The following is a 144,179-nucleotide window of genomic DNA, read 5'->3' on the forward strand; positions in this document are numbered from 1 at the left end:
AAACTTTCCCTCTAGACCTGTGCTATCCAACATGATATCCTCTAGCCACATGTGGTTACATAAATGGAAATTAAATCAAATTAAAAATTAATTTTCTTAGTCACACTAGCCCCATTTCAAGGGCTCAGTAGCCACATGTGGTAGGTGGCTACCTTATTGGATAATATAGATACAGACCATTTCCATTGCAGAAAGTTATATTGGACAGTGCTGCTGACCTTCTCCAGTCAACAAAATCTTGAATCGTCTGATGTCCAAGTTTTATCAAAAACCTGTTTAGGAGAGGCAAGACTGGTGGAAGGGTACCCATTCCTATGGTTTCCCTGAATTTTACCTTTGAATCAAACAAGACCAGCAGCAGTGTGTTTGGATCACGGAGTCTTGGCTTTCTACAGAACTGCTTTCATTGAGCCACATTTTGGGATTTCATCCAAGAACTCATTAAGAAATATTTCTGTGCCAGAGAGTAAAGGATCGCTCAGGAGTGATGGGGACCTGTCAAAAGGATACAGGAGCCAGCTTGATGGGGCATTCACTAGGCAAATCTGGGAGAAACTGAATAGCACAATAATTAATGATAAAATGGACTATAGAATAAATCTAGTATGAATGGAGCCCATATGTTGTAAGTAACCATGTGGTGGAGAAGGCAAATTTCCTCCTTATGGTAGACTCCCAAACAAAAAATGCACAAACAATGATGGAATTAAAACTTCACCACTTGGCAACTACCACAGTCAAAGTCATTTCAAGAAAGAATCATCAATAGATGCTAAAACTAGTGGTGGGTGAAAGTTGGATATAAAACAGGATATTTATATAATATGAAATAATCTCTCCACAAAATACATATTAATTACAAAGGTAAAAAACATAACTTTGCAGTAGAGAAGCCTGGCAGACACCACCTTAACTATAACAGCCCCTCATGCTACACTTTGTTCTCTTTTCCAGTCTTAACACAACTCTCTCTTTCCTTTCCTAGTACAACAAATTCCAAAACAAAGTTCTCATTTCTGTACTGCTCGTTAGTGAAACAACCACCTTCTCCTAAAAGCACAATGGGGTGTATTAATCAGCTTTTGTGTTTTTACATTTTGGCTGTTCCACCCAAGGCAGGCCCTGAGGCTGGGCCTGGGGCAAAAGAAGTCCCTGTCTACAGGTCTGCAGGGCAAACAGGACCTGCCAAGTCTCCTGGGACTCCTGCCACCTAGACCCCTCTGCTGTTCTTCCTGCCCAATGCCCCGCAGGGTGGCTCCCTGTCACGTCTTTCCTCCTCCAAACCTAACACAGTAGTGTCTATTCTGTGCAGAGAGGAAGGAGGGAATGGTTACGGAACACTGGGAGAGTGAGGTTTCTGGGACCGTGTTGTCTTGAGCCATGTTTTGAGGAAGGTGAAGGATCACAGGAGCTGGATGACTATGTCAGATTGAGGGGCAAGACAAGGAGGAATAAACTGTGCACGGAGGAGGGAGAATCAGCTCCCTATAGGGCAGCTCTGCTCTGTCACATGGGGTTGCTGTGAGTTGAAGTCAACCTGACAGCACCTAACAACAACAGGCGCTCCGTAAGACTGTTTCTCCAGCTTTCTGTACAGGCTGGTGCTATCGCAATGCCCATCTTCTATGAACTGTCAGCCAGAGACCTTTGCTAAAATAAAGGCCATCGGTTCTGACTACTGAACGCCAAGTTGTAGCAATCTCCCAAGGAATATGAAACAAAACATAACAGAAAATAAGCTTATTCCAAAGAAGCCATACCCAACTGTGAGCCTTATATTATAGGCTTTGATGACATGTGGCCTTCAGTGGATGGCCAGAAGCAGGGAGGTCAGAGATCCCACACAGCGTTCTAGAATTCCGGGATAGTAGATGCTTCCAATAGGTAGAATTCCACTATGTAAACTAAAGTGTCTCCTCTGAATCAGGGGAAATGCTTGTCAGCACCTTGCAGTGAGCACCCAGTGAAGTGAAATGGCAGGTATTTAATGGTACCAAAATTCATCAGTTTATAGTGCTGGAAAGACACACTGGCCTAGGCAAGTCGGAGGCCATTTGGAGTGGATGGATCTGCTGTAACATGGTAATAATAATGGTTTCTAACCCACATGGTTGATGAGAGGATTAAATGAGGTAGTCTATAAAAAAAAACCCTTGGTGTTGAGTTGATTCCAACACATAGTGACTCCATAGGTCAGAGTGGAACTGCCCCTAGAGTTTCCAAACAGCACCTGGTGGATTTGAACTGCCAACCTTTTGGTTAGTAGCCGTAGTTCTTAATCACTACACCACCAGGTTTTCCAAGGTAGCGTATGGGGAGTTTAAGCAGTCCAGACACTTAATGAGCACTCAATAAAGATCAGTTATAAAGGAGACACTCGCTGTGCAGTAAGCAGAGAGACGGGGCAGTAGCTGGAGATGGGTGGGAGGTCAAAGAAGTGCTTTTGCTTTTCTTGTTTGAGAGGAGATAACTAGAGTATTCTTGTTTACCAAAGAGAAGGATCCAGTAGACAGAAACTGGTGATGCAAGAGAGAAAGTAGAGAACGCAGAAGTCCATGAGAACAAGTGGAGAGGCGGGTCTTGGATACGGGCAGAGGCGTTTCCCTCAGTGCATCAGGGAACAGCTGCAAGGTACACTTGTAGAGGCACACTTGTCGAGGAGCCCTGGTGCTGCAGTGGTTAAAGCACTCAGCTGCTAACCAAAAGGTTGACCGTTCAAACCCACCAGCTGCTCTGTGGGAGAAAGATGTGGCAGTCTGCTCCCGTAAAGATTTACAGCTTTGGGACCTTATGGGACAGTTCTACTCTGTCCAATAGGGTTGCTAGGAGTCACATTTGACTTGATGGCAATGGGTTTAGGTTTTTTTGGTTTGTAGCCAGGGTGGTAGCTATGCTGGTGGGAGAATGAGTTACAGGAAGCAAGTAGTTTTCCTCCACACACAGAGTGGCATTGAATCGTGAGGCCTTAACAGGAGTTTTCATGGAGAAAGGAGAGATGGAATTTAGGATATGCTCAAGAGGGACAGGTAAGAGGGTGGGGGTACGAAGTGGGAACTTCAGTGTTTCACAACAGCATGTGGGCTCTGAGTGTCTATGGAACAGGGTGGGGGTACAAAGAAGGGGTGACACCAGAAAAGAGGTGGGAAAAAAAATTTCTCGCTTTGTAGTTCTACTTAGGGTGTCTATAGTACTACTCAAAGTTTTGGGCTAAAGAACATTCACCAAGATTTTTTACATAAGTGCCCATATATTTCCTACTCCTGATATAAACTGTAAATCCACCGAGGATGTGAGTTAAGACAATTGATAGGGAAGGTGCCTTGGCCCAGTGGCCTAAAAGACAATGACCCATGAAGCCAGGGATTGACACGGATTCAAGTGTTTACTTTGCCAGCCAGGCCTGAGTCCACTGTCTAAGTGGAGATGCCAGACAGGCCTTCCCAACCTAAACACTGCCACCCAGCATTTCTTTCAAATATAAGTAAAATCACTGAAGGTAGAAAAAGGAAGTGATTTAAGGATGAAACTTAGAAAGATGGGAAAGGGAGTTTTAAGCTGATTATCAGATTATTCAGAGTGACATTCTTCTTTTGCTTGAAATAGTCACAACATGACTGCAGAAATTGAGTATATATTTTGGTTTTTCATCACTGACTCAACGCAGTAGTAAAGTAGGTGTTCTGCCATAAAGCATGACTTGGTCACAATGACTCAGAGGTACAGTTCAAGTGGAAAACAATGCACAACGAACTAATTCAGGAGCTTATTAAAGAAATAGTGGGCTTAAATAAAATGCATGATTCTGCTCTAAATTAAAAAAATGAAAATTTAAAGAATCCATTTTCTGACAACGAAAATGGTAGTTTTTCATGTTAAAAATCATACTATCGGGTAGATTTTGAAAACAGTGTGATTTTAAGAATATAAAACAGTGAAAAGAACGTGGGAATTAAAGTGTTCACTCCTACCTAAGAAGCCTCTAAACCTATATATGCTCCTTCAGAAATGAGGTGGGCACTTATTCAGAATATCTACTGCTCTCTGTGAAAACAAGTGAATGCCATGGTCTTCACCATGCAGCAAGAGCAGGAGAATGAAAGGCTGGGGCACATACGGGGAAATCTTCAGTCCACCCACAGTGGGGCTCACCCCCTGGTCACTCTTCTAAGTAGATTCCACATTCATACTAAACGAAAGCCTTCCTATCTCCATTTCTGTACTCTAAAAACTGTCGTGATATTAAAACTTTCCAAGGGGGACATCTAGGTCAACTGGCATAACAAAGTTCATAAACAAATGTTCTATATCTGACTATGGTTAGTAGCGTCTGGGGTCTTAAGAGCTCACGAGTGGCCATCTAAGATACATCTACTGGTCTCATTCCATCCAGAGCAAAGGGGAATGAAGAAAACCAAAGACACAAAGGAACTATTAGTCCAAAGGGCTAATGGACCACAAGTATCACCGCCTCCACCAGCCTGAGCCCAAAAGAGCTGGATAGTGCCGGGTTACCACCACCAATCGGTCTGATAGGAATCACAATAGAGGGTCCCAGACAGAGCGGGAGAAAAATGTAGAACAAAATTCAAATTCACAAAAAAAGACCAAGACTTCCTACTCTGACAGAGACTGGAAGAGCTTCTGAGACTCTGGCCCCCAACGCCCTTTTACTTCCCAACTAAAGCCACTCCTGATTCACCCTTCAGCCAAAGATTAGACAGGCCTATAAAACAAACTGACTGATGATGTTGAGCTTTTCCATTGTCTCTTTCCACAGATGTAGTCGATTTGATTCCTGTGTATCCCAACTGGCAAGGTCCATGTGTATAGTTGCCATTTATATTGTCGAAAAACATAATGAAAAAGTTGCTGGTCTTGCAAAATTCTATCATGTAATCTCTGGCATCATTTCTATCACCAAGGCCATATTTTCCAACTACCAATTCTCCTTCTTTGTTTCCAACTTTCACATGCCAAACGTCGGTAATTATCAATGTATCTTGATTGCATGTTTGATCAATTTCAGACTGCAGAAGTTGGTAGTAATCTTCAATTTCTTCATCTTTGGCCTCAGTGGTTGATTTGTAAATTTGAATAATGGTCATATTAACTGGTCTTCCTTATAGGCATATGGATATTATCCTATCACTAACAGCACTGTATTTCAGGATAGATCTTGAAATGTTCTTTTTGGTGATGAATGCGACATCACTCATCTTCAATCTGTCATTCCTGGTATAGCAGGCCATATGATTCTCTGATTCAAAATAGCCAATAACAGTCCGCTAATTCCAAGGATATTGAGCTTTATGCATTCCATTTCATTTTCTATGACTTTCAATTATCCTAGATTCATACTTTGTACTTTCCACATTCCACTTATTAACAGATGTTTGCACCCGTTTCTTTTCATTTACAGTTGTGCTACATTAACAAATGAAAATCCCAAAAGCTTGACTCCAATCATGTCTTTAAGGTCAACTCTACTTTGAGAAGGCAGCTCTTCCCCAGTCGTATTTTGAGCTCCTTCCAACCTGAGGGGCTCATCTTCTGGCAACATATTAGAAAACACTCTGCTGCTATTCATAAGGTCTTCACTGGCCAGTTTTTTCAGAAGTAGACCGCCAGGTCCTTTTGCCTATTCTGTCTTAGTCTTGAAACTCTGCTGAAACCTGCCCACCAAGGATGACTGTGCTGGTATTTGAAATACTAGTGGCTAATAAAAAAAAATTTTTTTTTTTTAAGAGTCCAGTATGACATCAACATGCAAGCCACCACAGTACAACAAACTGCAGACACATGTTGGAAAGAGACGATGAAAAAGCTCAATGTCATCAGTCAGAACAAGGCCAGGGGCCAACTGCAGAACAGACCATCAATTGCTCATATGCACATTAAAGCTGAAGTTGAAGAAAAGAAGACAAGTCCAGGAGAGTCAAAGTACAACCTTGAGTATATCCCACGTGAATTTATAGATCATCTCATGAACAGACTTCATGAATTGAACACTAATGACTGAAGACCAGACGAATTGTGCAAGGACATCATACATGATGAAAGCAAGATGCCATTAAAAAGACAGGAAAGAAAGAAAAGACCAAAATGGATGTCAAAATAGTCTCTGAAGCTTACTCTTGAATATAGAGTAGCTAAAGCAAAAGGAAGAAACGATGAAGTAAAAGAGCTAAACAGAAGATTTCAAAGTGTGGCTCGAGAAGACAAAGTAAAGTATTATAATGAAATGTGCAAAGACCTGCAGATAGAAAGTCAAAGGGAAGAACATGCTCAGCATATCTCAAACTGAAGAAAAAATTCAAGCCTCAAGTTGCAATACTGAAGGAATCTATGCAGGAAGCATCAAAAGAAGATGAAAGGAATACACAGAGTCGTGGTACCAAAAACAACTGGTTGACGTTCAACCATTTCAGGAGGTAGCATATGATCGAGAAACAATGATGCTGAAGGAAGAGGTCCAAGCTGCACTGAAGGCACTGGTGAAAAACAAGGCTCCAGGAGTTGATGGAATACCAATTGAAATGTTTCAACAAATCAATGCAGTGCTGGAAGCACTCACTCTTCTATGCCCATAAATTTGGAAGACAGCTAACTAACTGTAAGAGATCCATATCTGTACCCATTCCAAAGAAAGATGATCCATTGCTGATGTCAGATGGGTTATGGCTAAGAGACTACCAGAAAGATGTTTATCTGTGTTTTATTGACCATGCAAAGGCATCTGTGTGGGCCGTAACAAATTATAAATAACGTTACAAAGAATGGGAGTTGCAGGACACTTAATTATGCTCATGAGGAACCTACACATAGACCAAGAGGCAGTTATGCGAACAGAACATGGGGATATTTCGTGTTTTGAAGTCAAGAAAGGTGTGCATCAGGGTTGTATCCTTTCATCATACTTATTCAATCTGTATGCTCATCAAATAATCCGAGAAACTGGACTCATGAACGATAGGATTGGAGGAAGACTCATTAAGAACCTGCAATATGCAGATGACACAACCTTGCTTGGTGAAAGTGAAGAGGACTTGAAGCACTTACTGATGAAGACGAAAGACCACAGCCTTCAGTATGGATTACACCTCAACATAAAGCAAACAAAATCCTCACCACTGGACCAATAAGCAACATCCTGATAAACAGAGAAGAGATTGTCATTTCAAGGATTTTATTTTACTCGGATCAACAATCAATGTCCGTGGAAGCAGCAGTCAAGAAATCAAACAATGCATTGCATTGGGCAAATGTGCTGCAAAAGACTTCTTTAAAGTATTAAAAAGCAAAGATGTCACTTTAAGGACTAAGGTGCTACTGAGCCAAGCTATGTTGTTTTCAATTGCCTCATATGTATGTGAAAGCTGGACAATGAATAAGGAAGACTGAAAATTAATGTCTTTGAGTTATGGTGTTGGCGAAGAATACTGAATATACCACGGACTGCCGGAAGAATGAACAAATCTGTCTTGGAAGAAGTACAGCCAGAATGCTCATTAGAAGCAAGAATGGCAAGACTTCATCTTCCACACTTTGGATATTTTATCAGGAGGGACCAGTCCCTGGAAAGGGACATCATGCTTGGTAAAGCAGAAGGTCAATGAAAAAGAGGAGGACCCACAACAAGGTGGATTGACACAGTAGGTGCTACAATGGGCTCAAGCATAGCAATTGTGAGGATGGTGCAGGACCGGGAACTGTTTCATTCTGTTGTACGTAGGGTCACTACGAGCCAGAACCGACTTGAAAGCACCTAACAAACTAACAGCAACATAAAACAAACAATAACACACGTAAGGAACGTGCTTTTTAGCTCAAGCATGTATACAAGAAACAAAAGGGCAACACCTGCCCTAGAGAAGTGACAAGAAGCCAGGAAGGGACAAGAAAAATGGATGGATGGATGGAAACAGGGAATTGGGCTGTGGAAGAGGAGAATGCTGACACATGGCGGGGACTGCAACCAACGTTACAAAACAATTTGTGTATAAATTGTTGAATGAGAAAATAATTTGCTCTGTAAAGTTTCTCCTAAAGTGTCAAAAAAAAAAAAAAAGTTCATGGTTAGATATTAGCCATTTAATTATGAAAAAAATGTTTTGCTCTTCATTACTTTTCTGTGGACATCTTCCTCTTATAAGTTGCATTCTCTTTTACTAATGGAAGGAAAAAGAACAGGCCACTAAGATGGTTTGTTGCTTAAAATATCAAAAAGACTTTCCCAATAGGCCAAATATTTGTGGAAGGCACAGAACAGGCCATGCTACAGCTACAGAAGGCTGCAGAGAAATGCAAAATCAAGTAAAATCAGGGCTTTGAATCAGTTCGTTCCAATACAAGTCCCTGCTGAGAACTGGCATTTCCACCCCAGATATACTGAATCAGAATCTACATTTTAACGAGAACCCAGCTGATTCTCATATATGATACATTTTGAGAACCACTGCTCTGCTATTGGTTCTCAGAATTGGTTCTCAGAATTGGTCCCTACCTGGCAGCATTGGTAATTGCCTGGGAACATGTTAGAAAGGCAAATTCTCAGCAGGGGTTCAAGCCAGTTGGAAGCCCTGAGTGAAACTTACCCTGTGCCAGGAGTAACAAACCTGGGAAAACGGTGCAGGGGTGGGATGTCTCCTGTCTGTTTTATCACCGCCATCAGCCTATTCTGACAATTTATTTTGGAAACTAGGTTTATACGGGAAACCCAGTAAGAAAATAAAGGTACTGAAATTATTTCTGTATTTATTTATCCAGCCATTACCTCTTAAAATGTTCTCTTCAGTTCTTCAGATAAGCAAAAGTTGCCATTCAAGAATTTTCATTATTACACATTTACAGATCTTACTCTAAATCACCTTAACTTACAGTGTAGCTTTACTTAATTGGTTTTTAGAAATTATGCAAAATTAATGACAGAAGTCCTTAGCACTTTGAAATCCTCATTTTGTATTTTAAAAATGAGCAGTTTTCGTACAGAATTATTACTAAAGCCATGCTCTGACCAGTGGTTTTCAAACTATGGCTACTACTCGCTTTAAGAAATACTTTTTACATAGCTACTCCATACCACACATACACACCTAAAACCAAGACAAGTTTTACACATATAAGATACGTGCTGGTACAACACGTAGTGCATGCTCGAATTTTCTATTCCATTAAAAAAAAAAATACTCTCAAAAATCCTCAGTTTCCTGCCTTGTTAATGGATCTGGAACTGCAGTTTGGAAAACACTCTGGATCACACATCACGTCCTTGTTATTTTGTCACGTAACTGATACATGGTGTTACCTACAGATAATCACTCTTGTTGTTTTTACTCTGCAGAAGATCCAATGGTAAAACAACCAAATAAAAAAAGCCCACCAAAACTGTTACTACATATTTTATCAATTATTCTTAAAGCTCTGAAACCACTGATCAAATTCTTGTCATAATTGTTTTTGTTGGAAACAAGATCCAGAGTGGGAATATCTGTAGTACCGGGAAGGGCTTGGTGGAGGCTGGAATCATTCACCTACAACGTTCTGGGCTGTGAAGAACGACGTGGGATGACTGAGATTCTAACGCTGCACTCGAAGAGAGAGAAAACCCAGAATGAAAATTTAGTATCTATTTCATTCTACAGAGTATTTATACACTTAAGATTTGCCAAACAATACTTGTCTTCATCTGTGACCACTGTTCCTTCCTCATGAACTTTCAATTACTGTATTTTCATTTTGAGAACTATATTTGGGTCTGTTTCAAACCCGCTTGATGATTTTTAAACTTTTTGTTCCTTACTCAATTCTCTCGTTTCTTAATTTAGAGGGCTGTGTGATATCAATATGATCTCTGTGTGGTTCTTATTCTCCAAATTTTCTTTTTGGCAGATTCTCATGGTGCCTTGCTTCTGTGTATTGTGGTTTTTTTTTTTTTTTTTACTGTAAGCTCACATCACATGAATTCTGTATGTGGGATTTCTTTGGAGCCTGGGTTGAAGGCAGGGCCGGATCATAGCATGTGAGGGCCTTAACCGCTGATAATCTGTGGTGTCCCCTCCTCTGCTTACTCAAGCATTTCGACAGGCTATATAAATTACGTGTGTGTGTGATGTAACTTTTTAAAACGTGACTATAATAATAGCAGTTGAATGCAAACGTGGCGTACGCCATTTCAGCAGAATGAGATGAAACGGGCTACCTAATTTCAGTGGAAGCAGGATAGTGAGACTTTTACCATATACCACATTTTCTACAAAAAGAATATTCCAAATATTCTACAACAAAGAAAATGAGCTAGTAAACTTGTTTCATAAATCAGTGGAAAATTCTGTTGATCTCCCACATTGAAAAATTGCCTTTCACCAATTTTGCTTTAAATGACTCATACTTCAATTTTGATACTTGTTTTATAATAAGCGCTATGAATTATAAACGAAACATGTCCTAAAAGAAAGAAAAAATTTTTTTATTGTGTTTAAAGTTTACTAGTCAAGTCAGTCTCTCAAACAAAACTTCATATACACCTTGCTATGTACTCCTCAGAAACCCTGGTGGTGTAGTGGTTAAGTGCTACGGCTGCTAACCAAGAGGTCGGCAGTTCAAATCTGCCAGGTGCTCCTTGGAAACTCTATGGGGCAGTTCTACTCTGTCCTATAGGGTCGCTATGAGTCGGAATCGACTCGACGGCAGTGGGAGTGCGTTTGGATGTACTCCTGGAAACCCTGGTGGGGTAGTGGTTAAGTGCTATGGTTGCTAACCAGAGGGTCAGCAGTTCGAATCCGCCAGGCGCTCCTTGGAAACTCTGTGGGACAGTTCTACTCTGTCCTATAGGGTTGCTATGAGTCAGAATCGACTCGATGGAACTGGGTTTGGTTTGGGGTTATATACTCCTAGTTGCTCTCTCCCTAATGAGACAGCACACTCCTTCTCTCCACCCTGTATTTCCCGTGTCCATTCAGCCAGCTTCTCTCCCCCTCTGCCTTCTCATCTCCCCTCCAGACAGGAGCTGCCCACACAGTCTCATGTGTCTTCTTGAGCCAAGAAGCTCACTCCTCACCAGCATCATCTTCTATTTTATACTCCAGTCCAATCCCTGTCTGAAGAGTTGGCTTTGGAAATGGTTCTAGTTTGGGCTAACAGAAGGTCTGGGGACCATGACCTTCAGAGTCCTTCTAGTCTCAGTCAGACCATTAAGTCTAGTCTTTTTACAAGAATTTGAGGTCTGCATCTCACTGCTCTCCTGCTCCATCAGGGATTCTCTGTTGCGTTCCCTGTTAGGGCGGTCATCAATTATAGCCAGGTACCATCTAGTTCTTCTGGTCTCAGGCTGATGTAGTCTCTGATTTATGTGGCCCTTTTTGTCTCTTGGGCTCATAATTACCTTGTGTCTTTGGTGTTCTTCATTCTCCTTTGCTCCAGGTAGGTCGAGACCCATTGACGCATCTTAGATGGCCACTTGCTAGCGTTTAAGACTCCAGGTGCCACTCTCCAAAGTGTAATCCAGAATGTTCTTAATAGATTTTATTATGCCAATTGACCTAGATGTCCCCTGAAACCATGGTCCCTAAACCCCCATCCCTGCTAGTCCAGCCTTCAAAGCATCCAGTTTATTCAGGAAACTTCTTTGCTTTTGCTTTAGTCCAGCTGTGCTGACCTCTCCTGCATTATGTGTTGTCATTCCCTTCACCTAAAATAGTTCTTGTCTACTATCTAATTAGTGAATACCCATCTCCCTCCCTCCCTCCCCGCCCTTGTAACAATCAAAGAATATTTTCTTCTGTGTTTAAACTCTTTCTTGAGTTCTTATAATAGTGGTCTCATACAATATTTGTCCTTTTGCAACTGACTAATTTCACTCAGCATAATGCCTTCCAGATTCCTCCATGTTATGAAATGTTTCATGGATTCATCATTGTTCTTTATCAGTGTGCAGTATTCCGCTGTGTGAATATACCATAATTTATTTATCCATTCATCTGTTGATGGGCACCTTTACTGCCTCCATCTTTTTGCTATTGTAAACAGTGCTGCGATGAACATGGGTATGCATATATCTGTTCATGTAAAGGCTCTTATTTCTCTAGGATATATTCCAAGGAGTGGGATTGCTGGATCATATGGTAGTTCTATTTCTAGTGTTTTTTAAGGAAGGACCAAATCGATTCCAAATTGATTGTACCATTTCACATTCCCACCAACAGTGTGTAAGTGTTCCAGTCTCTCCACCTACCCAACATTTATTACTTTGTGTTTTTTGGATTAATGCCAGCCTTGTTGGAGTGAGATGGTACCTCATGGTAGATTTGACTGCATTTCTCTAATGGCTAATGATCGTGAGCATTTCCTCATGTATCTCTTAGCTACCTGGATGTCTTCTTTGGTGAAGTGCCTGTTCATATCATTTGCCCATTTTTAAATTGCCTTGTCTTTTTGTTGTTGACTTTTTGCAGTATCATGTGGATTTTAGAGATCAGGTGCTGATCAGAAATGTCATAAACCCAGTACCGTCGAGTCGACAGCTAAAAACTTTTTCCCAGTCTGTAGGTAATCTTTTTACTATTTTGCTGAAGTCTTTGGATGAGCATAGGTGTTTGATTCTTAGGAGCTCCCAGTTATTTGGTTTCTGTTCTGCGTTGTTAGTAATGTCTTGTATACTATTTATGCCATGTATTAGGGCTCCTAACATTGTCCCTATTTTTTCTCCCATGACCTTTATAGTTTCAGATTTTATATTTAAGTCTTTGATTCGCTTTGAGTTCGTTTTTGTGCATGGTGTGAGGTATGGGTCTTATTTCATTTTTTTGCAGATGGATATCCAGCTATGCCAGCACCATTTGTTAAAGAGACTGTCTTTTCCCCATTTAACTGACTTTGGGCCTTTGTCAAATATCAGCTGCTCGTATGTGGATGCATTTATGCTAGATTCTCAATTCTGTTCCATTGGTCTATGTGTCTGTTGTTGTACCAGTACCAGGCTGTTTTGACTACTGTGGTGGTATAATAGGTTCTAAAATCAGGTAGAGTGGGGCCTCCCACATTGTTCTTCTTTTTCAGTAATGCTTTACTTATCAAGGGCCTCTTTCCCTTCCATATGAAGTTCGTGATTTGTTTCTCCGTCTCGTTAAAAAATGTTGAAATTTGGACTGGAATTTCATTGTATCTATAGATCGCTTTTGGTAGATCGCTTTTGGTAGAATACACATTTTTACAATGTTAAGTCTTCCTATGCATGAGCAAGGTATGTTTTTCCAATTATGTATTTTCTTTTGGGTTCCTGCAGTACTGTCTTGTAGTTTTCTTTGTATAGGTCATTTATGTCTCTGGTTAGATTTATTCTTAAGTATTTTATCTTCTTGGAGGCTACTGTAAATGGTATTGATTTGGTGATTTCCTCTTTGATGTTCTCTTTGTTGGTGTTGATGAATCCAACTGATTTTTGTATCTTTATCTTGTACGCTGATGCTCTGCTGAACTCTTATATTAGTTTCAGTCATTTTCTGAGAATTCTTTAGGGTTTTCTGTGTATAAGATCATGTCATCTGCAGATAGAGATAATTTACTTCTTCCTTCCTTACCAATTTGCATGCCCTGTATTTCTTTATCTAGCATAATTGCTCTGGCTAGGACCTCCAGAACAATTTCAAATAAGGGGGGTAATAAAGGGCATTCTTGTCTGATTCCCTTCTCAAGAGGAATGCTTCAGACTCTCCATTTAGAATGATATTGGCTATTGGCTTTGCATAAATCCCCTTTATTATGTTGAGGAGTTTTCCTTCTATTCCCATTTTGCTGAGAGTTTTTATGATGAATCAGTGTTGAACTTTGTCAAATGCCTTTTCTGCATCAATTGATAAGATCACGTGGTTCCTGTCTTTTGTTTTATTTATGTGATGGATTACATTAATTGTTTTTCTAAAGTTGAACTATTCCTGCATACCTGGTATGAATCCCACTTGGTCATGGTGAATTATTTTTTGATATGTTGTTGAATTCTATTGGCTAGAATTTTGTTGAGGATTTTTGCATTTAAGTTCACGATGGATATAAGTCTGTAATTTTCTTTTTTTTGTGGTGTCTTTACCTGGTTTTTGTATCAGGGATATGCTGGCTTCATAGAATGAGTTTGGGAATAGTCCACCCTTTGCTCTGCTCTGAAATACCTTTAGTAGTAGTAGTGTTAACTCTTCCCTGAATGTTTGGTAGAACTCTGCAGTGAAGCCGTCTGGGCCAGGGATTTTTTTTTTTGGGAGTTTTTTGATTACCTTTTCAATCTCTTTTTTTTGTTATGGGTCTATTTAGTTGTTCTACTTCTGATTGTGTTAGTTTAGGTTGGTAATGAGTTTCCAGAAATTCGTCCATTTCCTCTAGGTCTTCAGATTTGTTAGGGTGCAATTTTTCATAATAATCTGATATGATTCTTTTAATTTCAGTTGAATCTGTTGTAATATCACCCATCTCATTTCTTATTTGGGTAATTTGCTTCCTCTCCTGTTCTTATTTTGTCAGTTTGGCCAATGGTTTATCAATTTTGTTAATTTTTTCAAAGAACCAGCTTTTGGTCTTGTTAACTCTTTCAATTGTTTTTCAGTTCTTTCATTTAATTCTGCTCTAATTTTGATTATTTGCTTTCTTCTTTTGTTGCTGTCTTTCTGTTTGTTCAAGTTGTAGGGATAATTCTTTGATTTTTTCCCTTTCTTCTTTTTGGATGTTTGCATTTATTGCTATAAATTGATCTCTGAGCACTGCTCTAGCTGTGTTCCAAAGGTTCTGATAGGAATTCTTTTCATTCTCATTGGATTCTATGAATTTCTTTATTCCATCTTTAATTTCTTCCACAATCCAGTCGTTTTTGAGCAGTGTGTTGTCCAGTTTCCAAGTGTTTGATTTCTTTTCCATGGTTTTTTTGTTATTGATTTCTACTTTTATGACTTTAGATCAGAGAAGAGGCTTTGTAATATTTAGATGTTCTAGATTATGTTAAGGCTTGCTTTATGACCTAATAAGTGGTCTATTCTAGAGAATGTTCCATGTGCATTTGAAAAGAAAGTATACTTGGCTGCTGTTGGGTGGAGTGTTCCATATATGTGTATGAGATCAAGTTAGTTGACTGTGGCATTTAGATCTTCTGTGTCTTTATTGAGCTTCTTTCTGGATGTTCTGTCCTTCACCGAAAGTGGTGTCTTTAAGTCTCCTACTATTATAGTGGAGCTGTCTATCTCACTTTTCAATGCTGTTTGAATTCATGTATCTTGAAGCCCTGTCTTTGGGTGCATATTTAATATGCTTATATCCTCCTGGTATATTGTCCCTTTAATCATTATATAGTGTCCATCCTTGTCCTTTATGGTGGATTTAACTTTAAAGTCTATTTTGTCAGAAATTATTATTGTAATTCCTGCTCTTTTTTGATTGTTGTTTGCTTGATACATCTTTTTCCAGGCTTTGAGTTTTAGTTTGTGTCTTTAAGTCTAAGCGGTGTCTCTTGCAGGCAGCATATAGACTGATCCCGTTGTTTTTCATCCATTCTGCCACTCTCTGTCTCTTTATTGGTGCATTTAGTCCATTTACATTCATCATAATTGTCTTAGCTATCTAGTGCTGCTATAGCAGAAATACCACAAATGGATGGCTTTAACAAAGAGAAATTTATTTTCTCACGGTCTAGTAGGTTGGGAGTTTTTAAATTACCTTTTCAATCTCTTGTTATGGGTTTATTTAGTTGTTCTACCTCTGTTTGTGTTAGTTTAGGTTGGTAGTGCGTTTCCAGAAATTCATCCATTTCCTCTAGGTTTTCAGATTTGTTAGAGTACAATTTTTTGTAGTAATCTGATATAATTCTTTTAATTTCAGTTGAGTCTGTTGTAATATTGCCCATCTCAATTCAAGGCATCAGCTCAAGGGAAGGCTTTCTCTCTCTGTCGGCTCTGGAGGAAGGCCTTTCTCATCCTCCGTCTTCCCCTGGTCGAGGAGCTTCTTGGGCACAGGGACCCCAAGTCCAAAGGATGTGAGCTGCTCCTGGTGCTGTTTTCCTGCTGGTATGAGGTCCCCGACTCTCTACTTGCTTCCCTTTCATCTCTTGAGAGATAAAAGGTGGTGCAGGCCACACCCCAGGGAAACTCCCTTTACCTTGGATCACGGAGGTGACCTGGGTAAGGGTGGTATTACAATCCTACCCTAATCCTTTTAACATAAAATTACAATCACACAATGGAGGAGAAGCACAGAAAACTGGGAATCATGGCCTAACCAAGCTGATACACATCTTTTTTGGGGGAACATAATTCAATCTATGACAGTAATTATGGATAGGTATGAGTTTAGTGCTATCATTTGATGTCTTTTCTTTTTTTAGTTAAAGAATACTTTATTGCTAAAAAATGCTAACCATCATCTGAGCCTTTAATGAGTTGGATTATCTCTGCTGGTGGAGTGTCTTTTCTTGATGTTGATGGCTGCTAACTGATCAGGTATTGGTTGTTGAAGATTGGGGTGACTGTGGCAATTTCTTGGAGTATTTTTTAAAATTTTTATTGTGCTTTAAGTGAAAGTTTACAAATCGAGTCAGTCTCTCATACAAAAATTTATATACACATTGCTATATACTCCTAGTTGCTCTCCCCCTAATAAGACAGAACACCACTTCACTCTCTATTTTCGTGTCCATCTGGCCAGCTTCTGACCCCCTCCTCCAGAAAGGAGCTGCCCACACAGTCTAGTGTGTCTACCTGAGCCAAGAAGCTAACTCCTCACCAGTATCATTTTCTATCCCATAGTCCAGTCCAATCCTTTTCTGAAAAGTTGGCTTTGGAATGGTTCCTGCTTGGGCTAACAGAAGGTCTGCAGAAAAATGGCTTCTAGAGTCCTTCCAGTCCCATTCTAACCATTAAGACTGGTCTTTTTATGAGAAATTGGGGTCTGCATCCCACTGCTCTGCTCCCTAATGGGTTCTCTGTTGTGTTCCCTGTCAGGGCAGTCAATGGTTGTGGCTGGGCACCATCTAGTTCTTCTGGTCTTGGGCTGATGTACTCTGATTTATGTGGCCCTTTCTGTCTCGTGGGCTCATAATTACCTTGTGTCTTTGGTGTTCTTCATTCTCCTTTTCTCCAGGTGGGTTGAGACTAATTGATGCATCTTAGATGGGCACTTGTTAGCCTTTAAAACCCCAGATGCCAATCTCCAAAGTGGGATGCAGAATGTTTTCTTAACAGATTTTATTATGCCAATTGACCCAGATGTCCCCTGAAACCATTGTCCCTAAACCCCCGCCCCTGCTACGCTGGGCTTCGAAGCATTCAGTTTATTCAGGAAACTTCTTTGCTATTGGTTTATTCCAGTAGTGCTGACCTCTCCTGTACTGTGTTGTCCTCCCCTTAGCCTAAAATATTTCTTGTCTACTGTCTAATTAGTGAATACCCCTCTCGCTCCCTCCCTCCCTCCCTCCCTCCCTCCCCACTCTCCTAACCATCAAAGAATATTTTCTTCTCTGCTGAAACTATTCCTTGAGTTCTTATACTAGGGCTCTCATACAATATTTGCCCTTTTGAAACTAATGTCACTCAGCATAATGCCTTCCAGATTCCTCCATGTTATGAAATGTTTCATGGATTTATCATTGTTCTTTATCAATTAGTATTCCGTTGTGTGAACACACCATAATTTATTAATCCATCTCTTGATGGGCACCTTGGTTGCTCCCATCTTATCATTGTAAACAGTGCTGCAATGAACATCAGTGTGAGTATATCTGTTTGTGCAAAGCCTTTTATTTCTCTAGGATATATTCCAAGGAGTGGGACTGCTGGATCATATGGTAGTTCTATTTCTAGCTTTTTTTTTTAATTAACTTTTATTGAGCTTCAAGTGAACGTTTACAAATCAAGTCAGACTGTCACATATGTTTATATACACCTTACTCCGTACTCCCTCTTGCTCTCCCCCTAATGAGTCAGCCCTTCCAGTTTCTCCTTTCTTGACAATTTTGCCAGCTTCCAACTCTCTCTATCCTCCCATCCCCCCTCCAGACAGGAGATGCCAACACATTCTCAAGTGTCCACCTGATATAATTAGCTCACTCTTCATCAGCATCTCTCTCCTACCCACTGTCCAGTCCTTTTCATGTCTGATGAGTTGTCTTCGGGAATGGTTCCTGTCCTGGGCCAACAGAAGGTTTGGGGACCATGACCGCTGGGATTCCTCTAGTCTCAGTCAGACCATTAAGTCTGGTCTTTTTATGAGAATTTGGGGTCTGCATCCCACTGATCTCCTGCTCCCTCAGGGATTCTCTGTTGTGCTCCCTGTCAGGGCAGTCATCGATTGTGGCCGGGCACCAACTAGTTCTTCTGGTCTCAGGATGATGTAGGTCTCTGGTTCATGTGGCCCTTTCTGTCTCTTGGGCTCTTAGTTATCGTGTGACCTTGGTGTTCTTCATTCTCCTTTTCTCCAGGTGGGTTGAGACCAATTGATGCATCTTAGATGGCCGCTTGTTAGCATTTAAGACCCCAGACGCCACACTTCAAAGTGGGATGTAGAATGTTTTCATAATAGAATTATTTTGCCAATTGACTTAGAAGTCCCCTTAAACCATGGTCCCCAAACCCCCGCCCTTGCTCCGCTGACCTTTGAAGCATTCAGTTTATCCCGGAAACTTCTTTGCTTTTGGTCCAGTCCAGTTGAGCTGACCTTCCATGTATTGAGTATTGACCTTCCCTTCACCTAAAGCAGTTCTTATCTACTAATTAATCAGTTAAAAACCCTCTCCCACCCTCCCTCCCCCCCCCGTAACCACAAAAGTATGTGTTCTTCTCAATTTATCCTATTTCTCAAGATCTTATAATAGTGATCTTATACAGCATTTGTCCTTTTGCCTCTGAGTAATTTCGCTCAGCACAATGCCTTCCAGGTTCCTCCATGTTATGAAATGTTTCCCAGATTCGTCACTGTTCTTTATCGATGAGTAGTATTCCATTGTGTGAATATACCACAATTTATTTAACCATTCATCCGTTGATGGACACCTTGGTTGCTTCCAGCTTTTTGCTATTGTAAACAGAGCTGCAATAAACATGGGTGTGCATATATCTGTTTGTGTGAAGGCTCTTATTTCTCTAGGGTATATTCTGAGGAGTGGGATTTCTGGGTTGTATGGTAGTTCTATTTCTAACTGTTTAAGATAACACCAGATAGATTTCCAAAGTGGCTGTACCATTTTACATTCCCACCAGCAGTGTATAAGAGTTCGAATCTCTCCGCAGCCTCTCCAACATTTATTATTTTGTGTTTTTTGGATTAATACCAGCCTTGTTGGGGTTATATGGAATCTCATCGTAGTTTTAATTTGCATTTCTCTAATGGCTAATGATCGAGAGCATTTTCTCAGGTATCTGTTAGCTGCCTGAATATCTTCTTTAGTGAAGTGTGTGTTCATATCCTTTGCCCACTTCTTGATTGGGTTGTTTGTCTTTTTGTGGTTGAGTTTTGACAGAATCATATAGATTTTAGAGATCAGATGCTGGTCGGAGATGTCATAGCTGAAAATTCTTTCCCAGTCTGTAAGTGGTCTTTTTACTCTTTTGGTGAAGTCTTTAGATGAGCATAGGTGTTTGATTTTTAGGAGCTCCCAGTTATCTGGTTTCTCTTCGTCATTTTTGGTAATGTTTTGTATTCTGTTTATGCCTTGTATTAGGGCTCCTAAGGTTGTCCCTACTTTTTCTTCCATGATCTTTATCGTTTTAGTCTTTATGTTTAGGTCTTTGATCCACTTGGCGTTAGTTTTCGTGCATGGTGTGAGGTATGGGTCCTGTTTCATTTTTTTGCAAATGGATATCCAGTTATGCCAGCACCATTTGTTAAAAAGACTATCTTTTCCCCAATTAACTGACACTGGGCCTTTGTGAAATATCAGCTGCTCATATGTGGATGGATTTATATCTGGGTTCTCAATTCTGTTCCACTGGTCTACGTGTCTGTTGTTGTACCAGTACCAGGCTGTTTTGACTACTATGGCTATATAATAGCTTCTGAAATCAGGCAGAGTGAGGCCTCCCACTTTCTTCTTCTTTTTCAGTAATGCTTTGCTTATCCGAGGCTTCTTTCCCTTCCATATGAAGTTGGTGATTTGTTTCTCTATCACCTTAAAAAATGACATTGGAGTTTGGATCGGAAGTGCATTGTATGTATAGATGGCTTTTGGTAGAATAGACATTTCTAGTATGTTAAGTCTTCCTCTCCATGAGCAAGGTATGTTTTTCCACTTAAGTATGTCCTTTTTAATTTCTTGTAGTAGAGCTTTGTAGTTTTCTTTCTATAAGTCTTTTACATCCTTGGTAAGATTTATTCCTAAGTATTTTATCTTCTTGGTGGCTACTGTGAATGGTATTGATTTGGTTATTTCCTCTTCGGTGTTCTTTTTGTTGATGTAGAGGAATCCAAGTGATTTGTGTATGTTTACCTTATAACCTGAGACTCTGCCAAACTCTTCTATTAGTTTCAGTAGTTTTCTGGCGGATTCCTTGGGGTTTTCTGTGTATAAGATCATGTCATCTGCAAATAGAGATAATTTTACTTCCTCTTTGCCAATCCAGATGCCCTTTATTTCCTTGTCTAGCCTAATTGCTCTGGCTAGGACTTCTAGCACAATGTTGGATAAGAGCGGTGATAAAGGGCATCCTTGTCTGGTTCCCGTTCTCAAGGGAAATGCTTTCAGGCTCCCTCCATTTAGAGTGATGTTGGCTGTTGGCTTTGTATAGACAGATGTCCTTTATTATGTTGATGGATTTTCCTTCAATTCCTATTTTGGTGAGAGTTTTTATCAAAAACGGGTGTTGGACTTTGTCAAATGCCTTTTCTGCATCAATTGATAAGATCATGTGGTTTTTGTCTTTTGTTTTATTTATATGGTGGATTACATTAATCGTTTTTCTAATATTAAACCAGCCTTGCCTACCTGGTATAAATCCCACTTGGTCGTGGTGGATTATTTTTTTGATATGTTGTTGAATTCTATTGGCTAGAATTTTGTTGAGGATTTTTGCATCTATGTTCATGAGGGATATAGGTCTGTAATTTTCTTTTTTTGTGATGTCTTTACCTGGTTTTCGTATCAGGGAGATGGTGGCTTCATAGAATGAGTTGGGTAGTATTCTGTCATTTTCTATGCTTTGAAATACCTTTAGTAGTAGTGGTGTTACCTCTTCTCTGAAAGTTTGGTAGAACTCTGCAGTAAAGCCATCTGGGCCAGGGCTTTTTTTTTGTTGGGAGTTTTTTGATTACCGTTTCAATTTCTTTTTTTGTTATGGGTCTACTTAGTTGTTCTACTTCTGATTGTGTTAGTTTAGGTAGGTAGTGTTTTTCCAGGAATTCATCCATTTCTTCTAGGTTTGCAAATTTGTTAGAGTACAATTTTTCATAATAATCTGATATGATTCTTTTAATTTCAGTTGGGTCTGTTGTGATGTGGCCCTTCTTGTTTCTTATTTGGGTTATTTGTTTCCTTTCCTGTATTTCTTTAGTCAGTCTGGCCAATGGTTTATCGATTTTGTTAATTTTTACAAAGAACCAGCTTTTGGCTTTGTTAATTCTTTCAATTGTTTTTCTGTTCTCTAATTCATTTAGTTCAGCTCTAATTTTTATTATTTGTTTTCTTCTGGTGCCTGATGGATTCTTTTGTTGCTCACTTTCTATTTGTTCAAGTTGTAGGGACAGTTCTTTGATTTTGGCTCTTCTTTTTGTATGTGTGCATTTATTGATATAAATTGGCCTCTGAGCACTGCTTTTGCTGTGTCCCAGAGGCTTTGATAGGAAGTATTTTCATTCTCGTTGCATTCTATGAATTTCCTTATTCCCTCCTTAATGTCTTCTATAACCCAGTTTTTTTTCAGGAGGGTATTGTTCAGTTTCCAAGTATTCGATTTCTTTTCCCTAGTTTTTCTGTTATTGATTTCTAGTTTTATTGCCTTGTGGTCTGAGAAGATGCTTTGTAATATTTCGATGTTCTGGACTCTGCAAAGGTTTGTTTTATGACCTAATATGTGGTCTATTCTAGAGAATGTTCCATGTGCGCTAGAAAAAAAAGTATACTTTGCAGCAGTTGGGTGGAGAGTTCTGTATAAGTCAATGAGGTCAAGTTGGTTGACTGTTGTAATTAGGTCTTCCGTGTCTCTATTGAGCTTCTTACTGGATGTCCTGTCCTCCGAAAGTGGTGTGTTGAAGTCTCCTACTATAATTGTGGAGGTGTCTATCTCACTTTTCAGTTCTGTTAAAATTTGATTTATGTATCTTGCAGCCCTGTCATTGGGTGCATAAATATTTAATATGGTTATATCTTCCCGATCAATTGTCCCTTTTATCATTATGTAGTGTCCTTCTTTATCCTTTGTGGTGGATTTAAGATTAAAGTCTATTTTGTCAGAAATTAATATTGCTACTCCTCTTCTTTTTTGCTTATTGTTTGCTTGATATATTTTTTTCCATCCTTTGAGTTTTAGTTTGTTTGTGTCTCTAAGTCTAAGGTGTGTCTCTTGTAGGCAGCATATAGATGGATCGTGTTTCTTTATCCAGTCCGAGACTCTCTGTCTCTTTATTGGTGCATTTAGTCCCTTTACATTCAGGGTAATTATAGATAAGTAAGTGTTTAGTGTTGTCATTTTGATGCCTTTTTATGTGGGTTGTTGACAATTTTATTTTTCCACTTACTTTTGTGTGCTGAGACGTTTTTCTTTGTAAATTGTGAGATCCTCATTTTCATAGTATTTGACTTTGTTGAGTCATTATGTTTTTCTTGGCTTTTATTTTGAGTTATGGAATTGTTATACCTCTTTGTGTTTACATTAATATTTACCCGTATTTTTCTAAGTAAAAACCTAACTTGTATTGTCCTATATCACCTTGTATCCCTCTCCATATGGCAGTTCTATGCCACCTGTATTTAGTCCCTCTTTTTGATTATTGTGATCTTTTACATATTGACTTCAATGATTCCCTGTTTTGAGCATTTTTTTTTTTTTTAATTAATCTTAATTTGTTTTTGTGATTTCCCTATTTGAGTTGATATCAGGATGTTCTGTTTTGTGACCTCGTGTTGTGCTGGTATCTGATATTATTGGTTTTCTGACCAAACAATTTTCTTTAGTATTTCTTGTAGCTTTGGTTTGGTTTTGGCAAATTCTCTAAGCTTGTGTTTATGTGTAAATATCTTAATTTTGCCTTCATATTTCAGAGAGAGTTTTGCTGGATATATGATCCTTGGCTGGCAGTTTTTCTCCTTCAGTGTTCTGTATATGTCATCCCATTGCCTTCTTGCCTGCATGGTTTCTGCTGAGTAGTCTGAACTTATTCTTATTGATTCTCCCTTGAAGGAGACCTTTCTTTTATCCCTGGCTGCTTTTAAAATTTTCTGTTTATGTTTGGTTTTGGAAAGTTTGATGATAATATGTCTTGGTGGTTTTCTTTTTGGATCAATTTTAAATGGGGCTCGATGAGCATCTTGGATAGATTTCCTTTCGTCTTTCATGATGTCAGGGAAGTTTTCTGTCAGCAGATCTTCAACTATTTTCTCTGTGTTTTCTGTCCTCCCTCCCTGTTCTGGGACTCCAATCACATGCAAGTTATCCTTCTTGATAGAGTCCCACATGATTCTTAGGGTTCCTTCATTTTTTTTTTTAATTCTTTTATCTGCTTTTTTTTTCAGCTATGTTGGTGTTAATTCCCTGGTCCTCCAGATTTCCCACTCTGCATTCTAATTGCTCAAGTCTGCTCCTCTGACTTCCTATTGCGTTGTCTAATTGTGTAATTTTATTGTTAATCTTTTTGATTTCTGCATGCTGTCTCTCTATGGATTCTTGCAACTTATTAATTTTTCCACTATGTTCTTGAATAATCTTTTTGAGTTCTTCAACTGTTTTACCAGTGTGTTCCTTGGCTTTTTCTGCAGTTTGCCTTATTTCATTTCTGAGGTCATCCCTGATGTCTTGAAGCATTCTGTAAATTAGTTTTTTATATTCTGTATCTGATAATTCCAGGATTGTATCTTCATTTGGGAAAGATTTTGATTCTTTTGTTTGGGGGGTTGTAGAAGCTGTCATGGTCTGCTTCTTTATGTGGTTTGATATCGACTGCTGTCTCCGAGCCATCACTAAGATAAAAAAAAAGATATAGTAGTGATTTATTCTATATTTGCTCACTGAGTCTTATCTTGTTTTGTTTTCTTTCAATATACATGGATGGGCTACTAGATTGTGCTGTCTTGTTTGTTGTAGCCCTTAACTTACTTATGACCTATTACCAGCTGGTTTGGGCTGTTGCCAGATATATATGCCTGAGTCTATTCACTATTCTTGAGTAGAATCTGATTTTGGGTCATCAAGTGTGTGCTGCGCCCTAACACCTATCCACCTTGAGAAGTAGTGGTGATAGTTGTGTGCACCAGATTCTATTAGCAGCTGGGGTTCACACTCCAGGGCATGCAGGATGCTGACAGGCTTCCCCCAAGTGTCAGTGAGGTAGGTGTGTCTCTATTCCTATAGCACTTTGGTGGGAGGGCTCTGCAGCTGTGCCTTAGGCCCCCAATGCAAATACCTCTACTGATTGGTAGGTATCACCCTCCTTAGACCCCTAAGGTAAGAGGCTAGGTGGTCTGGGGGGAGGTTCAGCCCTCAGTTCCCTGTTGTGGGTCAGTTAGGGCTCTGTTGAATAAGCAGAGATATCAGACCTGGGAAACTTGTTTTTCCAGTAAATCCTCTAAAAAAAAATGCAGTCAGATCCCTATCAGAACTGCCTTTGTATTATAACAGCCACCTTGTTCCCTTTAAGGATGGAAGCCCAAGATTTGGATCATATATGCTTGGCTGGAGCTGGTTCTGTGTTTTTAGTCCAATTAGGGAAGGATTTTTGGTCCCTGGGTTTTTTGTGGTTGCTTCTCTCAGGCCAGAAGAATGGGTTAGGAAAAGACCAAAAAAAAAAAAAGGAGACAAGCAAAGCCGTGGAGCCGGAGCCGTTCTCCCTCTGGCTCAGGAAATTCCAATGTTAATGAAGCTGCCTGGGAAGGGGAGGGGAGGGTTCAGAAAAACAGCAGAGAGTAGCACCCCAGAATATAGCCAAAGTTGCTTATCTTGCTTGGGATGACTATTTTATCTGAGATTCCCGAGGGGCGTGTCGCCTATGTGTGCTGGCTGTGTGGAGATTGTCCCCGAGGGTCTGGCCCTCTGAAGCCGCGGTCAGATCCTCCGCTGCCAGTCCAAAGCCCGGCGTCAAGGTTCCGCTGCAGGGACGCTGCACTCCGGGCTCCAAAATCAGTTGCTGCCTCCCGGGGACTTCTCATCCCACCAGCCGCGTCGCCACGCCGCCCCCGCGGACTGGCTAGGCCCCCTCCCCGGGTTAGCTCAGGGGAGTAGGGCTGCGCCCCATGTTTGTGCCGTGACCAGATGCCACGTTCAGCTCCCCTGTGCCCAGTCCAAAGCCCGGCACCAAGGTTCCCCGGCTGGGATGCTGCACTCCCGGCTCCAAAACCAGTCACTGCCTCCCAGGGACTTCTGCCACCAGCCGCGTGGCCGTGCCGCCTGAGCGGACGGACTGGGCCCCCTCCCGGGGTCAGTTCAGGGGACTAGGGCTGCGCCCCGTGTTTGCACTGTCACAGATGTCGTGTTCAGCTCCCCTGCGCCCAGTCCTAAGCCCGGCGCCAAGGTTACCTGACTGGGACGCTGGCTCCAGGCTCCGAAAACAGTCGCTGCTTCCCCGTAGTTGTTCGTTCTCCGTCTCTGTCACTCAGGTCAACTCTTTAAATCTGTGTTTGTTGTTCAGCGTTCGTAGATTGTCATGTATGTGATCGACCCACTTGTTTTTCGGAGTCTTTGTTGCAAGAGGGATCCAAGGTAGCGTCTACCTAGTCAGCCATCTTGGCCCCCCCCCATTTCTAGCTTTTTAAGAAAGCGCCAAATCCATTTCCAAAGTGGTTGTACCATTTTACATTCCCACCAGCAGTGTATAAGTGTTCCAGTCTCTCCACAACCTCTCCAACATTTATTATTTTGTGTTTTTTGGATTAATGCCAGCCTTGTTGGAGTGAGATGGAATCTCATTGTAGTTTTGATTTGCATTTCTCTAATGGCTAATGATTGTCAGCATTTCATCAAGTATCTGTTTGCTGCCTGAATGTCTTCTTTAGTGAAGTGCCTGTTCATATCCTTTGCCCATTTACTAATTGGGTTCTTTTTGTCATTGAGCTTTTGCAGTATCATGTAGATTTTAGAGATCAGGTGCTGATCGGAAATGTCATAGCTAAAAATTTTTTCCCAGTCTGTAGGTAATCTTTTTACTCTTTTGGTGAAGTTTTTTGATGAGCATAGGTGTTTGATTTTTAGGAGCTCCCTGTTAGTTTCTCTTCAGACGTTTGTGCATTAATAGTGTTTTGTCTATGGTTTATGCCATGTAGTAGGTCTCCTAATGTTGTCCCTATTTGTTATTCCACGATCATTATCATTTTAGATTTTATAAGTAGGTCTTTGATCCATTTGGAATTAATTTTTGTGAATGGTGTGAGGTATGCGTCTCATTTCATTTTTTTGCAGATGGACAACCACTTATGCCAGCACTATTTGTTAAAGAGACTCTCTTTTCCCCACTTAACTGACTTTGGGCCTTTGTCAAATATCAGCTGCTTGTATGTGGATGCATTTATGTCTGGATTCTCAATTCTGTTTCATTGGTCTACGTATCTCTTGTACCAGTACCAGGCTGTTTTGACTACTGTGGTGGTATAATAGGTTCTGAACTCACGTAGAGTCAGGCCTCCCACTTTGTTCTTTTTCAGTAATGTTATACTTCTCCGGGGCCTCTTTCCCTTCCATATGAGGTTTGTGATTTTTTTCTCCATCTCATTGAAAAACGTCATTGGAACTTGGATCGGAATTGCATTGTATCTATAGATTGGTTTTGGTAGGACACATATTTCTACAAAGTTAAGTCTTCCTATCTGTGAGCAAGGTATGTTTTTCCACTTATGTAGGTCTCCTTTGGTTTCGTGCAGTAGCGTCTTGTAGTTTTCTTTGTATAAGTCTTTTACATCTCTGGTAAGATTTATTCCTAGGTATTTTATCTTCTTCGGGGCTACTGTAAATGGTATTGATATGGTGACTTCCTCTTCTATGTTTTTTTTGTTGGTGTAGAGGAATCCAACTAATTTTTTTTATCTTGTATCCTGATACTCTGATGAACTCTTAAGTTTCAGTCATTTTCTTGAGGATTCTTTAGGTTTTTCTGTGTATAAGATCATGTCATCTGCAAACAGAGATACTTTCACTTCTTCCTTACCAATCCGGATGCCCTTTATTTCTTTATAAAGAATAAGAGTGGTGATAAAGGGCAACCTTGCTTGGTTCCTGATCTCAAGGGGAATGGTTTCAGACTCTCTCCATTTAGGATGATGTTGGCTGTTGGCTTTGTATAAATGCCCTTTATTATGTTGAGGAATTTCCCTTCTATTCCTATTTTGCTGATAGATTGTATCATGAATGGGCGTTGAAATTTGTCAAATGCCTTTTCTGCATCAATTGATCACATCATGTGGTTCTTGTCTTTGATTTTATTTATATGATGTGTTACATTGTTTTTCTAATGTTGGACCATTCCTGTATACCTGGTATGAATCCTACTTGGTCATGGTAAATTATGTTTTGATATGTTATCGAATTCTATTGGCCAGAATTTTGTTGAGAATTTCTGAATGGGGGATATAGGTGTGTGATTTTCTTTTTTTTTTTTTTTTGGTTTGGTTACCTGGTTTTGGTATCAGGGATATGCTGGCTTCATAGAATGTGTTTCTTGAGTATTCCCTCCTTTTCTATGCTCTGAAATACCTGTAGTAGTAGTGGTGTTAACTCTTCTCTGAAAGTTTGGTAGAACTCTCTAGTGAAGTCATTAGGGTCAGGGTCTTTTTTGTGGAAAGTCTTTAAATTACCTTCCCAATCTCTTCTTTTGTTATGGGTTTATTTAGTTGTTCTACCTCTGTTTGTGTTAGTTTAGGTTGGTAGTGTGTTCCTAGAAACTTATCCATTTCCTCTAGGTATTCAAATTTGTTAGAGTACAATTTTTCATAGTAATCTGATATGATCCTTTGAATTTCAGTTGGGTCTGTTGTAATATCACCCATGTCATTTCTTATTCAGGTTATTTGCTTCCTCTCCTGTTTTTGTTTTGTTTGGCCAGTGGTTTATCAATTTTGTCTAAGAACCAGCTTTTGGTCTTTTTAACTCTTTCAATTGTTTTTTCTGTTCTCTCTTTAATTCTGCTCTAATTTTAATTATTCGCTTTCTTCTGGTGCCGGAAGGCTTCTTTTGTTGTTGTTTGTATTTGTTCAAGTTGTAGTGATAATTCCTTGATTTTGGCCCTTTCTTCTTTTCGTATGTGTGCATTTATTGATATTAATTGACCTCTGAGCACTGCTTTCACTGTGTCCCAAAGGTTCTGATTGGAAGTGTTTTCATTCTCATCGGATCCTATGAATTTCTTTATTCCATCCTGAATGTCTTCTGTAAGTCATTTTTGAGCAGGGTATTGTTCAGTTTCCAAGTATTTGATTTGTTTTTCCTGCTTTTTCTGTTACTGATTTCTAGTCTTACGGCCAGAGGAGATGCTTTCCAATATTTTGATGTTTTGTATTCTGCTAAGGCTTGCTTTATGTGGTGTATTCTAGAGAACGTTCCATGTGCACTAGAAAAAAAGTATCCTTGGCTGCTGTTGGATGGAGTGTTCTGTATATGTCTATGAGGTCAAGTTGGTTGATTGTGGCATGTAGATCTTCCGTGTCTTTATTGAGCTTCTTTCTGGGGATGTTCTGTCCTTCACCAAAAGTGGTGTGTTGAAGTCTCCTACTATAATTTTGGAGCTACCTCACTTTTCAATGCTGTTAGTTTGTTTTATGTATCTTGCAGCCCTGTCATTGGATGCATAAATATTTAATATGGTTCTATCCTCCTGGCATATTGTCCCTTTAATCATTATATAGTGTCTTTCCTTATCCTTTGTGGATTTAACTTTAAAGTCTATTTTTTTCAGAAATTAATATTGCCACTCCTGCTCTTTTTTGATTGTTCTTTGATGTATTTTTTTCCATCCTTTGAGTTTGTGTTTCTAAGTGCAATGTGTGTCTCTTGTAGGCAGCATATAGACGGACTGTGTTTTTTTAATCCATTCTCCAACTCTCTCTTTATTGGTGTACTGAGTCTATTTACATTCAGCGTAATCATGCATACGTATGAGTTTGGTGCTGCCATTTTGATGTCTTTTTTTGTGTGTTGTTGACAGATTCTTTTCCCCACTTAATTTTTTGTGCTGAGTAGTTTATATATTGTCTCTTCATCTTATTCATTGTTAATTTCATTTCTGCTGAGTCTCTAGTTTTTTCTTATACTGTATTTTGATGAGTAGGATTGTTAGTCTCCTTTGTGGTTACCTTAATATCTATCCCTATTTTTCAAAGTTTAAATCTTTTATTTTGTTATATCGGTTTGTCTTCCTCTCCAGATAAATCATGTACGACTATATTTCTTAGTCTCTATTGTTTTAATGTTTTTTTTCTTTTACATAATGACATCACTGTTTCACTGTTTTGAGTGTTTTTTTAATCTTGATTTTTTTTTTTTATTTCCCTATCTGGGTTCACATCTGGTTGCTCTGTCCTGTGTTCTAGTCTTGGGTTTATATTTGATATTATTGATTTTCTAACCACAGAACTCCATTTAGTATTTCTTGTAGTTTTGGTTTGGTTTTTATGAATTCCCTAAACTTCTCTTTATGTGAAAATGTCCTAATTTCATGTTCATATTTGAGAGACAGTTTTGCTGGATATATGATTCTTTTCTGGCAATTTTTTTCCTTCAATGCTTTATATAAGTCATCTCATTGCCTTCTTGCCTGCATGGTTTCTGGTGAGTACTCCAAGCTTATTTTAAGTGACTCTTCTTTGTAGGTGATTTTTCGTTTATCCCTAGCTGCTCTTAAAATTTTTCTTTATCTTTGGTTTTGGCAAGTTTGATTATCTCTTTGTGACTTTCTTTTAAGATCTACCTTATGTGGAGTTCAATGAGCATCTTGGATGGGTATCTTCTCATCTTTCAATATCAGGGAAGTTTTCCGCCAACAATTCTCTCTGTATTTTCTCTTATCCCTGCCTGTTCTGGTATTCCAATCACTCACAGGTTATTTCTCTTGATAGAGTCCCACATGATTCATAGGGTTTCATTTTTTTAATTCTTCTATCTGATTCTTCTTCAAATATATTGGTGCCAAATGTTTTATCTTTAGTCTCACAAATTCTGCCTTCCACTTCCACAGTTTTGGTCCTCTGACTTCCTACTGAGTTGTCTAATTCTATACTTTTATTTTTAATCTTCTGAATCTCTGACTGCTGTCTCTCTACGGATTCTTGCAGTTTATTAAATTTTTCATTATGTTCTCAAATAACCTTTTTAATTTCTTCAACTGCTTTATCTGTGTGTTCCTTGGATTACTCTGCATATTGCCTCTTCTCTTTCCTCATGCCTTGAAGAGTTCTGTATATTAATCTTTTGTATTCTGCAACTGGTGATTCCAGGAATGCACCTTCATCCAGAAGATTCCTTGATTCTGTGTTTTGAGGGCTTGTTGAAGCGATCATGGTCTGTGATTTGATATTGACTGTTTTCTCCAAGGCATCTATACGTTACTATATGAGTTTGTTTGCTTACTGTATCCTAATGTTTTGCTTTGTTTTGATATGCCCAAATAGGTTGCTTGAGTGAGCTAGCTTGATTATTTTCCCCTTTGAAGCTCTAACATCCTGTTACCAGATGGCTAGAGGTGTATCAGGCGTATGAGCCTAGGAGTCAATTAACTTTTCTTGTATGGATTCAGCTCAGGTACCCAGGTAGTTGGTCATCAAGTGTGTGGTTCAGGTTCTGTCCTACAGCCTTAGAGGGGGCAGGGGTGATTAGTGTAGGTACTGGTATCTGGTTGCAGCAGGGGGTCATGGTCTGAACAAGGCAAGGGGCTGACAACTGTCCCCCGAGTGTCTGTGAGGAAAGTGTGTCCCTGTTCCCTACAGTGCACAGGTGGGTGGGTTCTGCAGACGGATCATGCATACTTAATGCTTTTAGTTGTAAGGACTGGGAGGTAGCAGTTATCCTTGGACCTCTGTCACGCGTGGCTGGGTGACCTGAGTGGAGCCACGAGTCCTTAGGCCCCTAATGTGGGTAGGTGAGGACCCTGTTTAATAGGTAAAGCCGTGTGAAACATCAAACGCCCACCTCTCCACCACACAGCTGAAACAGTTGTAGTCTGCCAACAATGGCCTATTCTCCTGAATACATCCACACAGGTCTACGCAGGGGGGAAAGGTATTCAAAGTCCACGGACGATTTATGTCTGGACAGGAGCTGCTTCTGTTCTGAGCTCCCAAGTTTAGTGGAGCTGGCATGTTATCTTTATCCCAATTGTGAATTTATTCCTTCTCCAAGGTCAGAATGCCTCAGGGCGCTCAACAGGGCCTATCTCAGGCCCAGGGAAATCGAGAGCCACTGAAGCTGGCTTGGGGGCTAGGGGCATGGTAAGACATACACAACTACTTAGCCTTTGCCGAGAGCACTGTTCTTCTCTGGTTCCAGAGGTGTGAGTAGCTTGTGTGGCTGGCTGTTTCTCCCTGTGGAAATCATGGCCGGATGCTACGACCAGCTCGCTGCAGTCACTCCTGCAAATGGTGCCTGAGGGTTCTCGCAATTCAGGTCCAGCAACTCCTCTCTGCTTCTGAACCATCTCTTCCTCCCTCTGCTGCTTAGTCTGGTTTCTAACTTTGCCTTTGATGTTCAGGGCTCCTGGCTTGTCATAAATATAATCGTTTCCCTTGTTTTTTTGGATGTTTGTTTTAAGAGCGATCACTGTAAGCATCTGAGTACTCTGCCATCTTGGCCCTGCCTCCCTTAATCCAACATTTTTAATATTTTCTAGTTAATAGTTTCTCTATCTCATACCACAAAGCTATGCAGATTTATATATTCAAAGTTCCTCAAGTGATTCAAAATAAAATGTGGAAAAATAATTGTGTGCAATTCCAAGTTTATTGCTTATTTTGTCATTCCACACAATTGCTGAGTAAACACTTTGAGAAAATATACTGGCAACGTTAAATAGACGACAGCAATACTGATGAAAATGTTCAAGTGTTTACATAAGGTAATGAGAGGCACCACTGCCGCCCCCACCTCCAGAAATCCCTACACTTCATATGAAAAGAGTAAAACTACTTCAGTGGCATTTAAGTAGGATTCTTTGTAATAGACGAACCACACTAAGTCTGATCAATTCTGGAACATTCACTAGCAGATCTAGCAGTTTCAGTTTATTTAGAAAACAAGAAAGCAAACAAATTCACACAACAACAAAGTACAAACATACAACCCCAAAACAAAAGTTGGCATATTCCAGTGGTCTTGAATTTTAATGCTTCTCTCTTTCATGTTAATTCAAGAAATAAAATGTGATTCAGCTTTCGCAAATGTGATTAAACTCCTTCAGTGTTATTATACTTTATAATTAAAAAGATTTAATTGAAGCCAATGTTATTAGCCCAGTAAAAACCAAACATACAATTCAGAAACCTCCTCTTATGCTAAGGTAACTTCCTTAGAAATCAATTATTCTTTAAGAAGTCAGATCCAAGCTTCACAGGTATAAATTGAGGAACAAACATTTTTACCCTTCCTGATACCAGAGGGTTAATTGTAAGTGTTTTTAAAGCTGGGAGGTGTATACAGAATCACTGTATACAATGCACATCGATAGCTTTTCCTGATGTTAAAACTACACGAAGAGTTTCCTCTATTAATTACTTTAAAAAATCAAGCATGTACTGCAGCTTAGTATTTGAAAGACTTTCATGTCTATTAGGACAAAGATGCTGAGGTTGAGAAGTATGTATACATGAAAAGACACTTCGAAAAGAAAACTTTGAATGTGTTTTATGTTAAATCATTTAGAACACCTCAATTATCATACAACTAAAAGCACACAATAGAAGATAAATAGGAATTTTTTTAAAGTCATTGTTTCCTACAATAAAAAAAAAATGAAATATTAAGGTATCTTTAACTCCATCATGGTATATGTAGCAAAGAGAAAATGTGTCAAATAAGAGTCAGCACTTCTATTTAAAATGCTTTCTAATTATTTGGCAATTTTTTTTTTTTTTAAATATTCTTATTCCACATACCATTGAAAGCTCTCATGATTACATATTTTGACCGAAACCAAAAGTATAAACAGATACTCACTTATTAAACAGAAGCAGTTCACCCATGAAAAATACAAAAAGGAACTACAAAGAGCATTATGTATAAAGTTCAAATGCCAGTATTTAAATTTCTCTGAAGCAACTCATGCTTCAGTAATTAAGAAGAGGCCTATCAATATGGATCATGCTGACAAATAATAGGTGACTCAGTTATTTTACTCCACTCAGATGAGGGTTTGAAAAGGGCTTCAGACTCCTTTATCACAACCACTAGAATAAGATCACATACATTTAACACTGAGTATTTACTACTCCTCGTATCTGTCCATTAACAATGCTTGACGGGCTCTGCAACGTATACTAAACAGTAACGTTTTCACCTTTGATTAAGGCAAGTTTGTGAAGATAATACAACCAGATCTCTTCATGAACTTTTAGCTTACATTTTTAATGTAAGAAACATACAAAAAATTATCTTACAAAAAGCCACTTCAATAACAGAAAAAAGTAATGAAAGATTCTGAACCCCATTTACTTTTTTAAAGGATGCACTCTCCTTGGTTCAAATTCCAAGTGTTATTCATCATCTTTAGAACCGGTTTTGCTTAACTATAAAAAAAAAAAATCAAGTTTAAGCTATTATTTGAGTTAATTATTTCTACTTACTATGAAAATTAAACGTTTATAGTTAACAGAACAATAGGCACCAAGACTCAATAACTTCAACCATCTATAGCTTTTACCAAGAATCCCTGGTGGCCCAACGGTTAAGTGCTCGATTGCTAACTGAAAGGTTGGTGGTTTGAACCCGCCCAGTGGTTCTGCAGAAGGATCTGGCCATCTGCTTCCATAAAGATTACAGGCAAGAAAACTCTATAGGGCAGTTCTGCACCCTCACACGGGGTTGCTATGAGTTCGAATCGACAGCACCCAACAACACTGCTTTTACTACATGTAACTAATTTTCAACTCTAGGCTCAAACGGGAATCTTTAAAAACATGACCTCAACAGAATAAGGGGGGAAAAATCCCTTTAAGCTTTCTAAGAAATAAATTGGAAACAAGAATATACAAAAAGAAAGTGGCATTTACAAAATGAACGACGACAAATGCTTAAAATAGTTCTGAAAGTGTGCTGATCCCAAATGACAACTTTTCTGATTAAGACTCTAGAGCAGGGGTTGACAAATTCTGGGGTGGGGGCCAGATAAAATTCCCAAAGAATATAAAGGAAATTCTGACCAGAATAAAGATGGAGATAAATTTCCACCTCACCCAACAACCCGAAGGACTCCAAAGAATGTGGGGAGCTCTGAGAAGCAGAAACTGGCAAGGGTAGCATGGTGGCTCTCACACATTTTGGCCCCAGAACCTCTCATACCCTTAAAAGCTGAAGACCACAAAGAACTTTTGTTTATGTGGGTTATACCTACTGTATTTGAAATTAAAACTGAGAAATTGAATTCATTTCATAATAATAATAAACCCATTATACCTAGGAACATTTTTTCTTAATGAATGGTAACTACATTTTCTTAAACAAAACTTTAAGCATACAAATCTCTTTATTACCTAGCCCAATAAAAGACAGCTGGATTCTCACAAATTTGCTTCTATAGTACAGCCAATACAGCAGAAGACAGCTAACAAGAACACAGTAGATGTACTGAGAACAAACTGAGTCAAAATTAAGAAGAAATGCACATACTTAGATCCTAAACCTACGACCTTAGAAAATTCTGGAAAACACAGAATATACAAACGCATACATTCTATTAGTGCCGTATAGAGTATTACTGACGACATCATCACATCATGCAACCTCTGGAAACACCACTGTACACTCACAGGAAAATGAGGGAAAAAGGTAAACAAGGTCTTCGTGCTCTAATGACAACAGTTCTGACCTTGCAGACCCCCTGAGAGGCTCTCTGGGACCTCCCAGGGTTCCACACACTTTGGGGAAAATGGCTTAAGGTAATGGGTTCTCAGACTACATCATTCCTTTCTTTAAAATATTGTCTCCTATTTCTGAAGATGACTGGATATTTAAATTTTACCTTTTTAACGGCTTGAAATTCTAATTTATATTAACAGGGACTCTCTTAAAAAGAATAAAAAAAAAAAAAAACAACTTCTAGAGCTAGGGAAGAAGGAGCACTATGGGCCTTAGATCAATGAGATTATTTCTCTTCTCACTTTCAGCTGAAATACCGATTATTTCAATTGTAGCTGATGGCTTCTTGAAGCCAGGCAATATTTTAGTACTAGATTCTAGAAGCACAAAGACTATTTTAAACAGTTTCTATAGAAAATGCATTCCATAGCCCAAATAGCTGACTTTAAAATAAACTTTAAGACTATGCCACTTGCAAATTACCCATATTTGTGTGTCCTCCCTAAAATCTTAATCTTTAGCTGCCCTCAGAGCATATCGATCAGTTCTCACAGCAGCTGTGGCACTACCCGGCATGCACAAGGTATTTTAGGATGTCCTGCAGACAGAATTAATTCACTGCACTAAGTATCCGTTCATATGTTTCAAATCACAAATAATGCAAGAAAGATTTTGAGAGAAGATGGCAGGAAATTCAAAATGGAAAATAAGCAATTTTAACCAATAACAAGAAGACATCTTTTTTCCAAAGATGGGCAGCTACATCTGAAGTCTGCCCTTTAAAAAAAAAAAAACTGGTTTTTTTAATTTTTTTTAGGCAATCAAGACATTCCTTTCCATGCCTAGTTTTCCCCATTATCCCTATTATTGGTAATTATATTTAAGCTTGTCCATTCTTAAGATGTATTTATATAAGCAGGTGTATTTTAGTATGGTTACACATTACTTGCACAAATTTTCCATTAGTTAAAAAAAGGAAATCTACAATTGAGGGCATAGGGAAAAGAAGAACGTGAAGAACATTTCAAAAGTACTTACATGCTGAATGTAAAAAAGGAAAGAGACATCCCAGTAAAATCCAAAGGTTGTGGAGGAGAAAAAAGGGAAGATATAAATTTCATTATTTGATGACAATAATAACAATTTTTTGGAAAACAAGAATATAAATATCACATACCTTCACCACATCAACCCAGTTCCAGCCCCGAGGAAGTTCCCCTTTGTGATCTAGAGGATTAAAAAAATAAAAACTTTATTTCTACAGCCAATCAGCTAGTTTTAAATTAATATTCTAGTAAATAAGCTTATATTTACTATTTTACACAATAAATAGATAAAATTTAAATACATATTGCTAAGCTGGAAAAAGTCTATCACCATCATGAACTGACAGTACAATTCTTCAGGGGATATCTGCAATGTTTTCCATTTAAATTTACCCTATTTCCATTCAAGACGAAACCTGGTATCAAGGAAAAAATATGGAGGTGGTTGATAATGTCAGCGGAGAGGAGCTAATTAATTTATAAGCTGCATGTGCTATACAATTTCACTCCTTTAAAAAGTCACTGCTTATTAAGTAAGAAACAGTCAGTATACTATCTCGAGTTCACAGTTCACACCAAGAAACTAGACTTAGAGACAGGACGTCTTACGGACAAACGTTTGGCCTCAAGACGAAGAGGAGTGAACTTACTGTTGTGCTTTGTCAAATATTCATTCTTTAACACATTCTTTAAAAAAGGGCTTTAATCATTGCAAGCTCTTGAAAATAAGCTCGATCTTTTATCTAAGAACTTACAGTTTACAAAGTGCTTTCACTCTTTTAATCAAATCTAAAGAGCAGTTTAATAAACATAATTTAAAATCCTTCATTTAAAATGGCTTCATTTCCTTTATATTTGACATATGTCCATTTTCCCCACAATTCTTAAGCAATATTACTGGAGCTCAATTTGAGATGTTAATGGTTCTTTTCTCCTTTAAGTAAGAATCTTATCCTACTGGTTACTGGTTACGAGGGGCACGGGGGCAGATCACCGATTTTGGGAACTAAAACATTTACCCATAGTGCCATACCTGTGCCATCAAAGTTTCATTTAGAATTAGAGCTCCAAGTTATTACAAACTCCTATAACTGAGTTACAGGAAGTTAATGACTTTAGGTGGGCACTATCAAGGAGATGGAGATAGAGAGATATTAATGAAAGGGAGTGATCACAAGACATTATGTAACTACGTGAAAGCATCAGGTAACTAAGTAAGCAACATTAGAAGATGTTTACTTCCAAGTTTAAGTTCAGACATAGATGCTAAAACATACTAAAAAGAGATACAGCAAAATTCTGTAAAACAGACTGAATAAAGGTTAAAAATTTATTGTTTCAGTTGTTTATACTCTAATTCTGCTTTTACTTTAAGTATAACGGATTCCTAGATTGTCTGTCTCACAAACCATTAAAATTTCAACACCAGGTTGCTATCTTTTTATTTTGTCACAATCATATTAAACAAAACATAACCAAAACACTACCTTATAAAACAAAGGGCACTTTAACCTTCTTCCCTAAAGTCAGTTCTTTCCAGTAAAGGGCAGCTTGTAGCTTTACACAGTGACACACACACACACCCACCTAAGGGTACATACACACACTTGTATGTATGTATATAAATGTGTACTTTACACAGTGACACATACACACACTCGCGTATATATGTATGTGTACTTTACACAGTGACACATAGACACACTTGCATACGTGTATAAATGTGTACTTTACACAGTGACATACACACACTTGCATACATATATATAAATGTGTACTTTACAGTGACACATACACACTTGCGTACATGTATATAAATGTGTACTTTACACAGTGATACACACACACTTGCGTGTATGTATATAAATGTGTACTTTACACAGTGACACACACACTTGCGTATATGTATGTAAATGTCTGCTTGCATAAGATAGTGTCCTTGTTTTCCCTGACTGGGAAAAAGTTTATAGACTGCTATCAATTTTCAAGTTTTCAGGTTAAGTAAAGTAAAGGGGTCAAACATTATTGCTGACGTGATCCAGAGTTACTACTCCTCCTCTAACGGCCCATACAAAAGACCCTGGTTTAGGACACATGCAGAGTCCAAGAGCTCGGCTGCCAGCCAAAAGGTTGGCAGTTTGAATCCACCAGCCGCTCCCTGAAAACCCTATGGGGCAGTTCTACTATGTCCTAGAGGGTCGATATCAGTCGGAATCGACTCAATGGCAATGGGTTTGGCTTTTTTTTCCATTCAGGATGCATAAGAATTTTATTCTTAAATCTTACTGTTGCATAAATAAGTAAACTACAGAAGAAAACATCCAATTATTTATTGTGCTAAAATCTAATGGCATATCAGAATTCATCTCAGATGAAAGGTATACTTCAAAAAATTTTCAATAACACACACCTGCCATAGAGATAAACAAATAGGAAAATCCCAAACATGTTATAAAACATACAAGTGAGACAAAGAAATTTGTGTATACTTTTCTAACGTTCCTCAATCTCAGGAGTCATTTTTATAGTACCATGTCACTCAGTACCTTCTTCTCAAATGGCTATCTCTTGCGATGAAGTAGTGGCAAGTCTTTTCAATATACATCCGTGATTCAAGACCATGTCTGACCCAGATGTTCCAAAAATGGAGACCTAATCTTCTAAATCAAAATATATTTAATAAGCATTTATTATTGTGTACCATCAAGTCAATTCCAACTCATAGCAACCCTATATGGCACAGTAAAACTGTCCCATAGGGTTTCCTAGGCTATAATCTTTATGGAACAAGTTGCCAGGTCTGTTTTCCCCTGGAGTGGTTGGTGGAGCAGCTGTTGGGTTCAAATGGCAGACCTTTGGGTTAGTAGCCAAGTGTTTAGCCATTGTGCCACCAGGGCTCCAATTACACACACATATCACACGAAATAGCAACCTATTTATCTACGCTGCAAAATAAAAAAAATAAAACAAACCTGTTTTATCTGCCAGCTTACGTTTCTGGGCTTTTGAAAGTTGTTCTTTTTTGTCTCTTTTCTTAGTTGATGGGGCTGTATTAGGAGTTTCAACTGAGATGATATTACTTATGGATGTCTAGAAAAAATACACACTTCTTAGACTTACGATGTAACACTTACCGAATTACGCTAAACATAGCTATTTCCTGAAATGGGATAATTTTTAGATTTTTGAAGTACTATGTTATTATTACTCATTTATGAAATCAGGTGACCTCAGCACACTGTTGGTTTCACTCTTGTAAAAGTTCACAATGAAGGCTATAATATAACTGCAATTGTTATAACCAGGTCCCTGGGATGCCAGATCTAATACGAGCATTATGCTGAGGCTCTGAGGTTCCAAACTAGTTTTACAATTCAGTTGATTTGCTATAATTTGGGAATCTAAACATGTCTTTAGAAAAATCAAATGTGCCTGCCTAGAACATTCTGGTTCCCTGGGGAAATAAAAAAAAAAAATCTTTAAAACATTTGAGTTCATATAGCCAATGTTTATGATAACCAAGATTTAGAATGCTCACTAGGTGCCAAACATTGTCTTAAACGTTTTACATATATTACTCTCTTGATTTGTACTACAGTCTTATAAAGTAGATACTATTATAATTCCCATTTACAGACGAGAAAACCGAGAATTTGGAGATTAAAACGTTGCCCAGTGTCACAGGATTAGTAAGCGGTGCAGTGAGTTTGAATCCCACTGATCTGACCCAGAGCTCCTGGTCTTAACTGTTACCCTCTACTGCTCCTCCAGTGGTGGCTTCTTCTGTGTCCTACGTTCTTCTGTGTCTTGTTGGAAATGTGGGAGCCAGAGCCACTCAAGTAGAAGACACGGCCTTTGCTGTCAAAAAGCTTACAGTCTGGTCACAAGACAAAACTAAATAAACACTGACCACTGAAAGTCTGTTAGGTCATGACTTGGTGCAAAGATGCTTAAAGTCATAAAAGCTATTTCCTAAAACCATTCTATAAATAAAGGAATTAATATTATCTTTTTCTATTCAATAAAGTCTCCTTATGCTGCAATACCTTCAAATTGAACTGTAGTAAGACAATTTTCAATGAAATAAACATAGAGAAGGCAACTTCATGCATATTTTAGAAACACCTAAGAAATCTTCAGCCACCTAAGCTTTATGAAGAGATTAAATAAATATTAAAATGCTAGGTTCTATAAGGTCTCAGTTTTGATAGACCCATTAAATAGTCTAAAAAATACAGTTTCATTTCCTAAGTGACATAAAAGCTAAGAAATCTAAAGTTTGTTATTCTTATTTAACTCAGATGTAACTGTCACGTTAAATCTAATACAAAGTCGTCTTCCAATTTTTTTTAAGCAAAAGGTAACTACTGGCAGAGCAAAACCAAAACATAATCATACACTCACTGCAGAATTCACGGGACGGTGATTTTCCATGAACTGTTCCTTATTGTCCTTGGCATACTCAAAGAGCGTGTAGGTCATAGCAGTTCCAAGGTTCGCTTCGACTGCTTCCTGTAGCTTGGCTAATATGCTCTGCTTTACAGCCGGTGATCTGGAAGGCACAACACAGAGAGTGCTAGGAAGGAGGCCACAGGGAGAGCGAAGTGAAAACAACGAAAATGAAGTACTACTCACATGGTGTTGTTAAAAAAAGCGTTCATAGATATAACTGGAGGTGTCTGAGGGTATGTTTCTGTCCAGGAAATCTCTATTAAGAAGGCTTTGGGATCACCATTTTCACCTATCTGGAGAAAAGGGAAATCTTAGGCTGTAAAAAGCGAGGCAGAAACAGAGTGCTCAACTATGATCTTTAAAATGATGAATTCTTTCCAATGCTTGTTTGTAGATCAGAAATGTAATATTTTGGAAAGTTCAGGGTACAGGCTAAGGTTGAGCGAACGGGGCAGGGGATGAGGGGAGTATAAAGACACTCTGACTTTTAATTTACTCCTAGTCTGTCTTAACACGTCTAGTTCATGCCCACGGCCCATTTCTCCAACCTCCAGAAGCTTTTGCAGCACCGAGACTATGTCTTCTATTTTTTCTGTTTATTTGACCACAGTTTTCTGAGAATCAAGGCAATATATCAACTGTGGGGGACAAGAAAAGAATAGACAAAGATAATTCACGAATTCGGCAAAGTCTGAGGAGCTTTCAAATAGAAGGGCCTTAGACTTAACTCCATCATTAACTCGGGTCATTACAAGTCCTAGATCATTATATCCACAGAGATAGTATAACAATTATTGAATTCCAACTGTTAATCTGTAAGAAGAGATATTACGAGCAAGCAAACTGATACACATCAGCACAATCTCAAGAAATCTGAATATTAAATGTAAGGTTTAGAGAGAAAAAAGGAAAAAGTACAGAGATAAGGAAAAGGGGTACCATAGGCTGGAGAGTCAACACCTAAATAATTTAAAGATCTTTTGTTTCTTTTCTTCCTCAACTTTTTAATTTTGAAAAATTTTAATCTTACAGAAAAACTGAAATAGCAACGAATGCTCTTTGGCATTTACCTTCTTCACCAAATACCAACTTTCTACCACACTTACCTTATCTTTCTCTCCCTCTCTACTACAGGAGCACCCCTATTACCAACCCCACCCTTTTATATGTATGACTTTTTGCTTTGGTTTTTATTGAACCATATGAAAGTAAATTCCAGATATCACAACACATGCTCAAATATTTAGGTGTAAAGTATTTCCTAATAAGCACATTCTCCTTTATAAGCACGTTATTATCTCGCCCAAGAAATGCAACATTGATACAAAAACATTACCTAATATACAATCTACATTAAAAGCCCCCCAATCATATCTAAAGTGTCCTTTGTTAGAGTTCCCTCCCCCAATAATAACCCAGTGAAGGACCATGGATTGCATTTGGCTGTCATGTCCGTTTATTCTCTTTTTAACAGTTCCCAGACTTTTTTTTCCTTTCATGTATTTAGAACAAAGAGTCCACTTACCTGCTTTATGCAATTGCTAAGCTGTTACTCAACATGCACCTAGCAACAAGCTGCCACATGTGCCCCACTGTGCTAGGCCCTGGGATAGGCAAGGCTGTTCTCACCCTAAAGGGAGTCAGACATCTAGAGGACTCACTAAAATGCCAGATGATTGACTGTTCAAAAGTGAGAGGACAAAGTACGAAGAAATGGTGAATGATTTGGAGAGAGAGGAGAGCCTGCCGCTATGGAGTCAATTCCGACTCACAGCGACCCTACAGGACAGAGTAGAACTGTCCCGTAGGGCAGACTGCCACATCTTTCTCCCATGGAGTGGCTAATGGGTTCAAACCACTGATCTTTCAGTTAGCACCTGAGCGCTTTAACCACTGTACCACCAGGGCTCCCTAGAGACAGGAGAGATGGCCTAAATCCGTCACAGGCAAAACTGTGTTAGGCCTTAACGGAGCAGCAGGATGGATGACGGATGAAGGTGAGGGAAAGAACGAACACCGTACCCAAAGGCACGCAATGTAATAAAAACATGAGGGAAATATTTAGTAATCTGCTATGACTAATGGGTGGCAGTAGTTGGAAAATCCGAAGAGGCAGTTAGACTCAAAGTGTCAAGCTAAGGAATCTAGCCCTCATTCCACAGGCTAGAGAAAACCATGGAGAAACCTCTTTAAACAGGAGAATGAGATGACTACTTATGTGTTTTAGAGAACTGGCCAGCAGTCTGTAGGAGGACCAACGGTGGAGCGTAGGGGGAAGCTGAAGAAAGAACTGAAAATAGGGAAATCATTTAGAAGGCTAGCTATTCTGCACAAGCAATGAGGGGTCTGACAAGGACACAGAACTGTACCCTAGGCCCTTCGACTCTCAACACTGTCTCCTAAATTCAGTCCTCTTAAATCCACCCTAGGGTCACATCAGACTGTCCATCCTACAGGACACACACGTCCTAGAGCTTTCCGTATATCGTGCTCAATAAATAACTGCTATTGTTAATGCAGACAATTTCCCATTAGCTAAGGAGAGGGTGGCAGTTGTTGGCAAAGTCTGAGGCAGCTGCTTTCAAACAGAAGGGCCTCAGAGTTAACTCCATCTTTAACTTGGGTCATTGAAAGTCCTCTGATTGTCATACCCATGGAGACAGTGTTAGGACTACTGAGTGCAAAGGGAATTGAGGAGAGGTAAGCAGAGAGGAGAGTATCTAAAGGAACTAATTGTAAATTTACTGATTGTCACAGTTTATAATAATCGTGCAAAGAATCATCTGTCATACATTTTAAATGGTGACGATGTTAATGATAACCATAGTCTTTTACCAAAAAACTTTCCTATTTCACCACTACTTAAAATCATTTGGAAAAATGACTTATATAATTTTTTATCAAATAAAATACTGGTACTGTTTTATGTTCAAGACAGATTAGCAACTCCATTTTAAACAAAAGCTCACATTTCATCTTAAATTTTGAGTGCAGAATGAAGAAAATATCAACTTTTCTCGACCATATCACAGGGTAATAAAAAGAACAACGGAGTTGGAATACAGAGACTGTATTTTAATCCTAATATATGTCAATGTTAGCTTTGGAAACTTGGGACCAAGTTACTGAGAAAGCTATGACTGAGAGAAGTTATCTTTAAGAAGGCAAAACCATGTTTCTTCCATTTCTAGTATTTTATAATTCTGTTAAAAACAAGTTTATCTTGGTTTTTTAAAAGTTTCTGAACTAACCTTTTAAAGGTTAAAAATAATTGATGTCAGGGTGATGAGTTTTCATTTTAATATGTCTAAAAATCCAAAGACGTAAGTTAAAAATAACCCACTAGCTTTAACAAGCAAAATCACCATTTTTTGCAACTTTGGTTTTTTCTAGCAAAGTAATAGTTACTCCCATTCATGCCGTGTCTTACCCTGTATTGAAATGAAACTGGACTTAATTCTCGGAAACTTTCATCTCCTTCATAAATAGAACGTAATGCTTCTAGCTCCATCTGAAAGAAATGAATCAAATGAGTTTGGTTTAGTAGTATACTCAGGTTAGAAATGAAGGGTCTTCAGTTTCTGATTTAAGCCCAGTCAACTATGTAAAACTTGGGTCATTTATTTGGCGTAGGATGCTTATATTTGTAAATACCAACACATTATAATAATGCTTACTTTAAAATTACGTGCCAGCCACTGCTAAACACTTTACATTGTATTATCTCACTTAATCCTCACATCAATCCTGTGAAGAAAATTCTACTCTTTTCTTCTTTATTCCAGGAAACAGAATGAGCCACGAGATACAATTTAAAACAACTCTAGAGCACGTGCCCTTTGTCACTCTGCTAAAGAGCAACCTGGGGTAGAAAGAGCTTTGAACTTGGAAATGAGAAATGTGAAGCACGATAATTTCCCATTATTGTGAGGGAACATTTGTAATCCTTCTCACAGGTGATCAAATCTTGAAAAAAACAATTAAGGATAATAAAGAGAACTTTAAAAAAACGACAGAAAGGTTGACAACGGTCTACCCAAGATGGGAGAAGAGATTGCAAGAGAAAATGTAACTAGTATACTTTGCCTGGAGATATTTCTTAGAACATTCTGGGCTTACAAATGAGGAATCTCAATCACTGCTTGTGACCTCTGAAGATCACCGAGAAAAGAAGCAAAAGCTGACTGTGCTTGAGCAGATAGTCTTCAAAAAGATGTATGTCATGAATGCTACACACTAAAGACGGGTGAGCTTGACCCATGCGGACAAAATTTAAAAAAAGAAAGATGGACAAAATTTAGAGTGGATTAATAAAGAAATGGTTTGTGAGCACCTGGAAGAGTAAGGAGTAATCCCTAACACCTTGGAAAACAAGGTTCCCTAAGCATGGAAAATAAGATATATCTAAACAATCCATGCCCTTCTTGGAAAGGGTAACTTGATTGATACATTAGGAAAAGGCACAAAACACTGTCTGGATTTCAGCAAGGCTCTGTGGGGCTCCTCTTGCTACCTCTGCGGGAAAAGAAAAAAAAAATACAGGAATTCAAACTGCATTCAAGAACAGTTAAGATTAGACTGGAACAAATAACCTTACTGAAAAAGTACTGCTAGTTCTTCTGTCCTTAAGCCTTTCCCACCTTTTAATTAACGATTTGGACAGGTGCTTGAAAAACATCTAACGAGATGAAATTCAACAGAGTAAGCAGAAGAACGTGTACTCAGATACCTAAATATACAAACAGGGAATGAAAGACAGTACACTGCAACAGCGTGTGTATAAAACACTTAAAGGGTATATCTAACTGCAGAAAACAGTGTGATGCCACAATTGTAAAACAGGATATAAATAAACTTATGACCTATCCACAGATACAATTCCAGAATAGCAAAAAAACTAAAAACAGTGGATCTGAGAAGAAAAGCTAAAAGTAAGCATTTAGCCTGAGAAGAGGTATCGAAAACTGGGTAGGGAAATCGTCTGCAGTGATCTGAACATCAATCATGTGGAAAAGGAATGAAATTTTCTTGTAAAAATGGAAATCCCTGGGCTCCACTACAGAAACTTCGATTCAGTGGGTCTGGAGTGGAGCGCAGTTACGTTTTTCTAATAACCACCCAAGTGGATCTAAATCAGGGCCCACGGGTTATACTTTGAGAAACATCACACAATATGCCTCAGGTTTCCCAGGGAGCCAGAACTGCTAGCCTTGGCTAAGAAACTCACCTGGAAAAAAAAAAAAAAAATTCGAAGGGACTCAGATATCAACTAGTTTTTTGGACTCTGGGTCTTTTAAAGATAATTTTCAATCCAGAGACCGTATTAAGTCTATCATGTAAAAGTGCTATCCTTCCACCAACATATTCCGAATAAACAGTGAACAACTACCATGTACTCCGCAGACCTGGGCTCTAGTCCTGATTCTACGGCATGCTCACTGTGCAGCCCTGGGCAAGTCACCGTTGTCTCCGTAGTCGCTTTTCCTCTCCTGTACTGTTACTGACTAGAAAGCTCTCCTACAGATGACCTGCAGCCTACCCTGCCACTCTTACAGGATTCGATTTCAAAGTTGTCTTCTACAAGAAATTATCTGAGCAATAACCCTACAGTTCAGGGGATATGCGTGTGCTCAAAACAGACTTCGGGTCCAGCAGACAACTATCAGAGGGATCAATTATTTCCACCAAACAATATTAACAGGAACGAAGAAAGAGTGTCACTTTCCTCCACCAGAAATTTAAGGGTGCTCTACCTTTTTTTTTTTTTTACCAGTCCTGGTGGCGCAGTGGTTAAGAGCTCTGCAGCTAACCACCAGCCGCTCCATGGAAACCTTACAGGACAGTTCTACTGGATGCCAACGGGTTTTGGTTTTCTCTACCACCCAAGAGATTTCAAAATTTACAAGTGGTTGGGTTCCAAACGCACATAACCCAGTACACGAGCGCTGAGGTACACACGGGATTGGAAAGGAGCCGAGCGTACGCGAGCCGTGGACCGAGGCCACTCGCCCCTGTTCAGGACCTGGGGCGCCCCTGGGTCTGCAGAAACGAGGCCTCCCCTCGCAGGGCACGTGCGCGACACCTGTCCGGACGCCGGGTCTCGCCCACGGGTCCACCAGGGACCGTGCGCGCACACCTGTCCCGACGCCGGGTCTAGTCCCCCGTGCGCGACACCTGTCCCGACGCCGGCTCTCGCCCGCCGGTCCACCAGGGCACACCTGTCCCGACGCCGGGTCTCGCCCGCCGGCCTACCAGGGACCGTGCGCGCACACCTGTCCCGACGCCGGGTCTAGTCCCCCGTGCGCGACACCTGTCCCGACGCCGGCTCTCGCCCGCCGGTCCACCAGGGCACACCTGTCCCGACGCCGGGTCTCGCCCGCCGGTCCACCAGGGCACACCTGTCCCGACGCCGGGTCTCGCCCGCCGGTCCACCAGGGCGCACCTGTCCCGACGCCGGGTCTCGTCCCCCGTGCGCACACCTGTCCCGACGCCGGGTCTCGCCCGCCGGTCCACCAGGGCACACCTGTCCCGACGCCGGGTCTCGCCCGCCGGCCTACCAGGGACCGTGCGCGCACACCTGTCCCGACGCCGGGTCTAGTCCCCCGTGCGCGACACCTGTCCCGACGCCGGCTCTCGCCCGCCGGTCCACCAGGGCACACCTGTCCCGACGCCGGCTCTCGCCCGCCGGTCCACCAGGGCACACCTGTCCCGACGCCGGGTCTCGCCCGCCGGTCCACCAGGGCGCACCTGTCCCGACGCCGGGTCTCGTCCCCCGTGCGCACACCTGTCCCGACGCCGGGTCTCGCCCGCCGGTCCACCAGGGCACGTGCGCGCACACCTGTCCCGACGCCGGGTCTCGCCGGGCGCCGCCGACACGAGGGAGAAGGGGCGTCCGGCCCGGCGGACTCACCTCCTGGTCCTCGTTGGCACTCATGGCGCCGGCCACGGGGCGTCTCCCAGGCAGGCGGCGGGTGGCCCGAGGCCCTGACGTCCCCTTTCGCGCCCTCGGCTGCGGTCACACCCTCCACACCCGCAGACGGGAGTCACGCGAGGCCCCGAAGCCCCGGCACGGCCGAGCCGCCGGCAAGCGCCTGTAGGCGGGAACCCGCAGCCGCCGCAGGAGGGGCGCCCGGGTGTCCGGGGGTAGGGCGCGGGGCGGTAATGGCACAGGCTCCACCTCCTCGCTTCCCTATTGGCTCCGTCTGTCCCCGCCCCCAACCTTCTCCACTAGGAAACGGAAGGTCCTCCCTACGCTTTGTGGATCAGCGCCCAGCTTGGAGACAACGATTGGTGTAGAGGGTTGTCACTCAGGCCCGGGAAGTGCTTCCGGTGCCCGCGGCGGTGGGGGACAGGAAGTGTTCCTGCAGGAACCGGATCCGGGCCTGCGGCTGTAGAGGCTGGTCAGCTGTTCTTTGACGCTCTCGCCTGACTCCCTCGTCTTCCCCGCTTGGCGGCGTCCGGTCACGGCTGCCCGAGCGCGGGGCGTGCGGCCTGGGTGAGTCCGGGCCCGGAGACCTGCGGGGTCGTGTCGGTGCCGGTCCGGGGGCCCTCGTTTTCCCCGGCCTCAGCGGGAGCAGCGCCGGCCTTCCTTTCAGCCCCCGAAGAAAGGGCGGACCGTTTCGGGGCCCCGGAGTTCGGGGCGCCGGGGAGGGGCAGGATCGGGCCACCTCTGTGCGTGCAGGGCTCCTTGTTCTCCCCCGTCGGGGCCTCCAGGGCAGGACCCTGCGACCGCGGCGGCGCTCCGTGCTGTCGGCGTCCTTTCCCCGTCCGGCCCCGGGCTGCCTCCCCGCTCGGTCGTCGGGCGGCCCCGGACCCCGGCCTCGCAGCCTTGCTCGTGCGCCCCGAGGTGCCCCGGACCCCGGCCTCGCAGCCTTGCTCGTGCGCCCCGAGGTGCCCCGGACCCCGGCCTCGCAGCCTTGCTCGTGCGCCCCGAGGTGCTTTTAACGGGACGATGACGACCGCCTTGCCGTTCTACCTGCCGCTTTGACAGGCTGCCTGCAGGGAGCGTGTCCTGCAAGTGGAGGAGCAGCCTTTCCAAGGCTTCAGTGCCTTCCGCGCCAGCCGCGGGCTCGCTCCCCTGGCCCTCATGGCCTCCCGTCTCCGGGGGCCTCCCGTCTCCGGGGGCGTCCGAGAAGAGTTTCTGATGCAGCTTTACTGACTCCGGGACAGACTGGCCGGCATTTAAAGCTGTCCTGTCCAGTACTCAAGCCAGCAGCCACGCGGGGCTGCTGAGCTTTTGAAATAAGGCAGGTCTGGGTTGAGATGCGCTGCGAGTGTAAAATACACGCTGAATTTTGAAGAGCTGGTACAGGGGGAGAAAATCTCATCAGGAGCGTGTTAATGTTGAAATGATAGTATTTTGGACACACTCGGTTAAATAAAATACATAATTGCAATTGGTTTTACCGGTGTTTTTTTTTTTAATCTTTTTAACGTGGCTACTAGAAGTTTAAAATTATTTATGTGGCTCAAATTATATTTCCTTTTGACAGCACTGTGCATTATACGTCATTTTTAGTTGCCCTTAATCCAACTCTGTATTCAAAGACCACAGCAGTTTTTTGAGCCTGGAGTTGTTAAGGGGACACGGGCCTTTGGGCTCTACTTGACCTGTTGGTATCAAGCAAAGGTTCCCAGGGTGTGTGCTGACCACGTCTTTGTTTGTTTTCCTCTAACAGTTCTCTAGAATAAAATAAAATAGAATTTATTTTTGCCACGATAGCTTAATCCCATTCTAAAATTGTTTATACAATTCTAAAATGCTTATCTGTTGTAGACATTTATCATTTCTGGTCGGCTTTCCATATCATTTATTCAAAGGTACCCATGGTTTTTTCGGTACTTAAACATGAGAAGTCTTTCCTAAATTAACCTTTCAGTTAAAAATATTACATGTTTTGGGTATCAAGTGGTGGTATAGGTGTCCCTCACTTTTCACATATATTGCATTTAAGTTCTGTACAATATTCTGGGGGAGATAGCCTTTTAAAAGAACGTCATGATCCATATTTTTGTGAGAAATTATTTTTAAAATATAATTGTTTAAAATAAACGCATATAATTGCTTTTCTAAGGTCAGTGCATACTCAAATTTATTATTGATGAATTCTCAGCTAAAGGACACAAAGTATGTCTTTCTAGAAGTTTGCTTTCTTCATTAGCTTTTCCCTTATACGATTTCTTTTAAATGGTAAAATTTATACTAATTGTGGAGAAATGAGAAAATACAGCTATTAGATAATCAGCATATTGTTTTATTTTAATATTGTATGAGTAATATTTTAGGAATTCAAAAACTAGATGTTAGCGATTATAGAAATTAGAAGAAGTTGGATTCTTTCAAATAAGTAGCCAGTAATTTTTCTTTTAGTCTGTAACTATATCACATAGAACCTATTTGAATTTGATCACCTTCCTGCTTTCTTGGTCTGCTAACCCGAAGTTGTATGAGCATTTTGAGGTGTTACTGAAGATACTGAGTTGACTGCAATTTTTTAATGTGAATTTTCTAAATTTAATGTAAATGGTTAATTAAATTTTAATAGGTTCTATTAAAGTCTTCACGTTCTTTCTTTTGTATTTCCTTGACGATTTGAAGACACTTAAAACCTTTTTTTCGTAACATCTTTTAAATGGTGGAGGTTTATATATATGTGGGCTTTTTAAAAATTAGTTGTGAATGTGTGTACATTTGTATTTCAGATTTTTTGTGAAGCGTTGAACATGAGCCCCACACAGTGGGACTTCCCTGTGGAATTATGTTGTCGACCTATGGCTTTCGTTACCCTTACGGGCCTGGACGTAGTTTACAATGCTGTTCATCGAGCTGTGTGGGATGCTTTCTGTGCCAATCGGAGAGCTGATCGGGTACCAATTTCTTTCAAGGTGCTCCCAGGTGACCATGAATATCCCAAATGTAGACCAAAGGTAATGATATGATTACGTGCATCTGTGAACGTGTGTGTGTGTGTCCGTGTGTGTGTATGTATGTACATAAATATATGTATATGCACATCTTTCTTTTTCTTATTGTCTGTGCTAAAACCATCTGAGCTTACAGTGGTGCATAGAGAAAACCTTAGACATTTTAATGTATGCCACACACCCACGTGTATGTGTAGTAAGTCATTTTTTTAAATCCCAGTGGAACACTTGATAAAACTTTCTACCCTGTCAGCCTGCATTTTCTGCCTTTTTCCATTTGGTCCCCAGCAGATTCTTTTGTTCATGCATTTGAGAACCACACTCTGGAGACCCAGTTTCATATACCCAGCCCTAGAAACTGCGCTATGTCTGAAGTTATGCAAGTAATGCACTCCTGGCCCTTGCACATTTTTTAATGTGTCGTTTGTGTCAAGGAAGGCCAATGACCCAGCACAACTAACCCCTTTTACTCCTCCCTTAATTCTCCAGTTTTGATTGCTTTTCAGTTCCCTACTCTGTTCTTCCCTGAGCCCCCAAGTTATTTTGTGTCCAGCTTCCTTACTGTCCTTGTCCTCCCTTACCTGAGTTGAGCAGCCTGAGTCAGTGCAGGCGATTTGGCAGTAATTTGACCGTAGATGCCGGGATGCTCATCTCCTACATCCTCTTCCTGCCACCTGATACTCAGTGCTGACACCAGGTGACCGCTGGTGTGCTTCTGTATTTAAGAACTGCCCTTCATTTTTGTACTTCGTCCCCAGGAAAGATGAAATAGTATTATAACAAAATGTCTTTGAAACAAATGAAGGCATATTGATTTTGAATAATATTTTATATGAACAGCTTTTATGAAAATAGAAACTGAAAGGATGAGTAATGTAGTTTACCTAGAAAAGGGATGGATACTTCACAGTATTGAGAGGTGAGGTCGTTAGAAACTCTTCGGCTTTGATCAGTCTTTAAATGGGCTCTAGGCTGAGGATTCTGCCTCCATCACTTGCTAGTTCTTAATCTCCCAAAGCCTGAATTTCTTCATCTTAAAAATGGGTTACATGTGTATTTAGTGAGATAAATGCATGTAAAATGCTACCTGACTCCCAATAATAGGTAGTTTCTGCTGCTGTTCGTATCGAACAACTCTCTTCAACTTTTGCCAACATTTGCAGAGGACTTCCTATGAATGGTACATTCCGAAAGGAATTTTGAAGACTGGCTGGATGAATAAACACCTGAATTTGGTGCCGGCCCTTGTGGTTGTATTCTATGAACTGGACTGGGATGAGCCTCAGTGGAAAGAAAAGCAGTCCGAGTGTGCTACCAGAGTGGAAATAGTCAGGTATGATCGTTTCCGTGTATCAGGCTGACTGTGGGAGTTGCACGTATCTGGTATTTACTAACGTTTACCTGAGGCAGCTAAGTTCTTTTCAGACCGTAGCAGTCACTTTGGAGGTTGCTCACCTCCAGTAAAACCTGTTCAATTCCTAATAGGTAGGTAGCATAAGTATTTACTGTGTGTAAAGCTAGGGTATGTGAAGAAATTTAGAAGAAAATTGGTCTGAATTTCCAAATGCTTTTTTTTGTTCATATTTATTACATTTTTTTGAGATTTAGTAGTTTACTATTTAGTTGTATAAACTTCTCGAATGCCTTTTTTTTAATTGTGGTGAAAATATACACAGCAAACCATATGCCAACTCAACAATTTCTACATGTATGTCAGTGACATAGATTACATTCTTCTAGTTGTACAACCATCCTTTTCCCAGTTATTCCACCAACATTAGCATAAACCCAATGTCCTTCGAGCAAGAATTCGTTCCCTCCTATCCTGGTAACTAATTTTGGTGTCTATATATTTTCTTATTTCATGTAAGTGCGAGCATACAGTATTTGTCCTTTTGCTACTGACTTACTTCGCTCAGTACCATGTTTTCAAGGTTCATCTCTGTTGCGATAGGGCATCAGGACTTCATTTCTCTTTATGGCTGAGTAATAGTCCATTTTGTGTCTGTTTGTCTATCTGTTCATGTGTTGATGGGCATTTTGGCTGTTCCCACCTTTTGGATATTATGGAAAGTGCTGCTTGAATACTTTTTTGTTGTTGTTGTTAAAAAAAAAAAAAAATTTAATTTTGTTATTATTTTTCCATTGCAGGCAGAGTTTACAAGGGAGAAACACAAAAGTTGCTGTGGTTTTGATTCAGAAGAAAACCCCTTTACCCCCAGGTATTAAAAGGTTAATTAATTAATTGCCTTATGCCTCTGATTCTTATTTCCCCGAGGTATAATTTTTAATGTTTAAATCTTATATACATTCAGTTATGGGCTGATGGTGTATCAACTTTTAAAAGTACTGGTAATAGATGCTTTTTGTAAAAAATTTCAGAATGGCGGAAAATATGCATCTTAAGGCCTTCTCCCACAATTCTGTTTACCTCCCCGTGGGGACATGTGTCAGTTGATAAAATAGTCACTTGATCTTTAAAAAAGAATGTTATTTACTTATCTCAGACCTATTTAAAATTATACTCCTTACATAGTAATTTTTTCTTAATGAGTTGAAAAACGCTGTAACCAAAAAACCAAACCCATTGCCTTCGAGTTGATTCCGACTCATAGCCACCCTGTAGGACAGACTAGAACTCCCCATATGATTTCCAAGGAGAGGCTGGTCGGTTTAAACTGCTGACCTTTTGGTTAGCACCCGAGCTCTTAATCACTGTGCCACCAGGGCTCCGAAAAGTGCTGTGGGATTTATAAATTTTCTCTGGGAGCCAAATGTCTTAGCCTCAAATGTCTATTTCTTTTACCTTCCCAGACTTTCATAGTTCAAAATATTTTTCATTTCTATGTGGAAACTTGTAGCATCCTAAATGGTTTTAGAAACCCCTTTTATGAATTATTGCTTCCATTTTTAAGTTATGGTTTTTTTAAAATAGTTCTGAGGCATGTCTTCTGGTGTTACTTGGCCTGACGATCCTGGTTCAGTAGAAAGTTCCAAAGTGTATTTCTAGCAGTCATGTACCAGGTAACTTGCAGAGCCCCACAGACCTCTCATGGACTCACAGAATAAAGCTCATAGAACATGCTTCTAGAACTACGGGATGTTTCTACTTGACCCCTCTCCTCCAAGGGCTTACCTAGGAGGCTTGTTGGCATGGTGAAAAGTGGTTTGGGTTTTTATTCTTAATTACATTGTTTGTATTTGAGGAGATACTCATTTAGAAAAACACATTAATTATTTTATTTTCCTGTTTATCTTTATGGGGCTTATCAACAGGAGAAGATGTCATTGCTTCAGAAAGGGCTGCAGCTTTATGTAACGCTTGTGAACTATCAGGAAAGTCTTTGTTTGTACTGCCTCACACTGACCACCTGGTGGGCTATATTATAAGGTAATTAAAAGTCTTAAAATTTTTGTTTAGGTGATTCGTTAGGCATTGAGAAATGGGTGGCTTAGACCCACTTATTTAATGTTCATAGAAAAAAAACTCTCAAATGGTTTAAAGAAAGTAAAGTGAAAAGTAAGTCTCCTTCATCAGCTCTTGAGTACTCTCTAATTTCTTGATGTGACCACTATCAACAGTTTCTAAAATTTGCTTCCAAAATAGTTTTTTTTAATATATGAACAAATACGTATCTTTAGAATACATGTATGTATGTATAATCATACAGGAATAAATGTGATCATGTATTACATTCGGATCTGCTACTTAACATTACCTCACTGACAGCTTTCCATTTGTGTATCCAGGTCAACTTTAATTTTTTTCAATGGTCAAATGTTATTCCATTATACCTTTCAATTATATACCCTTTTATGATACATTCGTTTTTTTATATGACGGCATCTCCATTTCTGGCCTCTTTTGCTTCATTCTTGTTATGTTGATGTGTATATTTAAATAATTTTCTAAGAAGAGTCTGAGCCTCACCAAATCTTAAGTATTGTTATAAAACCTTCACGTATCAAGGAACAATTCCCTGGCAACACAAGATTATCTTAGAAATTATGTGACCATTATCCTTTGTTTTCTAACATTGAGTGTTGTAGAGAAGTTTTAAGCCAATTAGCCCAACTTTGTAGTGTTCTGTTAATCTAATATTTTTCTGTGTGAATGCTTGAATTTTACAATTTATATTAAATTTTTTTGGCAGGGCATATTTAGATATGAGTATTCTCATTGATTTTTTACTGTAAAATGATTTGCCCTTTAATTTTGCATAAGTTCTGCTCCTTAAACTTAAGGACACTTCAGTTTATCTTTGATTATTGCTTCTCTTGCATTTGTTCTTACCTCTTTCTCAGAAGCAAAGCTCTGAAAATGATCCACTACGGGAAGTTATCTGACGTGGTCACTGGCATATAAATGACATGCCTTCCTAGAAAGAGAAGCGTAAATTCAAAGGAGAGAGCATGAAAAGGCAACAGGGTCAGATGAAAAGGTGGACTGGAAGAAAACTTAAATGCAATTAGCAAAGTGAAACTCCACTTGGGAAGCAGTAAATAGTAGAATTGACACTGCTGAAAACCAAGTGAGTGGTGCGAGGATAAAGTTCAGCTGATCGCCCAGAATGCAGAGGAGAAGGATAATCAGTTTTGTTTTGTAAACGTGAGTCTATGTATGACCAGTAGGGAGTGTGGCGGATACAGGGCAGTACATAGTTAACTAGGAGCACACTGAGGCTGTGCTGCTTTTCACGGAATGCAGTTGGCCACTGACTACCTCCCCAAGCTTTTTACAGTTCATCCTCGTACTTTGCACTCTAGCATGTCGTTATGCTCTTTCTTGTCATTTTTGTCTTGCTTTCATGCTAGCTTTTACCGTCTAGCTCCCCTTTTCTGAGCTCTTTTCTTCCTCGTCTTTTAAGGCTTAGTTTACATGAAGCTTTCTTGATGAAGCTAGTGAGTGCCCTCTATGCTATGCATTGACCAAATGATTCTCAACTGGGAGGGATTTTTGTCCTCCAGGGAACATCTGTGAATGCCACTACTGAGGGGGTTGCTGTTCTGGCATCTAGTAGGTGGAGGCCAGGGATCTGCAGCGTGCAGGACAGCACCTCACATCAAAGGATTACCTGGTCCAAACTGTCAGCAGTGCCCAGGTAGAGAAAGCCACCCTTAACCATTAGTGGTCCTGCCCTCTTCAGCTTTCAGATTTAGTACTGTCATGGACCCAAGAGAAATAGAAGACATGGTTTCTTTCCGTAAGCCCATACAGTCTTACTGGGGATACTGAGACATTTAAATAAAGAATACAGTGTCAAAATGACTAATGTCAAGAGCAAGTGCTCTGGACCTGTGGCCTCCAGAATGTGGAGATGACCTGCCTGTAACAGTCCATTGGAGACGAGAAAGACATTCTTAGAGCCTTTCTTAGTATCTCTGTTTGTCTTAATTGAGAGAGTAGAGTTGCTGTCGGGAGAGCTCCCTGCCTGTTAGCTCTCTGATCTGAAAGGGAAGCAGCAGAGTTCCTGATGATGTCTGTCAGCGCTTTCCGAGCATTTGGACGTATTAAGTATATGCGCTACAGGTGTCGGTGTTCGGCTAGTTTTTTAATGTTGAAGTGATAGGATGTATAGAAAGCATTTGTAATACATCAGGGAGTGACTGTGAAGATTTTTCTACTGCAGAGGCTCATTGATCATCTTAAGGCAAAATATTTAAATGAGTTGTCAGACTTAACGGGTAAGCATTTTACAAAAGATGCGTTCCAAATTTTCAGACCTTTTCTGTTTTTGACAGCAGGCTGACGGCATGCTAACTAGCAGTTGCAGCACTTTGCCCTTCAAAACAGGTGACGTTTTAATAATGAATAAGAAAGCAACTGCTTTTCAAAGCAAAGTTGTACTATGGACAGAACGTTTTGAAAATAATTGGGAACATTTCATCGTTGTGATTTTTTTTTCTGAAACCAATTTAAATGTGTGATCTGTATGCATGTTTGCTGTCGTTGTGATCAGCAGCAGCACTGTGGAAAAACTTGGAAATACTTTCTTAACTAGTTTAAAACTCAAACAAGGAGTTTCAGTACGTCTGAACTTACTTGTTAAAAATGTAAACCAACAAACATATACCAGTGTACAGATCCGTGCAGTTAAATTGTGGGTCTCTGATTTGTTTGCCTTTCCAACAAGTAAATATTGGGCTGCTGTAAGTGTATTTGATTGGTGGGGCAATCACCTTTACTTAAGCCCTATTTAGGGGAAAAAAAGAAAAAGGGTATAAGTAGCAGGATTTATTTGCTACTCTTGCTTTTGCTGTTCTTACTTTATTTTTTGTCTTTGTCCCAGACTCTACCTTCAACAATAATTTCCTTTTTTTTTTTTAAATTGTATTTTAGGTGAAAGTTTATAGTTCAAGTTAATTTCTCATATAAAAATTTATACACATATTTTTATATGACCCTAATTGCAATCCCTATAATGCGACAGCACATTCCCCGTTTCCACCCCAGGTTTCCCATGTCTGTTCCACCAGCTTCTATTCCTTTCTGCTCTCTCATCCCACCCCTGGACAGAAGCTGCATGTTTGGTCTCGTGTATCTACTTGAACTACAAAGTACACTCATCCTGAGTATTATTTTATGTTGTATAGTCCAGTCTTGTCTTTGTCTGAACAGTTGGCTTTGGGAATGGTTTTAGTTCTGGGTTAACGAGAGTCCAGGGGCTGTGTCTTCTGGGGTTCCTTTAGACTCAGACCATAAAGTCTGGTCTTCTTCCTAGAATTTGAGTTCTGCACCCCACTTTTCTCCTGCTGCATCAGGGACTCTGTTGTGTTACATCAGGGTGATCACTGGTGGTAGCCGGGCACCATCTAGTTCTAACAGTAATTCCTTTTAAGTACACAGTAGTTCCTTCCTTTGCCCACCAAAGTTGTGTGACCATTTTTGCCTCTTACATAGTTCCTAAGATCCAAGAGAGCCTCTTAAGACTTAAATCTACATCTATAGGGTCACTATGAGTTGTAATCAACAGCAATGGGTTTGGGTTTTTTATGGTATGGAAGCTTGAATGTTCTCCATCAGAACACTGGTAGCTCTGTTTCCTAGAGTTAGTCAGAGCTTTTCAAAGTTCAGCTGCTAAGATACACGTTTGTACAATCTAATAGTAAGTGTGTCTAATTGATGTGCTAGTGCACTGGTAGCAGGAAATGGACTTTAGATAATCTTTATGAATTTTGCGAAGAGTGAATACCATGCTAAATAAGTAGAGAGCTGCTTATAGTCAATTTTTTTTGGCTTAAAACAACAGAAATTTTTTCTCTCACTATTCTGGACACTAAGACGAAAATCAAGATGGCAGCAGGGCCATTCTTCTGCTGAAAGCTCTAGGGAAGAATCTTTCCTTGCCTTTTCCAGCTTCTGGTGGCCCCAGATGTTCCTTGGCTTGTGGCTGCATCACTCCAATCTCTGTCTCCATCTTCATATGTTCTTCTCTCTGTCTCCATGTGTCCCTTTCTGTCTCTCTTTTTTTTTTTTAATAATTTTTATTGTGCTCTTAAAAAAAAAAAAATTTTTTTTTCTTTTTTTTTTTAAGTGAAAGTTTACATATCGAGTCAGTCTCACACAAAAACCTGTACACACCTTGCTATACGCTCCCAGTTACTCTCCCCCTAATGAGACAGCCTGCTCTCTCCCTCCACTCTCTCTTTTTGTGTCCTTTTTGCCAGCTTCTAACCCCCTCCACCCTCTCATCTCCCCTCCAGGCAGGAGATGCCAGCATAGTCTCAAGTGTCCACCTGATCCAAGAAGCTCACTCCTCACCAGCATCCCTCTCCAACCCATTGTCCAGTCCAATCCATGTCTGAAGAGTTGGCTTCGGGAATGGTTCCTGTCCCGGGGCAACAGAAGGTCTGGGGGCCGTGACCACCGTGGTCCTTCCAGTCTCAGTCAGACCATTAAATCTGGTCTTATGATAATTTGGGTCTGCATCCCACTGCTCTCCTGCTCCTTCAGGGATTCTCTGTTGTGTTCCCTGTCAGGGCGGTCCTCGGTTATAGCTGGGCACCATCTAGTTCTTCTGGTCTCCGGATGATGTAGTCGCTGATTCATGTGGCCCTTTCTGTCCTTTGGGCTTGCGATTGCCTTGTGTCCTTGGTGTTCTTTATTTTCTTTTGATCCAGGTGGGTTGAGACCAATTGATGCATCTTAGATGACTGCTTGCTAGCGTTTAAGACCCCAGACGCCACTCTTCAAAGTGGGATGCAGAATGTTTTCTTAATAGATTTTATTATGCCAATTGACTTAGATGTCCCCTGATCCCTATAGTCAAATTTTTAATCTGTATTATAGAATAAGGTAAAGTTTATTTTGGGATGGGTCAGATAATGAATTTATTATATACATACCTGTGTGGAGCCCTGATAGCACAGTGGGTAAAAGCTACAGCTGCTAACCAAAAAGGTGGGCAGTTTAGTTTAATCCACCAGCCTCTTCTTGGAAATCCTATGGGGCAGTTTGCTCTGTCTTACAGGGTTGCTATGAGTCAGAATCAACTCAACAGCAGTAAGTTTGATTTGGTGTATACCTCTGTGTGTATTTGTGTGAGAGAGAGTGTGTGTGTGTGTGTGTCTTGCCTGGTTCACAACAAACAGATCAGGTTCCTGCCTTCATGGAGGAACGACCTTAATTGATGAGACTGAAAACATCCATGTTAAATACCCCTACTCACAAGTGTAAATCCTGTGTTACAGTTTGTAAGTCCTGTAGGATTTCAGAGCGCAAGCAGATAGATGTGGCCTGGGAAGGCTTTAAGGAAGAGGAAGAATGGTAAATAAGCTGTGAGGGGTTAGATTAGTGGGAAGGAATTAGTGATTATTTGGGAGGTGGGGAGAATACAGTGAAAAAGCAGGGACATTTAAAATTCAGCTAGTTTAAATCACTGCATGGGAAGACTGAATTAGTTGGATTCCCTATAATGGAACAAAGAAAATTCAAGGTCAGCTTCCCCAAAAAAGCTCACCTGGTTTGATTGTTTGATATTACCTTTAAGGCATAATTTCAGAATAGCTGCTAAAATAATTAGTCTTTTCACTATCAGTCATTTATTTACAGTTTTGAAATTGATTATGTATTTTTTCTTTAAAACCCCCATCAAATAGTATAGAAGTGTATGAATTAAAAAATGAAAGTCTTTAAAGGGCAGATTATGTTAATACATTCTTTAAAATATATTGTTGAAGGCTAGAATTTAATTTTAGCGGTTTTCATATTTAAAAATTTTTTAAAACCTGTAGCTTTGAAAATAAAAAATGTTAACCTAGAAGATGAGATTTAAAATACATGTAATTCTGAAAAATTTTACTTATTCTTTTTTTTTCTTTGCATATATTTAAACCTTTCAAAAGTTCTGATTTATTTTGTGGAGAAAAGAACTTTGAAGTTCAGCCTTTATCTGACTGATTTCAGCTTTCTGCCCTACCCCAGGCAGATTCTCCTAATTTGTACTAATTTTCGCAAAAGAACCTCTGAGTTGTTTATCCATCACCGGTCAGATTTTCTTTGTTCTTGTGTAAACTCAAAGTTACGGAATGAAGCAGGATTTATATCATGTAATTGTTATTTTTATCTCATTTGCCTGTTCTCATTTTTGGTCCTTTTCCCATTAGTTTTCTTATCCTTTAAACCCTAAATATTAAAATATAAAAATAGTAAAACCTATTTGAGTATTGGATATCTATTTTTTGAGACCTTTTATAAAATTGTAGAGGTGGAAATAATCTTACAAAAAAAACCAAATCCACTGCCGTCGAGTCGATTCCAACTCATAGCGACCCTAGAGGACAGAGTAGAACTGCTCCATAGAGTTTCCAAGGACCGCCTGGTGCATTTGAACTGCCGACCTCTTAGTTAGCAGCCATAGCACTTAACCACTACGCCACCACAGTTTCTGGAAATAATCTTAGAGACACCTAAAAAAAAGTGTGTGTGTGTGTTTTAATTTTGCTTTAGGTGAAAGTTTACAGCTCAAGTCAGTCTCTCATACAAAAATTTATACACACATTGTTAGGCGACACTATTTGCAGTCCCTACAACGTGACAGCACACTCCCCCTTTCTACCCTGGGTTTCTTGCGTCCATTCAACCAGTTCCTGTCCCTTCCTGCCTTCTCATCCTGCCTCCAGGCAGGAGTCACCCATTCGTTCTTGTGTGTGTGATTGAACTAAGAAGTACACTCCTCACGAGTATTTTTTGTTTTATAGTCCAGTCTAATCTTTGTCTGAAGAATGGGCTTCGGGAATGGTTTTAGTTCTGGGTTAGCAGAGCATCCAGGGGCCACAATTTCAGGGGTTCCTCATCTCTGTCAGACTGTTAAGTCTGGTCTTTTTACACAAATTTGAGTTCTGCTCCACATTTTTCTCCTGCTCTGTCCAGGACTCTCTATTGTGTTCCCTGCCAGGGCTGTCATTGGTGGTAGCTGGGCACCATCTAGTTTTTCTGGTCTCAGGCTTATGGAGTCTCTGCTTTATGTGGACCTTTTGTCTCTTGGGCTAATATTTTCCTTGTGTCTTTGGTATTCTTCATTCTGCTTTGTTCCAAGTACATGGGGAGTAATTGATGCACCTTAGATGGCCACTCGCAAGCTTTTAAGACCTCAGATGCCACATACTGAGGTGGGACGCAAAACAATTTTCTTAATAAACTTTGTTACGCCAGTGGACCTAGATGTTTCCCAAAACTATTGTCCCCAGGCCCTAGCCCGAGCTACTCTGTCCCTTAAAGTATTTGGTTGTATTCAGGAGACTTCTTAGCTTTTGCTTTGGTTTCGGTTGTGCTGACTTCCACTGTACTGTGTGTTGTCCTTCCGTTTACCTGCAGTAATTCTTGTCTGCTCTTTAGTGAGTGAATTCCTCTCTCCCTCCCTCCACACCCTTGTAACCGTCGAAGAATGCATGCTTATGTGTTTAAACCTTTCTTGAGGTCTTTTAATAGTGGTCTCATACAGTATTTATCCTTTTGCGACTAGTTTCACTCAACATAATGCCCTCCAGGTTCATCCATATTGTGAGATATTTTGCAGATTCATCATTGTTCTTTATCGATGCGTAGTCTTCCATCGGGTGTATGTACCATAGTTTGTTTATCCATTTGTCTGTTGATGGGCACCTAGGCTATTTCCATCTTTTTGCTGTTGTGAACAGTGCTGCAGTGAACGTGGGTGTGCATTTATATATATTTGTGTGACGGCTCTTAATTCTCTAAGATATATCTCAAGGAGTGTGTTTGCTAGATCATATACTACCTCTATTTCTAGTTTTTTAAAGTAGCGCCAAATCATTTTCCAAAGTGATTGTACCACTTTACATCCCCACCAGCAATGCATAAGCGTTCTGGTCTCTCCACAACCTCTCCAAAATTTATTTTTTGTTTTTTGGATTAGTGTCAGCCTTGATGGGATGGGGTGGTATCTTATTGTAGTTTTGATTTGCATTTCTCTAATGGCTAATGATTGTGAGAATTTCTCATGTATCTGTTAACCACCTGAGTGTCTTCTTTGGTGAAGTGTCTGTTCCTATCTTTTGCCCCTTTTTTAATTGGGCTATTCATCTTTTTGTGTTATTTGTCCTTTAAATGTTGCAGTATCTTGTAAATTTTAGAGATTAGACCCTTATCAGATATGTCATAGCCAAAATTTTTTTCCCAGCCTGTAGGTTCTCTTTTTACTCTTTTGGTGAACATAAGTGTTTGATTTTTAGGAGCTCCCAGTTACCTAGTTTCTCTTGTGGTGTTTGTGCATTGTTAGTTATGGTTTGTATACTATTTATGCCATATAATAGGGCTCCTAGTGTCCCTATTTTTATTTCCATGATCTTTATAGTTTTAGATTTTATGTTTAGATCTTTGATCCATTTTGAATTGGTTTTTTTTTTACATGGTGTGAGGTATGGGTCTTGTTTCATTTTTTTGCAGATGGACATCCAGTTATACCAGCACCATTTGTTTAAAAAACTGTCTTTTCCCCATTTAATAGACTTTGGGCCTTTATCAAATATCAACTGCTCATAAAAAAAAAAAAAAAAAAAAAAAGTTGCTGTTGAGTCAATTCTGACTCATAGCAATCCTATAGGATAGAGTGGAACTGCCCCATAGGGTTTCCAAGGAGCACCCAGTGGGTTTGAACTGCCAACCTTTTGGTTAGTGGCCAAACACTTAACCACTACAACACCAGGGTTTCCCAGCTGCCATAAGTGAATGAATTTATGTCTGAGTTCTCAATTCTGTTCCGTAGGTCTCTGTATCTGTTGTTGCATGGGTACCAGGCTGTTTTGTCTATGGTGGCGGTATAGTAGGTTCTCAAATCAGCTAGTGTGAGGCCTTCAACTTTTTTTCCTCCTCAGTAATGCTTTACTTATCTGGGGCCTCTTCCCTTTCCATATGAAGTTGGTGATTTTTTTCTCCATCTCATTAAAAAATGCCATTGGAATTTGGATCGGGATTTCGTTGTATCTGTAGATCACTTTGGGTAGAATTGACATTTCACAATGTTGGATCTTCCTATCCATGAGCATGGTATGTTTTTCCACTTATGTAGGTCTCTTTTGGTTTCTTGCCGTAGTGCCTTGTAGTTTTCTTTGTATAGGTATTTTACATCTCTGGTTAGGTTTATTCGTAAGTACTTTGTTTTCTTGGGGGCTATGATAAATGGTATTGATTAGGTGATTTCCTCTTTGAAGTTCTCTTTGTTGGTGTAGAGGAATCAAACTGATTTTTTCATGTTTGTCTTGTATCCTGTTACTTTGCTGAAGTCTTCTATTAGTTCCAGTATTTTTCTTGTGAATTCTTTGGGGTTTTCTGTGTATAAGATCATATCATCTGCGAATATGGATACTTCTTCGTTACCTATTTAGATGCCCTTTATTTCTTATTCTTGCCTTATTGCTCCTGCTAGGACCTCCAGCACAACGTCAAATAAGAGTGGTGATAAAGGACATCCTTGTCTGATTCCTGTTCTTAAGGGGAGTGCTTTCAGATTCTCTCCATTTAGGATGATGTTAGGTGTTGGCTTTGTGTAAATGCTCTTTATTATGTCAGGGAATTTCACTTCTGTTCCTGTTTTGTGGATGGTTTTTACCGTGAGTGGGCATTGGAGTTTGTCAGTGCCTTTTCTGCATCAATTGGTAAAATCAGGTGGTTTTTTATTTGTGGGATAGATTACATTGATTAGAAAGAGTTATTTTTGTCAGCTATACCTCAGATTGTAAGCAGTTTTAAATGGCTTTGGGGTTCTTATTTTTAGACATCTTACCTAGGAATTCAGTTTATATTTTGCTTCACTTTTTATCTTAGTCATGAGGTAAAACAGATATTTTCTGTCAGGATTTTACTTCCAGGCCTCACAGATGTGATTCTTGGAAACTGTTTGGCTTAAAATAACTTTAGTATTCAAATACTGGCTTTTTGTTTTTTTTACAGATTAGAAAATGCCTTTTATGAACATGCACAGACTTACTACTACACTGAGATCAGAAGAGTGAAATCCCATAAGGAATTTTTGAATAAAACAACACACCAGGTATATGTTTTTTCCTAAATAAGGAAATGATATAAGGATTCTGGAAGCCCTGGTGGCATAGTGGTTAAATGCTACAGCTGCTAACCAGAGGGTCGGCCATTCGAATCCACCAGGCGCTCCTTGGAAACTCTATGGGGCAGTTCTACTCTGTCCTATAGGGTCGCTATGAGTCGGAACCGACTCGGCAGCACTAGGTTTGGTTTTTTGGTTATAAGCATTTTAGAGGAGATTATTCATCATTGACTATATTTGAGGAGGTTACTGAATGTCTTTAACGCTTTGATGTTTTTGAATGGCTTCAATACTTTTAAAGTATTTTTTGAGCTTTTAAAAACTAGTTTATCTCTGTATTTTTAACTCTTGTTAAAAATAGAGATAAGTTTTTAAACTTTTGTTTTAACGTTTGTTAAAAGTATCCCTTAATTTTTGCCTTTAAAGTTCTTAAAGATAGATTTTTATAGCCTTAACTGTATCATTGGTGGCTAGAACAATTCTTTTACTTTTCTTTTGAATATTTTTTTCATACTTTTATGTCTCCTCTTCATAAACATTATCATAATTTCCATATTTTTAAGGGAAATATGTATAATAGTTTCTTCTTTTTTTTTCAGCTTTTATTTGTTAGACATCAGTTCAAAATAGCTTTCTTCAGTGAGTTAAAACAGGATACACAAAATGCTTTGAAGTAAGTTTCTAACGGTTGTCAAATTAAAATTTTATTTTATTTATGTTAACAATAACAACATTAATGGCAACTTCTGAATCTCAACAAAACTTTAATTTTTATATGCTTATGTTGATTAAAAAAAATTTTTTTTTTTATGTTGATTAAAAAAAAAAATGTTGATTAGATTCAGGTATTTAAGATTTTCTTTAGTTTTGGCCAGAGATGAATAGAGTATAATATTTGGGGATTTTTTAAAATTCTTTTTTATAATCTAAAGTAAATTTCAAATTGCAAAGGACCTCTTTAAAGTGTTGAAGAGCAAAGATGGCACCTTGAGAACTAAGGTGCGCCTGACCCAAGCCATGGTACTTTCAGCCGCATCATATGCATGTGAGAGCTGGACAATGAATAAGGAAGACCGAAGAAGAATTGACACCTTTGAATTGTGTTGGTGAAGAATATTGAATACACCATGGACTGCCAAAAGAACGAACAAATCTGTCTTGGAAGAAGTACAACCAGAATGTTCCTTAGAAGCAAGGATGGTGAGACTGCGTCTTACATACTTTGGACATATTGTCAGAGGGATCAGTCCCTGGAGAAGGACATCAGGGTCAGCGGAAAATAGGAAGACCCTCAATGAGGTGGATTGACACAGTGGCTGCAACAATGAGCTCAAGCATAACGACGATTTTAAGGATGGCTCAGGACTGGGCAGTGTTTCATTCTCTCGTGCACAGGGTTGCTACGAGTCGGAACCGACTCGACGACACCTAATAGCAGCAACAACAACAAAGTAAATTTCATAGTGTCTTTCTAGTTTGTCATATAAGGCTTTCTAGTTTGGCTAATTTAATTAAAATTTCATGATCTGAGGAAATACAGTATTAAAATATTTTCTGTCCTTTTGTCCTTTTTGTTTGTATATTCAGCATAATCCTTTTGTTAAGAGACTGATTTCCAAAGTATAATATGTATTAAGCATTATCTAAATCAGATTATGTATTTTTAAAAGTTTATAGTGCATTTATTCAATTCAATTGTAATTTTATTTTTACTTTGATATGTATTTTTTAGTTTATAATGCCTGTTAGTATCCCTTGGTTGCACAATGGTTAAAGTACTCAGCTGCTAACCGAAAGGTCGGTGGTTTGAACCCACTAGCTGCTCTGTGGGAGAAAGTTGTGGCAGTCTGCTTCCGTAAGGATTTACAGCCTTGGAAACCATGTGGGCAGTTCTGCTCTGTCCTGTAGGGTCACTATGAGTGGGAATTGACTTGATAGCAATGGCCCTGGTTTTTTGCTTTTAATAGTTAGAAACCTTCAATACCAGTTCTGCTCAAAAATAATTCTGAAAAGAAAAAAATTTACTTGGGGAAGTTAAGAGCAAACATTTATCTGTGGTGAAGCCTGTTCTGAGGTTTTGCTGTTACCTTCCATCTTGAGGGTAGTCAGCAAAGCGGCTGGTGAGGTAGCCATTGCTGCTGTTGTTGGGGCCCCTCTCTCTCAGTGCTGGTCGCCCCAAGAACATTTTTCCTTCCTCGTCAGCCCGTACCTGAGATTGGTGATAACCACTTGACTTGTAGAGATACTTGGGATTAGAAAGTTGTTGACCTGGGCCCTGTCTTCATATCAGCTTCATTGTATTCTAATACATTTTCTCTAGAAAAGTTACTAGAGAAGCACGTAATGGTACTTAAGAAAATAACTTTTCTTAGGAGACTGAATTTTTCATTGTAATTCTGGACAGTTGTCCAGTTTACTTTTTTTTTCAATTTGTTTTCTGTCAGTTACTGCCAGGTGTTAACGATAGAGAGAACAGTGCACGTGTGGTGGTTCTGCACTTAGAGTCATTGATTCCTCCTCAGGCGTGTTATTAATCAGTTCATCTTTTTCAGGAAATCGGAGATGGATATGTATTGTTGAGCTGTTTAGTACTAGGAAGGGCTGAGTAATATTGTCTCTATTATTTTTAATAAGTTTGTCCTTAGGAATCTTTTCTTCAGGTTAGTTAATATCATCATTAACCACCTTCCCATGTTTACATCAGGAATTACAGAACTGCCTATAATCTTGTACATGAATTGAGAGCCCATGAAACTAATATTCTGGAAATTAAGACTATGGCAGGATTTATAAACTACAAGGTAAGAGTTTTACTTCTAAGTCCGGGGGGGTTGTATTCAATATGAAATTGTTTTTAATATTTCAAAATTAAAATCAATTACTTCCTCTGAAAAGTTGGTATTTGATCAATTATGCTCTCCCTTTTATCTTCTGTCTCTGAAGAAGGGCCTTGGCTCTTAGCAGCCTAATTGTATTGGCTGGAATTTCAGTTTATTGGTCCCAGGGTTCTTTCTTAGAACATTTTTTCTTTTAGAAAACTCCTTTAGTTTATTTTTAAGTGGGATCAGGAGAGAGTGAGTAGAAAACGGAATTTGCAAACGTACCATTGTTAGAACTACGCAAGCCTGCCTTGTAACGAAACAGCCGTAAAAAAGGAGGCTTATCTGTTCACCTTAGAGGAAACGTTTATATCTTCTGTTTGAGAGTTTTATTTTAAGACTGCTTCTGTAAAGATTACAGCCAAGAAAACCCTGTGGGACATTTCTCTTCTGTCATGTGGGATCGCTAGGAGTCAGAATCGATTCAAGGGCATACAACAACAGCATCATCAACACATGGTAGATGTAGGTGCTGCCGAAGGCAAGTGCGGGTGGTTCGGTTTGCCTGTGATCTTCCTACACTCATCTCTTAAAGGTGTCTGGCACCGGGTGGTGACATGTGGGCAGACAGACCCTTAATTCATTGTGGCTGTGAGTGGTGAATAATTTTGCAGTGACTATACAAATATACAATGCTTGTTGCCTTGACCTGTCAATTCCATTTCAGGAAATTTATCTGACATAAATGCTAGCACTTGCGAATCACATATATGAGGATATTTATTGTGTCTTGTACTAGCAAAAGATTAGGAACATCCCAGGAGTGAGTGACTTTATAATAATAAGTTATAAATGATAACTCCACACGGGAGTACTGCGTAGTTATTAAGAATGAAGGAGCTTTGATATTGATATGGCGTGACATCCAAGATACATTGTTGGGTGAAAAAAATAAGGTGTAAAGCAGCATATTTAGTGAGATATTTGCATAAAAAATAATAGTTTATATATAAACGACACACACATTCTTGTCTTTGTGTAGAATGTGTCAGAAAAGATATACCGGAAACTGGTTGCCTCTAGGAAGGAAAATTGGATGGGTGAAGAGCGGGGGTGGTTAAGAAACTTACTTTTCATGGTATATATCTCTTTGTACCTAAAAAATAAAATGAGATAAAAAATTTTAATAAGCATATAGAAGTAAATTAGGCTTCGTGCCTTTTGTTTTTCCTTTTACCTCAAATATATATAGATCATTACTGTTGAAACAGCATCCCAGACAAAAAGTTTTTGAAGATTTCTGTAATCCTTGTTTGATACAGAGGTTGTTGTTGTTAAGTGCCTTCGAGTCAGTTCCTACTCATAGCAACTCTATGTGTAACAGAATGAAACACTGCCAGTCCTGCGCCATCCTCACAATTGTTGTTATGCTCGAGCCCAGTGTTGCAGCCACTGTGTCGATTCATCTCACTGAGAGTCTTCCTCTTTTTTCGCTGACCCTCTACCTTACCAAGCGTGATGTCCTTGTCTAGGGAATGGTCTCTCCTGATAACATGTCCAGAGTACGTTAGACAAAGTCTCACCATCCTCTCTTCTAAAGAGCACTCTAATTGTACTTCTTCGAGACAGATTTGTTCTTCTGGCCGTCCGTGGTACATCCAGTATTCTTCGCCAGTGCCACAATTCAAAGGCGTCAGTTCTTCGCCCTTCCTAGTTCACTGTCTTATTACTGTGCTCTCACTGTGCTGCAGAAAATCTTTAACTCTTTGGCAGTTGTAAAATTGAGGCTTAATTTGTCATTTCTCAGTTGGAGAATATAATTGGAGATATTTTAGCACATCTTCATGTTCTTCATTACGTATAATTCTTTTTTTATTTCTATCCTACGTTTTTGAAAAAGCTTTTTTAAGGTGTAGAATAAATTCAGTACAAATAGTAAATGGCTTTATTTCACTTTTCAGAAGGACCATAAGCTTTGGCTTTAACATAACCATTCTGGTGGGGAGAATCAGTTCTGTTATAAAGAATTTCAGAGAAGGAAATTCTATAGTCTTTTTTTTTTCTAAGTTATTCTTAAATTTTGCACGTTTTTAAATGAATATGCCTTTTAGCACTGATTTCCTTTTCTTTCTTTTGGAATTGATTTTCCGTGTGACAGATTTGTAGGCTGTGTTTTCAGCACAACACCCCATTGGATGCAATCGCTCAGTTCCGAAAACACATCGACTTATGTAAGAAAAGAATCGGAAGCGCGGAGTTGTCTTTTGAGCATGCTGCGTGGATGTCGAAACAGTATGTTTTAAGTTGTACTTTTAGTATGTTTAAAAAACAGCACATGGGATTTGGAAGAAGGAGTTAGCGTGGACTTTGGTTCTAAGTTGAACTAAGTTTTTGGTCAGTAATAGATTTTTAATGATCTAGCATTTTCCAATAACAGTAGATACTGATTCACGTTTCCTTATTAGAAAGCTGTTAAGTTCATGGTACCATCTCTTTCACTTAACATATATTTGTTTAGTTTCCACCGTGTCTCTAGATACCAAGAATACAGCAGTGTATAAAACAAAATTCCTGCTGTCATAGAACTTACTGCTGGAGACTGATGTTTAAAAAAAACGCTAAAATGACACTGTTTCCAGGAACGTGGATTTATGTGGAAGATAAGAACTATGTTGACATCTTGTTCAATGGTGTATTTTAAAGACTTTTTTTAAACACAGGAGAGTTGATTTAAATTCAGAATTTACCTGTAATCCAAAATTAGTGTGAAATTGCGACGAATATTAAATTGTTCATCAATAGCATTATTTTATTATAGTCTGCTGAGGTTATGGCTCCCAGGATGAATAATTAGAAGTAACCTTTCCTTTTTTTTTTTTTTTTAAGATTTCAGGCTTTTGGAGATTTATTCGATGAAGCTATTAAATTGGGTTTGACGGCCATTCAAACTCAGAATCCTGGCTTCTATTACCAGCAGGCAGCGTACTACGCCCAGGAGCGGAAACAGCTTACAGAAACCCTGTGTGACCATGAAGTGAGTTCCTGACTACTGGGTGTCCTAGCCTGTATGCAATTAAGTCATCTTGAAAGAAAATGGGATTGATTGGTGATGTTAATTTTTCCTACGTTCTTGAGTTTAATCAACTTTTATCTTTTATGTTTTCAGGAATTATGATTATTTTTAGTTTTTGCCTGAGTACTCCATTTTGTTTGTGAACTAAGCAGAATTTTTTTTGAAGACATGATTTATAATTGGTAATAAGTTAATGATTCAGACAGGAGAAAATAAGAACCACGTGTTAATATTTGCCGTACTCTAAAGTCACTGTTTTGTTTCTGTGCTCACTGCTGTGAGAATTCTGACCCACCCAGGAGGACAGCTTTTGACTTCTTTCACTTCCTGGGGAAATGAAAGATCTCCTCCGTGGAAGTCGCTGTAGGATCTGTCTGAGGCGTAGTGTTAATGGCGTAGTCTCTTAAACTTGACATTTCATTTTGCCTCCCTGTTGAATGGTTACCTTTAGGCACCGGTTTGCCCATAGCACCTTAAAATGAGACCACGGGAGGTATTTCTAAGTTCGTTTTATTCATAAAGTTCCATCAGTTTTTTTTTTTTCACCTAAAATCTGTAGTCTCTTTCTGTGAAGATAGGTGAATATTTTCACTAGAACTTTTTTAAAAAGTTGTTTCCAAAAACAAATAGAGTGTATATTAGTATTTTAAATGCATGGCTTTTTTTTAAAAATGATAATATAACTGAATTATTTTTGACTATGTATATTATTATAACTCCATTACATGTATTATATTTTTTTTAAAGGTTGGCATATTGTAATTTGAACACAGTATTTTAAAAGGTGATTAAAATTAGGTTTTATAAATATATGAGGAAACAGCATTAACAAATATTGTTGGTGGGAATTTAAGATAATATTTCTGCCAAATAATTTTGGAAGCCGTGGAAGTGTGCATGTCTTTCAACCCCAAATATTATGTTCAGGAATCCTGAGGCCGATAAGTACCAGGACTTACCAGTTGTAATGTAAGAGGAAAGTAACGAGATGAACAAATACAGGGAATTTGTTAAAACATGGAACAGCAGGCAGCGTGAAAAATAGTATTTTAGAAGCATATTTAATGATAATGGTGAAATGTACAGGATATATTTAAATAAAAAAAAGGTGAAAAATTATCCCAATTGGTAACAAATAAATTGTGTACAAATCTGGAAGGATAATGTTTACCATTGTTAGCAGTGGTAGTAGGTTTATACCAAACCAAAAACCAAACCCAGGGCCGTCAAGTCGATTCCGACTCAGAGCGACCCTATAGGGCAGAGTAGAACTGCCCCTTAGAGTTTCCAAGGAGCGCCTGGCAGATTCACACTGCTGACCCTCTGGTTAGCAGCCGTAGCACTTAACCACTGTGCCACCAGGCTTCCAGTAGGCTTATAGGTACTTTAAATTTTTATCTTTTTGCTTTGGGGTATTTCTCAACTGCAATTATATTTTGATGTCAAAGGAAAAAGTTACTAAGAAGAAAAAGCAGTAGAAGTTCTGGTGTCAGAAACATACCCCTGCTCCAAAAACTCCACGCCTTACACAGCGTCAGTGAAGGAGACAAGTCACATCTTCTCTTCCAAACTCCATGTAACACTGCTTTAGTTACCCAAAGAGCACTTACGGATAGGGAATAAATACCAAGTATAATTTATATTTGTGCTGGTTTGTTATAGCGAATGTAGAAAAGAAAATATAAAGAAGTTAGTTACTGTAAAATATTTTTCAGAATCAAGTTGATTTATTCAATTTAATTTTTATGAGACTACCATTTAAATATGAGATGACGTTTTTAGTTTAATTTTTGTTAAAATTTAATTTTATGTTAAATATTCAGTTATATATGAATGTATGTGGTTTGTATTTATGAAAACTTTAATCAAAGATTTGGGGGGAGTTGATTTGTCACGTGTTACATAAACTCTTACTGGCACTGTTTCTGATTTGCAGGCTGCTGTGATGTATCCCAGTCCTGATCCCTTAGAAACACACACGGGTGTTCTTGACTTTTACGGACAAAGATCCTGGCGGCAAGGAGTGTTAAGTAAATAGCTTCTGCCCCATTTCTTGTCTTTTCATCTGAAGGAGTAAGGGTAAAGGTAGCTACCATAGTTTTTCCATTGGTTGCATTAGGCACAAAAAATGTGAGGTAAAATGCATGCTTTTTAAACTTCTGTTTTAAGATTTGCAGTTTCTTTAGTTTTTGAGAACGTTTTGTTCGTATGACTACGTCCGAGAATAGTGCTACAGTTAAAGATGGGGATGTGTTTAAAAGATTTGGACATCTCTTGTCTTCAACAACAAAATACATATGTCTTTGTGGTTTATTTGGAGCCCTGGTGGCGTAGTGGTTAAAGTGCTCTGCTGCTTACTGAAAGGTCAGAGTTCAAAGCCACCAGCGGCTCTGAGGGGGAAAGATGTGGCCGTCCGCGTCCATAAAGATTTACAGCCCTGGAAGTGCAATGGGCAGCTCTGCTCTGTCCTGTAGGGTCGCTAAGAGTTGGAATCAACTCGACGGCAGTGGGTTTTGGTGGTTTATTTAAATATTTTAATTCCATTTAACGTGAATAATTTATTACAGCTGACATCTTAAAACATCATTAAATTTTATTTCTTCAAAAATAATTTCTCTGCATTTTTTTTTTTGTGTTTTGTACGTACTTATTTTAATTTGAAGGAGGCCTGGTGGTGCAAACGATTAATTGGTTAATTGCTTAATTGCTAACCGAAAGGTTGGAGCTTCAAATCTACGCATTGGCTCCATGGAATAAAGACATGGAGACCTGCTCCTGTAAAGATTAAAAACAAAACCAAACCCATTGCTTTTGAGTCAATTCCAACTCACAGTGATCCTGTAGGACGGAGTAGAACTGCCCCGTAGGGTTTCCAAGGTTGTGATCTGTTTCTCCTGCAGAGCGGCCGGTGGGTTTGAACCACCATCCTTTCAGTTAGCAGCCAAGTGCTTAAGCACTGTGCCATCAGCGCTCCTCCTTAAAGATTATTGTTGTTAGGTGCCATCGAGTTGGTTCTGACTCGTAGCGACTCATGAACAACAACGAAACACTGCCCAGTCCTGTGCCATCCTCACAATCATTGCTATGTTTGAGCTCATTGTTGCAGCCACTGTCTGTCCATCTTGTTGAAGGTCTTTCTCTTTTTCACTGGCCCTCTTCTGCCTTACCAAGCATGATGTCCTTCTCCAGGGACTGGTCCCTCCTGATAACATGTCTAAAGTATGTGAGAAAAAGTCTCGTCATCCTTGCTTCTAAGGAGCATTCTGGCTGTACTTCTGCCAAGACAGATTTGTTCATTCTTCTGGCAGTCCATGGTTTATTCAGTGTTCTTCCCCAACACCATAATTCAAATGCATCAACTCTTCTTCACTTTTCCTTATACATTGTCCAGCTTTCACATGCATATGGGGCAATTGAAAATACTGTGGCTTGGGTCAGGCTCACCTTAGTCCTCAAAGTGACATCCTTGCTTTTTAACACTTTAAAGAGTCTTTTGCAGCAGATTTTCCCAATGCAATATGTTGTTTGATTTCTTGACTGCTGCTTCCATGGGTGTTGATTATGGATCCAAGTAAAATGAAATCCTTGCCGATGTCAGCATTTTCTCCGTTTATCAAGATTACAGCCAAGAAAATCCTATAGGGCAGTTCTGCTTTGTCACATGGGGTTCTAATGTGTTGAAATCTACTTGATGGTACCTAACAACAACATTTTAATTTAAGGCTCTTCTATGACAATTGGACCTTAAGTGTTAATGAATTATTTACTCTCTAAGGGGTGTATTCTGTATAGAGACAGATATTGACATTATTCTTCAGGTGGTTGATTCCACTATGTAAAAAAAACATTGAGCTCAGTAATGTTTTCGTCAGAATAGGAATCTCAGAGAAGTTTCCATGTTAGTAAAGCTGTCTCTTAGAATCTTTAAGATTCTAGAATGTTTGAAAATCTTAAATACATTAAAGTGTAGTCAAGGAGTATACACATACAACGTTGATGTGAAGGATTTGTGTTCAACGAGCTATCTAAAATGGGTTGTGTCTTGTCTTATACAGGTTTTGATCTTTCTGACCCTGAAAAAGAGAAGGTGGGAGTTCTTGCCATTCAGCTGAAGGAGAGAAGTATTGTTCACTCTGTGAGTTTTTTTTCCCAGCATTAAATGTTTCTTTTAATAATATTCAAGAAATATTCGAATGTTTAAGAGTTTTATCTTTTCTAACAGGAAATAATAATAACTCTTCTGAGTAATGCCGTTGCACAATTTAAGAAGTATAAGTGTCCAAGAATGAAAAGTCATCTGAGTATGTACTCATGACATGCCATAATTTCATACAACTTTGAATAATGTTAAATTATGTTAATAAAATATTTTTTTCTCTTTATAGTGGTTCAAATGGGAGAGGAATATTATTATGCAAAGGATTATACCAAAGCTTTGAAGTGAGTCTTATTCACTATTTTTGTAAGCGTTCTGATTACCTTAGAATAGAAATTTGTACCAAATGATTTATCGTTACCGTATTTATTTCTACTTACACTAAACTCCATTTTTGTGGTATTTTTTTTGAAGTGCCATCTGCTGGCCCAATTTTTTTCAAGGTCTTAGGAAACTTGATAAATCTGAAAGCACCTGTTCACCTATCTCAGTAAGATTTGCTCAAGTTTATATAAAATGAGGAAAGCTCTTTATTTTTTCTCCCTAAGCTCTTCAAGCCCTTTTCTGTGAAGCCGCTTCAGTATGTCGGATGCTTCTGCCTTCTTTTAGGTTGCTGGACTACGTGATGTGTGATTACCGCAGTGAAGGGTGGTGGACTCTGCTCACATCTATACTGACCACGGCCCTGAAGTGTGCCTACCTCATGGCCCAGTTAAAGGGTTACATTACGTATTCCCTAGAACTCCTTGGAAGAGGTAACTTGATTTTTTTTTTCCATGAAATTCTGAATCTGTAAAATAATTTAGCATCTTTAAGCTTTTTAAAGTGTGAAGAATAATTCATTCTCTGAAAGAGTTAACATTTCTCACCACGTGCAGGTCACTGTGCTGGTAAAGGTATCCACACCCTTATGAAGGTCAAAAGTTTCTGCTTTATTTCTTTCAATGTGGCATAAAATATTTTTTCACATAGGATTCAAATGCAAGTATATGAGGTGTTGGGGCTTACTTTTAGAAATTCATGCTATCTGTAAATTTTTTGAAATTGTAGTTAACTATCGTACAGGACATGTTTATTCTTTAATATTTTAAAAACATTAAATGGAGACATGAACTTATTTGCTTATCTTATAGTTCTAATTTTTTTTCCTTCTTCATATTAGCTTCAACTCTGAAAGATGAACAAAAATCAAGAATAGAAAAGAACCTCATAAATGTTTTAATGGTAGGCTGAAATTCCTTTTATGAAATATTTTCTAGGATTATATATACCTAGATTAGAAATGTGTGTGTGTGTGTGCTTGTGTATTTGTGTGTGTGTGTGTGTGTATGAACGCTGTTTAAACTAATTGAACAAATATTTAACTCTGTGTTGGTGCAGAATGAAAGCCCCGAACCTGAACCTGACTGTGATATCTTAGCTGTGAAAACTGCTCAGAAGCTTTGGGCGGACCGTGTTTCTCTAGCTGGCAGCAATGTTTTCACAATAGGAGTACAAGACTTTGTGCCATTTGGTGGGTAGCCAACATTTAAAGTATTTCAGAGAAATCACCCTTATTTCCACAAATTGAATAGATGTGGAATAATAAATGTAAAAGCCAAAGAACTTTCAAAGTATAATCATTTTATGGATAACTTGCCTTTTGTTTTTCCTTGCTCCTCACTTGACTTAAAAAGATGATCAAGATCTTAAATAATTTGTTTTATGGTTTAAAATGTACTTTGTTCATTGTAGTTCAGGTATTATTTGAAATGCAGTTAAAATATCAGTTGTTTAAAAGATTTATGCTTTAATGTCTAGGCAGATATATTTAAATAAGTTAAAAATAACGAAATGATTCTTTATCCTTTTTAAAATCCTGTGTCACCTACATAGGGGTACTGTGCTTTTTTTTTTTTTTCCTCCTGAATTTTATTTATTTCGTTGCTGAGAACATACACGGCAAAACGTACAGCAATCCAGCAGTTTCTACATGGACAACTCAGTGACATTGATTGTGTTCTTCAAGTTGTGCAGCCATTCTCACCCTCCTTTTCTGAGTTGTTCCTCCCCATTGGCATAACTTACTGCCCCCTAAGGTTCCTGTCCAATCTTTGCAGTTGCTTTTGTCACTTTGATTCCATATAGATAGTTCTTAAAAGAACACAGTGCTCAGGGCAGACATTTTTTACTGGTTAAGCTAAACTATTGTTTGATTTTAAGAAGACTTCAGGGAATATTTTTAGCTTAAGATTTAAAGATTATCTCAGGACAGTAGTTCCAGAGGTTCCTATATCTACCATAGCTCCAGAAAGTCTGGAGTCCATGAGAATTTGAAATTATGTCCTGCATTTTCCTGCTTTTGATCAGGAGTCTTCTATGGAATCTTTGATCAAAATGTTTAGTATGGTAGCCGGGTACCATCCGGTTCTTCTGGTCCCATGACAAAGGAGGCAGTTGTTTATGGAGGCAATTAGCCACACACTCCATACCCTCCTCCTATTCCTGACTCTGTTTCTTCCTCTGTTGTTTCAGGCAAATAGAGACCAGTTGTGTCTTGGATGGCTGCTTGCAAGCTTTTAAGACCCCAGGCACTATGTAATGAACTTAGCAGGTAGAACAAAAGCACTAAAGATGTTATTTGGCCAATTAACTGCGATGTCCCAGGAAACCAGGCAACCAAATCCCATGAGGTATTTGGTTGTACATAAGCAGCCTCTGGAGCTACTCTTTTTTTTTTGTCATTGTGAATATATCTATTACACAACTTTTTACAGGTGTACGACCTGTTGACAGCAATTACAATAATCGGCTGTGCAACCCTGACCTTAATTATTGTGATTTTTCCATCACCATTAACTCCTATTTTCCACCATCCCCCTGCCCATGATAACCACTAATAAGCTTTGGTCTCTATACGCTTGCTTTTTCTTGTCTTCTTGTATAAGTAAGGTCATACAATATCTGTCCTTTGGAGTTGGCTTATGTCACTCGGCATAATGCCGTCATGCAGCATGCATCAAGATGTCATTTGTCCTACTGGCTGAGTGGTATTCCATTGTATGTATGTTCCTCATTTTGTTTATCATTCATCTGTTGGTGGGCATTTAGGTTTTTTCCACCTTTTGGCTGTTGTAAATAGTGCTGCAGTGAACACTGGTGTACAAGTCTCTTTTTTGAGTCTCTGCTCTCAAGTCTTTTGGGTATATAATTAGGAGTGGAATTGCTGGGTCATGTGATAGTTCCATTTTTTGTTTTTTGAGGAACCACCATACTGTTTTCCATAACAGCTATACCATTCTGCATTCCCACCAGCAATGGATAAGGGTTCCAGTTTCCCCACATCTTCACCAACATTTGTTATTTTCTGTTCTTTTAGCCATCCTAGTGGGAATGAAATGGTATTTCACTGTGGTTTTGATTTGCATCTCTCCCATGGCTAATGGTGTTGACCATCTTTTACGTGGTGGAGCACTATTCTTTTAAAATTAAAGATGGTTTGGGAGTTATATTTGAATTTTGTTTGTTTTTAATAAATGAGCTACATTTACATCTTTTGAAATGCAAGTGCAGAAGTCAGTAAGAATGACCAACATAGCTGCGTTCTTTCTGAAGAGTAAATGTGGTTCAGAGAATAACGTATGTGCATCTGAAGTACCTGGTAGTAACTCAGGCGTTTGCGTTTTACTACTAAGAGAATAACGTAGGTGCATCTGAAGTACCTGGTAGTAACTCAGGCATTTGCATTTTACTTCTAAGAGAATAACGTAGGTGCATCTGAAGTACCTGGTAGTAACTCAGGCGTTTGCATTTTACTTCCAAGAGAGTAACGTAGGTGCATCTGAAGTACCTGGTAGTAACTCAGGCGTTTGCATTTTACTTCTAACAGAATAACATATGTGCATCTGAAGTACCTGGTAGTAACTCAGGCGTTTGCGTTTTACTACTAAGAGAATAACGTAGGTGCATCTGAAGTACCTGGTAGTAACTCAGGTGTTTTCGTTTTACTTCTAAGAGAATAACATATGTGCATCTGAAGTACCTGGTAGTAACTCAGGCATTTGCATTTTACTTCTAAGAGAATAACGTAGGTGCATCTGAAGTACCTGGTAGTAACTCAGGCGTTTTCGTTTTACTTCTAAGAGAATAACATATGTGCATCTGAAGTACCTGGTAGTAACTCAGGTGTTTTCGTTTTACTTCTAAGAGAATAACATATGTGCATCTGAAGTACCTGGTAGTAACTCAGGCATTTGCATTTTACTTCTAAGAGAATAACGTAGGTGCATCTGAAGTACCTGGTAGTAACTCAGGCGTTTGCATTTTACTTCCAAGAGAGTAACGTAGGTGCATCTGAAGTACCTGGTAGTAACTCAGGCGTTTGCATTTTACTTCTAACAGAATAACATATGTGCATCTGAAGTACCTGGTAGTAACTCAGGCGTTTGCGTTTTACTACTAAGAGAATAACGTAGGTGCATCTGAAGTACCTGGTAGTAACTCAGGTGTTTTCGTTTTACTTCTAAGAGAATAACATATGTGCATCTGAAGTACCTGGTAGTAACTCAGGCGTTTGCATTTTACTTCTAACAGAATAACATATGTGCATCTGAAGTACCTGGTAGTAACTCAGGCGTTTGCGTTTTACTACTAAGAGAATAACGTAGGTGCATCTGAAGTACCTGGTAGTAACTCAGGCGTTTTCGTTTTACTTCTAACAGAATAACATATGTGCATCTGAAGTACCTGGTAGTAACTCAGGCGTTTTTGTTTTACTTCTAAAAGAATAACGTACGTGCACCTGAAGTACCCGGTAGTAACTCAGGCGTTTTCGTTTTACTTCTAAGAGAATAACGTAGGTGCATCTGAAGTACCCGGTAGTAACTCAGGCGTTTTCATTTGACTTCTAAGAGAATAACGTACATGCACCTGAAGTACCTGGTAGTAACTCAGGCGTTTTCGTTTTCCTTCTAAGAGAATAACGTACGTGCACCTGAAGTACCTGGTAGTAACTCAGGCGTTTTCGTTTTACTTCTAAGAGAATAACGTACGTGCACCTGAAGTACCTGGTAGTAACTCAGGCGTTTTCGTTTTACTTCTAAGAGAATAACGTACGTGCACCTGAAGTACCTGGTAGTAACTCAGGCGTTTTCGTTTTACTTCTAAGAGAATAACGTATGTGCACCTGAAGTACCTGGTAGTAACTCAGGCATTTTCGTTTTACTTCTAGTACAATGCAAAGCCAGGTTTCACGCCCCGAGCTTTCATGTTGATGTTCCTGTTCAGTTTGATGTTTATCTGAAGGCTGATTGTCCACATCCCATTCGGTTTTCCAAGCTCCGTGTCAGCTTTAATAATCAGGTAATGGTACCTTTTAATGTGTTTTTACCATGGGTATATAAACTAGGTAGAACGAACGTAGGGAATTTAGGTCTTGATGGTTTCATAGTAGAAAATAAATTTTGGTAAGGCCTACTTAAATGTAAATGTCTTTATATTTCTGAACTTCTATACCAGTAATTCAGATGTGTGCTTTTCCTACTCTAATTTTTGTTTTCATTCCATGCTTGTGATATCTAAGAACTCTGTATATATTTTTATAACTTGAATTTTAAATAGGATGTATTCAGAATAAATATATTCTGATTTTAAAAATCACTGGCTTTGTATTCTATTTTAACATTTTTATTAGCATTTGATTATAAAAGTGTGATACTAAAGTGGATATAAGGTGAAAAGTAAACATGTGATCTCCCAATTCCACTCTCCAAGAGGCCCTCATCACTAACTCTTGAGCACTCTAGACATCTGTTGTGCGAGCATATATCGTCGTTACAAGCTGCTGTCAAGTCCCCTGACTCAGGGTGACCCCGTGCACTACTGAACAGACCCTGTGGTGATGCGTAGCATTTTCTTGGCTCATTTTTGGAAGTAGATTGCCAGACCTTCTTCCTAATCCATCTGTCTGGAAGCTCCTCTGAGAACCGTTCAGCGTCATGGCAACATGCAGACAAACCTTCGCTGACAGACGAGTGGCGGCTGTCCATGAGGTGTGTTGACCAGGAGTTAAACACGGGTCTCCCACGTGGCAGGCAAGAATTCCACCACTGAACCACCACTACCCCGTGCAAGCGTATATAAGCAACATTTTTTTCCTGCAGAATTGGGATCATACGGTATTTTCTGCATTGGTACATTTTTGAAGTGTGGTATAGTCAAGTACCAAAAAACTGGGTTATATCCAACTCTTGGAATTTTAAGCTCACTTAATAAATACTCATCTTCTGGTTTCCAGAAGGTATGTTGAGCCTTTAACCAACAAGCATTTATTAAGAGTTAAAATGTTTGTAGCATGATGGGAACCTGAGAAAATAAGCAGCAATGTAATCCCATTAAAATGTAAGCGTTCGGAGGGCCAGGGCCAGGGCCGACTCCCTGCGTAGCACTTAGCACCGCTGTGTACTCGCCTGTGTCTGATTGTCTGGTAGATGGCTTGTTTTCCTTACGAGGATCTAAGCTCCATGCAGACAGGTCATTTTTTTGCTCACCATGAAATGCTCTAAGTCTGGAATTAGAGGGTCGTTACATTTACTCTTCCCTTCATATCCTACTATCCTTTTTTTTTTCCAACAAACATATACTACTTTTATAATTAAAAAATAAAATGATAAAAGGATATAAAGCAGCTAATTTTAAAAATTGTATTTATTCTGAATATATCATTTGATATGCAAGTAAAAAATAGAGAGTACTTAGGTTTTATCAGCATGGAATGGAAATGAAAATTAGAGGGATTCTAAAATTTGAGCTGTATGAGAATTTTGTATGACAGTAATTCATCTGCTGGTATAGAAGATGACTCTTGGAAAGCTCTCACTGTTCACTGAACGGGCGAGAATGGTGATCCTGTAGATTCGTACGTGAAAGCTGCCTTCGTTTATTCATTTGTAAGGAGTGCACTCTTCTGGAAGGTAGACACGGTCAAGTTTGAGGTGACGGTGAAAATGTCCTCCCAACAATTGTGGAGATCAGCTTATACTTAAGGAAAAGGACAAAATTAAAGTTCTTATGTGGGAGATAGCACAGAGGTGCTGAATATGTGGAAATGGATAAACTTTCCAGTGAGTGACCACCACAAAGAGAAAAGAATAGAAGGCTGAGGGCTGAAACCTCTAAATTAAGGGAACAGGAAGAAGAAAAAGATCCTTTGATGGAAAAATAGTAAGTAGCCAAGGAGGCTGAGAAACAGGACAGGATCTACTATAGAGTCACAGGCACTGAGTAGAACAAGAGCGCTTCAAGAGAAGGGGGTGATAGCACGATCCAGTGGAACAAAGAGCAGACCTTTGTTTCCCCCTCTGAGCACGTTTTCAGAAGCCGCCTTGTCTGATGACAGCACTGAGTTGATTAAAAAAACTAAAACCAAACCCAGTGCCGTCGAGTCGATTCCGACTCAGAGCGACCCTATAGGACAGAGTAGAACTGCCCCGTAGAGTTTCCAAGGAGCGCCTGGCGGATTCGAACTGCTGACTCTGGTTAGCAGCCGTAGCACTTAAGCCCTACGCCGCCAGGGTTTCCAGCTGAGTTGATGAGCACTTCTAATTGGAGTCCTGGTGGTGCGGTGGCTGAGAGCTACAGCTGCTGACCAGAAGGCCGGCAGTTGGATCTACCACCTGGGTTCCAGGAAACCCTGTGGGACAGTCTGCTCTGTCCTAGAGGGTCACCCTGAGTCGGAATCAACTCGATGCAAATGGTTTTTTTTAATTGCTGTGCAAATACTTCATTTTATCAGTAACCCTTCACAATGCTTTCGTTTTTTGCTGAAAATTTAAGTGGAGCAACAAGCTCCAAACCACTTGGTATTTAGTGTTAGAAGATCTGACATTGGCAGTTAGTAAACTGTGACCCTCACCAAGCTCTTCCTTTAGGAATACAACCAGTGCTGTGTAATAGAAGAAGCATCCAAAGCAGGTGAAGTTCTGCAAGATGTGAATCGGGAGAAAATGTGCTTTGTTCCTGGTAAAACAAGAAAATATTTGTTTAAATTTGTTGCAAAAACTGAAGACGTGGGAAAGAAAATTGAGGTTAGTTATGCAACTTGTTTAAAAAATATTTCTATTTATAAAAGTAGTATGTTTATGTCAGAAAAGATTCAAATAACACAGAAGTTTAAGCGAAAAATGAAATCATCCAGCTGGAATTCCGAAGAGAAGCCGTCCATTCCAGACATTTTCAATGAGCATATTTATAGGTTTGAAATTTCTCAGTTAGAAGAATTGAGAGTATACTATACATAATATTCTGTAACTGGCTTTTTTCACTGAGTAGTGTATATTAGAAGTCATTTCATGTAAGTACGTAAGAGTAATCTCATTTTTAATGACTGTACGTAATCAATTATGGCATTTTCAATGATATACATTAAATATTTTTTATAACAATTCAAACCACAAATCTATTTTTTGATGTTTAAACATTGCTACATTTTGAATTTTTAGAGAAAAATGAAGATAAATATTGTTAAAGTTTGATTTAATATAGATAATTAAAATGGCTTTCAGAAATATGTGATGAAAATATTTTTATTGAGTATAAATTCTGGAGCCAAATACATGAGTTTAAATTCCAGTTTTTCAGCTTACTAGCTTGTGACCCTAGGCAGTCGTTTAACCTCTTCATGTTCCGGTTTATTTATCTGTAAAATAGGGAGAGTAATAGTACCTACCTCATAAAGTTCTGCGAAGAATAAATCAGTTAACTGTAAATTGCTTAGAGTAGTGATTAGCACAAAGCATGTAAACTTGTTTTCTATGACCTGAATGGAAAAGATTAGCTATTATAAACTATCATCGGATTATTTCTAAGATAGAAATACAAGGTGGTTATACCAATATTCCAATAATAACTTCTGTGAATCTATTGATTTTAATATGAACCAGAATCTGGAGTTTTTTGCTAATTCCTTTTGTGTAAATCCTTAATTACGTATTTTATTCTTTATGTGGTACTTGAGCAAGCCTGCCAGACAGAAATCATAATTAATAATCCTATGTGGGATCTATTTGTTAAGGAATCTAATTGAGGAAAACATTTCTTTAATTAATAAAGCATTTCATTGCTAATACTCTAAATGTTTTCAGGAAGAATATTTGTGGGGAATTAGGAACTAGGGTAAAAATACATTGTCATTAAAACATCCACTAAAAAAAAAAAATTTCATTAGCAACCACTAATTGAGTATCCATTATGTCAGGCACAATGCCAGGTGCTAAAATCAGAACAGTGTTCTGTGCTGTAGATTGTAATCCCTTAGATTAGGAAGGTTATTATCCCTGCTTTTGAGATGAAGAAGTTGAAACCCAGAGTACATTTAGCCAATGTCACAGGTAGCGGGTGACCAGAACAAGACTCAGAAAGCAGGTGTTCGACTTGTTGCACTGTGGTTCTCTGGATTAACCCTGTCAGCTAGCAATCTAAGGTGTAATTTTTTTGAGAGGGGATGATGACAGACAAATATGAGATGGCCTTTCTGACAGGCCTTTTTCTTCTAGATTACTTCAGTGGATCTGATTCTAGGCCATGAGACGGGAAGATGTGTGGTTTTAAACTGGCAGGGAGGAGGAGGAGATGCTGCTTCCTCCCAGGAAGCATTACAGGCATCCCGTTCCTTCAAAAGGCGACCTAAGCTACCTGACAACGAGCCTCACTGGGACAGCATAGTCATTCAGGCAAGCACAATGTAAGTCTGTCTTGCCAGACAGATTGTTGAAGGTCATCTGCTTTGTTCTTTAAATACTGTGTTTAAATAACTTCCTTGTTTTCTTAAAAAATCAGTTACTTAGCTAAGGTTTCTTTTCAAAGGATCATATCCAGAGTTCCAAACATTTCTGTACATCTGCGACATGAACCTCCCGCCCTGACCAATGAAATGTATTGCTTGGTGGTGACTGTCGAGTCCCATGAAGAGATCCCAATCAGAGATGTGAAGCTCACTGCTGGCTTAAAACCAGGTGCGCGTTCTTCAAGGTTAATCAGTGTTAATTCACATGTAACAACAGAGGTGTAAATTACAGGACGTTTGTTTAAAATAAAGTATTGATTGTCATCCTAATGTCTGAATTCTCTGTATTTTAAAACACAAATGTTAACCTCTTCAGGACAGGATGCCAATTTAACTCAGAAAACTCACGTGACTCTTCACGGAGCAGAGCTGTGCGATGAGTCTCAGCCCGCTTTACTCACGGATGTTCCTGTTGGAGAGCTGCACCCAGGGGAACAGGTGAGCTCGGGCAGCGGTGGCTGGAGAGGAACTCTGTCAGCCTGTGGTTTTAAATGTGTGTTGTAAACAGCTTCCTGTCCTGGGACTAAAAAAAGTGACTTCATTAATGAACATTTAACACATAAGAATGTAAAAAATGTTTTAAGCAATTTTTACAAAAGAGATTTTAAGAACAAATGATCCTAATATGAAGAATTAGTTGCCTAAGAAAATAACAGTTGTTCATAACTCAGTGAAATAACCTCTCAGTCAGCTTTTATTTCCAGATCAAACACAAAGAAATCTTGGGAAGTTGAGAATGATGAAAAAAAAAATGGGATAATAATAACCCATTCTTATGCGGTGGCAGGAATATACTCAGGGTATTTTCCACGGTGGGATCTTTGATTAGTTATGCACAGCAGCCTAAAAAAGGGTTGAAAGAATCTAACCAGTTGGTGCAGTAAACTCATGAAATGTGGGAACATTATTCTAGAGCATATCTCAGGAGGAAATCGTTGTTATATTAGAACTTTTATTTTGTTACAGCTGGAGAAAATGTTGTATGTTCGCTGTGGAACGGTGGGTTCAAGAATGTTTCTGGTCTATGTTTCTTACCTGATCAATACAACTGTTGAAGGAAAAGAGATTGTTTGCAAGTGTCACAAGGTATTTTTTTATTTTTTAGCTACATCACAAAGCTTCCATGTATAGAGCGTTCCCTTACTTTGTGTTATTTTAGTTTACTTGTAAAATAAGCAGCTTAGGTGCTTATAGTTTGTTATAAGTTTTAATTAAACATCTGTTGCTTTTTTTCTCATTTATATTTAGATTTGTTTAGCCTGGCATTCATTACGCCAACATTAGACTGTGAAATTAGCCGACGTGGTTTGTTGTGTATAGAATGAACAGGTTTGAGATCTCATGCAAACCTGTGAGATACTTCAGACTCTAAATCTACTTCTTTACGAAATCACACATTAGATGAAATCTGTAAGTTGGCAGAAGATTATGGAGGAAGGGAGGTCTCCCTTTTTGAAATATCTTTTTATTATTGAAAAAGATGCTTTAAATTTTTTTTTTTTTTGGTGAGCACACATAGAAGGGAGTGAAAATAGGAAAGCTAGTACAGCACAATTCAACAACTCAAAGGCAGCTGCCGTTAACTCTGCTTCTTATTGGTCTCTTTTCTATTTATAGGATTTTTTAAGCATATATTTATATAGATTTAATAATGTTGTATGTAATGCTCGTTCCCTCTTTTTTCAGTGCAAAGTTAGTATATTTTAAATCTTCTTAGTTCTGTACAGTGTTGTCTCAGGCTCTTCTTAGGAATTCAGTCCCCATTCCAGCAGAGAAGAAGGTCTGGCAGTTTGGTGCTTTGAGGCTTGGGTACTCCTCAGAGCCTAGCCTTGGGTTGTTCACAAGTCATTGGGAGGGACAACCCATCCCAAGAGAGTTAGGAGTGTTCCCAAGTGGGAGGAAGGAAGGCAGGTCAGATACTGTCAGAAATTTCATTTAGCCTGGTATAATAAAAAGAGCCCTAGATGGTGAATGGAGTCCTGATGGTGCAGTGGTTAAGAGCCCAGTTGCTAACCAAAAGATAAGCAGTCTGAATCCACCAGCTGCTCCTTGGAAACCCTGTGGGGCAGTTCTCTGTCCCGTAGGGTCACTCTGAGTTGTAATTGACTTGACAACAACGGGTTTCATTTTTTTTTTTTTTAAGATGGTGAATAGGAAATAGATAAGGGTGCTAACCTCAGCACTACCCCCAGCCTGTGAATTTGGGCGAATCAGGGAACTTCTTTTGGCCTCAGTTTCTTCATCCATAAGATAAGAATGTAAAGTTCTTTGCAGTTGTACAGTTCTAAGCCTTGAGGATCATTTCTACTCACGACAGTGAGGTTCGAGATAGACTTGGGATGTACCTTCCTGTGATAGTGGTTTGCTGCCTGGTAACCACCCTGGAATAAAGCTGAAGCAGCCTGCCGCTCTGTCTTTGAGCGATGTTCTCTTCCCCTCAGGGCTCCTCAGTGATACTATTAAGGTACAGGCCGCTTTTACTTCAGAAGGATGTATTTATGTTTGTATCAATGTGTCATACTATGGGGGCTTGCGTGCGGCTGTGATGCTGGAAGCTATGCCACCGGTATTCAGATACCAGCAGGGTCACCCATGGAGGACAGGTTTCAGCTGAGCTTCCAGACTAAGACAGACTAGGAAGAAGGACCTGGCAGTCTACTTCTGAAAAGCATTTGCCAGTGAAAACCTTATGAATAGCAGCGGAACATTCTCTGATATAGTGCTGGAAGATGAGCCCCCCAGGTTGGAAGGCACTCAAAAGATGACTGGGGAAGAGCTGCCTTCTCAAAGTAGAGTCGACCTTAATGACGTGGATGGAGTAAAGTTTTCGGAACCTTCATTTGCTGATATGGCACAACTCAAAATGAGAAGAAATAGCTGCAAACATCCATTAATAATCGGAACCTGGAATGTACGAAGTATGAATCTAGGAAAATTGGAAATCATCAAAAATGAAATGGAATGCATAAACATCAATATTCTAGGCATTAGTGAGCTGAAATGGACTGGTACTGGCCATTTTGAATCGGACAATCATATAGTCTACTATGCTGGGAATGACAACTCGAAGAAGAATGGTGTTGCGTTCATCATGAAAAAGAATGTTTCAAGATCTATCCTGAAGTACAACACTGTCAATGATAGGATCATATCCATACGCCTACAAGGAAGACCAGTTAATACAACTATTATTCAAATTTATGCACCAACCACTAGGGCCAAAGATGAAGAAATAGAAGATTTTTATGAACTGCTGCAGTCTGAAATTGATCAAACATGCACTCAAGATGCGTTGATAATTACTGGCAATTGGAATGCGAATGTTGGAAACAAAGAAGGAGGATCAGTAGTTGGAAAATGTGGCCTTAGTGATAGAAACAATGCTGGAGATCAAATGATAGAATTTTGCAAGACTAACGACTTCTTCATTGCAAATACCTTCTTTCACCAACGTGAACAGCGACAATATACACAAATGGACCTTGCCAGATGGAACACACAGAAATCAAATTGACTACATCTGTAGAAAGAGATGATGGAAAAGCTCAACACAATCAGTCAGAACATGGCCGGGGGCCGACTGTGGAACAGACCATCAATTGCTAATATGCAAGTTCAAGCTGAAGCTGAAGAAAATCAGAGAAAGTCCACGAGAGCCAAAATATGACCTTGAGTATATTGCACTTAAATTTAGAGACCATCTGAAGAAGAGATTTGACACATTGAACGCTGCTGACCAAAGACCAGACGAGTTGTGGAATGACATGAAGGACATCATCCATGAAGAAAGCAAGGGGTCACTGAAAAGACAGGAAAGGAAGAAAAGACCAAGATGAATGTCAGAGGAAACTCTAAAACTTGCTTTCGAACATAGAGCAGCTAAAGCAAAAGGAAGAATTGATGAAGTAAAAGAACTGAACAGAAGACTTCAAAGACCGTCGTGGGAAGACAAAGTGAAGTATTATAATGACATGTGCAAAGAGCTGGAGATGGAAAACCAAAAGGGAAGAACACGCTCAGCATTTTTCAAGCTGAAAGAACTGAAGAAAAAATTCCAGCCTGGAGTTGCAATAGTGAAGGATTCCATGGGGAAAATATTAAACAACGCAGGAAGCATCAAAAGAAGATGGAAGGAATGCACAGAGTCATTATACCAAAAAGAATTAGTTGATATTCAACCATTTCAAGAGGTGGCATATGATCAGGAACCGATCGTACTGAAGGAAGAAGTCCAAGCTTCTCTGAAGGCATTGGCGAAAAACAAGGCTCCAGGAATTGATGGAATATCAATTGAGATGTTTCAGCAAACAGATGCAGCGCTGGAAGTGCTCACTTGTCTATGCCAAGAAATATGGAAGACAGCTTCCTGGCCAACTGACTGGAACAGATCCATATTTATGCCTATTCCCAAGAAAGGTGATCCAACCAAATGTGGAAATTATGGAACAATATCATTAATATCACACGCAAGCAAAATTTTACTGAAGATCATTCAAAAACGGCTGCAGCAGTACATCGACAAGGAACTGCCAGGAATTCAGGCTGGTTTCAGAAGGGGACGTGGAACCAGGGATATCACTGCTGATGTCAGATGGATTCTGGCTGAAAACAGAGAATACCAGAAGGACGTTTACCTGTGTTTTATTGACTACGCAAAGGCATTTGATTGTGTGAATCATAACAAACTATGGATAACAATGTGAAGAGTGGGAATTCCAGAACACTTAACTGTGCTCATGAGGAACCCTTACATAGATCAAGAGGCAGTTGTTCAGACAGAACAAGGGGATACTGATTGGTTTAAAGTCAGGAAAGCCATGCGTCAGGGTTGTATCCGCTCATCGTACCTATTCGATCTGTATGCTGAGCAAATAACCCGAGAAGCTGGACTATATGAAGAAGAATGGGGCATCAGGGTTGGAGGAAGACTCATTAACAACCTGCGTTATGCAGATGGTACAACATTGCTTGCTGAAAGTGAAGAGGACTTGGAGCACTTACTAATGAAGATCAAAGACTACAGCCTTCACTATGGATTACACCTCAACAGAAAGAAAACAAAAATCCTCATAACTGGACCAATGAGCAACATCATGATAAATGGAGAAAAGATTGAAGTTGTTCAAGGATTTCATTTTACTTGGATCCACAATCAACAGCCACGGAAGCAGCAGTCAAGAAATCAAAAGCCGCATTGCATTGGGTAAATCTGCTGCAAAGGACCTCTTCAAAGTGTTGAAGAGCAAGGATGTCACCCTGAAGAATAAGGTGCCCCTGATCGAAGTCATGGTATTTTCAATCACATCATATGCATGTGAAAGCTGGACAGTGAATAAGGAAGACCGAAGAAGAGTTGACACCTTTGAATTGTGGTGTTGGAGAAGAATATTGAATATACCATGGACTGCCAAAAGAATGAACAAATCTGTCTTAGATGAAGTGCAGCCAGAATGCTCCTTAGCGGCAAGGATGGCGAGACTGCGTCTTACATACTTTGGACATGTTGTCAGGAGGGATTAGTCCCTGGAGAAGGACGTCATGCTTGGCAGAATACAGGGTCAGCGGAAAAGAGGAAGACCCTCAACGAGGTGGATTGACACAGTGGCTGCAACAATGAGCTCGAGCATAACAACGATTTTAAGGATGGCGCAGGACCGGGCAGTGTTTTGTTCTGTTATGCATAGGGTCGCTACGAGTTGGAACCGACTCGACGGCACCTAACAACAACAACAACAACAACATCAGTCAGCTCATTCCCAAGATGCATTTTTGAGGGAACTAGGTCTGAGGGATAGAAATAGATATTACACAGAAAGGAAATAATTGGTCATATATGTTTGGTAAAAAACTGGATTAAAAGATGTTGAACAAGCACTGTTACTGTAGAGCTTAGCAGAACATTTAAATTGCTGATGTGTATGAAGAATCTTCCCAAATGGCCAGAGTGGTCATCCTTCAAACTGACTTTATGAAGACGCATTTTTCTCATAGACTGTCTTACAGGCTGTAGTGTTATTCGGAAGGCATTTTTTTGGCAGGACAAAGGCTACTCATCCCAGTCCGAAGAAGGACAGCTAGGGAGCACTCTAGCAGCCTTTCTCAACCTGGTTCTTCATTTCAGCCACAGAACGCAGACAATGATATGAGTGCCTTTTTCTTTCCTCCAGTTCCTTCAGGGATAGCACATGCTGGTTGCATTGGAGAGAAGTCATTCCACACAATAGGGTCCCATCGGACACTAGGGCTTACTTCTCTCGAGAAACCCCAGCTGAGAAAAGCTGCTATAGAAATGATGAGTATAGAAAAAAAAGAAAAACTGTCTTACCTAAGAGAGGAAAAACCAGCTCTAACATATGGGGAAGAAATGTTAGCATCCCAGAAGTTCAGTGTAATGTCTGCTATTAGAGTCTTTTACCGGGGAGCGTGGCCTGCTTCTTCACGGTATTTGAGTCTGCATAGGTTGCAGGGTACTGTAATGTTTTTAATATTAGAGCTGTAGATAGGAACTCTTTTGTACAGGAGAGAGAAGAGATGTACACAGTGTTAAGGAAAGTGGAATGGTATACACAGGAAATCAGCTTTGGAGTGATGGAGACCGGGGTTTAAATCTCCTTATGAACTCTGGGACCTTGGTCTGCGACTTACTGACTCTGACCCAGCTGAAAATACTAACCTTATCTATAAAACGGGTAATGGAAACTATCCCAGTGGGTTGTTACTACCTTTAAATGTATTAGCCTGTATAAGGCACTAGTTACATAGTAACAAGGCAAGTCACTTGATCTTTCTTAACCTTTGGGGAAATGGTGGTAATGCCTGCCTTGCGTGCTCCCTAGATCCTGAGATAAATAATGTCTAAGAAGGACTTTGTAGTGTGAACTGTTTTAATAATGCAAGGTAATTTCTTAGAAATAGTAGTTAGAGCTCTCTATGTAGATTTTTACAAATATTATCTAAGGTAAAGACCCTACCATCTAAATTGGGATTATTTATGAATTAGTAATAATCAATAAATGTTGTATGCCTTATATTTTTAAAACTTTGTTTACTATTAAAATTTAGAAAAGACATTGAATGTACTCTTAAATTTTCCTTGCAGGATGAAACTGTAACAATAGAAACTGTCTTTCCATTTGATGTTGCAGTTAAATTTGTTTCTACAAAGGTATGTCCCTAAGAAGAATACTGGAAATCATTTAGGTTATAGAAATTGACACACACAGAAAAATGAAATGGACTGAATGCAGGTCCTGACAGACTTTTTGTCTCTCTCTGTGACAGTTTGAGCACCTAGAACGGGTCTGTGCTGACATCCCCTTTCTGTTGATGGCAGACATTTTAAGTGCCTCTCCGTGGGCCCTCACTGTTGTGTCCAGTGAGCTGCAGCTTGCTCCGTCTGTGACCCCAGTGGATCAGCTAGAGTCCCAGGTGGACAGAGGTGAGAACTGGGACATTGCCGCTGAATTAGCAGGAGAGGGTGTGTGTTGGTCTAAGTCTGCAGTGTAAGGCAGAGTTCACTCTTTGCTAAGTGAGAGAACTTGAGACTTGCTCTCACAAAAGCAAATATATTTAGAATTTTCATCTGCTCTAAGAATAAGTTTCAATGTCTGTTGATAAATAATCAATAAATATTTATCAAGTGCTTTTCCAAAAAGCATCAACCTAGGCTCCCAAGAAAACACCAAAAGATGAGGCAGCTTCTGGGCTTCACTTCTGTGCGTTTCAGGTTATCATTTTCCATTGGAATAGTAGTGTAGTTGGGTTCTCCCGTAAGATCTTGGCATCAAATCTTTGAGTAAGATCAGTAGATAAAAATGAAGCATGCTCAAATCGACCCTGACTTACAGGGACCCCATGTGTTGCGGGGTAGAACTCCTCCTTAGGGTTTTCATACCTGTAACCTTTTGGAAGGGTATTGCCAATCCTTTTTCCTGAGGCACCTCTGGGTAGGTCTGAAGTACCAACTTTTCAGCTAGTCATCAAGTGCTTCACCACCCAGGGCCTCTTCTCTAATATTTAAATGCTAGAAACGTTTCACATCCTGTATAATAATAACAAAAAACATGGTTTCAGAATGCCTTCATAAGTTTCGGTGGTTCTCACTCTACAAGCTTGACCTTCTCTTGTGTGTTTGGACATCAGTGCCTCTCCTTCTGCTTTCCTCTGTCCTCTACTTCCTCGTGTTTTCACTGTGCTAATTTGGAACAATCATGAAGTTTAGAGTCAGACTGGATGGAATTTACTTCTCAGTTTGTTCCATCTCGTGCTTCTCAGGATGGTTCATCTTGTTTCATCACTTCTCAGTTAAAGTAGATAAAAAGTAGGTAGTATACGTGAAATAATGTGTGTGAGATATCTTAGCCCAATGCTCATCTTTTAACAGGTGCTCACTCAAAGCTGGTTATCTGTCCATTGTTTGCTGATTCCTTCTTCTGCCCTTTAAGTATTGGCCATTTTCTAGGTCCTGTCTTTGGTCCCCCTTTCCATCCTCCATCTGTTTTCAGCTGCCTCATAACCTTAGCACCAATTGCTGTTGAGTTGACTCCGACTCATGGTGACCCCATGTGTGTCAAGAGTAGAACTGTACCCCGTAGGGTTTTCAGTGGCTGATTTTTCAGAAGTAGGCACCTCTGGGTGGACTCCAACCTCCGACCTTTCAGTTAGCAGCCCAGTACGGTAACCATTTGTACCACCTGGGAACCCCGTAACTTTAGACTGTCTGCATTTCCTCATCCAGTTAGAGGAGTCACTGTAAACCTACTTACTCTAAGCTAGAAATGCAGAGAAAAACTAAACTGCTTCTTCAGACCTGCACTCAGCCTGACACGAGTTCTGCTTGCTAAACATCTCTTGGATCCAGCTTATCGTGGTACTCTCTGCTGTCCTCATCACTTCTCACCTGGCCTATAAAGTCGTCTTAACTGGTTTCCTTACCAGTCATATTGCTGCTAGAGTTTGACCTCAAAAAAATTCATCAGAACTTTTCATTCCTTAAAAAAAATCATGGCGAGAGGCAGAGCCAAGATGGCAGAATAGACAGATGCTTCTGGCGAGCCCTCTTTACAACAAAAACCCGAAAAAACAAGTGAAACGAGTATATTTATGACAAGCTAGGACCCCTGAACATCAAAGGCAAGCTGAGAAAATGAAGTGAAGGGTAGGGGGAGGAAGAGGCGGTTTAGAAGCGGAGAGGAGTTACCGGACCTGAATCGTGGGGAGCCCTCAGGCACCATTCCCAGAGCAGCGGCGGTGGGCTGGTATTAGCATTCAGCCGCAGTTTCCTCAGGGAGAAGCAGCCAGCCACACAGCCTACTCACACCTCCGGAACCAGAGAAGAATGGTGCTCTCGCTTCAGGGGCTGTTCATTCCCCTGGACCTGAGACAGGCCCGGTTGAGCACCTAGAGCCATTCTCCAGGCCTTGGAGAAGGAGTAAATTTGCAATTATTTGTCAGCTCCACTAACCGAGGGAGCTCAGGACAGAAGTGGCTTCTGTCCAGGCATAAACAGTCTATGGACATTGAGTACCTTTCCCCTCTGCATGGACCTTTGTGGGCCTATTTTGGGAGAATAGGCACTTGTTGGCAGACTCCAACCATTTAAGCTGTGTGGCGGAGAGGTGGGTGTTTGATGTTTGACATTGCTTTGCCTACTAAACAGGGTCCTCACCTACCCACATCAGGGGCCTAAGGACTGGTAGCTCCACTCAGGTCACCCAGCCACCTGTGAGAGGGGTCCAAGGGTAACTGGTACCTCCCAGTCCTTACAAACAAAAACATTGGGTGCCTCTGGTCCCTCTGCAGAGCCCACCCACCTGTACACTCTAGAGAACAGGGACACGCTTTCCTCAGAGACACATGGGGGATGACTCTCAGCCCCCTGCCTTCTTCAGAGTGTGACTCCCTGCTGCAACCAGATGCTGGTACCTACACCAATCACCTCTGCCCCTCTAAGACTATAGGACAGAGCCTGAACTGCACACTTGATGATCAGCTACCTGGGCACCTGAGCTGAATTCATACAAGAAAACTGAATGGACTAATAGATATACCTGATAACAGCTCTAGCCATCTGGAGACAGGACGTCAGAGCTCCAAAGGTGAAAATAATCAGGCTAGCTCACTCAAGGAACCCATTTGGGTATATCAAAACAAAGCAAAAACCAAGAAGCTACGACACAGTAAGCAAGCATAAACTAGTACAATAACTTATAGATGGCTCAGAGACAACAGTCAATATCAAGTCACATAAAGAAACAGACCACGATCACCTCAACAAGCTCTCAAAGAATCAAGGGATCTTCTAGATGAAAGTGCATTCCTGGAATTGCCAGAGGCAGAATGCAGAAGTTTAATATACAGAAACCTTCAAGATATCCGGAAGGAAATGAGGCAGTACGTGGAATAAGCCAAGGAACACACAGATAAAGCAATTGAAGAAATTAGGAAGATTATTCAGGAACATAATGAAAACTTTAATAAGCTGGAAAAATCCATAGACAGGCAGCAATCAGAAATTCAGAAGATTAACAATAAAATTACAGAAGTAGACAACTCAATAGAAAGTCGGAGGAGCAGAATTGAGCAAGTAGAAGCCAGAATTTCTGAACTGGAAGATAAAGCACTTGGCACTAATATATTTGAAGAAAAGTCAGATAAAAGAATTTTAAAAAATGAAGAAAAGTTCAGAATCATGTGGGACTGTATCAAGAGAAATAACCTACAAGTGATTGGAGTACCATAACAGGGAGGGATAACAGAAAATACAGACAGAATTGTTGAAGATTTGTTGGCTGAAAACTTCCCTGATACAGTGCAAGATGAGAAGATATCTATCCAAGATGCTCATAGAACTTCACATGAGGTAAATTTTAAAGTCACCAAGACATGTTATAATGAAACTTGCCAAAACCAAAGATATAAAGAGAGAATTTTAAGAGCAGCGAGGGATAAACGAAAAGTCACCTGCAAAGGAGAGTCAATAAGATTAAGGGCATACTACTCAGCAAAAACTATGCAGGCAAGAAGGCAATAGGGTGACTTATATAAAAAATCAAAGGAAAAAAATTGCCAGCCAAGAATCATGTCTCTATCAAAACTGTCCCTTAAATATGAAGGTGAAATTAGGACATTTCCAGATAAACAGAAATTGAGAGAATTCGTAAAATCCAAACCAAAACTACAAGAAATACTAAAGGGAGTTCTTTGGTTAGAAAATCAATAATATCAGGTATCAACCCAAGACTAGAACACTGGGCAGAGCAAACAGAAGTCAACCCAGACAGGGAAATAAAAAAAACAAAGCAAGATTATTAAAAAAAAAAAAAAAAAGCCCAAAACAGGTAACAGCGATGTTATTCTGTAAAAGAAGACAACATTAAAACGATAAAGAGGGACTAAGAAATGTCATACCTCTTCCATATGGAGAGGAAGATAAGGCGATACAAAGAAATAAAAGTTAGGTTTAAATTTAGAAAAATAGGGGTAAATAAAATAATAAGGTAACCACAAAGGAGGCAAACTGTTCTACACATCAAAATAAAATACAAGGAAAAAAATAGAGACTCAGCAGAAACAAAATCAACAACAACAAATATGAGGAGAGGTCAATATATAAAGATAATCTACTCAGCACATAAAAACAAGTGGAAGAAAGAAGCTGTTAACAACACACAAAAAAAGACATCAAAATGATAACACTAAATTCATACCTATCCATGATTATGCTGAATGTAAATGGAGTAAATGTACCAATAAAGAGATAGTGGCAGAATGGATTAAAAAACACGATCCGTGTATATGCTGCCTACAGGAGACACACCTTAGACTTAGAGACACAAACTAAAACTCAAAGGATGGAAAAAAAAAAATATCAAGCAAACAACAACCAAAAAAGAGCAGGAGTGGCAATATTAATTTCTGACAAAATAGACTTTAAAGTTAAATCCATCATAAAGGATAAGGAAGGACACTATATAATGATTAAAGGGACAAGATAAAACATCATGACATAGCTGACTTTCCCGGTCAGACTCCAGCTTGCCTTCCAGTCTCCTCTTCACCAGTCTTTCTGCTTCCCTGTGCTTGTTCGCAGCCTTTGGCCTTGCTGAACTTCTTGCATTCACCGAGCACTGCTCCCGTCTGCTTTTGTCTGAGATTCTCTCCCTCCTCATTTTAGAACTCTTGCTTGCTCTTTAGGGTTCACATAAGCTTTGATGTGTTGATCCTGCCAAGCAGGGCTAAGCACTCTTCCTTCCTTGTTCCCGTGGTATTTTTTTACATACTTTTTTCTTCCGTAACACCTGTCCCATCATACTGTAATTATTTATAGATTTGGCTCCCCTACAAAACCATTTGCTCATTAAAGCCAGAGCTGTCACTTATCTCTGTATTGCCAACATCATGTCGTTGCATTTGTTTTTAAGTACTGTGGAGTCAGCCCTGACTCATGGCGACTCCACGTTACAGAGCACAACTGCTCCGTAGGGTTTTCTTGGCTGTAATCTTAATGGAGGAAACCCTGGTGGCATAGTGGTTAAGTGCTATGGCTGCTAACCAAGAGGTCAGCAGTTCAAATCCACCAGGTGCTCCTTGGAAACTCTATGGGGCAGTTCTACTCTGTCCTACAGGGTCGCTCTGAGTCGGAATCGACCTAACAGCAGTGGGTTTGGTTTTTGGGTTTTAATCTTAATGGGAGCAGATTGCCAGGCCTTTTCTTCCATGGTGCTGCTGGGGGGGTTTGAACCACCAACCTTTAGGTTAGCAGTTGAGTGCAAACCGTTTGCCTCACCTAGGGACCTGCCAGCACCATAATAGCTCATTAATAAATGTTTATTAATGAATGTGCTCTGATTTGAATCTCCAGGAGTACAGTGCACTATAGAATAAGAAATACAGATTTTTTTTGTATCATAAATTTGACCCTAACATTAATTGTTCATTAACATGGTCATTTTGGTCAGCTTCCCAGAAGTAGAGAGAACTTTGGGTAGTTTTAATATGCATGGTTCAGGTTTTTTAAAAAGCTGTCTCAAGTGCTTTAAATTGATAATTTTTTTTTCCTTCAAGTGAGTTTCACCTATTGGACTACACTGTCATTTTGTAGTCCTTCCAGCTACTTAAAAGTAATTAATTAAAGTAATAATTGACCTACTTTTTTCCCTTTCCCTGCTGGTAACAGACCTTTGTTAATCTGTCACAGACTTCTTCACTGGAAAACAACTGCCAGATGCTTGGAGGCTTTGCTGGGGTTGGCACTAGATGGGCACAGCTGCTCCCTTGTATTTAAAGAAGTGGCATCGCAGGTCGTGCAGTGCCGAAGGGGAGGGAGGGAAGGCTTGGTTTAGACGAGCAGTTATCCCGTCATGAGGGAATTTACTGTAAAGCTGGCAAGAGGAAGGCATCCTTGTGCAAGAAGCCACCTTAGGCAGTAACGAGGCAATATGTGTTATCTTTGTAATTGAGGGACATCAGTAATAAAATACGTTTATTTAGAGAACGTACCTGTGCAACCTGAAGGGATAACCAAAGTTTTTGTTCTTTTTTTCTACCCTGAAATGTTTTCACTTGGAGAAAGAAAAATAATCAGCATATGGTATTATTTTGTCTTCAGACTTCTTCCATTCATTCTTTTCAGTAGGAACTTGCTGTAGACATATAGATGACTCACCTGTTTTTTTGGTTTAGTTTTTTTTTTTTTTTAAAATAATAATGAAATATTAATATGTTAGAAAAAACTGACCAGAGAACTGAGAGAAGCTGGTTCATCCCCTCAAGCACATACCTGTTTTGTGGCCTCACTTACCTGCCTCGAGCTTTAGTTTCCAAGTCTCTAGAAATAATATATGCATAAATGATAAGGTGTCCGTTTTTCTGACATTGTCTGGATGCGAAACTCTCCTTTCCAAGGTGAAACCATTGCATGAAGGTGATAAAGATTCTTTCTTGTAGTTGTCTTGCAGACTGGAGAGAGTGCTAGCGAATGCTTCTGTCTTCGGTGCCCATCTGTTGGAAATGTTGAAGGTGGAGTTGCAACCGGGCGTTATATTATCTCCTGGAAGAGGTAAATGTGATGTCAGTCCTACCTTTTCTTTAATGTCTGTGCTATTCTAATACTTTCAGTGTTCGCCATTGTCATTAAATAGAGCTTCTGTCATTCTGGAGAGCAGACCAGAAGTCACTATTCTGCCCAGTGGATATAAGTGAACCATATGTCTAAAACACAAAAACTAAAAATGACGATTAAACTTTTATTTGTGTTTTTCACATTTGTGACCTATATGCTGAGGAAATTTTAGCAAAACTAAATCTGAAGAATAAGTTTCTACGTTAGTAGAGAGAAAAATGTCCTTAGGTTCAATCAGTAGGATTGTCTATTTAGAAGACCAAAGGAAATCAACAAATTATTAGAATTAATCTAGAGTTCACCAAAGTTGCAGGATCTGACATCAAGTATATAAAAATCAGTTGCATTTCTGTATATGAGTAATAAACCCCTGGAGAGTGTACTTTTAGTGCAGATACCATGTACAGAGTAACAAAATATAAGATGTCTGGTACTTTTAGTGTAGATACCATGTACATAGCAACAAAATATAAGATGTCTAGGAACGTATCTAAGAGAGGAGTACAGTAAGTTTATAGAGAAAATTATTAAACTTCAGAACCTTCAAGGAAGACCTAGATAAATGGAAGACATACACAAATTGATCTGTAGATTCAATGCAGTTTCCGTCCAAATGGCAGCAGTTTTTTTGTTCTATTTTATCTTGTTTTCTTTTGTGGAACTTGGTGCTCTAATTCTAAAATGTATTTGGAAAGGCCAAAAGAACACTTGCAGAAGAACTAGGCAAGGGTATTCATCCTTCCAGATTCCAGGACTGAGTGTGGAGCTGTGGTAGTCAGACATGATGGTGCTGCCGTGGGAGTGTTTGAATAAGCCAGTGGAACAGAAGAGAGTCTAGAAACGGATTCAGGGATCTACACATCCATAGAGACAGTATCTTACAGCAGTAGCATGGCGGATCAGTTGGAAAAAGATGAACTGTTTTGGAATTGCTTCTGAACAATTGGTAAACCGATCCCTACTTTGTACGCTGTATATGAAGAGTAATTCCACATATCTTAAAGATTAAAGATGTGACAAAGGCTAATTGTTAACAAGCAAAACTGTAACTTTAATAGAAAATATAACTGAATTACTTTATAACTTTGGAGTGGGGAAGAATTTCATTAAGCAACAAGAAAAAAAGTACCAGTCGTCTGTGATTGTTAGGTGCCATTGAGTTAGCTCTGACTCATAGCAACCTTACGTATAATGGAACGAAACATCGTTCTCCAGTCCTGCATCATCCTCACAATCGTTGCTGTGTTTGAACCCATTGTTGCAACCATTGCATCAATCCATCCAGCCGCTAAAATTTTTGAAATAGATTTCTTAAAATTAAATATTTGATTTCATTTAAAAACACCATAGAAATGGCTTTAAAAAAAAAAAAAAAAAAAACCTGGGAAAAGATATTCATAACATACATATATAACTGACAAAGGATTAGTATTCATATCAGGAACTTCTACAATTATAAGACAGATCACCTAACAGAAAGTTGAGTAAGATACTTGAGTGGGTAACTTAAATTACCAAAGGAGACCAGATGGCTTACTAGTGATTGGGAATGACAGATTTTAAAGCCATGCTGAGATTCAGGTCTATTCCCACTGGTTTCAAAAAATAGAAAGATTTAACAATGCCAAAGTTAGAACAGTTGATTCTGAACTCTATGCAGCAGCCCAGGTAAATTGAAGATACCTGTATCCTACAGTCCTAGAAAAAGATCACGGACATGTACACAAAGGAAATATTTATAAGGATGTTCATAGCAGCACCAACTGTAATGTTAAAAAATTGGAAACTCTCCATTGATAGAATGAATATGACACATTCAGACAATGGGATACTGTGTATCAATGAAAATGACCAGAGCTACACCTATCAGCACTTTAATGCCAAGTGAACAGAGCAAGGTGCAGATGAGAATATGAACAGATTCTATGTATATAAAATTAGAGAACACACAAAAAATACTATAAGTTGGTTAGGGCTATGCATCTAATTCAGAAAAGTGGCAAAATCCATGGGGATAGTAGGGGATAGTTGCGGCTCATGGTTACCTCTGGAGAGGAGGGTGGGTGGTGCAGGCAGGAAGGGGTACACGGGGAAGTTCAGCTGTGCTTGTGGAGTTCCCTTCTCAGGCTAGGAGGCAGACGGGTGGCATCTGTTGTGTTACTCTTTTTGTATGTCTTCGTAATTTCATAATAAATTTTAAAACAGGGAGTATAATTTTATTTGAAAATATGAAAGAAAAATAGTGTAATTATATTAAGAAAAAACTTAATTACGTTTCTTTTCCCCACTTCTGAGTTTTCCGTGTGTAATTCTGTATTTTCCATAGGGTCGCTATGAGTTGAAATCGACTCGACGGCACTGGGTCTGGGTTTAATTCTGTATTTACTTTTTAGTTTAATTTATACGTTTATATCAGAGTAAAACAGCATTTTGAAGGAACTGCTTAATGACTGCATCATGCAACCTTAAAACCCTAAAGACACACATTGATTTATTAATGTTGGAGGCTTCGATGTCTTCACCTGCTGCTCTGGGTCTGTGAGAGTTCTCACTAGTGCAGCTGATCCCCCACAGGTGCAGGGCCGGCCACCCTCTGCTTCCCACCCTCCCTGGAGTAAAGAGGACGGATGTGAGTTTCCTAATGTTACTTGATCAGTCACCATTGAGACACCACTGCATATTGACAGTGAAGTGTTTTTAGTTCCTCAGTTTCTGCTGTGTACTTAGAGTTTTAGTGGCAACAGCACTCTTCAGAGTCTGAAGCCTGCTGCCTGTCTGTGCACGTCCTCAGTGCATTAAGGAGTCTGCGTCACAGTGTAAGTCGCCACAGCACTTCCTGCACTGAGGAAGTCTTGCTGCCAGAACGCTGTATTAAAATGGCATGCTCCGTGACAGTTGATTGACAGTCTAGCACGGCTCCTTAGTTCGTAAATCACCCACTGCTGACAAACAGCAACACTGGGGTAAAACAAAAGTGGGATTCTAAAAACTCTTGCTTCACAAAACTACTTTATTCCTTAATAAAGGTTTGGGAAATGGATAACTACTTCTCTTTCCTTTGAAACTATTTGGCGGATATACGTGTTCCTGTTTGGTTTGTATTTATTCACTCCTTACGTAAAATGTGAGTTTGAAAGGTGACCTTTTCTCCGTAGAACTTCAGCCATGGGAGACACCCCTGTCATAAGCACTGTCATCACTCTGCCACACGTGATCATAGAAAACATCCCTCTCCATGTGAACGCAGGTAACGGGAACTCAGATTTTACTTGAGAAGAGCAATCTCATAATAATTTTTATTTTCACTTCTAAAAAGTTTTTATTTTTTAATGTTTTAGTATGAAAATTTTCTAACATGTACCTCTGTACCTCATCATGCTCCTTCTGCCCTTGTTATTTTATAGCAAATTCCAGATACCACTTCATCCATAAATATTCAGTAGGTATCTTGAGCCGTGACGGCACAGTGGTTAAGAGCTCATCTGCTAACCAAAAGGTCCATAGTTCGAATCTACCAGCTGCTCCTTGGAAACCCTATGGGGTGGTTCTACTCTGTCCTATACAGTCGCTATGAGTCGGAATCAACTCAACTGCAATGGGTTATCTTTTTAAAAAATAACTACTCTTTTTCTAAATACAGTCATAATACCATTATCGTGACTTTAAAAATTAGCAATAATTTCTTAATATCATCAAATTCCAGTGTTCAGATTCCTCCCAGTTGACTTTAAATTGTTTGAATTAGGATGAAAATAAGGTCTATATGTTGAAATTGACAGGTAAGTCTCTTATACTTTTTAATCTAAAGACAGGCAGATTCCCTTCTTTTTCTCCCTCCCTTCCTCCCACTTTCCCTTTTATCCCTCCCCCTTCCTTTCTTCTCCCACCTGCTCACTCTCTTCTGACCCCTTCTCCCTCCCTCCCCTTCTCCCTCCTCCACCTCTAGCTCCGCCTCCCCCATCTCCCTTGCTGTATATCTGCTGAATAAACCGAGTTTTTTCCTGTAGAGCTTCCCACAGGCTTTGCTGACTGCATGATGTATTTTAAAAGTTTCCCTATCCCTGTAAATTGGTGATCAGATTCAGGTTGAGGTTTTTGGCAAGAATACTTTAATAGTTGATAGTGTGTACTCTCATCAGGAGGGAAATAAAGTCTACCATTTCTTTTTTATTTACGGGAATACTTTTATGAAGAGAAACTTCCCTTTATCAATTGTTTGGATACCAAGGTATCTATAATAATTTTGGGGAAAAAAACAAACGTTTTACTTATAGTTTCATTAAAACATTTGCTTATTTTAGTTTAGGAAACCCAATCAAAATTTAGGGAAGTTTTTTGTAGATTTTTAAAAAACAAATTCAAAATGGATTAAGGACCTAAATGTGCAAACTAAAACCATAAAATTCTTAGAAGAAACTGCAGGGGCAATGCATTTGGGTCTACCTTTTAACTGAATTATCTAACATAATAACAAAAGCACAAACAGCAAGAAAACACAATAAATAAATGGGACCTCGTAAAAATTAAAAACTTTTGCTCATCAAAAGACTTTAGTGGCTATCTGAGATGCATCTATTGGTCCCATCACATTCGGAGCAAAGGAGAATGAAGAAGACCAGAGACACAAGGGAAATATTAGTCCAGAGGGCTAATGGACCATGTGAACCACATCCTCCACCAGCCTGAGCCCAGAACTAGATGGTGCCCGGTTACCACCCCGACAGCTCTGACAGGGGTCACAATAGAGGGTCCTAGACAGAGTGGGAGAAAAATGTAGAACAAAATTCAAATTCACAAAAAAGACCAGACTTACTGGTCTGACAGAGACTGGAGAAACCCCTGAGACTATGGACCCTGGACAACTAGCTAACTCAGAACGGAAGCCACCTTTCAGCCAAAGATTCGACAGGCCTGTGAAACAATGAGTAACACGTGAGGAACGTGCTTCTTAACTCAGTCAAGTGTACAAGACCAAATAGGCAACACCTGTTCAAAAGCAACGAGAAGGCAGCAAGGGACAGAAAACAGGATGAATGGACACAGGGAACCCAGGTGGAAAGGGAAAGGGGGAGAGTACTGACACATTGCAGGGATTGCAGTCAATGTCACAAAAGAATTTGTGTATAAATTTTTGAATGGAAAACTAACTTGTGCTGTAAACTTTCACATAAAACACAATAAAATAAAGACTTTACCAAGATAGGAGAATATCAGAAACCGTACATCAAATACATGAAAAGCCGTTCCTCATCATTAGCCATCAGAGAAATGGAAGTCCAAACCACAGCGAGATACCATTTCACTCCATTGAGGTAGCTAAGATTTAAAAAAAAAACTCAGAAAAATAATATTTTGGTGAGGATGTGGGGAAATTGGAACCCTTATCCATGGTGGTGGGAATGCAAAATGGTACAGCCATTGTGAAAAACAGTGTGGTGGTTCCTCAGAAAACTAAAAATAGAACTACCATCTGACCCAGCAATTCCACTCCTAGGTACATGACCCAAAAGACTTGAAAGCAGAGACTGAAGCAGACGTGCACAGCAGTGTTCACTGCAGCACTAGTCACAGTAGCCAAAGGCTGGAAGCAGCCTAAATGCCCTTCAGCAGGCAGGTGGATAAACAGAATGTGGTGCAGACACACAATGGAATATCACTCAGCCAACAGGAGAAATGAAGTTACATGCTGCAGTATGAATGGAGCTTGAAGATACTACACTGTGTGAAATCAGTCAGTCACAGGAGGACAAATATTGTATGACCTCACAGTTACATAAAAAGAAGTGTAGAGGTCGAAGTTTATTAGTGGTTACCGGGGCAGGAAGGAGGTGGAAGGGGTGTTAATGGTGATGGAAAATTCACGTTGATTAAGGGTAAGGTTGCACAGTCTCTTATTGCAATTGCTGTCATTAAGTTATACACACCTGTAGAAAGTTGTGTGATATATTTATAATGACCAAAAAAAAAAATAGCTGCAAAGGCTGCTTAGGTACAACCAAACACCTCAGGAGATTTGGTTCCCTGGTTTGGAGATTTAGGGCCATGGTTTCATAAAACATCCCATTTAATTGGCCTAATTATGTGTTCAGTGCTTCTGTTGTAGTTCCTAGTTCATTGCATAGTGCCTGGATTCTTAAAAGCTTGCAAGTGGCCATCCAAGGCACGACAGTTGTTCTTTATTTGCCTGTAGCAACGAGGAAGGAATAGGAGGATGTAGATGTATGGCTAATTGCCTGCACGAACAACTGCCTCCTTTACCATGAGACCAGTAGAAATGGATGATGCCCAGCTATCATTACTGCACATCTTTTTTTTTAATTTCTGTGCTTTAAGTGAAAGTTTACAAATCAAGTCAGTCTCTCACACAAAAACTTACATACACCTTGCTGCGTACTCCCAATTCCTCTCCCCTTAATGAGACAGCCCGCTCCCTCCCTCCACATTCTCTTTTCATGTCCATTTCATCAGCTTCTAACCCCCTCTACCCTTTTATCTCCCCTCCAGGGAGGAAATGCCAACACAGTCTCAAGTGTCCACCTAATCCAAGAAGCTCACTCCTCACCAGCATCCCTCTCCACCCCATTGTCCAGTCCAGTCTCTGTCTGAAGAGTTGGCTTAGGGAATGGTTCCTGTCCTAGGCCAACAGAAGGCCTGGGGGCCATGACCACCGGGGTCCTACTAGTCTCAGTCAGACCATTAAGTCTGGTCTTTTTATGAGAATTTGGGGTCTGCATCCCACTGTTTTCCTGCCCCCCTCAGGGGTTCTCTGTTGTGTCCCCTGTCGGGGCAGTCATCGATTGTGGCCGGGCACCATCTAGCTCTTCTGGTCTCAGGATGTGTAGTCTCTGGTTTATGTGGCCCTTTCTGTCTCTTGGGCTCATAATCACCTTGTATCCTTGGTATTCTTCATTCTCCTTTGGTCCAGGTGGGTTGAGATCAATTATTCCTGAACATCTTGATTAGAGATTCTGTGGCAGAATCCTGATCAAAAGGGGGAAAATGCTGAACATAATTTCAAATTTTCATGGACTGCAGACTTTTCTGGAGCCATGGAAGGTGGATGAACCCCTGAAACTATTGCCCTGAGATAATCTTTAAACTTTAAACCAAAGATATCCCCTGAAGTCTTCTTGAAATCAAACAATAGTTTAGCTCAACTAGTAAAAAATGCTTGCCTTACACATGGTACTTGTTTAAGAACTACGTATATGGGATCAAAGTGACAACAGCAACTCAGAAGATTGGCTAGGAACCTTAGTGGGCAGTGAGTTCATGTTAAAGGGAGAGGAACAACTCAGAAAATGAGGGTGAGAACAGTTGCACAACTGGAAGAATGTAATGTCACTGATTTGTACGTGTAGGAACAGTTGAACTGCAGGTGTATGTTTTCTCAAAAACAACAACAAAATAAAAATTTTTTAAAAAACTATTACTAAAACATAATTCAGCTCCTGATAGCTAAGACCCTTTTTAAGTCAATTATTTTCATAAAGAGCCTGATTTTCTTAGCCTGTTTTATCATAGACACATGGAAATTGTCCAATCATAGAATTTTCCTATTTGGCAAGAATGCGGTAATCTCACGAATATAAATAATTCCATGTTTATAGAATTGGGTACATTTACAAAAGGAATCTGTAAGTGGTGAGCTATTTTTAACCAAGAAAAATGTGTCACCTTGCTCTGCAGACCTGCCTTCATTCGGGCGTGTCAGAGAGTCGTTGCCTGTCAGGTACCACCTGCAGAACAAGACGAGCTTAGTGCAGGACGTGGAAGTTTCCGTGGAACCCAGCGATGCCTTCATGTTCTCAGGGCTTAAGCAGGTACATGGAATTGCTTGCAGAGGCAAGTAGTGTGGCCAGGAAATAGAGGGTTGACCGTTTGTTTTTTATAGATGAACTGAGTAAGGCTGACTACAGTCCCTATGGTTTGATAATAGTGAATTTTTAGTAACATTTAATGGTTAAATACAATTTCCTGTAGAGGTAGATTAAATAGGCAGCCCTCTTTTTGCATCACTGATACCAGACATACAGGTTTTTACTCCCTGTGAAGCGTAAGTTCACTTGTCCATGGGCTATATTATGTTAGAATTATTATAAAAACTGGAGACCCTGGTGACATAGTGGTTAAGGGCTATGACTGCTAACCAAAAGGCTGGCAGTTCAAATCCACCAGGTGCTCCTTGGAAACCCTATGGGGCAGTTCTACTCTGTCCTGTAGGGTCGCTATGAGTCAGAATTGACTTGATGGCAATGGCTTTGATTTTTTTGTTTGTTTTTTATTAAAAACTTAGAAATTCTTCTAAATTTTATTTTGTGGCCTGGAGGTATGGCTATACCAGTATTAAAGCCTGCTTTTCTTCTGAACTATCAATGAAAATTTTTTATAGATTTTAATTCTGCATAGAATTTATTTACCTTTGGTATGAAGGAGCCCTGGTGGTGTGGTGGGTAAGTGCTCAGCTGCTAACCAAAAGGTCGGCGGTTTGAACCCACCAGCTGCTCTGTTGGAGAGGGATATGGCAGTCTGCTCCTGTGAAGATTATAGCCTTGGAAACACTGTGGGGCAGCTCTACGCTGTCTTACAGGGTTGCTATGAGTCAGAATTGATTTGATGGCAACAGGTTTTGTATGTTTAGAATAGGTTGTTCGGGTTTTTTGATTCATCTATTTAAACAGGTAGAAAAATTTATCAGGTTTTTAGTGAACAAACCTAATGCTGTTAGGCAAAATCTGGGCACTGTCCTCTACTGTCACGATGATAGCAGACAGCACTCATTGTCAGTAAATCCTTTATTAACAGGGGCATAGTTAGAGGCTCAAACCTGTATTAACAACTAGAAGTACTTACCCTGATCAGCCAGCTGTGCTGTGCATATTCTAAGGGCTATGTTTGTTGTTAAATGTGAAATAGAACTATCTGTGAAACTACTGTAGCTCTATGTGGTATTTTTAATTTATGAGCTATGACACTGAATATGCCGGCTATAATATGCTGGTGTACACATGCGTATGTTTCCTTTGACACGTCATGTGCGTATATGTGTATGCATTTGCAAACGAGTAAGCTTTTCTCGAGCTTCTTGACTTATAAATAGTTAGAAAATAAAATAACAAAATCTTAACAGTTTATGTTCTTTTCTAAAGCATTGTCAAAGATTTTCAAACATCTTTTTTTTCCCCTAAAGTTAACTTCAGCATGAAGCAGGCAAAATTTCTAAAACACCAGAAATAACTAGTTTGTATTGTATGGACATGGTGGTTACAAATGGAATCTTTTCTACAAATGACGCCGTAACATACTGTGAATGTGAAATCTCCCTGCTCTAAGACACGGAAAATAACGACCCGTCTAGCTTTCTCATTCTTAAGCTGATACAAATTGCCTTTGAGATCTTGGTAAAAAGTGAGAAATTATACATACATGTATTCCACATTTACTCTCTGCCTGATCCTAGCCTTACGCTAATTCAGCCCTGCAGTTTAGGATCTGTCTGGGAAGTGGAATAGAAGGAAGAGCGAGTGTTTCACCAGAAAGAGTTGGATGTACAGTCATTTAAAAATCATTGAGTGATACCAACATGTGGATATTGCAAGTATGTGTGAACAATCACCTTTTCTGTAACTTTTTATGATTTAGATTCGATTACGTATCCTCCCTGGCACCGAACAGGAAATGTTATATAATTTCTATCCCCTAATGGCCGGATACCAGCAGCTCCCATCTCTGAACATCAACTTGCTGAGGTTTCCAAGCTTCACCAATCAGCTGCTGAGGCGTTTCATACCTACCAGTATTTTTGTAAAGGTAAGGTATAGAAATGGTGTGCTTTTTAAATCATTGCCTTAAAAACAAACAAAAGAAAACTTTCTTTTGTTTAAACTTCACTAATATTTTGAAAGTAACAATGATAATTTTGACTTACATTAATTTGGCAATATTGCTTTTCATTTCTGTAAAGTTACGATCATTTTATTGACTCTGATTTCAGAGATTTTTATTCCTGCAGATAGATGATAATTTTTCTTCATTGTGGACTCCCGGGTCGGTGCAAACAGTTAATGCATTCAGCTTCTGACTAAAAGGTTGGAGGTTGGAGTCCACCCAGAGGCACTTTGGAAGAAAGGCCTGGCAGTCTACTTCCAAAAAATCAGCCACTGAAAAGCCTGAGGAGCACAGTTCTGCCCTGACACATCCAACAGCGGCCGGTTTGGTTTTAACATAATGATCGTGCCCTTTTTTAACTGCGATGACCCTTTTCTCTAAATGCAGGTACTACCTTTCAGTAACTTAACTGTTGACAAGAAAGTTAACTGGAATCCTCAGAACCATCTCCTTTATCAGCTGGGGAAACTTATAATTAAAATTTTGTACTCATGTAGTAAGTAAGGTGGATAAAAATTACCACTTACTGAGCAGTCACTGACGGAAATTTTATGTTCTGCCACACTGTGATTAAACTTTAGCGCGGTGCTGTCCGTTGTGGTAGTCACAGCCACATACGGCTATTGAGATTTAAGTTAAAATTGAATAAAATGTAAAAATTCATTCACTAGTTGCCCTTGGCTGCATTTGAAGTGCTCAATGGCCACGTGAGGCTAGTGGCTCTATATTGGACAAAGTTGCTCTCCAACACTTTCCTCATCACAGAAAGTCTGCTGCTCTAGAACAAGGTGGGATCAGTATTTTCCTCTGAATGAAAGAATTCCGTTTTCTAACTGCATATTGTACTCACCTTCTGCCCCTACTTGTAAAACTATGCTTGACAAGGAATTAACCAGGCCAAGCAGTTACTCTTACTCTAAAACTGAATATTCTCCATCAATGCAAAAAATTACATGAAGTATAAAAGTAAAGACTGGGAACCTATTCTTGATTCACTCCATTCCTGGCCTGAATGTCAGATCTACTCCTGTATGTACATACGTGCACCCATACACACACACACACACACACATGCACACGCACACAGACACCCCCTACAGCCACGGAACTGGAAGCAGGGAGTGGTCTCTTCCCAGGATTCTCCCAGGAATTACACTGCTTCAAACACAGCAGATGGATTTTGTTTGTCAAGTTGTAACACTATTCCATTTGATTTCCTGACCACCATCTCTATTTCCCCATAAGCCTCTGTGGTTGTACAGCTGTATAATACTTTTAAAGAATTTCACTCTCTAGTTACTAGGTAACTCCGGGATGTTGCTAACCTGTTAGGAATTTTACACCTAAAGATAATTGCGAGACCTTGGCTTTTCTGATGTGCTATTTTGCATTTTCTGGTCATGACCTTGGAGAAAGGGCATTTGTTGTTTTTCCCCTTGCAGTGTTCACTGGGAGATACCACAGTCCACTGGAAATCTTTTTTCCGAAAAGGGAGATTGGGAGACCTTGAATCCCTTAAAAGGGATTTTCCTGTCAAGCCAGCTTTTTGGCCCACTTAAAGCTTGAGACACGTAGGGCGCTGAGTGTGAGAGAGAGGATAAAGCTCTCTGAGTTAGGCAGGAGCGGTCAGTAGGTTCATTTCCTGTGCGTCCAGTGATAGATTGGCAGTAGCTGCTAGAACACAAGTTCAGGAGCACTGGGACTGAGTCATGAGGAATGACTGCAGGTGACACCGGCCATGGTGGCAGGAAGAGCGGCAGCCCCTGCAGCGCAGCGCCATCCCAGGGGAAGGTGAAGGGAGAGTGCAGGTGGAGAGAGAATTGCTTGTATTTGGTACTTGTGCACACCTACTTTGTTCACGTAAAACACTTCCAAGAGTTTCAAAACGTTTCCAGCTAATAGGGCTTTTTTGTTGATACCGCTTTGTAAACCTGTTTTCCCACTTTACAGCCACAGGGTCGACTTGCGGATGAGAACTCAATTGCTGCTGCTTGATGTTCAAGACGGACCTTGACTGTGCGCAAAGCTGATCAGAACTATATAGGTTTTTCATTGTGAATTGTAGCTCTGCTCATGGTAAAGTGTTAATCTTTTCTATTTTTTAATGAGTATTATACCAGCTATTCAGAGGAACTCATGCTTAAAGTATTAGGAAAATCTATCCTCTCTTATATTTTCATTAATAAATACTTGAAATCTGTCAGTGCTACAGGAAAGAGTATCAGTCCGTTATTATTGAAAGTTATTTTATGAATAGTATATTCTCTGAAACATAAGCGATTTGCACGTACAGTATCAAGAGAAAAATTAAGCATCCCAAAAATGACTGGACAAGGAGAGGAAAATGCACTAAATTTGCCCCAGTCAAGTTCTGAGTCCCCTGTGAGTCTCTTTTCAGAGTTAGCTAAATTGGAAATAAATCCATCCTCATAAATATAAGGTGTGGTGAGAATATACACAGAACGTTTTGTGGACTGTGTGTGACTGGTACAGAAAATGTCCAGGAAGCTTTCAGCAAGGCGGTGTAAGTAAGTTGTCAGCATGGCTTCCCCCCACAGCCCGTCAGATGGCTCAGCTCACAGCCAGGGTCACAGCATCCTGGAGCAGCTCACGTGTGTGTTAACAAAACTCTGATCTCAAAGGATCGGATTATGAGCATAATTCTCTAAACTAAAAGTTTTCTAAAAAGATACAAGGTCTAAGAGCTTTTGGTTGTGATGTGCAGTTTAAAAAATTTTTTTAATTCTTAATTCATGTAGATAAAATCACATTTTGAATTTTTTCTTCGTTCAAATACCTTAATAATTTAAAAAGCACCTGGAAACTTTTATTATTTAAAGTGCAGGACTTGTAAAAAGGAAATAGTGATGTAAATAAATATATTCTCTTTCAGATTTTCTTGTGTCTGTCTTTTATTTATTTTGAGCTTTCTTGATTCCAGGTTCCTGAAATAGCTTGTAACTGAGAACATTGTTCCAGGAAGTATAATGGAGAGCATTCATTCCATTCCCACCCTGAATGTCAGAGACCTGTGCTTACACATACATGTGTGTACATAGCACACACACCTACACGCACACATACATACAACACCAGCAACAACACTGAAAGCAGGGAGTGCTCTCCAGGATTGGAAGTTGGGAGATCTGTGTCCTAGAATGGCTCTGCTCACTTCCAGGGGTCTTCAGACAATGGAAGAGGCTGCCTTGGGAGGTGATGAGACCCATGATCACAGCCGCTCAGGTGACGCCACAGGGGCAAGACCCGGGAGTGGACTGTCTCAGACCAAATCCTAGTTCTGCTGCTTCCTAGCCAGGTGGCTGTTGAAGTTACTTACCTTCCGTGTATCTCAGTTTTCTATCTTTAAGATGTAGAGAACAATAAACATCTATCTCATAAGCTTGCTACGCGGATTATGTAGGTTAATACCTGAGAGGAACGTGGAGCAGTGCCTGACCCAGAGTTGCTGCTCACACAGTGTCATTGGTGTGTCATTACCTGTTACGGGAAGGCTGCAGAGACTGTGTGCATCTGCTGAGGGGTCTGTGTTCACAGTGCGTACAGACATCATACACGTGCACACCTAGCGTATGTGTGGAAATAGATGAAACTACAAACAAGTTTCATGGAATACTACATGCTGTGCATTCTTATAAGGGGTTCTGGTGGTGCAGTGGTTAAGTGCTCAGCTGTTAACCAGAAGGCTGGCAATTTGAACCCACCAGAGAAAGATGTGACAGTTGGTTCAGTAAAGACTACAGCCTTGGAAACCCTATAGGGCAGTTCTGCTCTGCCATATAGGGTCGCTACAAGTCGGAATCGACTCAGTGGCCCATAACAACAACATGTATTGTTCTGTTCCCTGACTGTTACTTGCTAAATTGATTTTATTATCCACTGATGGGATGTAGGGAGCCCTCATGGCTCAGTGGTTAAGCACGTGGCTGCTAACCACAAGGTCAGCAGTTTGAATCCACTGGCTGCTCCTTGGAAACCCTATGGGGCAGTTCTACTCTGTCCTATAGGATCACTGTGAGTCAGAATCTACTCGATTGCAGTGGGTTTGGTTATTTTGGCGGGGGTATGTTACTGAGAATGTGTACCAAACAGGCTGTGCTTGTCCTTGATCTTATTTAGAATCTTTCCCGGCCATCCTTATTCTGAATTCTACTTGGAACTTATCTATTTACCTTTTTAAAAATGATTATTGTGGTGAATATGTAGATAACAAAACATTTGCCATTTCAACAGTGTTTGCATGTGCAGTTCAGTGACATTAAATGTGTTCATCGTCATGTCCACCTGTGGCCACTATTGCCTATTTTGAAACTCATGCCATTCTTTGGTAAGTCCCACAACAATTTTCTTCCCTTTATTTTAGCAAAGAATGCCATTCCCAGTGACATCTATTAATCCACTCACCGTGGGATCTAGTGAGTGTAAAACCCCATATTTTCATGAAAGTAGAAATTCATAGTTTAATTATATTCAGATTCTTTTCAAAGATCAAAACTTGCCCTTCTACTCAGTTTACTTACACGGAGCATGACAGACACGGTGGTCACAAGGCCTTATTGTTTCTGCTTTCTGAAGCATGTTTTACCAGAGGGGAAATTAGGACCAAAGTCAAAACTGCCAGGCACTCGGCATTTCAGGGTATATACACCATGCAAACAATACCTGAGCAATTTTTAAATTCTTTTTTCTCCTCAATCATTAAAAGAACAAAAGGCTCACAGCGATCTTAAAGTCGGTTTTTTGCCTATGGAATACATCCTTATCCAAAATCACATGGCAAATGGGAGCTGCAAAAATTATCCTTGTTGGGTTGGTCAGAATTTCTAAACTACGTATCTTTCCCAGTGATAATTGCTAACATTTATTGAGTACTGTTAAGCGTCAGACACTGTTATATTCTTGTCTGATTTAATCCTCATAAAGGGTTAAATGGTGTAGGTACTGTTACCAATCCCATTTTAAAGATGTGGAATCTGAGCACAGAGATAATTAACTTGCCCAGTATTCTGGTTACCTACTGCTGCAAAAAAAATCAGCCAATACTCAGTAGCTTAAAGAAGCAATCATTTTATTATCTCTTACAATTTCAGTTGGTCAGGGTTTCATGAAGGGTTCATCCAGACAGTTTTGACTTTGGGGCACCCATGTAGTTGTAGTCAGAGGGTAGCTGGAGTTAGAGTCGTGGGGTCTGTTAGAACAGGAGGAGCTGAAGCAGCTCAGGGCTAGCCAAGCACCCGTCTTCATTTAGACTTTGCACGTGATCTTTGGCACAGCATGGCAGTCTCAGGGCGGTCAGGCTGCTTCCGTGGTAGCGCAGAGCACCAGTGTGTGGTCTAGCCGGGAAGGAGGAAGTTGCATTGCCTTTATGACCTTGCCTGGGTATCACATGACGCCACTTCTGCTGAGGTCACAAACCCATCCAGATTCTAGGGGAGGGAATATAACTCTACCTCTTCTTAGGGAAATGGTTACATCCTAGAAGACCATGAGGAACAGGAGATATTGTCAGAACTCTCTTTTGAAAATACAACCTGGCACACCCAGTGACACAGCTAGCAAGTGGTCAGAAGAGCTGGGCTTCAAATCCAGGCAGCCTGCCTACAGAGCCGGCATGCTTTATCACTACACTACCTGCGCAGCTACTGGTAAGCTGATGGTATGTCTGGGATTTGCTTTAACATACTCCAGAAAACAAAAGCAAAACACTGAGTACGGAAGAAATGGATAAAACAAGATTCGCAAATGTTGATAATTGTTAATGATGGGTCATGGGTACCTGGCTGATGGATACCTGTTCTGCTTTTCGGTATGTTTGAGAATTTCCATTAAAAGGGAAGGAGGAACCACGGAGAGGTGATTATAGGGTGTGAGTGGGGAAGCAGCTGCCAGGGAGGGCATCCCCCAAGAGCCACAGTGAAATGGTGTTTTCATGTTCATAATAAAATTACTGTCTTTGGAGGCATGGGGATGCATTTCGATCATCCATGAACATAATGGCACATGAGCTGAGTTGGGGAGGACAAATAAGTTTGCAAAATAAACACATCAGGGAAGAGCTTTTCCAGGTGATGAAAAGGTGTGCTGGCATCCACCCCTGCAGAGCGCCCAGCCAAGTGCTTTTAACACAGGCCAACCTGGCCAGTGTAAAGTAAAGGTGGCCTTGTTCTTCCTCCCCTAGAGGTTTATATTCAGTGATACGAGAATTAAGGGAAAAACTGAAAGAGGGCTTGTTGCTGCCACCTCTGCTACTTCTTGTGGAATTCAAGGATTTGAGGACAGGCTTATGTTCTTTTTAGCTTTTTGATGGTTATCAGATTGAAAAATTTTGGTTTGGAAAATGATCATAGATGATTCTACAACTGCTTGCCTCTGGAATCCCAAATGCCAAATTTAACAGGAAAAGAAAAGAAGCCCCTACTCGGGATGAAATACTGACTGATTTAAGTACAGGATGGGAGGAGTGCCATAATGACTCATTTTTTATCAGAGGTGACCACCAGCTGGTCAGACTACAATATCTTCTCCACTTCTGACTGACATCCTTTATTTCATTTTATTTTTTTATTGTGAAAATTTCCCAACTTACGCAACAGTGTAGTCTCTAGTCAAGCAGACTCTCAGTTCAGCTTCAACAGCCATTAACATTCTGCTGTCCATCACCTATCCTCTCAGTTCACCCACAAGTAACAGGACTTCCCTAACAACATCACCATAATGCATTATTGCACCTGATGAAGGAAACCCTGCTGGCATAGTGGTTAAGTGCTACACCTGCGAACCAAAGGGTCGGCAGTTCAAATCTGCCAGGTGCTCCTTGGAAACTCTATGGGGCAGTTCTACTCTGTTCTATAGGGTCGCTATGAGTCAGGATTGACTCGATGGTACCGGGTTTGGTTTTTTGGTTTGGTGAACAACAATTCCTGAAAACTGACCAAGAAGCCTTCTTACAGTTGGTTTGTTTGAATCGGGATCTAGACAAGGTCTAGCGTGTGATGTGGTTGTTCCGTCTCTTAAGTCTTTGAATTCAGTTTCATTTAATGCAGAACAATTTCCCTCCCCCTGGTTGGCTGCTCCTCCGTTCTCCCTTTCTATTGTTAAAAATAACTGAAACACACAAAGACTGAAACACAAGGTTTATTCCAAGCAGCCATCCTATCTATACTCATGCAGGGAGATCATTTTGTTTCTAAAAACAAGTGGCTTAAAGTGGGCTAGTTACAAATGTTAAAAAATGAACCTTTGAATTAGCTCAAAACGATAAGGTAATATTTGATTTTTTCAGGATTTAATAAACAATTGCAAATTGGAGAAGCATGAGTCCCCCTGAATGAAAAAAAAAAAAAAAAAAATGAAGGAAAACGTGCTCCTGAGGGCTGGAGATTTGACAGGAGCTTAAATGTACTTTTCTTAATACATACGAGTTTCCATGGTGACCAAGTACTTAATGGTTATTAAATGAACATTAAAAAATAACTCCTGAAAATTTGGCCGTTTACCCATCTCTAGCTACGAGACCTCTTGAAACTCAAGGAAGCACACAGCCTTTTTCATTAAAACAGAAGTAATGAGTTTGTTACTGACTACCCTTTTCTAGCCAGAAAAGACAAATTTACAATACTGCAGAGCAGTTTCTGGTGAAAACAACAAATCAATACTTTTGAACTTTGGGTCAGACTTTTTTAAGGTTAATTTTTGGCCTTGTGGGTAAGAAAAACCCCTTAAAATCAAAGTAAGATAATTGTTTTTTTTCTCTTATACTATATATGGGGTTAATCCAAAAAAAACAAACCCACTGCCCTTGAGTCCAATCCGACTCATAGTGACCCTATAGGACAACGTAGAACTGCCCGATAGTTTCCAAGGAGCGCCTGGCGGATTCAAACTGCCGACCTCTTGGTTAGCAGCCATAGCACTTAACCACTACACCACCAGGGTTTCCATGGGGTCAATAGTCTTGTGAAATATGCCACATTCTGGATTTGGCTGATTGCTTAACCAGGTGTCATGTAACTTGTTCCTCTTTGCTCTGTATTTTCTATAGACTGGATGTTAGCACTAAAGCCTTGCTTGTATTCAAGGTCCCTCTCTCTTTGGAAGATTCTCTCATAGGTAGGGTGGTACGCTTCCTATCTGCACACATAATGTCTGGTACTTTCACTTTTAGTTGTGCTAAGACTGATCAGTGGTTTTAGGAGGTGACAGTGTATCCTTTTATTCAGCTAAACACCCGTTAATAATAATGGTCCGAATCAGTTATTTCATTAGAAGTTACGATTTTAAAATGCTATTTTGCATTTATTGACTGGAATTCTTCTGTATAAAAGCTTTTTTCCCTCATTTCTTAAGTCTTTAATTATGCTGAAATCTAGTTCCTGTAGAAAAGAGAGAATTGTTATTAAATTATTTTCTATTTATAATTTTCAGAGTAATGAGTCCGTGCCCCAGCTATCTCTAATGTTGTTCGAGACCTTTAGCTCCCTCCTCCCACTCTTCTAAAATAATAAAATCAAGGTCCGTAGTTATTTTTGATAGCAGCTCTCTAAAGGAGGCCCACTGCCCTTCATGTTGCTTCAGCTGAATGGGGGCTGCACGTATGTCCGCTTGTTCACACCAAATCTTCGGCTGTAACGGTAAAATCAGTAAGACAACGTCTACTAACTGATACCAGACATTCACTTCCACTAACCTTTATAAACCATACAATTAAATCAGAGTTAATTGATGATGTCACAAATGATTACTTTTAGAAATCGGTGCAAGAGCTTAACATTGAGGAAAGACTTTAATAAATGAATCTTGGGCCAATTCTTAAAAAGCAGGTAATCACTGAACGATGATCTTACCTCTGCGCACGGCGCACACACAGTTTCACACTTATACCTATTAACACAGTATTTTATTTTTCAGCCTCGTTGCTGTATTCCTCCTCCTCTGTCAGGTAGTTGAGTGTCTCCTGTTCTTACAGTCACTGTGACGGAGAGTGCTGGCTAAGCACAACCTTTTAAAATGTCGGCTCCCTTTCCAAACAAAACCAACGTTGCCTGTTCGGAGAGCCACGCAGACGGAAGCCTCGGGCATTAATAACGCCGAGTCTCGCTGCTCGGGACAACGCGGGGGACTGAAAGGTACGAAGTGGTCCGACAGGCTGGGTGACTTCAGGACAATGAGCCTTTATGTTTTTAAACAGGAACCCAGCTGTGACGAACAAAAAGTTTTCTTGTACTTAGCTGAAAAAACCTGCAGAAACTCGTGCTGTTGAGGGTGCCCCACACTGCGCCACCGGGGTGCCCTTCTCTGCCACCACGTGTGTGCTGGCCCCACCCGCGGGGCCGCCTCGAGCCTTGGCCACCTGGCCCCGGGGTGCGCCGGCCCGGCCTGGCCGTGGTCCCCCGGGGCTCAGCCGTGGTCCCCCGGGGCTCAGCCGTGGTCCCCCGGGGCTCAGCCGTGGTCCCCCGGGGCTCAGCCGTGGTCCCCCGGGGCTCAGCCGTGGCACGGTGGGCAGGCCAGCGCCCCTCAGCCCGCCTGCCGCGAGGGCGAACCGCGGGCGCGCAGGCCCAGACACCTCGAAGGCTGGTGGCCACCTTTTCAAGGAAGGCGAAGTAACTTCCTGAAAATCCGTACAGCAGCGATTCTCAGCAAGGGCCCAGCCGCATTCCCGAAGCTTAATGCAAAATGTCCTTGAAGAGTTTGCAAAACCGACCTAGGAAGCGAAGCAGTTTTAAATTTGCCTTTTCTTTCCAGAAAGAGGAACCATTTGTCTAGATTAGAAGCCCACCGCCGTCCAACGGTGTCTGGGGTCCGAGGCGTCGCACCCCTTCCCCGCCCCCGTCCGCCCCACCCCTCAGATGCCTAATTGAACAAAGTGGAGAAACTGCTTTCCAGAAGAGGGGGTGAGAGCAGCAAGGGTTGCAATGGCCTCATCGCAAACTCAGCTCCAGGGGTACTTCCCCTCCCAGAAGGGAAGCCTTGCTGACCTAAAATGCTTCCCACCCAAAATCCCCCCTTCGCTCTTCTTTCTCTGTTTAGTTTGGCAGTGGAGCTTGAGGGCCCACGCCCAGGGAGGCCTGAAACCCTGACGAACATTGCTTGGTAAGCGGGGTCCTTCTACTGGTGAAACCGCCTTCATTCAGGATATACAGGTCCGGTCATAGAGGAATATTTGACATAGGAAAATGGCCACTGTATATTGCTGAGAAAAAAAGGTTCAGGGAACTTAGAGGAAATCAGTGTGGGGAACAGGAAGAGCAAGGAAGAGAGTAGAACCTTCCAGGTACTCGGACTTGGCTTTTCCTCTGAGGAGAGAGGGAACAATTGGTGGGTTTTGAGCAAAGGAGTGACAGGATCTGACAGTTTTCATAGGATCATTCTGGCCCCTGTGTTGATTCTCGACTGTAGAGGTACAAAGGTAGAAGCGAAAGTTGCAGTTTTCCCAGTGGCTTGGAGAGAGTGTACTGGTGGAACTGGTGAGAAGGGGTCAGACTCTGGGTAGACCTGAAGCGACTTGCCCAAGATCAGACAGCGAGGAGTGGCAGAGCCAGGTGAGAAGCCAGCTCCCCTGTACACTCTCGTGGGTACTCCATCACTCCTCCCCTAGATTGTTTCTCTGCACTATTGCCGTGTTGAGATCCAGGTTTTTACAGGTGATTTGTGGGTGGTGTGGGAAGCATGGATGCATTTTCATGCATGTCTATCTACCTAATCTCTGCACCATCCTTTTAGAAATGTTTTGGACTATAGGATAGTGGTATATCAGAGGTCAGCTATTTGTGACTCGCGTTGATATTTGGATGTGATTTCTAGATGGTTGTTACAAACCGTCTTGAGCATATTCTCTCACTCTGTCCAGGGTACACATAGTGATACCCATGTGCCGCCCAGAAGCACCCACATGGATTTCCAGAAGATTCCTGAGAATGTTGGTGACTGTGATCTGTTGCTTGTCAAGTTCACTGAGTCTCTTCTCTTCCCAGTCCTGTGTGGCCAGGGGGAATTCTCATAGCAGACACTACGAGGTGTCTCAGGTTTTACTTGCTACGTAGGAGGCAGATCTAGATTTAAGCTTCTGACCTAGGGGATGATGCGAAGTGACCCAAAGAGTTTCAAAGCCTTAGCTAAAAAGGAGGCTTTAGATTCAGTCTTGCTGTTGTTATTTGCTGTTGAGTAGGTTCCGACTCATGGCAGCCCTGTGTGTAATATAATGAAACTGCTCAGTCCTGTGCCATTTTCATGATTGTTGGCATGCTTGAGTCTATCGTTGTAACCACTGTGTATTTTGAGTGCTGTCCAACCTAGGGAGCTCATCTTCCAGCACTATGTTGTTGCTGTTAGGTGCCATTGAGTTGGTTCCCACTCATAGAGACCCTATGTACAAACAGAACAAAACACTGCCTGGTCCTGCACCATCCTCACGATCATTGTGCTTAAGCCAATTGTTGCAGCCACTGTGTCAATTCATCTCACTGAGGGTCTTTCTCTTTTTCACTGACCCTCTACTTTACCAAGCATGATGTTCTTCTGTAGGGACTGATCCTTCCTGATAACATGTCCACAGTATGTGAGAAGTAGTCTTGGCATCTTTGCTTCTAACGAGCATTCTGGTTGTACTTTTTCCAAGACAGATTTGTTCTTTTGGCAGTCCCTGGCATATTCAATATTCTTCTCCAACACCACAATTCAAAGGTGTCAATTCTTTGGTCTTCTTTATTCATTGTCCAGCTTTCACATGCATAGGAGGCGATTGAAAACACAATGGCTTGGGTCAGGCATACCTTAGTCTTCAAGGTGACATCTTTGCTTTTCAACGCTTTGAAGAGGCCCTTTGCAGCAGATTTGCCCAATGCAATGCGTCTTTTGTTTTCTTGATTGCTGCTTTCATGGCTGTTAATTGTAGATCCAAGTGAAATGAAATCCTTGACAACTTCAGTCGTTTCTCCGTTTATCATGATGTTGCTCATTGGTCCAGTTGTGAGGATTTTTGTTTTCTTTATGTTGAGGTGTAATCCATACTGAAGGATGTGGTCTTTGATATTCATCAGTAAGTGCTTCAAGTCCTCTTCACTTTCAGCAAGCAAGGTTGTGTCATCTGCATAACGCAGGTTCTTAATGAGTCTTCCTGGAATCCTGATGCCCCGTTCTTCTTCATATAGACCAGCTTCTGGGATTATTTGCTCAGCATACAGATTGAATAAGTATCGTGAAAGGACACAACCCTGATGCACACCTTTCCTGAGTTTAAACCACGCGGTATCCCCTTGTTCTGTCTGAATGACTGCCTCTTGATCCATATACAGGTTTCTCAGGAGAACAATTAAGTGTTCTGTAATTCCTATTCTTCGCAATGTTATCCGTAATTTGTTGTGATCCACACAGTTGAATGCCTTTGCTTAGTCAATAAAATACAGGTAAACATCTTTCTGGTATTCTCTGCTTTCAGCCAGGATCCATCTGATATCAGCAATGATATCCCTGGTTCCACATTGTCGTTTGAATCCAGCTTGAATTTCTGGCAGTTCCTTGTTGATATACTGCTGCAGGTGCTTTTGGGTAATCTTCAGCAAAATTTTACTTGTGTGTGATATTGATGATATTGTTCAATAATTTCCACGTTCAGTTGGATCACCTTCCTTGGGAATAGGCATGTATATAGGTCTCTTCCAGTCAGTTAGCCAGGTAGTTGTCTTCCAAATTTCTTGGCATAGAAGAGTGAGCACTTCCAGTGCTGCATATGTTTGTTGAAACATCTCAGTTGGTATTCTGTCAATTCCTGGAGCCTTGTTTTTTGCCAGTGCTTTCAGTGCAGCTTGGATCTCTTCCTTCAGTACCATCGGTTCCTGATCATATGCTATCTCCTGTAATGGTTGAACCTCGACCAGTTCTGTTTCGTATGGTGACTCTGAGCATTTCTTCCATCTTCTTTTGATGCTTCCTGTGTCCTTTAATATTTTCCCCATAGAATCCTTCAATATTAGAACTCCAAGCTTGAATTTTTTTCCTCAGTTCTTTTGGCTTGAGGAACGCCGAGTGTGTTCTTTTCTTTTTGTTTTCTATCTCCAGGTCTTTGCACATGTCGTTGTAATACTTTACCTTGTCTTCTAGGGCCGCCCTTTGAAATCTTCTGTTGAGCCTGTTTACTTCATTTCTTCCTTTTGCTTTAGCTACTCAACATTCAAGAGCAAGTTTCAGAGTCTGTTTTGACATCCATTTTGGTCTTTTCTTTCTTCCCTGTCTTTTTACTGACCTCTTTCTTGCTTCATATATGATATCCTTGATGTCATTCCACAACTCATCTGGTCTTCAGGGTTCAGTGAGTCAAATCTATTCTCAAGGTGGTTTCCAAATTCAGGTGGAATATACTCAAGGTCGTACTTTGGCTCTCGTGGACTTGTGCTAATTTTCTTCAGTTTCAACTTGAACTTGCACGTGAGCAATTGATGGCCTGTTTCGCAATCAGTCCCTGGCCTTGTTCTGACTGATATTGAGTTTTTTTTCATTGTCTCTGTCCACGTATGTAGTCGATTTGATTCCTGTGTATTCCATCTGGCAAGGTTCATGTGTATAGTTGCTGTTTACATTGTTGAAAAAGGTATTTGCAGTGAAGAAGTTGTTGGTCTTACAAAATTCTATCATGTGTCTGCGTCATCGCTTCTATCACCAAGACCATATTTTCCACTATCAGTCCTTTGTTTCCAACTTTCGCATTCCAATCACCAGTAATTATCAAAGCATTCTGATTGCATGTTTGATCAATTTCAGGCTGCAGAAGCTGGTAAAAGTCTTCAATTTCTTCATCTTTGGCCCTAGTGGTTGGTGCGTAAATTTGATTAATAGTCATATTAACTGGTCTTCCTTGTAGGCGTATCAATTATCCTGTCACTGACAGCTTTGTACTTCAGGATAGACTTTGAAATGTTCTTTTTGACAGTGAATGTGATGCCATTCCTCTTCAAGCTGTCAGTCCCGGCATAGTAGACCATATGGTTGTCCTATTAAAAATGGCCAATACCAGTCCATTTCAGCTGACTAATGCCTAGGATATTGATATTTATGGGTTCTATTTCATTTTTGATGATTTCCAATTTTCCTTGATTCAAACTTTGTACATTGCATGTTCCGATTATTAGTGGATGTTTGCAGCTGTTTCTTCCCATTTTGAGTTATGCCGCATCAGCAAATGAACATCCCAAAAGCTCGACTCCATCCACATCGTTAAGGTCGACTACTTTGAGGAAACCCTGGTGGCGTAGTGGTTAAGAGCTATGGCTGCTAACCAGACGCTCCTTGGAAACCCTACAGGGCAGTTCTGCTGTGTCCTATAGGGTCGCTATGAGTTGGAATTGACTCGACAGCCCTGGGTTTGGTTTTGGTTTTTGGTTCTACTTTGAGGAGGCAGCTCTTCCCCAGTCGTATTTTGAGTGCCTTCTAACCTGAGGGGTTCATCTTCTGGCAATATATCAGTGTTCTGTTACTATTCATAAGGTTTTCACTGGCTAATTCTTTTCAGAAGTAGACTGCCAGGTCCTTCTTCCTAGTCTCTCTTAGTCTGGAAGCTCAGCTGAAACCAGTCTGCCATGGGTGACCCTACTGGTATTTTGAATACTGGTGGCCTAGCTTCCAGCATCACAGCAACATGCAAGCCCCCACGACAAACAGACAGACATGTGGGGGATGACACATTAGAAAGTACGGTAAATATTTATTGCATGTATAGATGAACTACAAATCTACTGTTCAGAAATTATCTCAGTTTTTAGATTTCTCTTTCCTTTTCTTTCTTATTTCTTATACTTCCTCTTCTTTTTTTCTCCAATTCTACATCTATACCTGATAAGTCCTTCCCACCTCACCTCATACACATTTGCATTCACCTATCAACAATCCAGTCAGTCATGAAAAAATTGACCTGTCTGAAAGTTAAAACCAAAGGTCCACAGCCATATATAATCCCTAGAAGTTTGTATGTCCCATTGAAATGAAGCCTTGAGGCATTTAAAAGCAGAAACCAAAACATAAGTTATTACAACTGTGCCCTTGACTCCCTTTGCTTGACAGTTCCATGTAAATTTGATATTTACTACGACATTTGGTAATGTACCGATTGGTACATATGGTAAAGACAGATTGCTAGAGAGGGCCATTATGTTTGGAAGTGGGTCAGCTAAAATGAAGGAAACCCTCAACAGATGGATTGACACAATAGCTTCAACAATGGTTTCAAACACATCAAAGATCATGAAGACGGCGCAGGACTGGCCAACATGTAGTTCTGTTGTACACGAGGCTGCCATGATTTGAAGCTGACTAAACAGCTCACAGCAATAACAACAGTGTGGGAATGTGCCTTCGGGATAAGTGATTTCTTTCAAAATGTGAATGAAAAGTTTAGTCAGACGCTGCAGACAGTTTGGCCCTGTTTCACTTTGCAACAATCTTTTGTCTTTATCAAGGAGTGTTCCTGTGCCCTGTGTCCCAATGAAAACTCTGCAGTTCCTTGGTCTGGAGACAGTAGAAAATAGTGTCTTTGGGAGGCTCTTCTAATAAAGTGAAGGATGATGCAGATAGTAATAGTGTTTTGCTTTGTCAAAACTTCTTCGAAAGTCCCATATGGCTTTTTCACCAATTACAAAAATGGGAATCAACTCACCTGCCTGAAGGTAGCACAGCAGGGCAGTCCTAGTAGATGTGGGAGAGTGGCCCTGAGAGATATAACGTATCCTCCTTCCTCTTTTCTGTTCTTCTCTTATTTGTTTCTCCAGAACCTCAATTTGTGAGAAGATTTTATTTCCTGCATTTGCAGTCCTGGTCTTCTCTGTGTTGATACAACAAATGGCAAGAGGCATGGATGGGATCGCCATGTTGCCCACCCCATTCACACTGGATCTTAGTGACTGGCGCCCCCTGCTGTGCCCACTGAGGATGGCCTTCGTGGGTGGAGCTGGCGCCAGCGAGTCTGAGCTGTGGCTTGCTGGTCAAATATCATTTTTGTATCTCAACAAAAGCTACCTGTGAGATTTTGCTCTTTTTTTTCTCTGCAGCAAACAGTAGGACGAGCTTTATTTTCTCATTGAAAACCAGAAACAAAGGCATACTGGAATTATCAGTCAGAGATACAGCACTGAACTCTGACTCAGCTGTTCACTCCTTTGAAGCACTAAAGAGCCACCACTGTTGACAGCGTGTATTGAGTGCCTCTACGGGTGCAGTGCACAAGGAGCTAGTCTAACTATAACTCCTAAACAACTGATAACCCCAGAGACGAAGCTTCCACCTTTGTTGGAAGGAGGCTTGCTGACCTTCGCTGCCCTGTGGTGGCAGCACTATCACGTGGTGCTCCACCTGCTCAGCAGGTGCTATGGGCATTCCTGCAGTTTCGGGCCCCAGATAGTACTTGGCCTCCTGCAGCCTGCCCCTCAACTCCTGCTTGACACACGCTGTTGCAGCAGAGGCAAGAGACCCCTGGGAACCGCTTGGAGCCCACTCGTACTCACTGCCTTACCTGGCCAGGCCCTGGAGGCAGCAGGTGGGCAGGGGGAGAGGCCCTGGCTCACGCTGGTGGCTGCCCCAGTGTCTTGGCATCCAGCTTTCCCAAAAGCTATCTGAAGATACCCCACCAAGAGGAGGAGTGGACATCCTGTGGGGCAGACTTTGACCAGTGGGAGGTGGCAATGGGGTATACATTCTTCTGTCCCCTACACACCTGTTTCAAGATGCATAGTTTATTCAGCCTCTCTCCTGAAAAACTGAGAAGTCAGCTGGGCCTGTCACCAGCTCAGTGACACGCTCTCCTATATTTGCTCACACTCCTTCCCTTTTTCCTTACTGCAGCTGCCCAGCTTGCTTTCCGCAGTGAAGTATGAGCAGAAAGGCTTTGTCCTTATTTCTAGTTACTAGAGAATCTAGGCTAAATTTATTACAGAATATATGTTTAAATTATTTTTTCAATTTTTAAAAATTTATGTGTGAAAATTTTACCTAGATAATGCCTTTTCTTACTTTGCTATATTACAAAGATAATATATACTCATAGTAGAAATTTTGGAAAATGTAGAAGAATATAAAGAAGAAAATAAAAATACTTTATAATCCCACTACCTATTGTCATGGATTGAGTCGTGTCCCCCAAAAGTATCTGCCAACTTGGCGAGGCCATGATTCCCAGTATCGTGTGATTGTCCACCATTTCGTCATCTGGTACGATTTTCCTACATGTTGTAAATCCTGTTTCTATGATGTTGATGAAATGGGATTAGTGGCAGTTATGTTAATGAGGCAGGACTCAATCTACAAGATTGGATTGTGTTTTGAGCCAATTTCTTTTGAGATGTAAAAGAGAGAATCAAGCAGAGTGACGGGGGACCTCATACCACCAATAAAGAAGCACTAGGAGTAGAGCACGTCCTTTGGACCCGGGGTCCCTGCACTGAGAAGCTCCTAGTCTAGGAAAAGATTGATGACAAGGACCTTCCTCCAGATCCAACAGAGAGAGAAAGCCTCCCCTTGGAGCTGGTGCCCTGAATTTGGACTTCTAGCCTACTAGACTGTAAGAGAATGAATTGCTCTTTGTTAAAACCATCCACTTGTGGTATTTCTGTTATAGCAGCACTAGATAAATAAGACACCTATTGATAAAGACCTTTAATATTCTAGAGAATTTCCTTGTAGTTTTTATTCTGTATATCAAGAGCATTTATTTTCTAAGTAGTCTTTCCCCCCAAAACAGTAATAACCTATTATTTTCAAACAATCTCTCATGCTTGACCGTGGGTCCATTTGCATATTTTATGTGGCCATCTTAAACTGAAATAATACACACCCAAACGGTAAGATTCCTAAGTATATTCTCATGTAGTCATTGGTAGATTTTCTGACCACACGAGAAAGAGCTCTGTTTCTCCTTTCCCGCCATGGATGGTGACACTAATAATAACCCTTCACAGTGATGCTCGGAGAACAATAAGGCATGGGAGGAGGGCTGATGATGCATTACTATAAATAAGAACTAAAGTAAGAATTGTCATGAGAGTCAGTTGAAACATGCTAGGCAGTTTAAGTAATTCTTACCAAAATGAAAAATATTCATGTGGGTTTACTAGAAGCTTCACTAGCACTTTGGAAGCCTGTGTGATGTAGTTATTAATAGCAGAGACTTTATGGTCCACCAGTCCTGGCTTCTCTACTTGTAAGTAGTGTGAACTTTGAGTATATAAGCCTATTTAAGTTCTAGTTTTCTCATCTGAAACATGAGAATAGTAGACATCTTACAGAATTGTTATTCATTTATTTATTCAACATATATTTGTTCAGTACCAGTGATGAGCCTAGCATGGTTCCATTCTTTGGGGTGTGCTAGTGAGTAAGACGGGCAAGGTCCCAGCTCCCTCGGAACCCATGGTGATAGCTTAGTAAATGGCAGTTAGCATCAGCATAGCCACCGTAATCAGAGAAATTTCCCTGTGTTAAATATTGATTTAAAACCTTGATTAGCCCAGAGAAGGACGTTTTGTTAAACTTTTTATTTTGAGATAATTACAGATTCACATGCATTTGTAAGAAATATTGCAGAAGGATGTAATTTACTCTTTAGCCAGTTTTTCCCAATGGCAAAATCTTACAAAGATTTGCTCGTATGTACAATTTACATTGATACAATACACCAATCTTATTCAGATTTCCCATTTTATTTGCTTGTGCGTGTATGTTTAGTTCTATGAAATGTTATTATCTTTGTCGTTCATGTATCTACCACCACGGTCAAGATACAGAAGGGATTCATTTCCGATAAGGATTTCTCCTGTCGCTGTTTTATAACAATGCCCACCTCCCATCCTGCATTCCCCACCTCCCCCACTGTTCCTAACTTCTGACAACCATCACTGGTTTCTCCATTTCTATATTTTGTCATTTCAATAACGTCATGTAAATGGAATCATACAGTATGTAATCTTTGGGGATTGGTGTTTTTTTTTCCTCAGCTTAATTCTCTGGGGATTCATCTGAGTTGTGTGTATCAATAGTTTGTTCCTTTTTATTGTTGTGTAGTACTCTATGGTCAGGATGTACCATTGAAGGACATCTGGGCAGTTTCTAGTTTTTTAATATTATGAGTAAAGCTGCTAAAAACATTTGTGTACAGGTTTTTGTGTGAACATAGTTTTCGTTTTTCTGAAGTAAATTCCTGAGTGCAATTGCTGGGTCGTATATTTGCATGTTTGGTTTTATAAGAAACTGCCGAACAGTTTCCAGAGTAGCTGTACCGCTTTACAGTTCCATCAGCAGTGTGTGAGTGGTCTCGTTTCTTTGCATCCTCGCCACCATTTGCTATTGTCACTATTTTTTATTTTAGTCATTTTGATAGGTGTGTGCAAAGCCCTGGTGGCACAGCGGTTAAGTGCTCAGCTGCTAACCGAAAGGTTGGCAGTTCAAATCCACCAGCTGCTTCATGGGAGAAAAATGTGGCAGTCTGCTTCTGTAACGATTTACAGCCTTGGAAACCCTATGGGGCAGTTCTGCTCTGTCCTACAGGATCGCTATGAGTCAGAATTGACAGCAACAGGGTTTGTTTTTTTTTTAATTGGACAGATGTATAATGATAGTTCATTGGGGTTTTAATTTCATTTTCCTGATTGCAAAAGGTGTTAACATCTTTTCATTTGTTTATGTTATCCGTATATATTCTTCCATGAAATGCTTGTTCATGTTTTTTGTCCTTTCTGTAACTGGAAATTTTGATGCTTCTTTATATATTCTACATAAAGTCCTTTGTCAGATATGTGGTTTATATCTTCCAGCCTACAGCCTGCCTTTCATCCTCTAACAGGGTCATAGAGCACGTTGATGAGGTCTAGTTTGTCTGTTGCTCTCTTTGTGGATCACATTTGTAGTGTCAAGGCTAAGAACTCTTTGCCTAGCCCTGGAGCCCAAAGATTTTCTCCTTGTTTTTTCCTAAAAGTTTTATTGTTTTCTATTTTACATTTAAGTCTGTGATCCATTTTGAGGTGAAATTCCAAAGGAAAATGCAGAAATACTTTTTATACTTGCTTTTAAATCATGAGTTCTTGCTGGTATTTCTAATTCAGATGTAAGATTGCAGGGTTTTTACTTTTGAAAAAATTTTAAAGTGGTATCTCTTCTCTTTTATGCTGAAAATCTTAGTTCCTAGCAACATTAACACAATTACTTGTTTGCTTTATCTGACAGAATACATATAATAGTTTAAAATAAAAACACCAATATTACTGTACTACTGTTAAGTGCTTTTTCATATTTCTTTGGGGTTATTTGTGTCCCTAGATTATATCCCTCTAAGGATGTACAGTAAAAATCTGTTTCAGAGTCTCACTTGAATAATTCCTTTCTTTACATGGTTATAACTTTTTAGTTTTTTTTACATGGTTATGCTCAGAGGTTTCAGTTTGTTTTCCATACTTTGGTTTTGCCTTCTTTTCATTCGTGATTTAATTTTATTTTCTGTGTAAACCATTTCATGTGTCTGAAGCCTAAACTGTACAACACAGTAAGTTTCACTCAAGTGTTACTTTCATTCCAGTTGTCTTCAGTTTTCTGCCCCACATCTCCATAGGTAACCATCTTTATTAGTTTTTGGTTATTGCTTCCTTTTTTTTTTAATTTTACAAATTTAAGCCATTATCTGATTATATTTATATCCTTTCTTATACAAAGTTATCAGTTCTATCATATTACTTAATGATCATGTAATATCATAGGACGGAGTAGAACTGCCCCATAGAGTTTCCAAGGAATTATATATATGTATATACACTATGTATATACATATATAAGGAGCCCTGATGGAGCAAAAGTTAAGCGCTCAGCTGCTAACCAAAACTTTTTCAAAGCCACCTAGCAGCTCTGTGGGAGAAAGACCTGGAGGTCTGCTCCTGTAAAGATTACAGCTAGAAAACCCTATGGGGACAGTTCTACACTTGCCACATGGGGTCTTTATGAGTTGGAATAGATTCAATGGCACCTAATGGCACAAGGTGCTTTTTTTTTCTTTGTTTTTGGCATATTTTAATATTTATGAAGGTCTATATTTTTGTTCTAATTGTTATTGTTGTATTAGTATCTTAGTATAAGACCTTTAGTCCCCTTTTTTTAAAGTACTGTCTATTGCTCTTCAGTTACGAGTAATAATGAAATGAACTGATAAACACTTCTTTCCTCTCGTTTCCCTCACCCTTGTCATTCAAGTTAAAGAGACAGCCTTTTGCTCACAGTTAATATCTATGAGTTACTTTCTGACCTTACTTTACTTTCCAAGTACTTTGTTCCTTTCTTCCGTTTTCTGTTAGTTGTACTATACTATATTGTCAGAGTATATAATATTGTAATACTTTCTGCCATTTTTATGACCATCATTTTGTCTTAGTTCTACAGACAAATGTATTTTAAGCTCATCAAATCCTTGTGCTGAAGCGTCTTATGGTTGCTCTGGCAGGTTGTCTGGAGCTCGTTTTCATAGATTCCTTGGAAGGGTGCATGGGGACAATATTGTCTGAGGTCTTGCATGTTTATAAGTGTTTGTGGCCTTTCTTCTAGATGGTCAGTTTGGTTGAATATAAAATCCTTGGCTCACATTTTCTTTCCTTGAGTATTGTGAAGGCATTGCCACATTGTCTTCTATTATGAAGTGTTGTCCATAAGTCTGACACAAATTTCATCTTTTTTTCATTGTAATTGTTTGTTTTTTTTTTTTGGCCAGAGTTGGCTATCCAAATAATTTTTCTTTATCTTGAGCCCTGGTGGTGTGTTTTAGGCTGGATCCTCTAGAGCAGAAAGACCAGTGAAGCATATATATAAATATATAGAGGGAGATTTATTTCAAGGAAATGGCTCCTGCAGTTATTGAGGTTGGCAAGTCCCGAATCCGTGGATCGTGGATTGTGGACCAGGCATCAGGCTGGAGGCTTCTCCTGACTCACATGGTTACAGGAGCTGACAAACCTAAAATCTGCAGGTCAGGTAGTAGGCTGCTGGCTCATGGGGTTGTGGGAACTGGCAAATCCAAACTGAAGGCTTCTCCAAGAACCAGAGGTCAGACCAGGAGACGAGTGTGGGATGGAGAGAGAGAGAGTTTTGCCAGAACATCCATATGAATTGGGTGCAGGTTACACCCCCAAGGAAGCTCCTCTTCAAACTGATTGGCTGTTCACATATGATGACAAAATGGAGGATGATTACATAATATCTGCTAAACCACTGAGAATCATGGCCCAGCCAAGTTGACACATAACTTAACCATCGCATGGTACAATGGGTAAGTGCTCAGCTGCTAAATGAAAGGTCAGTGGTTAGAACCCTTTCTGCGACTCCTGCAGGAGAAAGACCTGGTGATCTGCTTCTGTAAAGGTTACACCCTCAGAAACCCCATGGAGCAATTCTACTCTGTCTTATAGGGTTGCTATGAATTGGAATCGACTTGATGGCACAACAACAACTATACTGTGTCTTCACGTGGACCAATCTGGTTGATTTTCCCAGTTACACAGTGTGCCCTTTTAATATGTAGGTTCAAGAGTATTTTTTTAATGTTTTTTGGTGAAAGTTTACACAGCAAGTTAGCTACCCATTTGACAATTTCTATACAAGTCATTCAGTGACATTAGTTACATTTTTCACAGTGTGTCAACCAACATTCTCATTAATTGTATTCTGGTTGTTTCACTTCCGGTACTCTAGTCTCCCTGCCCCCCTTGTCTTCTCATCTTTGCTTTAGAGTAATTGTTGACCTTTTAATCTCATATAGATGGTGTTTTAATATAGCCTATGCTCACTGGTAATATCCTTTATTTTGTGTGACAATCTGCTGTTTTGCTAAAAGATAACCTCAGGGGATAGTTTTGTTTCAAAGTTTAAAGAGTGATCAGGGTAATTGCCTTACGGAGTCCTCCAGTCTCAAATGGTCCAGTAAGGCTGGACTTAAGAATCTGAGTTCTGTTTCGTGCTTCTCTCCTGTTCTGTCTGGGGCTGTCTATTGTGGCCCTGATCAGAACAGTCAGTACTGGTAGCCAGGCACCATTTAGTTCTGATTTCAGGGTAGATGAGGCTGTGGCTATTAGCCCTGTAGACTAGTTTCTTCTCTGAGACTTTGGTTTCCTCCTTCTTTTTTTTTTGCTCCTAACAAGTAGAGACCAATAGTAATATCTTAGATGGCAGCTTGAAAGCTGTTAAGACCCCAGACACTACTCACCACACTAGGATGCTGAACGTGAACTTTGTGTTGCCAGTTGACTGAGAGTTGTCCCATGAGACTTAGGACCTAAGCCTTTGTCTTAGTCATCTAGTGCTGCTATAACAGAAACACCACAAGTGGATGCCTTAAACAAAGAGAAATTTCTTCTCTCACAGTCAAGTAGGCTAGAAGTCCAAATTCAGGGTGCCAGCTCCAGGGGAAGGGTTTCTTCTCTCTGTCAGCTCTGAGGAAGGTCTTTGTCATCAGTCTTCCCATGGTCTAGAAGCTTCTCTGCACAGGAACCTCAGGTCCAAAGGACGTGCTCTGCTTCCAGCACTGCTTCCTTGGTGGTATAAGGTCCCCCTGTCTCTCTGCTCGCTTCTCTCTTTCATGTCTCAAAGGAGATTGGCTTAAGACACAAATCTTGTAGATCTCATCAATATAACTGCCACTAATCCATCTCATTACATCATAGTGATAGGATTTACAACACATAGGGAAAAAACATCAGATGACAAAAAGGTGGACAATCATACAATACTGGGAATCAGGACCCAGCAAAGTTGACAGATATTTTGGGGGGACACAATTCAATCCATGAAAGCCTTCAATCCCAGAAAACCATTCTCACAAGGTGCTTTGGTTATGTCTAAGAAGTATTTGTAACTGTATCCTTAATGAATATATGTACATGCAAACACATATCTATATGTACATGTACATATACTCTATCTGTGCACACATACGTACCCTTACCTGTACCTACCCATACACATACATGCCTATACACTACATATGTGACCATACATTCAATTTTTTGGTTATTGTTTGTGTTGTTGCCAAATTATATGTATCATATTCTTTAGCACAAACATCCTTTTTTCATGCACTTCTTAGTGGCATCGTTGACTTTGGTCATGCTGTGCTCATTACATCCACATCCTGTGCTGCTTTTCCCATCACCAAAAATAATAAATATCTGCGATCTAGAGAACGAACCCCTTCCCCCCTCCCCCACACCCATCCCTGGTAACCACCAATCATCATTGCTTTCTCTCTATATATATCTGTTCTTGTCTTCTTATAAAAGTGGGGTCGTACAGTATTTGTCTTTATGTGATTCACTTATTTCATTATGTCATTATGTCTTCCAGATCCGTTCATGTTATAATATGTTTCGCAGACTGATCATGGCTCTTTACGATTGTGTAGTGCTCCATTGCATGTATGTACCACATTCTGCTTATCTGTTCATCCGTCAAAGGACCGTTAGGCTGTTTCCGTTTTTTTTTGCTATCATGAATAATGTTGCAATGAACATAAGTGTGCGTATATCTGTTTGTGTCACTTCTGTTAGGTCTCTATGGCATATACCTAGGAGTGGGATTGCTGGATCATAAGGTAGCTCTATTTCTAGTTTTTTGAGGAAGCTCCGTGCCATTTTCCATAGTGGTTTTACTGTTTTCATTTCCACCAGCAATGGATGAGGATTCCAATCTCCCCACATCTCAGCCAACATTTGTTGTTGTCTCTTTTTTTTTTTAATGTTTTTATCAGCGCCTTTTTAGCCCAGGTAAGGTGGTTTAAATGTATTTTTATTGTGGGAAAGCTTTCTTGAATTAGTATTTGTTTTGATTTATTCAATTGGTTTCCTTCTTCAGCAACTACAATTGCACATTGTTGGCTTTTCCTTGCCTTGCTTCTGTATCTTTCTTTTAAAAATCCTTTCCCCCTCTATTTCTATTTGATTTTTAAAAACATTACCTCCTTTCTAATTTCATTTCCTTTGCCATGCTTTCTGTGGTATCCGTTTGCTCTTCTATAACTTCTATCTTATTCCTTATCTACAAAATAATTTTTATTTTCTGAGCTCATCAGCTCTTATTTCATACACTCCTGTTGTTTAGCTATCTCATTTCTGAATGTTTCTATTTCTTAGTTTTGCTATATTTCCATTATGTCTACAGTTTTAAAAATTATTTTGAGTTCATTTTATATTAGGGCACGTTTTTTCATATGCCTTGTGGCCATGTTTTTTTGTTGCACCTTCTTGTTGATACAGTATTCAGTTCAGTTTCATCTTTTTCCTTAAAATATGTTTGTATAGGCGATCCAGCAATCCCACTTCTTGGAATGTATCCTAGAGAAATAAGAGCCCTCACATGAATAGGTATATGCACACCTATGTTCATTGCAACAGTGTTTACAATAGCCAAAAACTGGAAACAACCAAGGTGCTCATGAATGGGTAGTCAAATTATGGTATATTCACGCAGTGGAATACTATGCAATGATAAAGAACAACCATGAGTCTGTGAAACATCTCATAACATGGCTGAATCTAGAAGGCATTATGCAGAGGGAAATTAGTCAGTTGCAAAAGGACAAATATTGTATGAGAGCTGTTATAAGAACTCAAGAAAAGATTTATACACAGAAGAAAACATTCTCTGATGGTTACTAGGGTGGGGAGGGAGAGAAAGGGGTATTCACTAACTAGATAATAGACAAGAATTATTTTAGGCGAAGGGAAGGTCAAAACACAATACAGGGGAAGTCAGCACAACTGGACTAAACCAAAAGCTAAGATGTTTTCTGAACACAACCAAACACTTCAAGGGACAGAGTAGCAGGGGTGGGGGTCTGGGGACCATGGTTTTGGGGGACGTCCAGGTCAATTGGCATAACAAAGGTTATTAAGAAAATGTTCTGCATCCCACTTTGGTGAGTGGCGTCTGGGTTCTTAAAAGCTAGCAAGCAGCCGTCTAGGATGCATCAGTTGGTCCCAGCCCACCTTGAGCAAAGGAGAATGAAGAACACCAAAGACACAAGGGAAATAAGAGCCTAAGAGACAGAAAAGGCCACATAAACCAGACACTCCATCAGCCTGAGACCAGAAGAACTAGATGGTGCCCTGTTACCACCACTGGCTGCCCTGACAGGAAACAATGCAGAGAATCCCTGATGGAGCAGGAAAAAAGTGGTATGCAGAACTCAAATTCTAGTAAAAAGCCCAGACTTAATGGTCTGACTGTGTGTCTGGAGGGACCCCAGAAGACATGGCCCTTGGACTCTCTGTTAGCCCAAAACTAAAACCGTTCTCGAAGCCAACTCTTCAGACAAAGATTAGGCTGGACTACAAGACATAAAATGATACTGGTAAGGAGTGTGCTTCTTAGCTCAAGTAGACACAAGAGATTATGTGGGCAACTCAAGTCCAGAGGCAAGATGAGAAGGCAGAGAGGGACAGGAGCTGGTTGAATGGACAGGGGAAATAAAGGGTGGAGAGGAAGAGTGTGCTGTCACATTATAGGGAGAGCAAGTACGGTCATATAACAATGTGTGTATAAGTTTTTATATGAGAAACTGACTTGAATTGTAAACTTTCACTTAAAGCACAATAAAAAAGAAGAGAAAAAAATATTTTTATGAGGTTTGATTATATTTCTTTGGTAACATTTATATTTATATGAGATGAGTTTTCCTATAATTTTAGGACAATAATTTCATGTAGGGAATAGGTGACGGACCAAGGCAGCTTTCTGGCTTGAGGGCTTCCTTCTCAACTGTTATTTCAAAAAACCCAACCCAACCGAAAAACCCACTGCCATCGAGTCGATTCCAACTTATAGTGACCCTATAGGGTTTCCAAGGCTATAAATCTCTACAGAAGCAGACTGCCCCATCTTTCTCCAACAGACTTACTGGTGGTTTTGAACCACCGACTTTTTGGTTAGCAATTCAGCACTTTAACCACTGCGCCAAAATGGCCATTCTCTGTATCTGCCTCCACAGCTCTGAGATCTTCCTTCATACTTTTTCTCTTTCTATACCCAGTGCCCCGTCCTGATCAACTTAGGTTCTACTACCAGAAACCCTGGTGGCGTAGTGGTTAAGTGCTACAGCTGTGAACCAAAGGGTTGGCAGTTCGAATCTGCCAGGCGCTCCTTGGAAACTCTCTGGGGCAGTTCTACTCTGTCCTATAGGGTCTCTATGAGTCGGAATTGACTCGACAGCACTGGGTTTGTTTTTTTTTGGTTTTTTACCGGAAGTTTTTTTCTCAGGGGAAGTCTTTGTCCTTCTAGAAGGGAGTTTTATTAGTATTTGTGAGGTCCTTAAGGACCTGGGTCATCCCAGTTTACTTTTCGAGTGGAAGGTGAGTTTTTATTGGCAAGGTCTGTGTTCTAAGGCTCTCAACGGTGGCTCTAAAGCTCTGATTATAAAGCTCTCACGTTACACTGGCTTGCAAGAGTTGATTGTGTGTAGCTCTTCCAAATCTGCAATCAATGATATTAACTACAGTGGGAGTATTTATATCACAGAAATCAGCAAACGCTCCAAGTCAGGGATTTTTTTTTTTTTTTTTTTAGAGTTTTTCCAGTGCATCACTGGCCCGTAGTGCTATCAGAACTTCCCTACTTCCTCTCTTAGATTCCTCACACAGCTGCTAACCCTACAGGGGTTGTGAACAGATTTTATTGATTGTTATGGTTTGGTCCTACCTTATTCTGGAGCTTCTGGGGAAAGCCTGTCACTTAATTTTATTGAAAATATTGTTTGAGGGTTGTTTAAATAATGCTATCTTATTTCTATGGGATATGACCCTAGGTTGGAAGGCACTCAAAAAACGCAGTGACCACAGTAATGAACTCAAGCATATCAACAAACATGAAGATGGCATAGGACTGGGCAACAATTTGTTCTGTTGTACATGGGGTCACCATGAGCCAGAGCCAACCTGATGGCAGCTAACAAGAACAACATCACTATGGAGAGCTTCATGAGTCTTGCCTTGACTGGAATCTCTCAGAAACACTTTCTGATGTTGCTGGTAATAACAATGTTTATGTCTTTATGATCTAACATCATTTCCATGTCTTTATAGTAACACTCAATAGTTTACATGGAATTTTCATTTAATTCCCCTATGAGATAGAGAATTCTATTTTGTGGGTGAGGAAAAACTGAGGCCTACAAAAGTCAAATGATTGTCCATTTACAGCTGCCATAAGTGGCACAGCTGAAGTCTGAACTCAGGTTTTCTAACCCAAATCTAGTGATTAAAAAAAAAAAAAAAACCATTGCAATTGAGTCAATTCCAACTCATAGGGACCCTGTAGGACACAGTAGAACTGTCCCATATGGTTTCCAAGGAGCACCTGGTAGATTCTAACTGCCAGCCTCTCGGTTAGCAGCCATAGCTCTTAACCACTACACCACCAGGGTTTCTAGTGATCTATATTAAAGTGTAAATACATTTGCTAAAAAAGTTTAAGTCGACCTAATACTTTATCATAAATTAGGACAATGTTCAGATCTTTGGCCTCTCCACACTAAATATCCAAATATTTGACTGACTTGCTTAATTAGTCATTCTTGAGCTGATACAAGTTCTCTCTCCGGTTTCTCCATTTCTCAACATTGTACCCCACTCGCCTGGGCACTGAGGCTTAACACCAGGAAGTGGTGTGAAGAGTTGTTTTCTCCACATTGTAAGTCAGGAATGCTAGAAAGTTGTCTTCCTTTTCGTGCATGCCCTTCATACAAATTCCTCCTGGTTCACTGGTGCCTGAAATTCTGTAACTTATTGCTTTGGCTTAAAGCCAGGAGAAGGGAAGGGACATAAAATTCTTCCTTTCTAGTCTATGTGCCAGGCACTATCATATTTATTCTTTATATCAATCTTATGCATTATATCTTTTTATAAATGAGGCAACTGAAGCTCAGAGGAGTTAACTAATGATTTCAGGGTCACAAAGCAGGTAAATAGAAGAGCTTGTAACTGAACACAAGTTGGGTTGACTCCAAAATCTGACTTATCTTCTACTCCAGGCTAATATTTATGTTGGCCTAGCACTGGTGGTGTAGTGCTTAAGAGCTACAGCTGCTAACCAAAAAGGTAGGTAATTCAAATACACCATGCACTCCTTGGAAACCCTGTGGGCAGTTCTACTCTGCCCTGTACGGTTGCTGAGTTGGAATCGACTTGACAGCAATCGGTTTGGTTTTGTTTTCTTTTAGCAGCATATTAAGTATTTATTTTATCTGATAGTTATCCTCAGAATAAATAAGGTTATCAGTACAGCAGCCGATGAAGGTGTCCCACCCATATCCTTACTGCTGTAGTGCTTCCAACTGCCTGAGGTCTCTCTCTGGCTGCCAGAGCCTGCTCTCCCCAAGAATGCTAGTACGGCCAGCTAAAAGCGGAAAACAATTAGCTCCCTCCTCCAAGCCACACAGTCCTCAACCACTGGCTGGTAGGAATGGTGTGTAAAATCCCCAGCTCTCTTGCCCTTGTGTGGGATAACCCCAACACTGACTTCCAGAATTCTCCAATGGGATTAAGCCCAGTTGTCCACATAGTGAGCAGTTGATGGTGCACCCTTTATTGGCTGCCTTCCTTTCCCTGTCTGACCTCCCCTACTGGTGAAGGAAGAATCTCTTCCATAACTAGAAAGCGGTGATCAAACACACGCCATCCGACCCTGGACAGATGAGATGGACAGCAGTTTTCAGTCACATAAACTCACAGCCAGGTGAAGAAGGAGACCAGGAAGGGCCACACTTGAAAACAGATGAACCAGAAAGAGCTGTGGAAGGCAGCCTTTGTAGTAACAGGGTGTTGTGGTGCCGTCTGGTTCTTGTGGGAGGATATGATTGGCTTGTTTGAATAATTCCACAGGTTGGCAGATAAGTGAAACCTATTAGGTTAAAGACCAGCAAGAGTGCAGCTGGTCCAGGTGATGGGGGATCTAGCTAGGGAGGCTTTCCCACTGGGTAGGGGCCATAGCTGATGAGGCTCAGAGATGTCAAGGCAGCCCTTGACATCTGAGATCTCACAATACACCGTCTCATTTCCCAACTTACCTTTAATTAAATGAGACAACATTATAGCTCTTTTAGGTAGGAATATAAACAATTCTAGATATTGATAATGATTTCCAAGTCCTCCTAATTGCAGAAAAGCTGGCAACATTTCACCAGTGCAGTGAAGGGCAAGCCCCGTCCCTGCTGTTCTGAGCGCCTCTCCTCCTTGCATTGTCCCAGCTGCTGGCTTTTCTTTTCTGCATTGAATTTTTCCTTTTCCTTTAAGACTCTTGTCGCTATTCCCTGCTCTGTGTACCTGTTCAAAGCGAAGTCTTGCAGTATTCAAGCTTCATTAACTGATTTCTTTAGAAGATTTTGCTTCCTTCCAATATATTCTACAAAATGTAGGCTGCTGCCTGATGCTGCAGCTCTCTGTGTCCATCTCTCTGTTTCTCTGTCCTTTCTCTCTAACCCAAGCATGTTTTTTTTCAATGTCTCTGATCTCTGCCCCATCATGAGGCTCTTCTTCTGCTTTCCTGATTCCCACTTTTGCATTCATTATGTAGTGAAATTGTAGATGAGTGAGGTGTTGCTGCATTTACCTAGTCTGATAATGTGTAGAGGCTCAGGTGATAATGCAACGTGCAGTTCTTATATTATAGAACCTCACATTCCCGAGCCCATTAACCTCTGGCTCCTTTTCTGCCAGGATTCAACAAAGGGAAAGTCAAAAGTTTAACTCTGAAGTAGAGAAGAATCAACTGTGTAAATGCAGATTCTTCTGGGAATTAAAATGAAGGCTCAAATACTGACCCCATTGTATCCTGTGTTTGTTTTTTTTCCGAGAAGGTCAGTAGGCTGTTTTCTTTGGACACCTTTTCAGACACTTTTGCCATTAAAACCAGTTTTGCAGATATAGGCTTAGCTCTGGATAAAACTGTCGCCATGGTCAAGTTTGACTTTGCTGCCTTGGCAGCTCCTGTTTGTTTTCTTCTCCTACTTGATCGTCCCTGTTTGTTTTCTTCTCCTACTTGACCATCCCTGCTTGTTTTCTTCTCCTACTTGACCGTCCCTGCTTGTTTTCTTCTCCTACTTGACCGTCCCTCCTTGTTTTCTTCTCCTACTTGACCATCCCTGCTTGTTTTCTTCTCCTACTTGACCGTCCCTTTTCTGACTCAAGCCTTCCCTCCTTGGAGCTCTTTTCTTCAGCAGCATCTCATGTTCTGGAATGTTCCATTCTAAAGGCTTCTCCTTTGTTCTTTTTCCTCAGGGCCAGGCTTGACACTGACAAGCACACTGCAGAATCCTAGAAATTTCAAGCTGACAGAACCCCAGAAAAAAAAAATAGATGTGTTAACTTTAGTTAAGAGAAGTGTGCTTTCCTTAACATGCATGTGTATGAGTTTGTGTATATACACACAGATACATGTGCATGTGTGTGTATAATATAGAACAGGGATCCTTTGGGGGGAGTCATTGCAATCATTCCATTTCAAAGGTTTACTCCCACATAAAACCTGCCTGGTAAATGATACACAGCTTTAATTATCTTATCTCTTGGGCTCAGTGAGCTGAACCCAAGGCATAGCATTATACCAAAAAGGAGGGATTAACCCATTGCTGTCAAGTCAATTCTGACTCATAGCAACCCCATAGGACAGAGTAGAACTGCCCCATATGGTTTCCAAGGAGTGCCTGGTGGATGCAAACTGCTGACCTTTTGGTTAACAGCCATAGCTCTTAACAACTACGCCACCAGGGTTTCCAAGGAGGGATTAGTGAGCCATTATCTTCCTAAAAGTGAAGATGAGTTGAAGCACTTATGAGGAAGATCAAAGACCACAGCCTTCAGCATGGATTACGCTTCAACTTAGAGAAAACAAAAATCTGCGCAACTGGACCAATAAGCAATATCATGATAAATGGAGAAAGTATTGAAGTTGTCACGGATTTCACTTTACTTGGATCCACAATCAACGCCCATGGAAACAGCAGTCAAGAAATCAAACGATGTATTGCACTGAGCAAATCTGCTGCAAAAGATCTCTTTCAAGTGTTAAAAAGCAAAAATATCACTTTGAGGACTAAGGTGTGCGTGACCCAGACCGTGGTATTTTCAATCACCTCATATGCATGGGAAAGCTGGACAATGAATAAGGAAGACTGAAGAAGAATTGATGCATTTTAATTATGGTGCTGGCAAAGAATATTAAATATATCATGGACTGCCAGAAGAATGAACAAATCTGTCTTGGAAGAAATACAACCAGAACACTCCTTGGAAGCAAGGATGGTGAGACTACATCTTACATACTTTGGACATACTATCAGGAAGGACCAGTCCCTGGGAAAGGACATCATGCTTGGTAGAGAGTCAGCAAAAAAGAAGAAGCCCTCGATGAAATGGACTGACACAGCGGCTGCAACAATGGGCTGAAACATAGCAACGATTGTGGGGATGGCGCAGGACTGGGCAGGATTTTGGTCTGTTGTACACAGGGTCTCTATGAGTCAGAACAGACTTGATGGACTGAACAACAATATCTTCCTCAGGAATTTTTGCCATGAAATTTGTGATTTATGAGGCTATGAGTCTCCTTAGAATCTTGGAATTCAGTTGTTGTTTTGAATTTAAATTTTTATTTTGAGATAATTGTATTACCATAACAGCTTTAAGACTCATTCAGTACCTTTAACTCAGATAATAATTTCATGGTGCCTTACATACTATAGGTGTGTTCAGTATATAATGACTGAAGGATGGACTGTAAAATAACTGCAATTAATGCCTTACAAGAGATCTCTTGTGGGAAATACGTTCGGAAATTACTGGACTGAGGGATAGAAAGTAAATCTCTTGGGTCATTCAATGTTTGGTAAGTGTTTTATTTCCTATGTACTTTCTCATTTTGAAAGTGTCTACACATATAATGAGCACTTAATCTCATGATGTTTTGCAGTTGTTGGTGAAGCAGAATGGAATCTAATTTATGAAATGTTATTATTTTCTTCCTTTAATTGGTCAGGAATCGGAGAGGTCGTTGAGGAGTCCAGTGGCTGGGTGGAGATGAGAACTCCACCATTCTCAGGGGCGTAAGGCTTCTCAGGGCCTGTGCACCTCAGGTGCGTAGTGACTTATAGAGATTGTTCTGACGGTACAAAAGGAGCAACGCTTCCTCTATACCAAACGTACCCACCGCGAATTCTATTTATCATTCTTTTATCCCCCTCTAGATTCCGACAGGCAAGAATGCTGCCTGTAGGCTGCCATCCCGCAATGCATTACGGCCCTCTCTCCAAACCAAAAAAACCTCATAGCGACCCTATAGGACAGAGTAGAACTGCCCCACAGGGTTTCCAAGGAGCGGCTAGTGGATTCAAATTGCCATCTTTTGGTTAACAGCTGAGCTCTTAACTGCTGCACCACCAGGTCCTCTCTCAGAGAACCATATATATATTTGGAATTTGAAGTGGATTGGGTACTACAAAGATGTCTTATGAAATTAAAGTTTAGGAATAATTTAGCCAAGCTCTGGCTTTCTTGAAATGCATTTGGTAACATTGCATTAAAGCTGACCTTTTTGTAATAGTTTGTAGCGAATGGTGGTTAGGGCTTGTTTTTTCTTTTAATGTGATAAAAATTCACTCTGCCAGTTGAGCATGTAGTTTGGGGTAAGAGCAGGTTGGTTCCTTTCTCTGTAGGAGAGGGAAGTGTCAGGGTGAGGCCCTCTGGGGGAGTTCTTGATGCCAGCTACAGCTTTGATGAAGGCTTAAGCTGAAAGATACATCAAGTTTGAAATACATATTTTACAATGGAGGCCGTGGAAGTTGTCCTGGATTCTGCCAGGCGTGCACAGAGCATCCTGTCACGCAAGGCAGAGAGGGGGGTTGAACTTACTGCACAAATCTGCACTTGAGGTAAGATCCCCTCATTCGCCTTCCAGGAGCAGAATCTCCTAAGGACTATCCAGACTGTGAAAATAAAATTGCTCAATTCCAAGGAAGGCAAAAAGTAAAATCACACCAAGAGCCCAAAGAAGAAATCATTTGTTAAGTTGTTCGCTAAGGTTTTGAAGCTTTCCTCTCCGTAATCTAATACGAAAATCTTGGAGGAATTACAACAGTGGCTTGTGATGAATAGACCATGGTTCCCAAGGCCATGAGCAGATGTTCTTCCATCGCCATACCCTTGAGGGTGGCTACCATCAGTAGGGAAGGAGCAATGGTGGAGGCTCAGTGTTGGGGTATGAGGGAGCTGGGGAGAAGGTGGGAGAAGAGCAATGCTGATAGTTACAAAATCAAGCTGTTCTGACTCGTGCTGCAAAACTGTGTTACTTTTTCAAATTCTGACCAAGACCACTATCAATGGCAAGGCCACCCTGAACTTAAGGTTTTGGGGAAACCCCACTGTTATTTTTCCTTTTTCTTTAACATTTAATAGAGGGAAAAATCTGGGGACGTCGACTGTCCAGGAGAAATCTGAAAAGAAGGAGGACAGGAGGCATCAGAAAAACCCCAGGTGTGGAAGGCAGACAGCCAGTTCTGACTCCCCTAATTTGTGTGTGGCTTCTTCAGGCCCCCATTACCACCAGCTGGGGTACCAGCTGCATCTTTTGCCGCTTCTTCTTGGTGACTTCTCTACTCAACTGCCCCAGTCCTGTTACCCTGGGGATAGTTTTAATCCGAGGTCTCCCACTCCAGAGTGACAAATCCTGAGAGAACGAAGGAGTTGTGAAACAATCAGCCTAGACCTGGGTCTGGTAGTGAAGAACAGTTCTTGACCTCATTCTAGACAAAATGTTCTGTTCTTTGTTGCCTTATGGTGCAAGCGGACAGAATCATGTCTTCTTTGAGTAGAGGTGATGTGTCTGTCCTCTGAGATAGGTGGTTTATATTTGTTTTCAGAGAATGTCTCAGGTTATAAATTCTGAGAAGCAGAACTGGTTAAGTTTGCACCTGCCTAATGGTCATCTGGAAACCCTGATGGCACAGTGGTTAAGTGCTACGGCTGCTAACCAAAAGATCGGCAGTTTGAATCCGCCTAGGTGGTCCTTGGAAACTCTATGGGGCCGTTCTACTCTGTCCTATAGGGTCGCTATGAGTCAGAATCAATTTGACGGCAGTGGGTTTGTTTTTGGTTTTTAACGGTCATCTTTACAGAATGACCACAGCCCTGCTTTGGTACTGGAAAAACCAGCCTACAACGGCTACACCGAATGGATCAGTGCGGGATGGCTAGGCGGTACACAGTGGACTGCCTGTACCCCTGTACCCGGCACGTGGAGAGAGATTTCAGAAAGTTGCCTTTAGATGCAGATTCCAATAACTGCCAACCAAGGAGCCGATCAAGTTATTCAGACCACATTCAAAGGCCTGTGCCTCGAAAATGGCTCCCTAGTTCTCTTCTCTCTGCACTCAATTATTCTAACATGGAGAAGGAGCTTTCTAAAGACAGAGTAATGAAGACACTCAGCAGACTGCAAGGAACATTCTGCAAGACTTTGCTATGCATGAGTTCAGTGCTTCAAAAGGCTTCTGGGTCAATCAGGGAGACTTATTCATATAGTGTTTTTAACTGTGCCGTAACAGGAACAGAGCTCTATTTTCCATTTTCTGTAAAAATTGCTTCCCATACTTAAAATTACAGCTTGATCTTTTTGTAAGAAAAAAAAGAAGGACTCTCTCCATGCTCCTCGTACAGCAGTAGCCACAACAGACTGCAGCAAATTGTTCCGAATTTAGTGACTCAGGGAGTAAACTTAATATCAGAATATGTTGGGGTTACATGATGCAGCATTGAATGAAAACTTTCATTCAGTTTTATTTAGATTTTTAATTAAATATTTCAAATTAAAAGCATGTGCTAAATTAACCCTTTCACTCTGTAATGACACGTCTCCCCACTGTGATCTTGGTGTGATAGAGGTAAAAATTTTCCAAATGAAAATAAAAAGTATGGATTAAAGAAACTTAAATTAAGCTCTGAGTGCCTTCTTAAGGCAAGTTCTGTAGAGACTCAGAAATTAAATCTTTCCCCTTGAGTAATTGCAGTGCTTATATGGCATGTAAGTGGTGCCAACATTGGGTAAGGATTTTCAGATTATTTTTCTCTTTGTATGTACACCTAGAGTTTTAAAAAATAATTCATTTGGGTCACACACTGAGATTTTGATTTCTTTTTGAAAATTTCTCTGTC

The 144,179-nt window shown here is 40.1% G+C and overlaps 2 protein-coding genes across 10 annotated transcripts; one reads left to right on the forward strand and one right to left on the reverse strand.

Annotated features, from left to right (window-relative positions):
• Positions 1-32,344: 32,344 nt before the first annotated feature.
• On the reverse strand, positions 32,345-47,820 carry RWDD4 (RWD domain containing 4). Of its 9 annotated transcripts, none has more exons than XM_049863740.1 (7): positions 47,556-47,820; positions 44,076-44,156; positions 40,829-40,938; positions 40,592-40,745; positions 39,166-39,283; positions 36,325-36,374; positions 32,345-33,859 (listed from the first exon to the last, which is right to left on the reverse strand). In XM_049863740.1, the coding sequence occupies exons 1-7, from the start codon at positions 47,577-47,579 to the stop codon at positions 33,827-33,829; spliced, it is 570 nt and encodes a 189-aa protein (XP_049719697.1). In that variant the 5' UTR covers positions 47,580-47,820; the 3' UTR covers positions 32,345-33,826. The 9 variants fall into 9 exon arrangements, with proteins under 9 accessions (XP_049719697.1, XP_049719698.1, XP_049719703.1 ...); XM_049863741.1 differs by having other exon boundaries at positions 40,598-40,745; positions 47,556-47,817; XM_049863746.1 differs by lacking the exon at positions 47,556-47,820 and adding an exon at positions 47,393-47,544.
• Positions 47,821-47,992: 172 nt separating this feature from the next.
• On the forward strand, positions 47,993-110,838 carry TRAPPC11 (trafficking protein particle complex subunit 11). Its single transcript, XM_049863739.1, has 30 exons — positions 47,993-48,140; positions 50,348-50,572; positions 51,733-51,902; positions 52,721-52,791; positions 53,846-53,960; positions 63,981-64,080; positions 64,692-64,765; positions 66,797-66,893; positions 69,070-69,203; positions 69,798-69,945; positions 71,921-72,014; positions 74,040-74,119; positions 74,207-74,285; positions 74,370-74,424; positions 74,750-74,895; positions 75,303-75,364; positions 75,521-75,653; positions 79,350-79,480; positions 82,048-82,203; positions 83,671-83,858; positions 83,981-84,129; positions 84,277-84,398; positions 84,927-85,046; positions 91,060-91,125; positions 91,242-91,398; positions 97,908-98,019; positions 101,238-101,329; positions 105,772-105,905; positions 107,725-107,892; positions 109,921-110,838. The coding sequence occupies exons 2-30, from the start codon at positions 50,369-50,371 to the stop codon at positions 109,963-109,965; spliced, it is 3,402 nt and encodes a 1,133-aa protein (XP_049719696.1). The 5' UTR covers positions 47,993-48,140; positions 50,348-50,368; the 3' UTR covers positions 109,966-110,838.
• The last annotated feature ends 33,341 nt before the right edge of the window (positions 110,839-144,179 follow it).

The sequence above is a fragment of the Elephas maximus genome, chromosome 21, assembly GCF_024166365.1.
Source record: "Elephas maximus indicus isolate mEleMax1 chromosome 21, mEleMax1 primary haplotype, whole genome shotgun sequence".
Taxonomy (NCBI): Eukaryota; Metazoa; Chordata; class Mammalia; order Proboscidea; family Elephantidae; genus Elephas; species Elephas maximus.

What these genes read in the sequence shown, in the direction of transcription:
- RWDD4 (XM_049863740.1), bottom strand. Translation starts at nt 47,579, where the DNA reads ATGAGTGCCAACGAGGACCAGGAG. An exon ending in CAGTTTCATTTCAATACAGG is followed by an intron (nt 40,939 to 44,075) that starts GTAAGACACGGC and finishes CCTTTTCTCCAG; the next exon opens with ATAGGTGAAAATGGTGATCC. An exon ending in TAAGCTGGCAGATAAAACAG is followed by an intron (nt 36,375 to 39,165) that starts GTTTGTTTTATT and finishes TTAATCCTCTAG; the next exon opens with ATCACAAAGGGGAACTTCCT.
- TRAPPC11 (XM_049863739.1), top strand. Translation starts at nt 50,369, where the DNA reads ATGAGCCCCACACAGTGGGACTTCCCTGTGGAATTATGTTGTCGACCT. An exon ending in TTGTTTGCAAGTGTCACAAG is followed by an intron (nt 85,047 to 91,059) that starts GTATTTTTTTAT and finishes TTTTCCTTGCAG; the next exon opens with GATGAAACTGTAACAATAGA. An exon ending in TATATTATCTCCTGGAAGAG is followed by an intron (nt 98,020 to 101,237) that starts GTAAATGTGATG and finishes TTTTCTCCGTAG; the next exon opens with AACTTCAGCCATGGGAGACA.